This window comes from Watersipora subatra, chromosome 6, assembly GCF_963576615.1.
Source record: "Watersipora subatra chromosome 6, tzWatSuba1.1, whole genome shotgun sequence".
NCBI classification, from domain to species: domain Eukaryota; kingdom Metazoa; phylum Bryozoa; class Gymnolaemata; order Cheilostomatida; family Watersiporidae; genus Watersipora; species Watersipora subatra.
Genome location: NC_088713.1, coordinates 36,838,421 through 36,980,151, shown reverse-complemented (window position 1 = coordinate 36,980,151; position 141,731 = coordinate 36,838,421). Strand labels below are relative to the sequence as shown.

Below are 141,731 nucleotides of genomic sequence, written 5' to 3'. Positions count from 1 at the left end.
TATTTGGAGTTGTTTTACAGTATGAAAGCCAACTCTCAATACACCTTATGCTGCCCGTGAATCTGTTACTGTAGGCGGGTAATGCAGCTAGTTTACTTATATAAAGCAATGCTATACTAAATTGCTTTGACAGTTAATTTTCAGTTTGTTAGTGGGATGAATTGTACGTCTTGTTTTTCACCAAATTCTCAATCTTTGGGGGAATGGTTGACAAAGCGCATCGCATGTCCTCTTCAAGTCCCAGTCAGTTTCGTTGTTTCGATTTGAGAACAACCTTTGGAGGAGAAAGCGGACTTGCATAAGCATGTAGACACAAATGGGAGCAGAGTTCGAAGGGCGTGTTTGGCTGTCTGTGGATATGGATGAATAAAAGAAGGCCAAAATTCTTCAATGGTTTTATCTTCATAAACATCTTTGGTTATTTTACCGATCTGCTGGTTTCATTTTGTTGTCAAATAAATATAGTTGCCAAATATTGTCACAATTATGATCAGTCAGCTGCCATTAGCAAGCATTTATGATATTAATAGTCGCCATTGTGAAATGACCCAAATTTGGTTTTACATTTAGATTTTGAGCTTGAAAACTAAACTGAACAGCTTTGCCACTGTCTCGTCTTATTGGCCAAGTCAAACAATGTGACAACGACAAAAGATTTTGCCATTTTATAGTATAGTTGGAAAAATATTAATTAAAACTAGGAAAAAAAGCCGTTGTTCGGGTGATTTTGGGAAAATTATATTTAAATTTAAGCATATACTAAGACCATACCAATCTGAAAATTGGTAAAAATAAGTAAGTTGAAATGTATTATTTTCCATGGATATTAGTATATCACTGAAATTGAAAAGGGAAAGAGATGATTACGTGTTTGCTGGTTACAGGTTTTGTTGTTTTGTACTACTAACCGGAAATCAGGTACTATCCAGCGATTGACGCACATAGGTGATAAAAGTCTAGAGTCTAGACCCAAAAACCTAACAAGACAACGCGACCACCTCGTGGGAATTGCATTAGCCCTGAAATCTAGCCTAGCACAATTCCATATGATAGCCGTCATCTATCCTTTTAGAGTTTTATATCATTGATCCAACCACTGACAGGAATAGCTGTAAATATCTAACTAGAAAAACCAATACTGGCACTAGCCTGTGGACCCCCTCGAAACCTCCTGTGGACCCCTAGGGGTCCGTGGACCATCAGTTGGGAACCACTGAGTTAGAACAAAACAAACAAGATTTATACTTCAACCTACTATCAATCAGAACAGCCATCTGTGAATCGAGTTTGTGATGAATCAAGTCACAGCCACGTAGCCTTGAATTGTGGTTACTATTTGACAGTAACATGTTTGATTTCGAGACCTTTATTGAAAATGACGAAACCTTAGTTTTTTTATTTGGCTGAGGCTTGTATTCAAATGTCAATCGCTTGAGACGATAAATTACATTGAATTGAGGTGATCAGATATTGACACAACTTAATAGGTTTCTTGCAAGCTATTATGATTTCGTTGCAAGCTCAAGAGTGCAATTGTCGATCATGTAAGCTTGCATACTTTAGCTCGTGTAGTTGGCTAGCCAAGGAGATCACCTAATGAGCAACATAGATTTATAGTTTGCGAATAAAACTATATTGCAAAGTGTTGAGTTCTGGTGTTATTCAAAACACTTTTACTCTTCCCGATAACCCGCATGATACAACGCAAAACAGGGAATTGTATAAACCATCTATAAAATCAGGGCAATATATTTACTCCTTTTGGCCAAAAACAACTAGGGATCTTCGAGGGGAAGTCGAGTGTGCAGATGTTTAGTTTTTTTTATTAAATCGGAGAAATTTGTGCATATATATAAATGTAAATAAATAAATAAAAAAAGGTTCTTAAAACTGAGTTCTCACGGTTTTTTGTCTTTAGAGGCTCTCAGTGAGACCAATCTGATCTGACAGTTGGCTACAATGTTAAAAAATGTCTCTAAAAGATAGCTTTACGATGGCTCTGTTTATTTTTAAGCATTCCGTTAGTTTTCGATTGTTTTTTTAAATAATAAATGGTCAAAATCTCAGCTTCGATTGTCAGCTTTCAATACCTTGTAACTTGCAATTTGCCCACTGACTAACAATGTAGACATTAGTATAACTAGTCTCACAAAATACAAAAAAATAGATGCAGTAGACAACACTACCACATATTAGCTATGACATACTTACTTACCAATTGATCCTAAGCGCCAGTTCAAGGCATATAGGGTATATTAACCTGTATCACCGTGTATTGACTGAGCTCTGAGTAAAGTGAATCAAAGTATAGTTGTTTGCATAAAATGAGGGTAATAAAGTGGTAAAAACTATATATATATGAGTATTTATGTATCATCAGTCCAATTGTCTAAGGCAAAAGGTGATATAAATGATATATATGAGTATTTGTGCATATCAGTGAGTATTATCAGTCTGATTGTCTGTGGGCGGAAAATATACTTTAACTTGGTTTTTAATGCGATTGTAAAAACTAAATCGCCACACATTTGTTCGGTGTTGGTGGCTTAATATCTTACTTCTGGTATCATGTGTCACAGGTGCAAATTTAATGTATTTATTTAATTGTATGTTATAGAGACCCGGTTCAATTTTTCTGAGGAATAAGGTATCCAGACTATCTCGCCTGTCACTCAGAGAAAGAATTTAATTTTCGTTGCGGCATTCTGTTATACTAGCTCTTTTACGGAGCCATAAGATCCATCTCAGACCATTGTTTTGGACTTTTTCAATGTTATTTGATATTCCCAATGTGTGTGGAGACCATACATGGGTCGCGTATTCAAGGATTGGTTTGACCATGGTATTAAAAGCTATAAGCTTGGTCTTTTTTGGGCACCAGTTAAGTTTCTTTTTAGGATACCTAGTGTTCGACTCGCCTTGGCAACAACTTTGCTAATTTGGGTGTTCCACTTTAAGTTTGAGTCTATATGGATCCCGAGATACTTGACCGAATTGGAGACTGGAATCTTCTAACTACCTAGTTCGAAAATTATATCTGGGGTGTCCTTTCCAAATTGAATGTGACAGCATTTCAGCGGGTTGAATTTCATCTCCCATTGACTTGCCCAGCCATGCAACTGGTTTACGTCCGCCTGTAAAACTTGAGGGTCGGGGTGGGAAGAGCATAACACCGTATCATCTGAATAGAGCCTAGCATCGGAGTTAGTAATTTGGTTTGTCATGTCGTTAATGTATAACGAGAAGAGAAGGACACCAAGGACCGAGCCCTGTGGCACTCCAGATTTGATAGGAAAACTAGAGAAAGTAATCCCGTTAACAGACACCACAGAGCTGTGACCCAGGAGCCAGTCTTCTATCCAGTCAATGCATTTATTGTCAAAATTATATTGGCGGAGTTTGAATAACAATAGATTGTGGGGAACTTTATCAAATGCTTTGCTAAAATCAAAGCTAATCAAATGGTGTTTGTTTAGGTCATAGGCTTCAGCAGCTCGGTGAACAACATGGAGTAATTGGGTAGTATTGTTTAAACCTTTACGAAAGTCACACTGATTAGTTTTAAGTATCTCATGGTTGTTAATATGTTGCAACATACTCGAACATATGATATGCTCCATAGATTTTGCTAGAATGTAAATTAGGCTAATAGGTCTGTAATTGGTTTTGTCAGTACGTTTTCCACCTTTGTATATTGGCTTAATAACAGCTGTTCTCTAGTCGTTAGGGACTTTACCTTCCTTCAGACTGGTGCGTAGGACGGTGCATATGCAGTCTAAAAACGAGGGAAAATATATGCTAAAAATTTCTGAGAGCTATTGCGGGGATGTTGTCAGGACCTGAGGCTTTTCTAGGATCTATTTTTGTTAGTAACAGTTCAACGCCATGCCTACCAATGGTTATATCCTCCATTTCCATAATAATCTTACAGGTTTCAAAAGGAGGGTAAGGGAGGGCCTGATCTTCATAGACTGAGGCAAGGTGAGTGGCAAGTGTGTCAGGTATTTTGTGTGGTTCTGTGTCAGTCAGGCCTGTGATGCAGTTTGACCTACCGCTGTTTGTTAAGATAGTTGTATAAGGGCTTGGTATTTCCTTCCTCCATCTGTTTAGTTAGATGGCCATTTAAAAAGTCTGATTTTGCTGTTTTTATCTGGATTTTCAGCTGTTTGCACAATGAGTCAAGTTCATCTTGGTGAGCTATACTAGGGAACCGTTCATTTCTTTTATATAGTCTATGTTTTTCTCTGATTAGTCTAACTATGTTTTTATTTAACCAAGGTTGCCCTCTTGGCTTAGCTAGCTTACTGGGAATAGTATCCAGTGCTTTTCCGACACCGTCTTTCTAGTCAGTCCACTGGGATTCAGTGTGTGACTTTTTGGTTTCTAATTTGCTTGCTAATGAGGAAAAAATATTTTCTATTTCACAGTAATTTGCCTCGTAGTTTTTGAATACACGCATAGTGTTATGGGGTGCATTAGCTGCGCATTGAGTTTTAAGGTCGACTAAAATCATGTTATGGTCTGAGATCCTAGGCAGGACCTCGCATTGTATTTCGACTTCATTAAGAAAAGCTTTGTTAGTCATGACCAGGTCTAAGGTGTTTCCTAACCTGTGCGTAGGTGTACTAATTAGCTGTTTCAGGTCGGCCTCTATGATTGAGTCCGAAGCAAGTTTGTGTTGGGCTTTTCGCGAAGATTCATGACATCAACCGATGATCATGACAGTATTAACCAAACGCGTTAAAGTAAAAGTTTCCGCGCTTTATTAAGATATAGTACATTAAACAAAAATGTCACTAGCGATGCATTTCAGACGTAGCCAAGTTTTGTCTTGAATTGAGAATAATGCCCGCCGCACTCATTTTCCTAGTACGCTGCATGAACTAATACAGAAATGGGTAAATGCAAAACATATGATAATCACAGGAAACATTTGGCAAATGAAACATAAAACAATCATTACCCAATCATTGATGATCATCCGCAGAAGTTGTAAGACATGAAATTGGCAGAATATCCACGCTTTTTTAATTCTTCGGGTTTCCCTCCTTCAGCGAAATCGTGGCTATTATGCTATGCCGAAATTTGCCGCCTGCGAATCGATAGACCGACTCGCCTAAAATTAGTGGGTCGCCTATAGCGTGTTGACGCAAAAGAGAGAAGACAATCCGACATTTTATATGAAACTTATGCCATAGTTACCAATGTTGTAAAATCTGCTTTGCTTGTTTGCGCATTTTCTTAGTAATTTTGAATCTAAAATTACCAAAGTAGTGCTTTCATTAAAAACAGTAACGATGTTAAAGGCTGAATTTAGTCGATTATCTCAATGAGAAAAGTTGATCAGAGCAGCAATACAATTGTTTATGCAGCAGTCGTTATCAATTATACACCCTCAATACATCTGTAAAACCAATGGTATACAGCCCCCCAGGGCTGTATATTATTGGGGGGCTGTATATCATTGGTAAAACTATTGGTGTTATTTTGTAACATTTACTTGTAAACCTAAAGCAATAATGTTGCAAACTATGGTACAGTTCAGGCTTAGTTTATGGAGTATAGTTTGTCTACTAAAAAACATAGACAAGGAATCAATAAATATCTATCTGCCATAAAAAAGTTGATAGCTAATTTGTAAGCAATATTTTAATTGATAAAATATTGCATGAAATTAGTCACCAGTAGGGGTTTTTTGTAAAACTATTCACGTCAAATATTGCTGACATAAAAATGTATGTTTTATAATATGTAGATCACAAATTTGTAAATTGAAAAGGATCCCTGTGACCCCTAACTGCTCCACAAAAAACCAAGCTGCTTGGAGTATAAAAGGTAATGTATCCATTAGCATGAATATATGATAAAATACAGTCACTGTGTGTGCAACAAGTAACTGCATATAACAAGGCTTTTCCATCTTCTGTCAGCCTCAGTTTACTTGGCTCCTTACATATTGTTTGCATTGGCAGGCTGTTATATTGACTTTTTACTAAAACTCAATACCGACAAGGAATGGAGTCAGACTACTGGATATACATACTGTACGTTATGCCATTGCTTAGAGATATTAAAACACCAACAAAGAGTGAAGTAAGCCCAGAAAATATACATACAATGCACACAACGACAGAACGTACAGATAACAAGCCACACCAGCAACAAGACCCTTGAAGGCATTCTAAGCCCAAAAATTAAAAAGCAGCAACAAGCTAATTAGGAGCTTCAAACTGAGAAGAATCAACCACAGAAATGAGCTAATAACATATCAGAGAAACCACCAAAAGAAGGTAAAATCCATTCTCTTCCCAGCTAGCATCGGACATTGGCAAATTAACTTGAATATACCATCTCATTAATCTGGTGAATTTCCGTGACGTACACAAGCATCAACAGAAGCAATATTACACAACTACAGCATCCGCCCCACTAGAACAGCTTTCTTCCTATGACAGTGCGTTCTGAATGACATAAGGACCTAAAGGTTCCTCAGTAACCTAAAGACACAGCCTTGAACACTTTTACATTCATCCTCAGGCTAACCAAATGCCTATAAAAGAGAACACTTATAATAGTTCATCCTCTTTTGACATGGACGCCTTGTAGAGGAACAATACTGAGGCTGTAATTGTATTTCCTGCAGAGTTATTTTCCTTCCAAAGAGGCAAATTCAAAAGCATTATAAGCGAACTCTAATAACTTTGTCCAATCCAAAGCAATATTTGTCAGTCACTCTGTATACATGTAAATGTACTGGAAATCAAAGCTGAAATCAAGGTTGTGTGAATTCTATAAGAAGTTGTCTACACAATAAACTATATTAACAAATCTCCCTTTGTCATTGTGTGAGCGTGTGCAGGAGCGTGTGCAGGAGCGTGTGCAGGAGCGTGTGCAGGAGTTCGTGTATGAATGTGTATGTGTGCGTAAGTATGTCTGTTGATCTGCATAAATACATCTGCATTCCCACATTTTTCACCCGATCTCATTCAAACTTCACCCACTTATGCGCTGTACCCTCCACTAGGTCAACAATTATATGCAAGTCATAAAGATAACTGCTATGAATGGTGGCAGACAGGTTCACAAGCTATTGAGATTTGCGATGAAGCTTGTCAACAACATTTTCACTAGTTCTGCCATACTAACTCCATACATTTTACCCACGTACTCTTTATAAAGTAACGGCTCTGATGAACATATTGAAATATGTGACCCCGGCAGTCAGAATGTACAATCGTGCGGTAATCGGATTGTTCACAATAGAGCGCAACGCGTGCTATATGCTATTATATAACTCACCGTCACTATTTTAGTAAACAGTGGTTTATAGTGCATTCAACCTGCTCTTTCACGTGGTCTTGTTTATTTTTGTGTCTGGCCAATCATAACGCCAGAATTGCCATTTAAATTTACCCATATCGGTGGTTGCTATGGAATTTGTCATAACCCAAGATCTTAAGTATAGACTCTAATTGCGGGTGGGCGCGTGTATGTAGCTATTTTCTGTTTCAACGTCTCAGGCTAAAACAAATTAAACCGTCGCACAAATTACGGCTAGTTGACGCTAATAATTTAGATGTAATTCTAAGTATTTCTACTTAGAATATAAGTAGGCTGCCTCAGATTATAGTGTAAGCGATGATGAGGATTGTGATAATAGGAAAACCTCAGGAATACAGCTGCTTACGCAATATATGGCTGCTAACGATAAGGAGAGTAACAACGATCATCCTAATTAATTAAATTACAGAGAATAACGATCAGCCTATCACTGCTGATAACTTTCCCATTATAGCTGTTGATATCAAACTAATAAGTGGATGCAAATGTAAGGAATTCTGCACTAGGTTTATGTCATCTAAACAAATAAGCTTCGTTAGAACTGTGTATCAAGGATTACCGAAGGACACATTTGATATGGTTGTGTTCGGACAAACTGCCACTAATATAACAAGCAAACCCGTTGAATGGGCTACAATAAATCTCTGCAGTGTACTCTGTGTTACAATGTGTGAGTGTTAAACTACATAAAAATAGCTCTAGATTGAATGGTCACTTGATGAGTTGGGTTGATATTTCCGCATCTTGATGCCCTCTGTGGTCACCTTTCGTTGACCTTACCATGACCTTCTGTATAGATGGACAATTTTGAATACACTTGCAACATTTCGATAAGTCGTTGGATTGTCATTATATGCAGTCATAGCAATATAGCTTGATGAGAAGTGCCCAGTTTGAAGCATACCCTTTTAATGTAAATCTCCAGGAAGGTGAGCTTTTAGCCACATATATTGCTGACCTTACCCTGACCTTTGAAAGGTCAACCGTCAATCAAATTTAAATAAAAATGTGACCATTATCTTTTTCAGGGTTTTAATGTGTAGAATGCCAGGTTTCATCAATATAGGTTGAGATTAAGTGGTCTGTTGCTATGGCATTTTGATTTGTAAACAAATACCATGATTTACGATTCATGAATCGGCAACCTTATCCTGCCTAAACTCAAAACAACAGTTTTAGTTCATCGTGAGACCTTCTCTACTAAATCTTGCATAACTTGGGCATATATAATCCGATTTAAAAAATTTAAAATGCATTAGAATTCTCAGACTTTGCTGATTTTGAATCTGTAAATAACTCAAAAATGTTGTTTTAGCACGATTGTACATTCTGACTGCCTGGGTCACATATGTGTAGATATTTTGTGTTTTCATTATAGTGCCAGATTCAATAAAAACATTTTTCAGATCAATATGCTTTTGTAAGTAAAGGTGTTCAAGGGTTTGAAAGGTTTTTTCAATTATATTTTGTAAGTTGACAACATGCAGCCACTTTTTAGTATAACAGGTGAGTATATATGTTGTCTGCATCGTGGAATGCTCTGCTCTCAAATATTCCGTTCAGCCCTGGGCCATCACCTGAAGCTCTCCATCTTGTAACACGTATTGCTATTCTTTCAACTTAAAGTTATACAAGACATCTGGTTTATTGCTGTTGCGGTTGGCATCTCAACTATTTTATTTATAGAAATACCTCAATTAACTCAAAAGCACATACTACATACGTATATTGACACAAAAGCTTTAAGTTGATATGGATCCCCGCATGTTGTTATCTTCATGCTTTTGTTTGCTATATAAACTAATCCCTTTCAAAAGAAGATGGCGCGCAGTGACCAGTTGAAATAAACTAAATGTTTGTTGGTCTTCTCTATAATTTATTACCGTAGTGTGTAAGTATAGACAACTCCTATTTATTCTAAACATATTGTACATTCAGAAAATACATTGAATAGTTGGAGCAGAAACTGAATAGTCACATCATGATTAGCAGTGTCGTAAAGCTATCGGCTTAATCTAACCAAAAAGAAAGGTAATAGTTGATTGGACATTCTGGTTGTTGGTACAAACTGGTTATAACTGTTGTTTAGTTTGTAACCTATGAAAGTACCGAGACAAACCTGTTTGTGTATGAAGCAGCGTATGTTTGTATGAGTAGGAAACTAGTTGTATATTGGAAGAGTCCAAAGGAGCCAGCTATTTCTATTCCGATGTCAATTTAATCAGTCTGTAAAATCTCAAAAGTTTCTCTAGCCTCAGTTCAGTGATATTCATTTGTGCCTCTACCCATTTGAGATAGTCTTCCTTGGTAACTAAGGCTTTATCTTTTCCTATCTCTTCTCTAAACAGGTCCGCCGTTGTTTCTGGTTCATTAGACTCTTCAGCAACATTTCTTGCGGATAAATCATTCTGCTCGTTTCTAGTTTGTAGATTTTCCTTTGTGGCCAGAATTGATCGAAGTATTTTTAGATTATCAGCCTCACTACTTCTTGTCTCATTCTTTCGTTGATGAGTACGCCTTGCGATATTACTATCTTGAAGCAGAGTTTGAGAATTGGCCCTCTCACCAGAACTTTCACCAGACCCGATATCTGTTCTGGCTAGCATCTGGGCAAGTTTATGAATTTCATCTAGCTTGCCCTCCTCATCTTCTTTAGAAACCTTCCTTACTCTATATGTCTTTGTAGACTCATCCTCCAGGGGCACTGAGCTTTCCATCACACCCTTGTCCTTGTTTGTTCTGTACTCATTTCCATCGAAACACCTACAAAATCTCTCAAAATAACTGCTGTAGATCTTTCCTGAACATTGTCGGGCGCAACCAGCCAACAGCAGCTCATCTAAGTCTTTCCTGTTAGAGCTCGATGTTCGTTGCAATGCAAGAGAGGAAGTACACAGTACGAAGCTGATTGCAAATATCCAATAACCTTGCGACATGTTCTCTGAAACTTATGCCTAAGTGAAATGATACTCCTTGGCTAGTTCGCGGTAGAGCCTTGACACATTCAGTCTTCCTATCTGAGATTGAAGACACAAAAGAAGGTTCCGTTTTTCTTATCTCAAATAGGGAGCGGTTATGTTTACAGAATGCTTGCTAATACCTGATGATGACAGAGCAAAGCTAAAATTGCCTATCTCTCTAAATAAACATACCAACTACTTTGTGTAATATTTGAAGGTGAAATAAAGGATGATGTCATGGTCAATAAAGACAGCTATGGACATGTAAAAAACTATTTCCATGACTCTAGGCAAAGTTCTAGGATGTTGGTATTAGCCTCAAAGGAATATGGACACGCTAAAAACGTAAAAGAAATAAGGCAAAATATAACGTAGTTATAAGCAGGGTAAAGGGCATTGTGATAAACTGTGTACTAACATCATAAGTAGGAGTGACACACATTTTCGATGTACATGTATAGGAAAGAAACAGAAATAATCAAATAACATTGTCTCTATAAACTCTATTGTCTCTAAAAAGTCTATTGCCTCTATAAACTCTATTGTCTCTATAAACTCTATTGTCTCTATAAACTCTATTGTCTCTATAAACTCTATTGTCTCTAAAAAGTCTATTGTCTCTATAAACTCTATTGTCTCTATAAACTCTATTGTCTCTATAAACTCTATTGTCTCTATAAACTCTATTGTCTCTATAAACTCTATTGTCTCTATAAACTCTATTGTCTCTATAAACTCTATTGTCTCTATAAACTCTATTGTCTCTATAAACTCTATTGTCTCTATAAACTCTATTGTCTCTATAAACTCTATTGTCTCTATAAACTCTATTGTCTCTATAAACTCTATTGTCTCTATAAACTCTATTGTCTCTATAAACTCTATTGTCTCTATAAACTCTATTGTCTCTATAAACTCTATTGTCTCTATAAACTCTATTGTCTCTATAAACTCTATCGTCTCTATAAACTCTATTGTCTCTATAACCTCTATTGTCTCTATAAACTCTATTGTCTCTATAAACTCTATGGTCTCTATAAACTCTATTGTCTCTATAAACTCTATTGTCTCTATAACCTCTATTGTCTCTATAAACTCTATTGTCTCTATAAACTCTATTGTCTCTATAAACTCTATTGTCTCTATAAACTCTATTGTCTCTAAAAACTCTATTGTCTCTAAAAACTCTATTGTCTCTATAAACTCTATCGTCTCTATAAACTCTATTGTCTCTATAACCTCTATTGTCTTTAAAAACTCTATTGTCTCTATAAACTCTATGGTCTCTATAAACTCTATTGTCTCTATAAACTCTATTGTCTCTATAAACTCTATTGTCTCTATAAACTCTATTGTCTCTATAAACTCTATTGTCTCTATAAACTCTATTGTCTCTATAAACTCTATTGTCTCTATAAACTCTATTGTCTCTATAAACTCTATTGTCTCTATAAACTCTATTGTCTCTATAAACTCTATTGTCTCTATAAACTCTATTGTCTCTAAAAACTCTATTGTCTCTAAAAACTCTATTGTCTCTAAAAACTCTATTGTCTCTATAAACTCTATTGTCTCTATAAACTCTATTGTCTCTATAAACTCTATCGTCTCTATAAACTCTATTGTCTCTATAAACTCTATTGTCTCTATAAACTCTATTGTCTCTATAAACTCTATTGTCTCTATAAACTCTATTGTCTCTATAAACTCTATTGTCTCTATAAACTCTATCGTCTCTATAAACTCTATCGTCTCTATAAACTCTATCGTCTCTATAAACTCTATTGTCTCTATAAACTCTATTGTCTCTATAAACTCTATTGTCTCTATAAACTCTATTGTCTCTATAAACTCTATTGTCTCTATAAACTCTATTGTCTCTATAAACTCTATTGTCTCTATAAACTCTATCGTCTCTATAAACTCTATTGTCTCTATAAACTCTATTGTCTCTACAAACTCTATTGTCTATATAAACTCTATTGTCTCTATAAACTCTATCGTCTCTATAAACTCTATTGTCTCTATAAACTCTATTGTCTCTATAACCTCTATTGTCTCTATAAACTCTATCGTCTCTATAAACTCTATTGTCTCTATAAACTCTATTGTCTCTATAAACTTTATTGTCTCTATAAACTCTATTGTCTCTATAACCTCTATTGTCTCTATAAACTCTATTGTCTCTATAACCTCTATTGTCTCTATAAACTCTATTGTCTCTATAAACTCTATTGTCTCTATAAACTCTATTGTCTCTATAAACTCTATTGTCTCTATAAACTCTATTGTCTATATAAACTCTATTGCCTCTATAAACTCTACTGTCTCTATAAACTCTATTGTCTCTATAAACTCCATTGTCTCTAAAAAGTCTATTGTCTCTAAAAAGTCTATTGTCTCTAAAAAGTCTATTGTCTCTATAAACTCCATTGTCTCTAAAAAGTCTATTGTCTCTATAAACTCCATTGTCTCTAAAAAGTCTATTGTCTCTATAAACTCTATTGTCTCTATAAACTCGTTACAAAAAAATATAAATATAAGTTTCTCAATGGAAATGCAATTTGAATTTAGAAGGCAGAAGTCAAGACAAGGTTTAACTTATTTTAATTGTTATTATGTCACCCTTAATACAAATAGCATGCACACAGCTTTTACTATCAAAAAATAAATTTGTTTTTCTGTTTTATAAATACAGTAATTATTGTATTTAGTGCACAATGTCCTGTGCACATGTGCACAAAGAATAATGGAGGATGGCACAAAAAATAATTCAGCCTCAAAAAAGCATTAATATAAAAAAAAACATTTACAAGCAATATAAAAGGTTATATATATTTCAGCCTATTTATTGCCGTAGCCTGTAGTTTTATTACAGTTGCAAATAGTTCCAGTTCTGAGTGAGGGGGTGACGGGCACGGCATGGCATTTATTTGCTCACACTGCAATATCTAATAATAGCTTTAACACATGCGGCCTTGAAACTTCAACAAAAAACTACCCGGATTCCTGAACAGCTGGCATATGTAAAAAGAATATGTTTGCTGCATGACAAACATTATTAACAATTTTGATCATGCGGCAGCTTCATGGCAACGTCATATTTATCGATCTTGTCATCCACCAGAGCATCAATAATATAGTTTATTGTTGCTTTTCGACCGAATTTGTGCGTCCATTTGACTAACATTTGTCTGGTCATTTCCTGTTGGTCACCAGGATACTTGGCTTTAATATTTTCAAGGACTCCTCTATCGACTCCTATCGACAAGCCAATTTTGAACCAGCTTTCCCCAAGCTGACTTGACAGTATTTCTATATCCTCTGTCCGTATGCGTCTGACAGACCCTACAAGAGCACGACTATTCAAGGGTAAATCTTGTGAGAAAATTGATTTTAGTAGGAACTTTTATTTGATTGATATAATAAAACTAAATGAGGTGCCATACAAAATATGGTCTGGCATGTTTTTGACTGCAAACTGATCCAGAAAGCTATTCGCAAAACTGAATTGTTTGAACTGCCCAACGATTTTTCTCAATAAAATAGTGTCAGCGATTTTAATTTGTTTCAAGACTAAAAATGACTTTTTAAAACACTTTTAGGTTATTCAACACCATAAGCTGTGAATTAAGAAAGCAAGAAACATAAATACCTAACATCTCCCATGAATACTGAATTAACAGAGTAGGCTAGTAATACAGACTTGGATCTGTATTACCATATCTGTAGCAGCTCGCAGTACCAACGTCAATTTCTCAGATTTTTGTGTAAAAATAGCTTGTGTGTCTTATTCTAATACAGGAATACATTAAAGCAAATATGGGTCAGTATTTTATTTGCGGAAACAAACACATCAGCATAGAATACTGAATAGTTAGTAGGCAGAATAGTTAGTAGGTAGCTGAGTCGAGCCATTGGGTTGTTTGGTTTGTTTTGGAGTTTGCTTGAGTTTTAAATTCTTGTATGCTAGTCGAAACAAAAAGTCTAAAATGTTTTCACATTTCAAACAATTCTACAAAATGGCAAATTGTTTTAAATCTGAGGTTGTACGATGTATGATTGGCAACAGCGATTCCTTGCAGTGGGTTTGAGATTTTCAGATTATTCATACATAATGTGCAATGTTTCGCTGCTTCCAGCTCTTGTTAATTTGAAAAACAATTTTATAAAGGAAAACCATAAAAAAAAGAAAATGTGGGTCAAAGATGAATAGTAATTATACCATACTTTTCGGACTATTAGTCGCTACTTTTTTCTGATGTTTTGAGCCATGCGGCTTTATTTAAGGGTGCGGCTATTCTGTGACTTTTTCTTTCATCGCTAGGGCGCATTAACAGGAATCTCCGGTTAGTGCGCTTCTAGCGGTGAAAGAAAAAACGAAACAATGTCTAATGGTACTGTTCTGTTACACACTGGGTTAAAAAGCGTGGGTTAATACAGAACAGTGTCTAACGGCACTGTTCCGTTTTAACCAGCAGAGTTGCTGCCATGTTAAAAAGCACCGTCATGAGTTCTGCGGCCTGTACAAAGGGTGTGGCCTATGTATTGTTTTATTACCGGTTTTTTGAAAATAAAGCAGATGCCCCTTATATAGGGGTGCGGTCAATAGTCCCGAAAAGCACGGTACTATTCCTCTTCTATATATGAATATAAAAATATAGTCTTACCAAGCATGCACACTCCATCAATAACTTTATTCTCCAAGTCAATGGAGCTAGTAGGGAATCGGTGAACTTGTTGAAAATATAATTTCCTAACAAATACTATAAGAAGTACGTAATCACAGATTGACAAAAAGACACCGACATACCATGAGCTGGTGGTGGACTTCTGATTTTCTTTAACTTGTGCTGCTTTCCTTCGACTCTTGGAACTTGGCGAGGATTTCTTAGATCAATAATGTTGTTGATTGTGACATTACCTGTAGAAAAGGATAGGCACACTCTCAATATTACCGAATTATTACAAATATAATAATACATAAGACAAAATATTACCATCAAAAAGAGGAATGAAAACGCTCAAAATTTAAACTATGTATAAAAATAAAAATAATGCCATTGATGCAATCAAGGTGAGAACTCTCTCACCTACCCAATGATACATAGTGGAATATGCATAACATATTCTACAATGTATCATATGAATATTCCATATGCATTGTCTTATTAGTGACTATTAATAACCACGGTACTAATAGTCTCATTACTGTTAATAATGGAATATTAATTGTCCTCTATTACTAGTCCACTATTAGTAGTTCACTATTAGTAGTCCACTATTAGTAGTTCACTATTAATAGTGGACTACTAATAGTGGAGTATTAATAGTGGACTACTAATAGTGGAGTATTAATAGTGGACTACTAATAGTGGAGTATTAATAGTGGAGTATTAATAGTGAACTACTAATAGTGAAGTATTAATAGTGGACTACTAATAGTGGAGTATTAATAGTGGACTACTAATAGTGGAGTATTAATAGTGGACTACTAATAGTGGAGTATTAATAGTGGACTACTAATAGTGGACTACTAATAGTGAACTACTAATAGTGGAGTATTAATAGTGGACTACTAATAGTGGAGTATTAATAGTGGACTACTAATAGTGGAGTATTAATAGTGGACTACTAATAGTGGAGTATTAATAGTGGACTACTAATAGTGGAGTATTAATAGTGGACTACTAATAGTGGAGTATTAATAGTGGAGTATTAATAGTGGACTATTAATAGTGGAGTATTAATAGTGGACTACTAATAGTGGAGTATTAATAGTGGACTACTAATAGTGAAGTATTAATAGTGGACTACTAATAGTGGAGTATTAATAGTGGACTACTAATAGTGGAGTATTAATAGTGGACTATTAATAGTGGAGTATTAATAGTGGACTACTAATAGTGGAGTATTAATAGTGGACTACTAATAGTGGAGTATTAATAGTGGACTACTAATAGTGGAGTATTAATAGTGGACTACTAATAGTGGAGTATTAATAGTGGACTACTAATAGTGAAGTATTAATAGTGGACTACTAATAGTGGAGTATTAATAGTGGACTACTAATAGTGGAGTATTAATAGTGGACTATTAATAGTGGAGTATTAATAGTGGACTACTAATAGTGGAGTATTAATAGTGGACTACTAATAGTGGAGTATTAATAGTGGACTACTAATAGTGAAGTATTAATAGTGGACTACTAATAGTGGAGTATTAATAGTGGACTACTAATAGTGGAGTATTAATAGTGGACTATTAATAGTGGAGTATTAATAGTGGACTACTAATAGTGGAGTATTAATAGTGGACTACTAATAGTGGAGTATTAATAGTGGACTATTAATAGTGGAGTATTAATAGTGGACTACTAATAGTGGAGTATTAATAGTGGACTACTAATAGTGGAGTATTAATAGTGGACTATTAATAGTGGAGTATTAATAGTGGACTACTAATAGTGGAGTATTAATAGTGGACTACTAATAGTGGAGTATTAATAGTGGACTACTAATAGTGGAGTATTAATAGTGGACTACTAATAGTGGAGTATTAATAGTGGACTACTAATAGTGAAGTATTAATAGTGGACTACTAATAGTGGAGTATTAATAGTGGACTACTAATAGTGAAGTATTAATAGTGGACTACTAATAGTGGAGTATTAATAGTGGACTACTAATAGTGGAGTATTAATAGTGGACTACTAATAGTGGAGTATTAATAGTGGACTACTAATAGTGGAGTATTAATAGTGGACTACTAATAGTGGAGTATTAATAGTGGACTACTAATAGTGGAGTATTAATAGTGGACTACTAATAGTGGAGTATTAATAGTGGACTACTAATAGTGGAGTATTAATAGTGGACTACTAATAGTGGAGTATTAATAGTGGACTACTAATAGTGGAGTATTAATAGTGGACTACTAATAGTGGAGTATTAATAGTGGACTACTAATAGTGGAGTATTAATAGTGGACTACTAATAGTGGAGTATTAATAGTGGACTACTAATAGTGGAGTATTAATAGTGGACTACTAATAGTGGAGTATTAATAGTGGACTACTAATAGTGGAGTATTAATAGTGGAGTATTAATAGTGGACTACTAATAGTGGAGTATTAATAGTGGACTACTAATAGTGGAGTATTAATAGTGGACTACTAATAGTGGAGTATTAATAGTGGACTACTAATAGTGGAGTATTAATAGTGGACTACTAATAGTGGAGTATTAATAGTGGACTACTAATAGTGGAGTATTAATAGTGGACTACTAATAGTTGTTTGTAATTAATAACAAGTTTAATAATTAATTAATAGTCCACTATTAATAACAAGTTTCAAAAACAGTTTTTAAACTTCTACAGGGTTGTTAGGACGTCAATTAACACGCTGAGTGAAAATAGAAGTCCGACATCCCATGAAGGTTGCGCAGCAGTCAGTGGGAACTCCCTAAAACTATTCAATTGCTAACCACTAGGTTTGTGAATGCTTCAATTAGCCTGCTTAGTGAGGTTCTTGCACATGCATCATTATTTATATACCGACACAAGGTAATGCGTGTCAAGCTCTTCCTAGACATACCAATATTGCATGGTTCTAAGTCTATACATTCCCATATTACTGTTCCCCTCAAAGTTTTAGTACATCAACTGCTTAGCTTGTGCTCTTCAGCTACTGACAAAAAGAGAGCAATTTGGTTAGCAGTGGCCAACCTTTGATATCATGCTACAAGTGCTTCTTTTTCTCAACAGTAACACACTACACTCTGTGAACAATCAAAACAGCTCTTAAAGAATAGAGAAAGCATAATATTATTATGCTTTATTATTTATCTTGAGGTGTGGAATGGTGTTTTAAAAAAAGAATCAAGGAGATTGACCAACCAGAAGCTGAGATATAGCCAGCCAAACATAGGTCTACCAAAAAACATAAGTGTTTTGGTAATCCTCATATTAGCATAAAAATATGACGTATGAAATCGACTTGTGTGCCATTGGTCAATCAAGCCAACTAATGCGCGCTCCTATAACAATCACGACGGTTTAATTGGTTTAATCGTAGAAAGAATAGACTAATCAAATTGGGCCTAACAATCATTGCTCCAAAAATTCCGAACCAGTCCCTCTGACGTGTAGATTAGTTTTAGCATGAAATAATTACACGCATCTATGATCAGTTCAGTAAGTAATATATTAAATGATAAGATATGAACTTCAGCATAAGTATCTGCATAGTATTTTCTTCAATCAATCATCAATCGCGATTATCATTTGGAATTTTCTACAAATTATATTAATTACATCGTTAATTCTATACAAAGGTATATTATTATTTTGTATAATATGCATTATGATTATATTAATTAATCATAAAAAACAATTATAGATAACATAGACAGAAGAATCAAATCAAAAGTTGTTTTCTTTTCTTACGACAAGAGCAGCACGGTCAAGTTATTCTTTTCAAAAATATGGCTGTAGTGAACTTACAGTTTAATTAACAGTGACAATAATCCTAAAAATCAACTAAATGCTGCAGTAGGTACAAAGATGAAGAAGGAACAAAGATTTACACCCGCGTGTCTTATTCGACTGGTAAACAAACTGCGAATAGCGGATATTGTAAATTATAGACCGGCATAGGCTATACACGCGCCGTTTGTTCAACAGACGATCTTCGGTGCATATAGAGTTGAAGTTTGAGGCACAATAATCAAAATATCCTCTTCTGTTTTGACAAATCATGGCAGGGGGTTGTGGGCAGTTGCCTTAACCACACAATGTTTGCTTGATTTTTTTGAGAAACCAAAGCTTGTCTGTAAATTATTTACTACCGCGAGAAGCGTTTCGCATCTCACAGCCTAAAACAATCAGTATACGCAATGGAGGTAAGGGTGCGCAACTCCGGCACATATCCAATAAGTCGATTTTATACGTCACAACTTTTGGGGTTTTCGAGGGGTTTTTCCTCCGATTCGTTTTTAGGTAGACCTATGTTTGGCTGGCTATATCTCAGCTTCTGGTTGGTCAATCTCCTTGATTCTTTTTTTAAAACACCAGTCAACACCTCAAGATAAATAATAAAGCATAATAATATTATGCTTTCTCTATTCTTTAACCAAGTAGTAATGTTTGAACTAGTTCTGCTATTAAAAACTCAATAAGCATGTTATTCTTAATGTATGAGTAATATTATTATTGTTGCTTATAAAACTGTTTGTGCAACATTTCTTGTAACTCCGAGGTGAAGAAAGAATGCACTATAAACATGACGATGCCGCAGCTTGTGAGATAGTATTGTTTAAGAGTCACATAACTGCTACGAAACATGTAAAACTGTTACCTTTCACGGTAAAGCTGGAAGATCCGCAGCCATTAGCAGTCAAGTTAGCGCCATTAGGATAGGTGACCTGTAAACATAAGCTCTTCCTGTGAAGTGAGTTGGAGTTGTGTAGCTACAGGCTGACTTCAATGGTAATAAGCAAGGAGTTTGGTTGATAAATGCACAATACAAGAATGATTCTTCATACACGCCTAATATATCGGCTGAGGTTTCCATCGACGGATTCTAGATTGCTATCGAGTAAAAAACTAATAGTAGAAACTGTACTTGTTGGGGTGGCCAGAATCATGTTAAAATGCAAAGGTTAGACTAAGAAACATCATTACCCAGATTGCTAGAAGTCACGCTAGTACAATGGTTAACATATGCTTTCTTACAGAGCTATGATATTGTTGTTTGGTCTACCACGTGATCACTCACACAGAGCCAATTTTTTGCTGAGGATAAACTACTGCAAGTAAAATAAAGTGAACCCAACCTGAAAGTTGCCTGGCAAAAAGAGAAGATCTGCAAGCATTCAAATACGGAAAGGAAGCATTGACGCTGTATTTCTGTTGTTATGGTTTGTATAAAACAAGTTCCTAGTGAAATATACACAAATAAATACCTGTACGCATTAAAGGTTATTAGCACCAAATTGGTGTAACCTACCTTGGCAACAGCCTTAGAATCAGATAAAGAATGTGACTTAGTTTTGCTGGACCCCAACGTTGATGTACCCTTTACAGATCCTGAGCTAGTTACACTTGATTTGCGAGTCGATTTTACTTTAGATCCCCTTGAAGTGTCTAGCGCTTCCGCATTTCCTGAGCTTAGAGACACTCCAGTGTGAGAACCATCCTCATCAGAAGTCGGCCTGGTACGTGTCCGCTTAGCTTTGGCGGCTGTACGGCTGGAGTCAGTTTGACCTGTAACAGAAGGCCTCTCTGGCTGCCTATTTTCTTTAGGTGACGGAATAGGGTGAGCATTCAATTTGTGTTTGTTAGAGTCAGCATCAGAGCCTGAATCAGGACCAACAAGCTGCCGGCTGAGGGCATGTGGCTGTGCATTGGAAGGTCTCGGTCTGACCGCATCGGCATAGGACGGAGGCTCGGCAGAGTCTGAAGCTGAAACAGTAATTTGCGAATTTAAGAAACGAGTGGTACTCCTGATGAACATATTCAAGAAACATTCAAGGTAACCCCATGCATTTAACTTACGTAGGTGGTCCATCTCCAAATCCCTGTAAATGTAAAAATATGCTATAAATCAGGGATCAAAATTTATATACTCATGACAAATTTGTTGCACTTTTGAGTCAGCAAAACGTGACCCAAGAGTGTAGGATTAACTATGCGCGAAAACGGAACAAAAACCATCACTTTGTTTTCTAATGGTCTAATATGAGAATCAGATAGTGCCAATGAATAAAGCGATAATATGAGAATCAGATAGTGTCATGACAAAGTGATAATATGAGAATCAGATAGTGCCAATGAATAAAGTGATAATATGAGAATCAGATAGTGTCAATGAGTGAAGTGATAATATGAGAATCAGATAGTGCCAATGAATAAAGTGATAATATGAGAATCAGATAGTGCCAATGAATAAAGTGATAATATGAGAATCAGATAGTGCCAATGAATAAAGTGATAATATGAGAATCAGATAGTGCCAATGAATAAAGCAATAATATGAGAATCAGATAGTGCCAATGAGTGAAGTGATACTATGAGAATCAGATAGTGCCAATGAATAAAGTGATAATATGAGAATCAGATAGTGCCAATGAATAAAGCAATAATATGAGAATCAGATAGTGCCAATGAGTGAAGCGATAATATGAGAATCAGATAGTGCCAATGAGTGAAGCGATAATATGAGAATCAGATAGTGCCAATGAATAAAGTGATAATATGAGAATCAGATAGTGTCAATGAATAAAGTGATAATATGAGAATCAGATAGTGCCAATGAATAAAGTGATAATATGAGAATCAGATAGTGTCAATGAATAAAGTGATAATATGAGAATCAGATAGTGCCAATGAATAAAGTGATAATATGAGAATCAGATAGTGTCAATGAGTGAAGTGATACTATGAGAATCAGATAGTGCCAATGAATAAAGTGATAATATGAGAATCAGATAGTGCCAATGAATAAAGTGATAATATGAGAATCAGATAGTGCCAATGAATAAAGTGATAATATGAGAATCAGATAGTGTCAATGAATAAAGTGATAATATGAGAATCAGATAGTGCCAATGAATAAAGTGATAATATGAGAATCAGATAGTGTCAATGAGTGAAGTGATAATATGAGAATCAGATAGTGCCAATGAATAAAGTGATAATATGAGAATCAGATAGTGCCAATGAATAAAGTGATAATATGAGAATCAGATAGTGCCAATGAATAAAGTGATAATATGAGAATCAGATAGTGTCAATGAGTGAAGTGATAATATGAGAATCAGATAGTGCCAATGAATAGTGATAATATGAGAATCAGATAGTGCCAATGAATAAAGTGATAATATGAGGATCAGATAGTGCCAATGAATAAAGTGATAATATGAGAATCAGATAGTGTCAATGAGTGAAGTGATAATATGAGAATCAGATAGTGCCAATAAATAAAGTGATAATATGAGAATCAGATAGTGCCAATGAATAAAGTGATAATATGAGAATCAGATAGTGTCAATGAGTGAAGTGATAATATGAGAATCAGATAGTGTCAATGAGTAAAGTGATAATATGAGAATCAGATAGTGCCAATGAATAGTGATAATATGAGAATCAGATAGTGCCAATGAATAAAGTGATAATATGAGAATCAGATAGTGCCAATGAATAAAGTGATAATATGAGAATCAGATAGTGTCAATGAGTGAAGTGATACTATGAGAATCAGATAGTGCCAATGAATAAAGTGATAATATGAAAATCAGATAGTGCCAATGAGTGAAGCGATAATATGAGAATCAGATAGTGCCAATGAGTGAAGCGATAATATGAGAATCAGATAGTGCCAATGAATAAAGTGATAATATGAGAATCAGATAGTGTCAATGAATAAAGCGATAATATGAGAATCAGATAGTGTCAATGAATAAAGTGATAATATGAGAATCAGATAGTGCCAATGAATAAAGTGATAATATGAGAATCAGATAGTGCCAATGAATAAAGTGATAATATGAGAATCAGATAGTGCCAATGAATAAAGTGATAATATGAGAATCAGATAGTGTCAATGAATAAAGTGATAATATGAGAATCAGATAGTGCCAATGAATAAAGTGATAATATGAGAATCAGATAGTGCCAATGAATAAAGTGATAATATGAGAATCAGATAGTGTTAATGAGTGAAGTGATAATATGAGAATCAGATAGTGCCAATGAATAAAGTGATAATATGAGAATCAGATAGTGCCAATGAATAAAGTGATAATATGAGAATCAGATAGTGCCAATGAGTGAAGTGATAATATGAGAATCAGATAGTGTCAATGAGTGAAGCGATAATATGAGAATCAGATAGTGTCAATGAATAAAGTGATAATATGAGAATCAGATAGTGCCAATGAGTGAAGTGATAATATGAGAATCAGATAGTGTCAATGAGTGAAGTGATAATATGAGAATCAGATAGTGCCAATGAATAAAGTGATAATATGAGAATCAGATAGTGTCAATGAATAAAGCGATAATATGAGAATCAGATAGTGTCAATGGATAAAGTGATAATATGAGAATCAGATAGTGCCAATGAGTGAAGTGATAATATGAGAATCAGATAGTGCCAATGAATAAAGTGATAATATGAGAATCAGATAGTGCCAATGAATAAAGTGATAATATGAGAATCAGATAGTGCCAATGAGTGAAGTGATAATATGAGAATCAGATAATGTCAATGAATAAAGTGATAATATGAGAATCAGATAGTGCCAATGAATAAAGTGATAATATGAGAATCAGATAGTGTCAAAGAGTAAAGTGATAATATGAGAATCAGATAGTGCCAATGAATAAAGTGATAATATGAGAATCAGATAGTGCCAATGAATAAAGTGATAATATGAGAATCAGATAGTGCCAATGAATAAAGTGATAATATGAGAATCAGATAGTGTTAATGAGTGAAGTGATAATATGAGAATCAGATAGTGCCAATGAGTGAAGCGATAATATGAGAATCAGATAGTGCCAATGAGTGAAGCGATAATATGAGAATCAGATAGTGCCAATGAGTGAAGTGATAGTATGAGAATCAGATAGTGCCAATGAGTGAAGTGATAATATGAGAATCAGATAGTGTCAATGAATAAAGTGATAATATGAGAATCAGATAGTGCCAATGAGTGAAGTGATAATATGAGAATCAGATAGTGCCAATGAATAAAGCGATAATATGAGAATCAGATAGTGCCAATGAATAAAGTGATAATATGAGAATCAGATAGTGCCAATGAATAAAGTGATAATATGAGAATCAGATAGTGCCAATGAATAAAGTGATAATATGAGAATCAGATAGTGTCAAAGAGTGAAGTGATAATATGAGAATCAGATAGTGTCAATGAGTGAAGTGATAATATGAGAATCAGATAGTGTCAATGAATAAAGTGATAATATAAGAATCAGATAGTGTCAATGAATAAAGTGATAATATGAGAATCAGATAGTGTCAATGAGTGAAGCGATAATATGAGAATCAGATAGTGCCAATGAACAAAGTGATAATATGAGAATCAGATAGTGCCAATGAATAAAGCGATAATATGAGAATCAGACAGTGTCAATGAATAAAGTGATAAAATGAGAATCAGATAGTGTCAATGAATAAAGTGATAATATGAGAATCAGATAGTGTCAATGAGTGAAGTGATAATATGAGAATCAGATAGTGTCAATGAATAAAGTGATAATATGAGAATCAGATAGTGTCAATGAGTGAAGTGATAATATGAGAATCAGATAGTGCCAATGAATAAAGTGATAATATGAGAATCAGATAGTGCCAATGAATAAAGTGATAATATGAGAATCAGATAGTGTCAATGAATAAAGTGATAATATGAGAATCAGATAGTGTCAATGAGTGAAGTGATAATATGAGAATCAGATAGTGCCAATGAATAAAGTGATAATATGAGAATCAGATAGTGCCAATGAATAAAGCGATAATATGAGAATCAGATAGTGCCAATGAATAAAGTGATAATATGAGAATCAGATAGTGCCAATGAATAAAGTGATAATATGAGAATCAGATAGTGTCAATGAATAAAGTGATAATATGAGAATGAGATAGTGCCAATGAATAAAGTGATAATATGAGAATCAGATAGTGCCAATGAATAAAGTGATAATATGAGAATCAGATAGTGTCAATGAGTGAAGTGATACTATGAGAATCAGATAGTGCCAATGAATAAAGTGATAATATGAAAATCAGATAGTGCCAATGAATAAAGTGATAATGTAAGAATCAGATAGTGTCAATGAATAAAGTGATAATATGAGAATCAGATAGTGCCAATGAATAAAGTGATAATATGAGAATCAGATAGTGTCAATGAGTAAAGTTATAATATGAGAATCAGATAGTGCCAATGAATAAAGTGATAATATGAGAATCAGATAGTGCCAATGAATAAAGTGATAATATGAGAATCAGATAGTGCCAATGAATAAAGTGATAATATGAGAATCAGATAGTGTCAATGAATAAAGTGATAATATGAGAATCAGATAGTGTCAATGAGTGAAGTGATACTATGAGAATCAGATAGTGCCAATGAATAAAGTGATAATATGAGAATCAGATAGTGCCAATGAATAAAGTGATAATATGAGAATCAGATAGTGCCAATGAGTGAAGTGATAATATGAGAATCAGATAGTGTCAATGAATAAAGTGATAATATGAGAATCAGATAGTGCCAATGAATAAAGCGATAATATGAGAATCAGATAGTGTCAATGAATAAAGTGATAATATGAGAATCAGATAGTGCCAATGAGTGAAGTGATAATATGAGAATCAGATAGTGTCAATGAATAAAGCGATAATATGAGAATCAGAGAGTGCCAATGAATAAAGCGATAATATGAGAATCAGATAGTGCCAATGAGTGAAGTGATAATATGAGAATCAGATAGTGTCAATGAGTGAAGTGATAATATGAGAATCAGATAGTGCCAATGAATAAAGTGATAATATGAGAATCAGATAGTGTCAATGAATAAAGCGATAATATGAGAATCAGATAGTGTCAATGAATAAAGTGATAATATGAGAATCAGATAGTGCCAATGAATAAAGTGATAATATGAGAATCAGATAGTGCCAATGAGTGAAGTGATAATATGAGAATCAGATAGTGCCAATGAATAAAGTGATAATATGAGAATCAGATCGTGTCAATGAGTGAAGTGATACTATGAGAATCAGATAGTGCCAATGAATAAAGTGATAATATGAGAATCAGATAGTGCCAATGAATAAAGTGATAATATGAGAATCAGATAGTGCCAATGAGTGAAGCGATAATATGAGAATCAGATAGTGCCAATGAGTGAAGCGATAATATGAGAATCAGATAGTGCCAATGAATAAAGTGATAATATGAGAATCAGATAGTGCCAATGAATAAAGCGATAATATGAGAATCAGATAGTGTCAATGAATAAAGTGATAATATGAGAATCAGATAGTGCCAATGAGTGAAGTGATAATATGAGAATCAGATAGTGTCAATGAATAAAGCGATAATATGAGAATCAGATAGTGCCAATGAATAAAGTGATAATATGAGAATCAGATAGTGTCAAAGAGTGAAGTGATAATATGAGAATCAGATAGTGCCAATGAGTGAAGTGATAATATGAGAATCAGATAGTGCCAATGAGTGAAGCGATAATATGAGAATCAGATAGTGCCAATGAGTGAAGCGATAATATGAGAATCAGATAGTGCCAATGAATAAAGCGATAATATGAGAATCAGATAGTGCCAATGAATAAAGTGATAATATGAGAATCAGATAGTGCCAATGAATAAAGTGATAATATGAGAATCAGATAGTGCCAATGAATAAAGTGATAATATGAGAATCAGATAGTGTCAAAGAGTGAAGTGATAATATGAGAATCAGATAGTGTCAATGAGTGAAGTGATAATATGAGAATCAGATAGTGTCAATGAATAAAGTGATAATATAAGAATCAGATAGTGTCAATGAATAAAGTGATGATATGAGAATCAGATAGTGTCAATGAGTGAAGCGATAATATGAGAATCAGATAGTGCCAATGAACAAAGTGATAATATGAGAATCAGATAGTGCCAATGAATAAAGTGATAATATGAGAATCAGATAGTGCCAATGAGTGAAGCGCAGCAAATTGGCAAGTATTAGAGAACAGTAACAAAAATGACACGAAAGGTCAGGAGTTTACAAGAAGGTAGTAGAATTTATTAGAATTTCAATTAAATTCTAATGAAAAAAATCACAAAAAATATTACGCTCCGCTTCAATTGAGCAAGTGTTAATAGAAACCATTAAAGATGTGGTTGCGTTAAAAAGATCGATTTAATGAAATTAAGACCAATAAAAGGCTAAAACATCAGCTACAATTTGATATCATTTTTGTCTTTTCAGACTAACCATGTCTAGAGATATACGCGTTTGAATGAGGTCATCTTTTAAAAAGCTCAGATTCCAGCGAGTGCTTCATTCGTGACGTAACTAGTGATACATCTGAGAAGAGTCCACGAGCGATAAATATAAGATCGATTCATTAGCCAATCATCAGCACAAAATTTTTATATAGGTTGTAATAAATGTTATCACCCGTAAAACGAGTTGTCTGTGATCTCAAATTTAGGGATTTTACCCTATTACAAATTGCGTGGACATCGATATTTACTAAATTAATTAACATCGGTACTTTAAGGAATTACTCGATAGACTCGTTTTATTGACGAACAACAGAATTGTAAAAATCACTGTAAAGTTACTGCGGAGGTGAGTCTGAGTTTTCTAAGCATCAGGTGGTTAAAGTGCTACAGAAGAAGATAGAAGAATGGAGGTAAATTTATTTTTTACTTTGAGCCTCCTATAGATATACTGTTGTTTACATTCAGATTATATTTCCCTGTTTGAGGTTATAATGTAATTCCCTGTGAGCGCGTGCGAGATAAGGACGCACAGTGAGTTCTTGACGACTTCTTTTTACTCTATAGCATCTAGCAATACAATGGCTTAGATTGATGAATATACTAAAGGTAATAATTTTAGTACTCATGAATACATTAATTAATAAAATTATAACTTTTTGCTATCACCAATCATCGTTTTATAATTTTTTATCGTTTCAGTTAGCTATATTTGCTTCAAAATTTCTTTGGCAGTTTAAGCGAGTAAATTAGATTCATGATTTGACTTTAGATGTTCACTTCTTACTTGTAAAATGTGAAGAAAATCGATTGATCAACGCACATCTTTAACTTCCAGAACCAAAGCTTCGAATCATTGTCTTGGCGTACTTATGCTTTTGTTAAAGATTTATTCATTGTTAAAATTACACTCGCAATCTATCTAACGCCCAATTTGAAAGCTTTCAGTTGATACGCGTTAGAATGACATATCTATGAATGACGTATATTTATTGCATTTGTTCTATTGATTACAGGATGTTTATGTGGTCCCACCAGCCGAAGCAGCTTTGTCAGTGTGGAAACTGCCATAAATGGGAAAGAGAGACTTGAATGTGTGCTGCATAAACCACGATGTTTTGTTTGAGTTTGCTGCAGTAGATGAATTTGTCCTATTGTATGAGCTGAAACTATGTGAGTGGCCACGACTTGGATGAATATTTTTAATAAAAACTTTATGCCAGGACGAAAATGTTTTTGCTTGTAAAAATTATTTAATAAAACAATATTGTTGAAGATAATGCAAAACATGATTTGCAGGACATTGAATACATCATAGCCCCATTGACACCTGTGCTAAAATCTTGTCTGATAGATGGATTTATGAAGTGCAATCAGAGCTGCATGGACAGGCTCTTTTGCATAGCTCGACCATTTGTTTAGTACTTGAATCAACTAATCAAATGTGACCAGTGAATTTTTTTCTACAAATTGATACCAATACTGATTCGATAACGTTGACAGTCGACTATACAATGTACATGACTTTCAGGGATCTAGTTGGTTTTGCCACATATTCTTTTCAAAGGCGCAGCTTGCTTATTTTACTTAATAAGGAACTAGTTTTCGGTGTGGGCAATGATATACAGCCCCTCCGCCAGGATAGGCAAAGGGCATCAGGTGGGCGGAGCTTTTGGGGGGGAGCTGCATATTATTAGTGCGGGTAGCGATGGAACTTTGCCGATACAAAGATCTTATTCTACATAGTTTGCTTGATATAATTACCGTAGACCGATAAAATTGGTAGTCAGTACTCAGATGTTTACACAGCATTATTATTTTAGAAGCTAATATGACAAGTTTTTAAATTCTCTTGCTAGAGGCGTTTGAGACATCAGTAATAATGTATCTGTAGCTGGATTTAAAATTTTATTCTAGCCAACATGAGCAAATACAAAATAAAGTATATGCCAACAGAGCCGCGTAAGACTAGACTTTTATCGCAATAGCCGATGTGAATATGAGAGATAGAGACAGGTTGTATCACGCGTCACATCATTTTGGGCAAGTCTGGGCTTGTTGTTTTGGCCTGAACGTTTTTACCGCAATCAATTTTTTTCGATTTTAATCTTAAAATATCTTGACAATGAAATCGCCTAACACAACAAACAACATATCAACCGATAGACAAAAAAAATACTTTCTTTCAAAATCAACTCAAATTTGACGCAACCACATCTTTAATAACAACACATCTTTAACATAGATTCGTGGTTCTTCTCAACTAGGGCTTGACAAAACCTGAGGGGTTCGGTGAGTCAGTCTTAAAAGGTTCAGTGAATGTCTCTATCAAATTTAGCAAAACTGATTGGTAATAGCATGTTTTTATTAAAAAAATGTAATTTGTTGTGAGTTTATGCTTTGTCTTGGTTTTGTTCTTTGAACACAGTGATGTTAACCCTTTGGCTGGGGAAAACGACAAAAATGTCGTTTATCGGTTGCATGGGGAAACGACATTTATGTCGCTTTCGGTAGACGTTTATAAAGCTGTCGCCTAGTAACGTTAAACAAAGGATATGAACGCTAGTAAGTTTTAAATATCATCAACGGATATTAGTCGATGAATTACAATATGAAACGATTATCTGAGAGGCGTTGCTGTGTGCTAAAAGCTAAAGAAATCGCGCCTCCTTTGAAAAGAATAAAAGTTGAAAAAACCAGTCAACATCGGTTCGACGTCCAAAACGGTAAAATACAATTTATTTGATTCTGCGATCGTTAGTGATTTTTTGTCTGATCAGAATAAAAATAATTCAGATGATAGAAATGATGTAAACTTTTTGGACTTTTAATATACTTGGAATATACTGAGAAAAACGATCGTTATGGTAGCTCGCATGGCTACGTTATAGCATTGGACTCTACTGAAAGGAATGCTTCCAAGCATTTCATAAAGGGACATTTGTACACGGTTGTAGTTTTTTTTGTAGTACTAGATATGTAAATGATTGTTTGTGTACAAAAGATTTGTTCATAGAAATAAATATAAGTTTGAGCTATGCATGTTCATAAAATAACCGATTTTATTGAATTTTTAAAAATAAATTACACGAGTTTCGGGTGTTTTTGCGGAGCTTTAACCCAGTCAAAGGGTTAATGCACAATTTATTTTGTGCACCAGTAATATGTATACTTATGTCTTGATTGTGACAGCAAAAAATCAAATTTTAGTTTTTAATAATGAAAGGTTTGGTGAAAATGTGTATGAATCTAGTGGGTTTGATTATATCAAACAAAGTTAGGAACCACTGACCTACATAGAACCACTGACCTACATGGAATCACTGACCTACATGGAGATGTAGTGAAAAAAAGCAGAGCAACAGACAAAGCAAATCTAACCATTCTAGATGGAGAGAATTGTCTGTATCCACACCACCGCTCCTAAAAACAAACATATTAAAGTAACCACATGTTACATATAAAAATATAATAAATAATATGGCCTAATAATATTCAGTGTAACAACGATATACCTAATGAGTGGCAAACAACATAATAGCACAACAGAAAGAAAGTGAAGAAACTCCTTATTCCAGCCAGAGTTTATTACTGCTATTCATTCACCATGATACAAAGACTAATCCTGGTAAACTAGTAAACCTCTAGAATAATAGCGAAAGTGAGACCAGACACTCACTAGTAACCAGTCTGTAGTAATCAGTCTGTAGCACAGCTAATAACCAGCAGATGCTGCACCATCTCGTGTATAACAGTTAGCTCTGAGCTTAGATTGAGTCATCAGGTTCGAGGCATGACTCATCACACAGCCAGCTCTTTTGACTGAGTTATTAAATTAATTGGAGACCAATAATATGATAGCCTAGCACACAGCAGATCTACACTAGCAGACGTTTTCTGCAATGTTGCATACCCATGGAACAGAGGCTGGCCGGCACAAGTTGGACTTGCCAACGTTGCTCCTGGACTTGGCTTTTCAGCTGGTTGACTCCTATGCTCATTACCTATAAGACACAATTTAAGAACTCAATAGCAGAAACGGCCGTAGATGTCATTGTCAGTGCGAAAAACCTAACCCGTGATCCATTGCGAATGGATGAGCGTTCTTTTAACCAATAAATCATTACATATTATGTTTATATATATATATAGTCAAACCCCGACTTATGATTCCATCTACATACAAACTCTTCAACGTAAAGCATAACATTTCTGCAAGTATTTGTCTAGACAACAATGTAATTTCATACGAACAATGCCCAAAATTTCTCTACAAATACAGTTTTGTAAAGAAAAGTAAAAATGCTAGCAAAATGTAAAGAGAAAAGCACCGTAATTCCTCCTACTTGGTGCTTTCAACTTTTGGGTGGGTCTGAAATGTAACGTGTGAAAAAAGAGGCATGACTGTAATAAAAAGTACAGTCGAAACTCGATACAGTGAGTGAGGGGGAGGGCACGCTCAATAATGCTTATGTTTAGTGATAGAAATATGTGGCGCTCACTCTAACTCACACTGCATATGTTTAAATTAACTTTATTTATGTGTTCTTTATTATTTTTACATTTTATTTTCAGTTCCTACAAGGTTTTTGCTTTCACTCAGAAAAACTGTAGTTTTGAAAAACTTTGGAAGTCATACGTTGGATCTACTATGCACGTCAGAACAAATATTTGCTCCTATTTTATAAAACACAAAAATAACAAAAAAAGTATGATAAATTAGGTTATTTAAATTATTAAGCTACATGTATGTCTAATGTATGCTAGAGAAAATTACGCTGTGCATCTTTATCTGTATTATCTGTCTATCTTCTTCAATTACTCTACCACAGACCTAATGCATTGCTGAGTCTACACTTTCATTCCTATCTCTAAGGTAATGTAATGTCAAAAGATTACTGATTTTTACTGACTATAAGTCTATTAATTTAGTTTTTACATATTTTTATACAGTGTATTTATTTAATGCAGTATGTAATTACTCCAAAAAGTTTAATAACAATTTTGAGGCTTCAGAATAAATAAAAAAGTACCATGTATGTTTACAAAACTGCCTGCATATGCATAACATATGACATGATATAACATATGATATAACATATGACATAATATATGTCATGACATAAAATATGGCATAACATATGACACAACATATCACATAAAATATGATATAACATATGACATAAACTATGAGTTTTTGAGATATGAAATAAATATCACAGCAAATCAAATTCCCATTTTAAGGTTTGAAAATTTGAAATTGAAAAATTGAAAAGTTTTAAATTTTAAGTTGGCTTCTGGAAGGCTGGAATCTTTAACAAAGCATCAAAATTATAATTAGTTGCTGTCAGACAGCAATGCCAATGGTTAACGTGTCTGGCTGGTCATCAGAGCGATTGTCCTCAAAAAGACACAAAGACCAATCATGATTTCAGGTTTAGTTTAACTATATGAAAAACCTGACACAAAGCTTCATGTGATAAACTCATGGCTACATTGAACCTAACATGACCTGCAATCAATGATGACTTACCTGAGGGCTCAGAGAAGTAATCAGCATTGTAACAGTTGTCAAGGTCGCTCTGTATTGAGAATGACACCGAGTCTGGATCAGCATGGGCCATCCTTTACTGACCTTGATGAAGAATACACAAACTAATTTAATGTAACTGCCACCTTGAGCAGTTATTGGTGAGAGACAGTAACAGATCATGAAAAAAATTACTAAAAACAATAAAAAAAAAATGAAAAAACTATGATGAACTAGAATACTCGCATTGATTATGATGCTATGTACGAACCTAAGGCACTCACTTATTAAACCTACAATTTTCATTTTCAGTGATATGTTATGTTTATATGTAAATTTATGGTAAGTAATACATAAGTTTCATAGCGAGTTATAAGTATGACTATTATAAGTACGATAGCTCAAGTACAAAGCCAACTGATTAACCATCTCTTATGACTTACACAGTGAGGAACCTCATACTACCAGTAAAAACTACAATGTATAATAAGAATAATAACAATCTAATAAATATCAGTGTTTGTCTGTCATCTGTCTGTCATTCATGTGTCTAGTTATAGCAAACTATCCGCCTCACTTGCGAAAACCCACTTCGCACTAAAATTGTACTCAGAACATCAAGGTCTGTAGACAGGCTTGCTATATACTAGAATGCATAGCTGTACAATGGAATAATTGTGATCATACTCATTCCACTGGTTAAAATACACATGCTTGAAGCACTTGTGAAAATACTATTGGTTACTACTAGCACGCTTGAGTATCATGATTTATTGCAGTGATGGATGACGCATAACGTAACGATTACATGGTGTATTCACAGCTCTTATTGTATTAAAGATTTATCTACATGTATCTACATCTACATGTGATTTATCTACATGTATGCTTTCAGTTACTAGCTTAAGTTACTCAAACTCATTGTGTAATTATTTATTTACCTGTGAAAAGCTGGGTATTTGCCTCGTGTATGTATAAAATTCAGAAACCCAAATCATGAGTAAACCATAAAATAATATGTAAAGGGATCATCAAAAACTCTGATAATGAAAAAGGTCTAATTTAGCGTGATAGCATAGTCCTTTACGATCATCACATATAATAACAAAACAACAGACATAGTGCTGCTCTCATGTATGTTATGCTCTGAATTGTTCACCGACAAATTTGCCTAGTTTAACTAACACAGCTTGGTTTGCAAAGGATATTGCTATAACTAGCAAGATTTGTAGATATACACAAATATGCTAACAACAATTGGTAGAGCTGTCAACTCATAACTGTCACGTCGTAATGCTCAAGTTTTTCTCATCCGCAGCAAGTAAAATCATAAAGTGATGTTTGTCAACCCTTTCAAGTACAATGACCTAGCTAACAGAATAAAGAAATAAAACTAAACGCTGAATTGCTTTTGAATGCCGCTTGATTTTTAGTAAACTAACAACTCATCATGCCGGTGAAAAATACGCTGACAAATATGACCTGATCTGAGTAGGCCAGCTTGTTAAAACTTACTCCAGAGAAAGGCCCTAACCCAAAAGCTGTTCACTAGTCACGGCTGATTCCTCTGCATGCCCTTTGAGATCCTTCAAAGCAAGTTAGTGATATTTTACACATGATGTAGTGAAATACAATAGGACAAGTGACCATACCTAACATAAAATACTTTGGTGTGGGTGTGCTGGCGAATTGATGGGCCAGCCTTGCATTGAACACAACAGTGTATCGTCTGAGCAGACACTGCAGCTTTCACACTTTCATTGTTGGCTAAGTAAATATTTAAAAAGAATAATCAGAATGATTTAGAACATTACAAATAGAATGGATATTAGCGAATTGTTTTTTGAGGAGCTAATAGGTACAAAGTTATTTGTTTCTATTTTTATAATTTAATTACAATGTGCATACAAAGCACATTGTAATTGCCACAATTAGGATCATCTTTATGATTTTTATTTTTATATTATGCATGTTTTAGGTTAAGTAACACTCTTACACAAAGGCTTCAATGTATTGACTTGTTATTTTAGTCTTGCCGGTTATTTGGTTGATTGGTCAAGTTAAACGTTTGAGTTAATAGGGGTTGGGCAAAATGCAAAATAAACCAGTGAAGAGCTATGCCAAAAAGGTCCAGAGCACTGCACACATAATCTAGCATTTACAAGTAGTATATATATGTTGATGAGACAGTCAGCTTCTTTCCTAAATTTCAGCTAGTGATATACATTTAGGATTCCAATGTTAGACACTACAAAACATTTCTCTAAATTAAGTAAGCCTTTTATCTATGCCGTCTCACAACAGGCAAGTCTAACGACTGTAATTTTACTTTACAAATGCAGTGCAACGTTTTTGTAATGCAACAGGCGTTAAATACATTGCCAAGCAAACATCTTGAATTCACGTAATTATAACTTAGTTTGCCTATACTTGGTGGCTGACAAACAATTAAAATGAAACAATTATCTAATTGTTGATTTTTAAGTAGCAAGGCAATTAACAATTGCACGGGGAGGAAAAACGCTGTTCGTTCCATAACTTTCATTTTACGAATAAAGGCTTACCACTGAGTTTCTATGTTAAGGTTGTAGGTGAGATGATTACATAATATTTTAACAATAACCACATACACGTTTCTACAGAGTAAACGTACAATGTAACATAGTTAACAGAAATAATGGTTTTAGTGGGCAGACAGTTTTCGATATCCAAAATTCCAAGTGCTTATTACAGATCAAGCTCGGTTGCATGTTGCTTTGTCGAATATTTTCATACGACGCGCCTCATTAAACCAAAACGTGTAATTTTGATTATTTTATCTAATCCTAATGTTTATTGATTGTTACTAGAAAACTGCAATGAAATTAAAACTAACACGTGTGTCACACAACTTATCATGTTATTTGATATTAATTGTCAACGTTGTTTAAAGTTATCTTCTGCAATAATGGTCATATTGGCGAGTTACGTGAAAATAGAGCGACTTCACGAAAACGCCTTCAGTAACACAGTAATACTGGGGAATCCCCGGACTTGTCCCCAGAATCCCCGCCAATTCTGAGAACAAGTCCGGACAATTCCAAGAATAAATACGTCGAGTTGAATACGTCATCAAAATTAGGAATTCCAGCCTACACCCGTTTTTAACTATTCGTCTTTGAGCTTCTGAGATCGTAATCACATTTCCACATATTTTGAACCTACAACACAGCAGAGTAAGACATGATTAACCTTTTAAAATCAAATAATTGTCATGTAAATTTTGTTGCAAGTCAACCTTCAAGCAGAACATGCTATTTGTTTTGCTTAGAGAACACTTTTGTACAGATGTCAGTATTATAGTTGATCTTCTCATTGTCACCATTGTCAAAGTTATCTAGTATCTGCAAGTAGTATCATTCATATCAATTTGGCGATAATTTTATCTTGACACTTATCAATAAAATATATACATATGAAATCAACGAAAAGGTTAATGTATTAGTTATAAAACTTACTACCATATCTGAATGAAGCAGGAAAAATAAACATATATCTTTATTCAATCAATGACAAGAAATTAGACAGCAGTTTTCATTGTGAAATGGCTTCTTGAAAGATTCAATTTTCTCTATACACCTGACTGATTTCAATTGTGGTAGAAACAGTTAATCAGGCTGAAGACCATGTTGATAGTACTCCTGTTGCTTCGGAAACCACTTTGCTTCTCCGAAAAAACGTTTGGTGAGATCTTCGCATTTATTTTATTCAACATGATATAAGCCATTATCTTTCCTACAACCAATAAAAGAGAGATGCCTTTATAATTCCCACATTCTTTCCTACTACCTTTTTTGAAAATAGATGTTAGCATTTTTTCAGTCTTGAAACATTTGCTCTGACTTCCAGATGCCAACAATCAGTTTGTACAGCCACTCTTGTAGGTTTAAATCGCCATATCTCCAGACTTCTGCAATGATTCCACACCCACCAGAAGCTTTGTTTTCTCTAGTAGTGGCTATTGCCACTGAAACTTCCTCGTGACTAGGTGTGTTATCCAAGCTTTAATCGGTCATCAAATTTGGCAAGTTGACCAGAGGCCCTGGATCTAAACTTTTAGGTACACATAAAATCTGTTGGAAATGGTTTGCAAGTCTTCTCAAGATTTCATCCTTATCTTTCAATACTGTATTTCTATTGTGAAGTGAGTCTAGCGGCTTCTCTTTTCTGTGGTTCGTACACTTCTCAGGCCATTGTAGAATGCTTGCATAGCATTTTTGTCAGCTGCCAGCTGTAAACTTTCTGCTTTTTTCTCCTACCATTTAGACTTCATCTCGAGTGTTTTTTCTGAAACTCACTTCTAGCCTTGGTAAGTCGTGTGGTGTTAGCACGAGTGCTTCGCTGTGAATTTTGTGCTTGTGCCTTGTTGTGTTCTTCAAGCCGTGTGTTGAGCTAGGCATCACTCTTGTCAAACCAATCTTGATGTTTTATCTCTGGTTTTCCTAAAACACCATTAGCTGTTGCGTAAGCCAACTTCCTCAGCTTGTCCCACTGCCCTTCAATTTGTCCCACTGCCCTTCACAAGCCCTTCAGTCGTTCATTAGTAGTGTCGTTCATGATCTCATTCATCTGTCCTGAAACCATTAAAGTACAACCTGGTTTCTTAGCTTCCTCACATTTAACTTTTAAGTGGCTTTCTTTTAACTTTTTTGTAGCTTTTTAGTAAGAATGCAACCATGTTGTGATCGGTTCCACATTCAGCACCTCACATTGCTCTGGTGTCGAATATGTCTTTTAGATCTTTCCTCCTTAGGCCACTCATTTTATAATTTTAGGTTCACGGATTTTTTCAACACATTTTAGAGTATGTTGGTCAAAATAAAAATAAAAGTGTCAATGTCTGTTTGTTCTTTTTTTGATGGCAAATTTTCAATGTCGATATTAGAAAATAAAATAGACATACATACACACACACACGCATACGCACGCACGCACACACACACACACACACACACACACACATATATATATATACACAAAAAACTATACAAATAAATATTTTCATGCAAATATAGATAATAACATAGCTCACTAAACAAACAGATTATAGACATATACTATGTGACTAGAGCTTGTCAAGCAGATATTAAAAGAGAAACACACAAAATTACAAAAAGTTTAAATCAGCTGTTACATGTATGCAGCCCCAGAAAATCCTGAGTTGATTTCCTTGCAATGAAGTAGATGTTTTTACGTAAAAATAGTGTGAAGAAATTAGCAAGCATACTCGATATATAAGCAATAAGAAGAAATTTCTTTTTTTCTTGAAAGTTTCAAGATAGTTCTAAACACGGCTGCTTTGCGCAGCGTCGATATAACAATAATAGTAATGATAAAGAAAACATTTCAAATACGACTTTCAAATTGTAATCAGTCAAGTGACTATCGTCAGAATATTTCGTCAAACTGCAATAAGGCTAGTAAAGCCAACCAAGAATTATTCTACATTATCCCGTAATTGGCTTCCCATAACTATCAAAATATTCATCTTAAGTGGAAGCAAATATTTTAAAAGTCCAGAATTAATGGCAGTCGTCGGAGTCAAAACTCTTCGTCAGTTCAACAACGTCTAGCACATTTAAACTTAATCGTTATCATTAAATATGTGAATCCAGAACAGACAAAACCAAAAAGTCTGTTTTCCATTCCTTTCTTAGCAGTAAAAATGGTGTCGAAATGGATTCGCTAAGTTTGCAACCACTAGTAATATTCTGAAAACGGGCTCTGCACGATACGTTCGCACCTTTTGTCCAAGCATTGTCGACACTAAACAACAAGAAAATCACCGTTTAGCCGTTCTGTGTGCTGAAATTCTGCTGCCTCATAGAACGCACTCATAGAATTTTGCTGCCTCGTATTGTTTTATGAGGCAGCCAGAAGCTGCCTCATAGAACAATACGGTCCTGGTTACAAGAAAGCTAACGTTACGTTTTCAAATAAAAAACATTAATCAACAAATTGCAAGTTTCGGCGGTTCAAATAAAAATAAAAGTACACATAGACTTTTTATTTTTTCAGCGGTAGTTTTTATCTCGCGTCAGCGTATCCGTGAACCTAATAATCAAAAATGAGTGGCCTTATTATTACATAATCCAAAAGGTGCCAATGCTTTGACCGAGGGTGCATCCATGTAGTTTGATGATGTTTCTTGTTTTTGAAGACAGTGTTTGTGATGACAAGACTGTGCTCTGAGCACAATGCCAGTAACAGTGATCCATTAGAGTTGCACTTACTGCTACCGTTTTTTTCCAATTACTCTAGCACAGTTTTTAGTTTCAGTACCAACTCTAGCATTGAAGTCACCAGCTATGATCAGCTTATCTGTAGTGAGCACTTCTTTTAATGTTTCTCTAAGCTTGTTGTAAAACTCCTTCCTTTCTTTGTCAGTGTTGGTCATCACTGGTGCGTGGGCACTCACTATTGTCACACAGGCGCTCTTCTGGTATGGAGGGGCATTTTCATTACATAATTCTGTCACTAACTGGTGATGGTTTCTGTTCAAGCCTAATGACGTTTGCATTTTTGATCGCAAATCCTTCTTTTTTTGCTTTTGCCGCTCCACACAAATGTGTATCCGTAATCTATTTATGCTGCCATGGTACATCATAGATACACATTTGTGTGAACTATAATACACTTACGAATATAATACAATATATCATACTGCATTATATTATACCATCTTGGATTATATTCTATTGTGTCACATTAGATCGCATTACAGTATAGTCTATTATGCTACACTGTTTTAGATGATCTTGTATTATATTGTGTTGTTTTATAATGCGTTATGTCATATTAAACAACTTTATATTGTATTTTATTGTATCATATTTTATTGCATTATACTACATTATTTTATTTGTATGAAGTAAGTTGGATGAATGCTAGGAGACAGAACCTTTAAAGACTGGAATGAGATTGTTGTAATAACAACGAAAAAGATATAAATCACATTAGTGTTAGGGGTCGAAAGGTTACAGTTGGTGAATAAGTCGAAGAAAAACACAATTTTGCAATAATTATTTGTCGACATGATTTGAGTTTTGATTGATATTTATTAACCCTCATAATGATAATGATAATAATAATAATAATAAATAATAATAATGATAATAATCTACAATGTAAGCAATGTCTACAATGATAACCCTCACAATGATATCTGACTGAATCTACAATGCAAGAAAATGTTTTCAAAGCATTCTATAACATTAAAGTGTTTTATGATACGATTTCAGAGTATAGCTTTTTAATAGCATGTAGCATAGGGTCGTACTGGTTGTGTAAAAATTGCTCATTGCTTCTTGAGTTTGAACTTTCATTGCACCTTCATTTGTTTGCCGTAATGTGATGTTTATTCATACTGTTTGCAAGACTAAAAAACTTTTGTAAGTTGTTTAATGAAATGCACATCACCCTGCAACATTACAAATCAAAACCATCTCATGGCTTAAAGCGACCTAATGGAACTGTTTAAACAAATAGTTAGATACTAGTTTTTGTATTGTTACTGGAGTTGTCTGCTCTTACTACAATTTTTACCATGATATAAAGTATGTACATAAGTGTAAGGTACATAATTCGCGCTATAGTAGGGGAGTGACTATATTTAAGGGAAGTTATGATATTTATAATAAATAACTATATTTATGGTAAGTGACTATATTTGTTGTAAGTGACTGTATTTAAGGCAAGTGACTATATTTATTGTAAGTAACTATATTTCTGAGAAGTAACTATACATTGTATATACATGTATATAAGTATTATACAAAATTGTAGTAGGAGCAGACAACTCCAGTAGCAATGCAAAACTAGTATTTAAGTTAAGTGACTAAATTTAGGGTAAGTAACTATATTTAAAGTAAGTATATTTATAGTAAGTGACTGTATTTATGAAAAGTAACTATTTTTATGGTGAGTGACTATATTTATTGTAAGTGACTGTATTTAAAGTAAGTGACTATATTGATGGTAAGGGACTATATTTAATGTAAGTAACTATATTTATAGTCAGTGACTGTATTCATGGAAAGTAACTATATTTATGGAAAGTAACTATATTTATGGTAAGCAACTATATTTATAGTAAGTGACTGTATTCATGGAAAGTAACTATATTTTTGGAAAGTAACTATATTTATGGTGACTATATTTAAGAGAAGTTACGATATTTATAATAAATAACTATATTTATGGTAAGTGACTATATTTGTTGTAAGTAACTATATTTCTGATAAGTAACTACACATTGTATATACATGTATATAAGTACTATACAAAAATTGTAGTAAGAGCAGACAACTCCAGTAGCAATGCAAAACTAGTATTTAAGGTAAGTGACTAAATTTATGGTAAGTGGCTGTATTTATGGTAAGTAACTATATTTAAAGTAAGTACCGTATATTTATAGTAAGTGACTGTATTTATGAAAAGTAACTATATTTATGGTAAGTGACTGTATTTATTGTAAGTGACTGTAATTAAGGTAAGTGACTATATTGATGGTAAGTGACTATATTTAATGTAAGTAACTATATTTATAGTCAGTGACTGTATTCATGGAAAGTAACTATATTTATGGAAAGTAACTATATTTATGGTAAGCAACTATATTTATAGTAAGTGACTGTATTCATGGAAAGTAACTATATTTATGGAAAGTAACTATATTTATGGTAAGTAACTATATTTATAGTAAGTGACTGCATTTATGGTAAGTAACTATTTATTGTAAGTGACTATATTTACGGTTTTATTGTTTGCCAATCTCCCAGTTTGGTTTTTATTTGGGCTTCAAATTTTTTTTTTTACCTGGTTTCTCATTGCAGCTATGTTCACCTTTCATGGAAGTATGGTACCCGCTTTTTACATATCTGTCTTTGTTCAGTCCTCTGGTTAAATCTTGATAACACAAAGTCTTTTCCACTGTCTGCTCCCCTTATCACTCTAGCATTCATCACCTTCTTTACATTTCTCTTTTAGCCAATGACATGCATAACAGGTGCCAATGTTTAGATATTAAATGCATTAGTGTGTGCCTCCTTATGTTTGAAAACATCGCTTATCTCAGAATTATACTAAGTTCCTTTGCGTGCAATGGGCTTCTTTTATAGAGTGACCATTAACTTTATTATTGGTGGTACGAATTAGAATGTATTTATTTATACAGTGTCTGATTAAGTATTAGTACCCTGATCGTTCAACATGCTATGAGAGATTGTCAGGTATTGCAACTAGCTGTACAATATTTGGAGATGTGGCAAGTTGGTTGAGTAGGGCAGGTGGTGGAGTCTTGGTCTAACAAGGAGGAAGTTATGGGTTCGATTCATATAGAAGGCAATTTTTTTCCTAACTCTTTAAGCGTGTCTCTGAACAGACTGATGGACAAACACGGCTCTTACTATAGTCAAGGATTTAGGCGAATAAACTCTCACTAATAACATAAATTAAAAAAACAACCATGAAACCTCCTAATGGAACGCCACCCTTGTTTGAAGGCCACCGCTATTTGACCACCACTATAGGAAGAGGGTTGAAAAATAGACCACCACCCTTCAATTCAGTGGTTCCCAACCTTTTTTCTGCTTTTACCCCTTTGCAGAGTTTTCAAATACAAATTTCCACCTGGAAAATGTGGAGTGTGAACCTATACTATATTGTATTCACTGAAAAGGCTACACAGGTACATATATGTAGGTCAGCAGCATATATACATGTATTTATTTGTTAAATAACTGAGAGTAGCATATACAGTAATAAATCACGTCAACATTATTGTTATTCCGGTACACTCAATGGTTGTGGGGTGAGATAACGAATTTTAATGAGATCGCTCCTGCTGATGCCTCTGTGCAAGTTTACAAAAATCAGGCTTTGTTTTTTGTAATGCACATCTCAAGTCGCTCTCAAGGTCAAGTCGATTTAATTTCTCATTTTTAAGGTACAGCATCTAATTTTGCATCGGTAGATAAAGCTAAATGGCATCAGAATCTTTATTGCCTTTTCAGCAATGAGTGGAGAAATGTTTCTTGCTGAGAGCCAAAACTGGTCAATAGACATTAATCTGAGATCATCTTTCAGTGCAGAAATGATAACCAACTCAACAAACTCCTGTTGTAGCTCCTCTGGAATTTCTTCAACAGTGCGTTAAAATGGATTTCGTGTGATGCTGAGCATCTTCTTTTTTTCTGAAGGTAGCTCAGGGAAGTAGCATCCAAATTCTGTTATGAGATCAGACATGTGTTCAGTAATGGTTGCCACTAGACTACCAGGAACAGGTTTTTGTCTTCCAATAATTCAGCGAGTGTGGGAAAGTATATCGCGTTCCCAGTGCAAGTTCGTGTATGCCACAGTACCAGCTTTGCTTTGAAAGCATCATTGCTGTCATGAAAGGCAAGGAAATGATGATTGTTCCCTGGTAACTTCAAGTTCAACTTGTTTAGCGAAGCAAATGTATCAACCAGGTATGCGGTCTCAAATACATAATTATCAGCTTTCATGGCTGCTAAAAGTTCTTGCTGGCATTTACTTTCAAAAAACTTCATAACCTTGGACGTAGCTCAAAGAGCCTGCCTAACATGTTTCCCTTGGGCAACCACCTCACTTCAGTATGAAATAACAAAGTTGTAAACACCACAGCACCTTCATAACATAGTGCTGAGAACAATTTGGTATTTGGTGCTGATGCTTTAATATAATTCAGAACTTTTATGTTCACATCCAAGTTTGATTTCAACGCTTGTGGAAGAGTTTTTGAGGCCAATGCTTCACGGTGAATGAAGCAATGCACTCATTCTATATCAGGATTCTTCTGCTTGATCTGTCTTACAAAGTCTGATCTACATCCTAACATAGCAGGTGCTCTATCAGCGCATATACTTATTAATTTCTCCCAACCTAACTTGGCCTTTTCATGGAAAGTTTCAACTATTTTCAACACATCTCTTGCTGAAGTTGTTCTAAGCAAGGGCTGACAAAACAAAAACTCTTCTTCAATGGATGTGTCATGCACATATCTACCATACACCAATAGCTGGGAAAGACTGGCAACATCGGTTGACTCATCAAGTTGTAGGGACCCAAAATGGGGGATGCTTTAATCTTAGCAACTAATTTCTCTTCAATATTTGCTGCAATATCATCAATGCGTCGCTTCACAGTGTTGTTGGATGGTGGGAAGTCTTGAAATTCTATTGATGCGCAGTCTAACATGCATGGCTTGATCAGGGTCTCTCCTATTGTATGTGGCTTTTTACACTGAGCAATATGGTAGGAAACAGCGCATGAAGTTGTAATAAGTGCATTACTATGAGCATAGAGATCTCCACTTGCATCAAGTCTACTTCTCTTTACTTGTCGCTCTTTAGGCTAAAAGTAATCCTGGTCATTCTCAGCTATTGCGGGGTGAATTTTTTGTGAGTGTTGCTACGGCTGAAAGGGTTTCATAAAGTCATTTGAGAATGTTTTCAGGCATATCACACATTGCGGAAGCCGAAGACCGATTTTCATAGGATACGAAAACCCATAATCCAAGTAACTCTCAGTGTAGGTTCGTTTCTTTGCCTTTGACATCTTGCACTAATCAATAGTTGTAAAAATAAAGCGGCGGCTGAAAAATATTATTCAAACGACCTAGTATCTGTTTGTACAATAATAATCATCTGTGACTGTATTAATATTTTTTATTTGATCTACTACAATAGATGCATGATTATGTGACTTACATGTATTTAGAGAAAAGCGAGTAAGACATAACAAGAGTGATAATAGGAAACAATAATGTGAGCGTATATGTAATTATACTTGTACAAAGAATCTTACAGATTGTTTTTCGTTTACATGTGATATAGTAGTTGATAAGTGAGTGTGTCCTTGTGTCAAATACATGTACGCTGTGAGCAGCAAAATGTCAAACTAAGCCTTAGTTTGACCTTAGTTACTAAGGTCATTATTTAAGGTTAAGTTGGCTTATTGGAATTTTTCCAAATTGTTGGCAAAGATTATTACATTTACAGTACCTACACACAGACTGTACTACAATGAATGTACAGTAAAAGGTACTTGGTCTACTACCCAGAATATACATGTAATAGAAGAGGAATGAGAACAGAAAACACATCTAGTATTTTGCTAAGGCTTAAAAGCGCGTTCAAAAAAAGCGAAATTATAAAAACTAAAATTCCCCCCTTTAAAATGCCAAATTCCCCCCTGGGGAGAATTCCCTCCAGGTTGGGAACCACTGCTTTAATTGAACGTAATATCTTTATGATATGGCGTTCAATTAATGGGACGAACAATTCTTTATAAACCCATAATAGCAAGTGTTCAGTAGAAAAGTGTCCACATAGTAACAATAATAATGACTAATAATACTAATAATGACTCAATTGCATTAATAAAAATTAATTCTTTCGTGGTCAAAGTCCATTTTTCAACTCCAACAATTTTGGCTTTTTCGTTAAAACTTTGAAAGCAACACAATACAAATAATTAGTCACTGCATCAGGCTAATAACAGTTAGTTGTTTAATGTGGTCTTAATATTCAATGCTGAAAAATGGTTTATATTTGTGATGGTATACGAACAACTAGTTCTGTTTAAGCTAACAGGTGTGCTTACACAGGTAGTTCTACAACAGGACCACAGAAAAGATGAGCCGCAAAACTTACTTCGTGATGAGAATGCAGTTTTGAAAATTAAAAATGAGATCTTGAAGAGACTTGCAAAACATTTCCAACAGCTTTTGAATGTACCACTTAGCGCCTATTCAGCTAAAATTTTATCATTATATGTGCGAAATGCATCGCGTAAAGGATTTGCTCTGCTACAAAAATTGTTTGGACGCTAATATTGACTAGTTCAGCAGTGCAGAAGAAGAATTGAGATGAGAAGACAAGGTCGAAGGTGTTGAATGGCCAGAAGAAGATGAACTTGTTCAGAACGCAACTGGCTGAGCAAACGATGCAAATATTTGGTTTTCAAAAATGTTAGTTTTTGTTTCCGCATGTGTTATAAGTATGGTTTGTCTATTTCTTTTGTTTTTAAAAATATATTTGTATAGCATTTAATAAATTATTATTATATAACTTATAAAATAACACATTTATAGCATATTATTTGATAGTTTCCTTGCGTTTATCTTAATTCAGCTTACAATAGATTGACTCTTGTAACTCCTCTACTAAGGCATATAAAAAGACTGCTTTTACTGCAAACTGTATTATGTATTGGACATATCAATAAGGGCAATGGGCTTTTATGTATCATTGTTAAATACAGGCATAACATGAGAATATGCCTTCAAATTTAAAATGAAATAACAAATTGAAAGCTCGCACAAAATGCACAGCAGGGCATCGGCTATAATATCATCTCAGATTCATTGCAAGTAATAGATATACGCTGGTATAGATAGCTCTCAGCTTCCCAATGCATACTTATTTAGAGCTCTCCAACAAGGTGGAGACAAGTTAGCAATTTTTTGCATGTAAAGTGTTCAATGTCGCATTGCCCAAAAAAGAGTGTAACGTATAGGCAACATTAGCTTTGGCCGTAAAAGGGTTAAATTTAACTTCCCAAAATTGTGACAATTATTTGAAAAAATACAACGCTAGCTTTTGTTTGAACACCACCTCGATTTGACCGCCATTATAGAGGAAGGGTTGAACAATAGAGCGCCATGCTGTTCAAAAAGAGGTTTTACGGTATCTCATACATTGATGTGGCTTCATTGTGAGGCACATTTACTTAGGAGAACTTTGCTATATATACTATTCTGTGCCAATGGTAGAATTTCGACTATTTCTCAGAGTTATTATTTTTGCATAGGTGGTGGTAAGACACCAAAATTCTAAATATATAATATTGATGACAATTGCAAGATTAAGTTAACATGATAAGATAACTCTGGTAATGGCCATGATAAGAAGATCAACTATTTTTCTGAAAATTTATATATAATAATAAATCCCTATTTATCATTGCGTGCCTGTTATTCAGCGAAAATGCTGCACATTTCCCCTTTTTCTGCCATTTTGATGCAAACTTCACATGCATATGCTCCGGGCCAGGCTGCTAAACATATATGGTTTTAAAACTCTGCCTGGTCTCTGAGAGTCAGCACCTTAAACACCCACCTGTGAGCTTACTGCTAGCGCTGTGAATGAAATGGCACATGACATCTGTTATTGACGGAGCCAAAAATGTGTTAAAGATGCGATTGAGCGGAAATTTTAGTTGACTTTAACAGAGAGTATAGATGTTTTTCTATCATTTGAGATGTTAGATGTTGTCGTAGGTCTGACAGCCAAGATATTTGAAAATTAAAATCGAAAAAATTTGATTGTGGTAAAAACGCTCAGAAGTAAATGTTAAGCCCAGACATGCTCAAAATGATGTACATGTACATCGATAGGCAGTCTGACTGTCTCTCGTATTTAGATCAGCTATTGCGATGAAAGTCGAGTCTGATGTGGTTCTATTGACATATACTTTATTTTGTATTAGCTCATGATTGTTGGAATAAAATTTTAAATCTAGCTACAGATATATTTTTGTAGGTGTCTCAAATGTCTCAAATAAGTTAATTAAAATTTATTCCACTAGTTCTCTCTAAGGGTTGTGTAAACATATGCACACCAGACTAAGATTTTTTCAGTCTACAATAATTAGGTCAAGGAAACTAAGTTGAATAAGGTATTTGTTTCAGCGCAGTTCCCAGTTGTTCGTCAATAAAACATGTCAATTCTGTGTTTGTAATTAAGTAGATCTGTAACTTGCCTAACAACGGAAATCTTCGAGATCACGGAAAACGACTTTGCTAGCGATAACATTTATTGTCACCTATATAAAAAATTTGCGCTGATGATTGGCTAAAGAAGAGATCGTATGTTTATCGCTCATGAACTCTTTCCATATATGCTGACTATATATGTCACGATAAAACTACCCGCTTGAATCTGCTCATTCCAAAAACAATATCATTCAAACTCTGTGAACCAGGCTAGTCCACAAAAAATGACAATCAAATTGTACGTAGCTGATGTCCTAGCCTTATACGGGTTTTAAGTTCATTTGAATGACTTGAATGATGCAATCACGTCTTTAATGATACAAGTTATTGTTAACCATAGATCTGGGCTCTGCAAACCTACTACTAGACTGGGCACCGCAAAACCATGGTGTCCTTCATAAATTGCTACATTCTTTGGGAGGCAAAGTCATTGCTTTGTTCTATTTCAACTATTCAGGCAAGTGAGTCATCATTGTTTACATTGAAAGAATAAAGAGACACATTTTTGTGACTACATGTACATGTAGTTTGACATAATTACCAAAGTACACAAGACGCTTGTTTCAAATTTAAGATATAAAACATTTACACTATGCATTTTCTACCCTGAAAATGCATATCCAAATTTGTAAACATGAAGTTGAATATTTCATATGGAAAGTGCGAGTAAAAGTGTGTATTGATGTACATGTATTCCAAAAATATTGCAAAATTATCAATGCTGCCCTATGCTATGAGCAAACATGTCAGGTAGCTAAGTGTAAAAAATGATTTCAAATGCATACACACTGGTAAATGGTTCACTGATTGCAGTCTGCCATGAATATAAATGTCTTAGGTACTACGAGTATATGGCAATATGAGTGCTATGGGAAGTTAAATGAGTCTTCGGTGCTATGCAAACAGCGTAAGAAAAATTGTAAAAAACAAGTGACATATTGTACACTTTTTATACATATTGTGAAGGGCTGAACACGATTAAAGACAACTAGTCGGCTAAGCTTTGATCTGAGATTACTCTTGTTAACTGCTACCTTTGTAGCCTCCTGGTGAATTCTAACAATTCCTGACATATCTGGATGTATTAGTTTTAATTAACGCTGTGCTCTGGATTGAGCATGGAAATTCTTGATAAATGGCTCTGTAAGACCAATGAAAGCGTCTAAAAGTACGACCACACATGCCAAATTTTTTCTTTGGTTTTGACCAAAATAACGAAATGAACGGAAAACACGAAATTATTGGATCGAAATTCACAGAATTGTCAGAGCTGTGCATGCAAACTGAAATTGTCAACAAAACGCTTTCAGTTGGTTGAACAAATTATTAGTGAGGTACGGATAGTCCAAGACACGTATTACGACACACAATAAAAGTACCGGCCCAATTCAGCATAGTGCATACGATGCAGCTGCCTAGATTGCGCTATTGTGCTATTTATCATTCAGACAGTATGGCTACGGACTGTTTCTTTTTTAATAATAACAATTTTTTAGCAGCGAAAGTTCTTTTGCGGAAAGTGTTGCAATCTTTAGCTCAATCAAGTCAGTTGCATCATATTTACTATGGCGAATTGCGTTAGTATTTTTCTTGCGTGTCACGTTATGTACCTCGGACTATATAAATCGCAAAAGCTGCTAGAATCATGCTCGCTAATAATTTGTTTAGCCATTTAAAAACGTTTTATCGTCGATTTTGGTGTGCATGCACAGCTCTGACAATTCTGTGAATTTCAGTCAAATAATTTCGTGTTTTTCGTTCATTTCCTGATTTCGATCGGTTAGTGACCACCAGCTTGCATATGTTTGCAGTGGTTCCCTGTAAGTTGGCGCATTTTTGTATGATCAGATCTGAGTCTAGACATATCATGGTGATGACAGGATGAGGTGGAAACAGACCACCTTTATCTTTTATACTGATTAGTGTCATGTCATCTCTGGTGCCAAAATCTGGACAGGAGGCTATAATAAAGCTGGTGCGGTCTATGCGGTCAAGTTTTAAGCTGCATGCCACATAGTCTGCTAAATAAATATCAGATTCTAATATTATTATAATAAGCATATGTATTATCCGTAATATAAATTTAATTACATTTCACTGGTTTGCTGCAACATTATTTCAAGCCAGTCTGCTTTCTGTTTATCTGCTTTATACACTAGCAATAAGTGAAATAAGCTAATACCAAAATACAAGTACATGTACATACCCAAATCATGTACCACAATATGAGCAGCCATGCAGTTTAGCCCATGTAGCGAAGCTGCAATGTGTGCCAGATTCCTTGTTTTGTAGAAAATGTGAAGGAATTGGTAATATTTACCTACCGTTGTACTCACTATGTCCGAGACAGGTTTTAAGTTTGATTTTAACCAACTTTGCCACACTTCCGAAGAATTGAATTATGCAAGCATACAAAAGTGTCATCGGATGCATGGACGCTTATACCTGGATGCGGATGCCAGGACTTCCAGGGTGTCTATTTTAAACAATCACTATTACCCTGACATACCACAACACAACGATGACAGAAACCTAGGTTTTTTATACGGTATACAGATAATTTATGTAGTTGGATTATTATTAAGCCTTGCTATTGTTTCTGGTAATTTTATTATTTGTGGCTAGCACTTTGTGTTGTTTGTGGATATATAGCATGGTTTGCTGTGAGCGCAATACTGCATAGTTTATTTGAACATGTTCTGGGAATGTCCACTGCATGACTCATCATGCATTTATCATGATTGCGCAATTGATGTGGACTGCGCTTGTCCATTCAGGAATATTCTAGAAGTTTTGTCTTCGTTTATAAGCCAAGAGTACTCTGAGGTAAGAACCAATCCTATTTTAGAAGTATGCAATCAGGTTACTTAATACTTGTCGAGATACTAGATGCAAACAAATTTAGTTGTGTATATTCCAACGACATATCGACATATCGACCTTGTTCATCTTATCGATCTGGTGACAATTTACTACTATCTTAAGCATTACTGCTAACACACATTTGAGAGGAGAGGTTTATTAGTGACAGGTACAGTCTGATTCCGTCATCTCTTACTGAGACTGACTAGTAGATATCTATGTTAGCACCATATTTAGTCATATAAAACTGACTAGGGTGGCCTTCTACTAACCCTTGAAATATGAATAAGCAAACATTTCTGGTCACACGTTTTAGCCAGAGGCTGAGTTGTCAAATTAGCTGCCGACCTTTCAACCCATATCGAAAGTTGTACAGATTTTTATGATTATCCGGTGGCAAATAAACCACCTGATCTGGCAATAAATTGCGTAAGGTAACAACCAAAATGATTATCAAAAGGTCGAGAATCACCATTGCATTGGTATGTTATTGTGTTGACAACCTCTACCATAATAGGAGCCATGCTTGCTGATCTGTTTGTTTGAAACCACAGTAGTAGATGTAGATAAAAGTTAACTACCAGTTAACTACTAGTACACTCGTGACATTCAGGCTGGTAGCCTGACACCTAGCCTGTCTTGACAAACTGTTGTTTTTGCGGAGTTGTCCCTGCGTCGAGCAGGCGAGCAACACAACATGTTGTGTTGCCATATACTGCCATGTACATGTACTGTTGCCATCATTATCAGAAAATATAGACAATGGTACAACCGGGTAACCTGTCTCCATGTTCCTGATTTGTAAATCAAAGCTATCCACAAAAGATACATGAAATTTACCCAACAAGAATAAGTTAAATAAATCGTATTTAAATTAGTTCTGAAAGAAATATTTCAGAGTTAAATTTATTTTTTGAAAAGTTAAACTTAAAATAACTCTAATATAATTTGGATTTTATCAGTTTAAAATATAAATAAATTTTATCAATAGTATGACATGAAAAAAGGGCCACAGTTTCAGGGTCAAAACAGAAGAATGATGCCTGGCAAAGAGGCTTATTCAAATCACATTGAATAAAATTTAGAACCAAATCCGAATTCAAAAACAGAGACACAGGCAATCAAAAGCAGATGCTAAGGCTAACGTTGGGTTTGCTGGTATGAACCATTACAGATCACATGTGGTCCATTTATTGTTAGAGCATCTGGGAGATGACCGATAGTAAAGTAACCGGTAGATGGCTCATAAAAAAGACTTTAACTAGTGGGCCAACAAACTATCAAAGAACCATTTGAGATAAACGAGCGCTTTAATTTTTCAAATTTCATTTAAAGAATTTTAAATGAAAGGTATAAATTTATTAGAAAATTTAAAATTATTTGAAAAGCAGACATTTCAATCAATTTTTACATTTTAAATTGAAAGGCAGCCAATGATTTTTCACCAGGCTTAGCTGAACAACAAGATGCAATTCCAATCAACGTCATCAACGTCGTCAATCAATCATAATTATAATTAGTCATAATTAACCAATCATAATTAGTCAGTTCAACAGAAGATGTATGACACAAGAACAACATCTTTCCTTCTAGGCCAATACTCCACCTGCTGATACATTAATTTCAGTGTTCATCAAGGTGACAACTTCTTACAGCATAAACACTATAATCTGAGCATCTAAAGCTACAGTGCTGTGCAAAAATATGATACCGCCCTCAATGTTGTCAAAAATCATAAAATGTCTCTATTTTGATCACTGTTACACCCTCAAATTTACATTCAGTCATAACAATATGCACATCAACAGACTCAGAATTTTGTACCAAAGAGAATGGTACAAAGTGCAACTATGTGCATTGTATATAGACACAAATATTTGTAGCGAATCAACTTATTACACTTTGTATTTTTTAAATTGCATGTTATTACCAATATCAACATTAATTTAAATGGTTGGTAAGTTAATGTTTTATTGCTACATTGTAGTGTCAATAAAAACTGAATAAAATATGATAAGAAATTAATTAACATTCTAAATTTAATTTATCACACTCAGCTTTGATTAGATTTGTCTTATTTTAATTTGGTACCGCTAATCTATTAATTAGATTTAGTTAAATGGTTTAACAAAAATTTATTAGATACCATTGTGTAGGCCACAACATTCTGCATTCATTGATAAATAGCCTACATTGTTTTGACAATGGGGTGAGTTAGAGGTTAGAAGCTTCTATAAAACTCTACAAACAGTTCAAGATATAAAATACCACGGAGGTGGTAGCATAATTTTGCTCAGCACTGTAAGAGAAATTCTCACTAGAATAAAAGCCTGAAGGTCTGAAGCTGTGTTACAAAAATTGCTTGGTGCAGAACTGCAACTAATGCCACTCAGTTTGGTAGACTGACATTCTAACCCCTGCATTTATTGACTACTTTAGGTATTACAGAATATTTGTGCGGCTATTTATTCTCTGAGCTGCATTGGCACGACTGATGATCTTTCATGGAACACTAAATTGCCAGGGTACCAAGATTTATGAAAGACAAAAAGCACTAGATATTTGTTTTTCTTTGACTTTCTGATGCAGAGCAGATGACAGAATGAAAGCTGTCAAAAGTTTTAATAATTATGTTAACTTCCATTGCATTCTTTCAACTAAATACTAACTGTCAGCATTATTTTAAAACTCTGTAAATTGGTATATATAATCAACATAATATGTATGTTTTACCCCTGTTAACTTCTTCAAAAAAAAATTCATTACCCTAATTGTTTTATAATTTTGTTAGTTGGAATAAGCAATGAATATAATATGTATGTTTTGCGCTCAGGTATTACGTATAGCTTATTAGTTTTACTAGCGTCTGAACAAATAGTTATTACGTGTAGATACACAGTTTATACAACTTGTGGGCCTGATTCCAGATCACATAGTCTATTGTTTTAATCAAGTAAGATCACAAAAACTGAACATAATCGGAAATAAAATAAGATGACAAAACACATCTATGTTTGTGTGAATGTTAAATTGCTTATGACATGATTCTTCCAAGCTAACATACCATTTTTAGGAGAGGTACCTGAATAAATTTGCATTCCGCACATAACAGTGTTTTTATAATTATTATCCACATGCTATGACTAAGAGGAAGAGACAAAATGCTAAAACTGCTTGGGCTTGAAACATTTAAAATTTTTAATAGTTAAGCAAATATTGTAATAAGCACACAATTTAGAAAAATCAAATGGTATTTTGTTCTTCAAATTCTCTGCATAGAATTTATTATTTATGCTCAAACTATTACATCACTTAATAACAAGTGAGGAACATTTTATTTGTAACAGATTAGACAACTTCAAACTGAGACATCAAAGTAGCCTGCCACTTCGTACACAACTTATGACGCTAATATACACAGTTAATGAATTATTAAATGCGGGTAATTCAATTCTACATTATCATGTTAAGCTACAACAAGATAGAGTGGAGTTGTCGTTCTCTGTGCGTCACGAAAGGGCGAACTTAGAAGCAGCGAGTCCCGAAACAGCCAGCTAAGCGACTAAACTACCGGTGTAAAATAAGCGTGCTCATCTGCTATACATGTATTGGTGAATTAAAATTTACCGATGCACCATTAAAATGTACAAATATTATTTCAAAAAATTTATGACGACGCCTTTTTTCTCTCGAAATAAAATAATTTATAATACTGTTCGTGCATTATGCTGTCTTATAAATCGCTACAAATATTGAACGAGTTTAGAAAAAAGTGCAACCGACCCGTGTTAATCAATAATTATATAACTTATTTTTAAGGCTATCTTAAGCGAGAGCTTGTTGCCGACCAGCGTGATTGCATTTTTTTTACATTTTGTGTACCGCTGAAGCACATTTTTTCATAAAATGCAACGAGTACACAGTTGGTGCGTCTTGCGAACGCAAGCAGTAAGTTATACTAATAGCTATAGATGGGTACGAATATATTTTGTTAAATGTATTTAGATTTCTTAGTCAGCGTTACATGATAAAATATATATTCACAAAAATCGCCTAACTGGTTTGCTTATGTTAATGGCAGGCCTGCCAACTCTCACGCATTGGGCGTGAGACTCACGCAATCACCCCAAAGAAAAAATGAGAATGCGTGAGAAATGCGTGAGATTTTTGCCCCAATTTCCACAATTTTATACATACTATCATTGATACATCAATTGCCCCAAAACCAAATCTCACCCATTGCCCCACTCTTATGTTGGCAGGTCTGGTTAATGGTGAATAAACGAATGAAACGTTTCTACTTGCAGGCGAAATGTCTGAGGTATAGCATAAAGAACAAAAAACACGTTGGAATGATCACATTTGAGTTAGCTTGAGTGCTTAACAATTTGCCCGGTAGAAAAGGACGGATCAATTTGCTCGATAGTAAATGAACGCTCAATTTGCTGTCTCATTTTTTTGTAAATTAAGAGCAGTCGATATGAACATATAGCTTTGGGCTGTTTCCTCATCTTAGCGAAACGTGCAAATATGAGTGAGTGTCAGTTTAAAATATGGCTCCTAGAAACATTTTACGTGTTCAAATTGTCAAAATATCTTTTCATAGGCCTCAGGGGCGTGTAGGTCGTTGCCAAGATAGGCTGATATTACATTTGATATAGGTTTCTATGTATGGTTGGTTGAGCCAGATATGGAGTCCATTATCTTGCTTGAACTTTGTGAGTAGTTTTTTTTTATTACTTTCAATAGGGTATTGGAGTGAACCCCGTTGAACTTGGTGTGTCTGCTAAATACATTTTAGAATTCAGCTAAGAAAGTCTAAACGATGACACACTTTTGCGATTAAATTCCAATATTCATGTAATTTTCATAAAGTCTTGCATAAGCTGCAGCTGGTCTTTTCTGTGTAATAAAGAAGAAGGTATATTATGCGCGTGTTAAAGGCTTCTATAAGCAGATTTAGATAAACCCTTGTAGGCATATATTTACGCCTAAGATAGAGCTGTTTTCTAGAGATGTTTATAGGGCTTTCAAAATGACTTGATTCAATTTAATTCTCATCCAAAGATTAAAAATGCAATTCCTAATTCTTTTGCATCATAGGTCGTGTAAGAATCAATTCAATTCACCATTGACCGTCAAACACCACAATTCAATTATCTCTTCTTTAGCTATCTTAGCTAATTTCCCAAATAGATCAAATTGATCGGCTATCAATTCTTACCTAAAATTGACTTACGACCATATATCAAAATGGCAATAAACCAGACACTAACTTGTCTACACGCATTAGCTCAGCTCCTTGACCGTTAGTAGGCCTATAGCAAATACCGGCCCTTTCAATATGAATTTCATTACTTGTTCTGATAGAATCAAGAAATTTGTTCCAACCTGCCGCGTTTTCGTGATGGCGGCGAATTAACTGTTCGTTTTTGAGCTTTTAAGAGGTTGTAATCACATTTCCACATATTTTGTACCTGCAACACAGCAGAGTAAGACATGGTGAATCTTTTGATGCCAAATAACTGTAATGTGAATTTTGTTGCAAGTAAACCTTTAAACAGCTAACAAAATCTGCCAAAATGAAATGGTAGAACAACACAAATGCTGTAATAAAATGGCTCAAAAGCATACTTGGAAAACACACACAAACCTTCATCGCATTAAAGGTATGTTATTTTTACCTTTGTACCACCCAAACGCCCCTCGGAAAAGCATGCGATTTTGCTAGCAAAATGACCATGATTACCAAAGAAGAAAGGCACCTCGTCATGCATGCAAAAGAATCGGTCTTTTCTTTAAAAACGAGCCATGCACAAAATCACTATCGGCACTGGATGGAACTATGGGCAGCTTTGACGGAGCTGAAACCTGCGAAATATCTACTTTCACTACTACCAACAGACACCGGATTATACAGAGATGACTTACTTACAGTATATAAAGGATATCCACAATGAGTGGAAAAAAATTAATTTGTAAAATCTTTAATGATCATACCCTAGACAAAAAAATTGAAGAAGACAAGCAAATTGTAAATATTTTGATTTAAGTCATAACTTACTGACAGGTACACACAGTCCCTACCTAAAGCCAGGCAACATCATACTATATATACATGTACATAAACACAGCAACTACCTAAAAACCATCATTCGCAAAAGTCCTATTAATTTAAGCAAAGAATCAAATAACCAATAAACAAAACAAAATTTTGCCAAAATCAAACAATTATACCAAAATGCTCTAAAAAATGGTTATAGCCACCAAATCCATTACACAACAAAAACAACCACACAAACACAGTAGACAACATGAAACGATGTAGTACAACCCCCATATACACTAGCTTAACTGTTTAAACCAAGATAAGAAAGCAGTACATTTAAATTTCTTCCAAATGCTTTCACAAAGAGCTTTCTGCATTAAATCCTTAACAAGCACACACTGAGAATCAGTTACTCGTGTGTGTGAAAAAGAAAGCATAATCAATGCATAGAACAATATGCAAGAAAACATCATACAAATGAGTTGTGCATGACAGAATTCAAATCTCGGCAACAACCCCAAAGCCTTATTCAATAAAAAAAGTTAACAAATCCAACAGAACTTAGTAAACACATAGAATTTGAAAAACAACAACAAAAACTGTGAATTTGCAAATATAAGCCATGTCTAAGCCTACAACAATAGAACAACACACTGCAACTTATGTTTTATTGGAAAAATGTATGCTTTATGGGAAAAGTGCTCCATAACATTCAAACCAGATCTAGTCACATTAAATAACAGAATTGAAGAGCAACATCATGTAGGCATAAACAGAGTTATTTTCACGAGAATTTGGCTTGTATTGGTGATGGATTAATGATGGATTAAGATGGTTTGGCAATATATGTATGGGTATGATATATATACCATATATATTATATATATATACATACTACATTTACATATATATAGATATATATATATATACTACTGAATGCTCGACGTTCCACAGATAATAAAATAGTCTTCGCACAGAAAAAAACTATTTTTATTTAACATATAACAACTGTTACCATTCCTACTTTCAAACCTCATGTCATGAAAAAGTGTTTTGTGCAGTTTGAATAAGCGTAACGCCGTTTTTGGCAGGATTGTGACGCGTGGGACATCTGAACGCTTTTTCGCATACTTGTCAACTCGAACGCGAAATTCTGGTGTCATTCATACTGTTTTAGAAAGCACTTGCCATCAACTATCACTGAATGAGCTTTCATCTGTGTCACACAATGCATTAACAAATTATGAACCATTAAAGCTGGTGTGACGCGCGGGACCATAATTTGGCATGAAAAACTACTCTTTGATCAATTGGAAAAATCTTCTGAAATTTTGGACTCATAACATTATTATTTGACGGGCTCAAAGCTCTATGGTCATTCTATTAGGAATACATACAATTTTGTTTCCAGGCCAAAGTTTAATGATTCTGTAAGGCTTGAAAGAAGACTACCACCTGTGACGCGCGGGACTGTGACGCGCCGGACTGTGACGCGCGGGACTGTGACGCGCGGGACAAAAATAACATGAAAAGTTAGGCATTTTTCTATGTTTTGTAATTGTTATACCACAAATTGTTATGAGTTGCAGTTGTAACATTGAATATACTTGTGCTAAACCAACCAATAGTTTAAAATTTCTATATATTGTATTTATTTTATTTAAACATAAAACACATATAACATGAAGATTGTCAAACTTTCATGCAGTAAACTATTTTTTCTTAAAAACATATTCTGCCATTATTATTGCCTCATTTTGTGCCTCATTTTATTCACTGAGACACAAAGTGTCTCAGTGACCTGGTAGTTGCTGCTGGTACAATAACTGGAAATACGTAAGGAAAATTCCTGTGGGTGGTTCTTATGTCGTCGAGGTTTGGCCATGTGAACTGCTTGCTTGCACGGTGTATGTACTTTATAGTCTAGCTATCTTCATTAGCTTCCCCTGTGAGTATTTCTCCAATGCTGACTTCGGAGGCATAGGCCATTGCGACCAGCATTTGTGGTAAGAACTGAGTCAATGTTTGTGAAGTATCTCCTGTGGTCACCTTTTGATTAGGCTTGCTGCTCAGTGTGGAGGGAACTGGCTAACAAGTGGAAGAACACCATTACATCAGAGTAACATCACCATCTTCTTTAATTGCTATGTGATGGCAAGATCGAATGCCAAGCATTGGAGGTGCTGTGGACCAGCATTCTTTGCAGATCCTTGCTGTTTTAGTGATCATATTTTCTGAGATATATAAAATCATCAATGGTTTCACTGATTTGGAAGTTATTATTGTTGCAGCTTCTGCAAATGACTTTGCCGAGTTTACGACATACCATCCTTGATATACTGCCATTAGAACCTGTTGTTTGATGCTTTCCCCAACACCATCTACAGCACTTTTGCCATGCCTCAAAAAAACTCCAGTCAGCTGGCATACCCATTTTTTCCTTATGGCCAATCAAGTTTTGAACTGTGAACTGATTTTTCATTTGTGAAGCGTTTTCATCACTTACATAATGAATATGTTGCCAGTTAATATTTTCTGCTTTCAGAAATTTCACAAGTTCTCTATTAAACGTGTAAACAGCATCCTTAGTGTGTTCTAGGCTATCACTAACTATTGCACAGCATTTGTGGGCTAGGACTCTACCAGCTTATAATAAATCATGACAGTGAATACTGTCACCCCTATTGTGGTGTAGAAAGTGCTTTGGATTTTGGTTTTTTGTTTACAGTTGAAGTTCTCACTGAAGTCTTTGTGAATGATCACTGCCCCATTTTTCAAATTCTGTTTGAGGTAACTGATTGATTTGTGTTGATGGTTGGAAGTGTACATATGAAAGGAAAGTTATGTCAGTTGGTATTTCAGCAGCACAAGCAAGTCAGACGATGGCATCTGATCTTCGAGCTTGTTTAGGAAGCCGTTTTCACCATCTCTCCACTGATAGAAATTTACATGTTATTTAGCCCTAACAACCAAACTATCGACTGAATCGGCGCCACAAGAGTCACTTTCCCTCTTTACACATGATTCATTTTCCATGTTACTCACAGTTCTTTTCAGTAGCTGGTGAACAGTAGTACGCATTTCCAATGAACAGACACTGGCCTGCCGCAGTCCCAGTAGAGCTAATTTGGCATTTTCGTAGTATTTGCAAGCACAGACAATTTGATCATGTCTAGACACTAGCTTGCAATTTACTGGGCCCAACATTTGAAATTTACTAGGGTTCACCTTGACATTTGGATACTCCTTATTGAAAATCTCAAAGATGTCACTCAATGTGTAGTTCAGCAGGTGTTTCCGAAGCTTTTGTCGCTTGTGGACAGGAAGTGTGCCATAATGTTAACAGCAGTTTGGCAGTCATTAGAATACAGGCCAGTTCAGAAGAAAAGTCTTAGCGTATCTAGAAGGGAAACCTACTTTCTCTACTGACTGAAAATTCAATGTGTGAGTGAAAGAGAATTTTTTTAACCGTACTTTACAAATACACATTTGGTTCAAAGATTATCTCGTGATTTGCACACTAGGTGTGTGTATCAGAAGAGTAGGCTAATATTGACAAGCTCCAGATTCTGAGTTACAAAACATCATAAAATAATTCTAATTCATTATTTTTCTCAAAGAAACTGGCTTTTAGACTTGGAATATCTAGCATTACTTTCACATGCCAAGGTATCAAAGAGAACTCCCAAACAAATGAAGACAACCATACTATTATAAATGTCCCGCGCGTCACAAATACTTCCATGTACCTATAAAACAGAAACTTGCAGTATTTTCAGCAAATTGGCGAGTTTGGCTAAGCTATAGCAGCCCAAAATCGAATTATAGATAATAATTTTTTATCTCAAATTGCTTAGGAAGAACAGGCTGCAACTAAATGCACTAAAATTGTGACGTGCGGGACAAACTAATTTTTGCTCGCCTGAATTATAAGGAGAAATTTGCATTTGCTCGGAAAAAAACACATGGGCTAAAAAATCCACCCTTGTATTGATTATAAAATGGAAGCAAAATTTATTTCAGAATGAATTGCAAAGTTTGAGAGGATATGATCAATTGTCCCGCGCGTCACACACCATACAGTAAAAACCTACTTGCATGCCCAATATCTTCATGAGAGAAGATTTCGTTATGAAAACTTCTATGTTTCTACATGTCTGAACATGTTTACTCACTAATTAGCTGGAAATTATGGTTGCAAAAAACAGAAAAAAATTGCCTTTGTTTGTGACACCATGCTTGGCCTTGCCCATAAATAAGAGAAAAAATAAAACTGTAAAGGTGTTTAAATGTACATGGGAAATAATTAGCAAGTAATGACTAAATAAAGTCTGTTTCGCTACGATTACAATGAAAAATGATTTGGTAATGATACAATTAATACAACCTAAGAAAACAAAAAGGAAAATAATGAATATGTTGAATTCATAATAACTGTTGGTGCATAGAAGTGTGTCTATTAAAAAAAGTTACTGTTCCAGCAGAAGCCTTCCATCAAAACGTTGAATACAAAAATACTGGTACTTCTCGCTACTGGTACAAAGGTACAAGTAAGATATCGTACTCTCTTTATTTTGCACTTTGTCTGACCAAATGGAGAGAAAATGTAGAGGCAATTCCTACTCAATTTTCCGCGTGAAAGTCTTTAGCCTTTACAGATGTAGTAATCAAATCTTAGAAACAACCGGAAATAGGAGTCATTTTTAGTTTATAGTTGAAACTTACAAATTAAAAAATCAATGATAGTAAAAAAATTAAGCATTCAAATAATTTCCAAAAGGTATTAGACGCAAAAGGCCCCTTGTCATATACTCTTAATCTGTTCCAGTGTTGGCATCTTAAAGCGAAAATGTGGTATAGAAGGGTATAGAAACCCTTAGTAATTATTTAATGCAGACCTCCCTTTGGTGTTTGCAAACACCAAAGGGGTGTCTGCAAGCGTCTGTCTAAAAGCGATGGTTGTGATAAGATGTTTGTAGACCTGTGATTTGAATGTCGTGAGTTTAAATCTACTACGAAGATGATTTATCGTTGCCAAAGCTGTATCGCTATAACCGAACAGATGACTGACGGATATGCAGACAAACTTTGAGATTTATATATATATATAGATATACATATACATAGATATGATATATGGTACATATACTATGAACTTTTTTGATGGGAAAATTATTAACTTTGTTGATGTTATACTTCCAACTTTTAAGTTATAATATGGTTAACTCGATCTATGGGCAGTATTGCATGCTCATACTGAAGCTTGCTAGACGAACTGTTAATTCATTGTATCTCCTGTTGTAGAGGATATTACTGAAGACGTTTGAAACAGGCAATACAGGTGGTTTCAGAGCATCCAGTTCTGGTCCTGTCCTAACATGTGCACAAGAGAGGTTTGGATTTATCTCTCCTTATATTATTAAGTCTATGACTTCATAGCTGTTACCAGATTCACTTGCATAATATTTAGTTGTAGCAGCTTCAATGTTTGTCATTAGAGATAAAATGACAAAATAAATTGCTTGTACAATTGTAAACTAGAAAGCCGCTTTGCATTGTATGATGCAATTTTACCTAAATTTGCATTTATCTCCTTTGACCTGCCAATTAGTAGTAGCTATATATGAAAATTACTACCAGCATATTTTTGCTGCTGTCCATTCCATGGTTGATTTACCTTGTTATAGAGAAAATTAAAGTGAGTGTATTGATTGGTTCATTATTTGAAGATTAACCAATCCTTACTCGAAATTTCCAACTTTTTGTCAACCAAATTGTCACTTGTTTCTTTCTTCATCTTTGCAACATTTGTCGGGTTATTATTATTTTATAACTCACTGATTTGCAGATTTATGGCATACCACAATGGACATAACACAATGGCCTTTTTTTAAATTGGGCTTGCGGTGGATTGAAGCTCATAACTCATTTTCATCGCTTATAAAAATTTAGTTTTTGCTGCAAATTGTAGCAAACATATGAATCACTGCAATGAGCCTTTATAAAAATTTGTTAAATATATTGTCGGAGTCCAAAAATGGGTCAAAATACAGAATAAAACTAGACATACTTTCAAATATACGCAACTCAATTGGTAAATGCGAACTGGAAGCAAAGTATATTAGCTTGTAGAAAAAATTCTCAACTTTTCAATGCATATTTATTTACGCTATATGACACTTTTTGCACCATGACACTAAGTTATGCCAGCTTTCCTAAACTGTTTGGTAACCCAGAAGCGGTTGTATGAACTGTGCTTGCAATGGATCGAGGCTCATATCTCTCTTTCTATTGCACCTATACAGTCAGATTTTGCTGCATACTGTAGCAAACATATAGATATGTGCAAAGAGTTTTTATACGATATTGTTGAATATGTTTAATGCTTTTCCCATTCATTTTCATATGTACTGTTAGTATATGCAGTGTTTTATATGTATCATATCTTATGCTGACCCGGCCCGTCTGTCAAATTTTAAAAGTCAATGTGGCCGCGGGTTGAAAAGTTTGCACACCCTTGATCTATGTTAAACCTAAAGATGGCTTATAGCATATACCTGCTATTAGTTTTTTTCAGCAAAAAAAACACATTTTATTCTAGCTAATCAGGTTTGTAATAGAAGGTCGTGGAGTGCTGTGGGTGGAGACAGAGTTGTTATCAGTTTACCTCTTCTCAATTCATATTCATATTTTTCTTCAGGCCAATAGACCCTATCTCACTCTTCCTTTGTGAACCAGATGGCCTCACTCCAATATCAGAGGATGCTCATAAAATATACGAAGACAATAAACCTGCCATTGAGCAACATGTGGTACAGCGACTGCTGCCATCGGAAGGTGTGCGAAGGATATTGCTTGCATAGTTGATAAGATGTGGTTATTAGTGTCATACAAGTGTGCCTAGCTGCTACAGTCGGAGATTTGAATGAGTTTCAAAAGTTGAAAAATTCCATATTTGTGCAATGAGAGAACCTTAGCTGGAAGAATCTTTTTGTCAGATCATAACAACAAATTTGATCAATCACATCACACAATCATTGTGGTTTATATTTTAGTGACAAATGTTTCGTTTGGTTCCTTTACAGCTTATTTAGTTGATCGGAAGCAAACAACTCCTCATCTTTTAGCTGTGATTCTCAATATCCACATGAAGTCTTGTAATGGCTGCTTCTAAGATTCTTTAAGTGTCACCATATATGGTGTTCTCATGCCAGTAGCACATTCCATTGTGTTTTTCCAATTTTTTAGTGAGTCACCGAGTCAGAAAGGCAGCTCGCTTCACCGACAGCATGTCAGATCAGCAAGGAATTATCTCTAATTGCTGCGTACAATTGGGTATTTCACATCAGGTAAGCGTGTCCCTGTTATGCCTTCCTTGAGGTAAATCCTTTCAGTTATTTAATGCATACCCCCTCAACTAAAAAAAAATAACATGGTGTTTGAGTAAATAACATGTAATGAGTAAATACCGAGTACGCATAAACATGGAGTTATCCTTTCCACAGCTATTTTAATGACCAACGATAATTACTCGAAGACGGTATAAACAAACAAGTGATGTTTCAACTGATCAAAACAGCCAACTTTTTGCTTTTATCAAACAGTACCAAAATTTCTACAGACATGTATTTCATCTTTTTAAGCGCCTCGTTTTTAAGTTTATAAAGGTCTACATGTTTCACTTGCTGTCCCTGCAACATTAAACTATATGATAATTTTCTCTGAAGTTTTATTTAGCAAAAGATATTGGGGCTAAACAAATTTAGTATAGAGGAAGATGTCAAGTGTGAACTGGAAATCAAGCTGAAAATCCATGGGGAGAAGTTCGAAGCTCTTTTTTTTTAATTGACTCAGTTTATATTTTCGCTTCAGTCCCAGTATTTTAAGCCAGAGAATGAGCATACATGAACCTTTACACGGACTTGATCTGAATATTCAGGCTTGTGATTAACTAGGTTCGGTGTGAGAAGGAAGTCAATTGTTGGTAAAAACGAGAGTGATTCGTTTGTTTTAGTTTTGGTTTTTTAATTTTTAAATGAATATTTTTCACGCCACATAGTCCTGAAACCGTGAAAGAGGAACCGCAAAGCAGTGAAGGATGACCATATTGACAATATACTTTTAGTATTCACCATGTCCGCTATATAACAGGTCTATGTACCAGTCTATACCAACTTGTATAACAAGCAGTTGATTAGCAAAGCCTACAGGCATTTGGTATTGATGAATAAAATTGGTGACGTTATAAAGGCATGCGTATGTCCACTGCCTACGGTGCCCTTTAGGACTTTTGAGTAGTAGCCTCTACTATTCATCGCAGAAACCACCGTAATCCTTTTATAGTTATGAGGGTCTTCCGTGAATCTGAGAGGATGATAAATAGTTTCTGATCTCGAGATGGCTATTAACTGCTGAAATGTATTTTTGAAGCTGCCTGTTTGTTGAGATTCCGGGCTATTTGCTGACTATTGTTTGTCGTAAAACCAGACTTTCGACTATGTATGAAAAAATTTTGTAATTTTCTGTAACGATGCTATGAGAAAGCTTCACATCGATTGCTGGGGTTTTCCAATCTGTTTCCATAGCAACTATGAGGTTGTTTCAATCGAATTATAGTAAGAATAATAATGAAATATGATGAATAACGGCGTCATCCTGCCAACTTCTTGTTTCTCGTCAAGATAAGAAAATGTATTTTAGGTTTTCTCCTTTTATGTTTTTCTTTTTTTAAATGTCTGAATGAGTGTTGACTTGATAACTAAAGCTTCAGCTTTGTAGTTGATGCGAACAGAAGGTGCCTTATTGGGCTCACTAAAATCTTTTAGGTTTAACGCAGCTATGAGCTTCGACCATGCTTCACAGAGTGACAAAGTCTTTAGTTCTGTAAGCGAATAACCGATCTTAAGGTTTGGAATAGTTACTAGTATCTTCTAGAAGCTACTAGTAATTACCAAACGCTTTATTATTAATAAATAACAATATATTTTATTAATAAATAATGTCCTGTCATGGAGTCAGTTAGGAGAACTCTGTCATTGTTGTCACGGTAATAATTGTTTCTGATACTTATGTGAGCCGTCATGAGAAATCTGGCCCTTTTTAAGGTTTTCTTTGTATACTAATTTAAAATGACTCAAAATGACTTCCCGTTACCTGCTAGTATCCTTCATAAACAACATGGTTACCTATTGTTAATAAAGGTTGTTGAATATGTACCTGTTCATCAACGATTGTGGCTGATGATTTGCTATGCCATTTTTTCCTACAAATTGTGTTATTTGTTTGCTTATTGAAGGGCTTATTCATGGATCTATTCAAATTAAATCTTTTTCCATTTGAATCTATAATCCTTACCATTATTTCACCTGTCTAAAACCACAGTTGTACCGTTAGGAAAAAATAATTGCATCACATGGGATTCGAACTCAACATTCGACTTAACAGCCAAGTAGTCTACTATCTGTAATAGTGCTGGGCATGAGTACTTTTTAGCCAACGGGTTTAGACTCGCCCCTTCTGTTCGAGTTTTCGAGTATCGACTAGCTGGTAGTGCCTGGCATGAGTAATTCTGGACCAATGGGTTTTTTGGGTATCGGGTTTGTTGTAAAGAGTGTTATGTTTAAAATTTCCAAACATCAGACATACCTTAAAATTCACAATGCAGTTGTAATTTTATTCAATTTATTTGTTATTTTTTATTGTTTTCTATCGTCTGATATTCGTGCTCGCAGCGTTAACAGGCGGGTTTTTAAACAGGGCGCAATCTCGCAAGATCTCGCAATCGGCGCAAGATCGAAATGCTCAAAAATTCTATTACTTGAGAGAAGATAAACCTGCGAGTTCAACGAGTGTTATTACTTGTGCCCAACATTAATTTGTACCACTTCACCAACCTTGCAGCGTTTTGGAATAATTGTGTACATATTTATTACACATGACTAGCTCTCACGGCGCACCAGAGTACTAGCAAGACTAGTCCATTTGTTGACTTGAGTTGATTATTATGTTTCATTTTAACTTTTTTATTCCAATTGATTACAGATGAATCTTAAATCCATATAAATATGGTCTTTCTATACAAACTGAACAAAAGATTCCTTGCTTTTAAAAACATGTAGCATATGTTTGACTAACAAATTGAGTAACTAAACTGTCTGCGCTCTTAACGCTCTTAACGCATTTCCACTAAACCATTTACTCTGTAGTAGGTTATAAGCTATGTTAAGGTAAACTGTGCTGCCTCACACTAGAGCAGAGCACAGCTTGATGGACATGATGAACTGAAGACTGAAGTCTGCACTAATTAATATAGCATGTTAGGAAAACAATGTCTGGCTGAGATTGATTAACAAAGGTGTTTGAGGAACAGCTCTATGTGGTCAGAGACTTATCTGCTTTGCGTTTGCTTGAGTGATCTTTTGTTTGGAACTATACCCTTCCAACAAAGCTAAAGGTTCTTGTACACCAGAACTATCTGTCGGAGTTGTGTTCCCATGAAAGAGTTGGAAAGGCTTCTAGTCTGTTTATGATTTAAAATGTGTTTTTGTAAAGACGACATCAAACCAACTCAAACTCTGACTAACCAATGAAATGCAACAGTGATATCCATTTCATTTTGAGCACTTATCAACATAAATACTAAAGAGGACCACTTCATTGCTACATGGAATGGACATATATGTATGCGTAATAACAATCATCATGGAGTAAGCGCTCCTAATGCTATTAATGCAATGTATAACTGATTCTTTGGGAGAATGGGTATATTGCCTTGGTATTGCTGGGATTGTGATTGGTCAAATCTATGTTGTACTTCATCAATGAGAACCGTCAACATCGGACAAACATAGTATGCAGCATTTCACAGATCTTGTGTCGACCGGCACAAAGTCGCTTTACAACCACTTGGTTTTACACTAAAACTACTTTATTGTCACGCAAGCAACTCCAATAAATCGTGTAAATGCAACTTTTAAAGTTTTCTTTGAGATACGCTGGTCAGACAACAAATGTCTTTTATAGCCGCATTATGCTACATAATTTAGATATATTTTATATTGTGTTGGCTATAAAGCATGTTACGGTTCCATGCCATTTGAAAACTCTTTAGATTGTGCAAGTGGTCAGTGTGCATTACATGTGATTAATATAAGTATTATACGAGCTATAATCTGAGTTTTATCTTTATTTTTAATTGAACATTTCACTGTTACGTAAACAGTAAACGTGAATTTTCTAGTTTGAAGATGATAAAGATGTTTGTCCTCATATGATATAAGCTTGTATGAACCATTTTGTTCGCAACAGTAAATAGCAGGCCATACCTATTTAATGTGCTAGTGTTTAGGTGACTGTGCAAGGGAGACAAATCCTATTTTAGTTTCAGCTGTAATCAAGGTTGTCAAATTGTCGAAACCTGCCAATACCCCTTTCAAAGTTACAAAATTCACTAGACTATGTCAATGACTTGTTAGTTCTGGAACATTTTATTTTCTTGGCTTTTTAGAGTAAATCTAGACAGAACCTCAAGTCCTCAGAGTACCTGCATCTCATGTCATCTCTTGACCCTGAAGGATCCCAGTCTCCATCTGCAGAAACACCTTCGGATAAAAGCCGAGATTCTCACCTCCCTAGTCAAGAGAAGCTTGAAGAAATGAAGGCAAAGATAGCGGAAATGGTTAGTTGATGGCATGAATGGTTTATTCAGTTTAGTAGAGTGTTTGAATGTGTCAAGGTCAAACACTTGTGGTGAACTTTATCATACTGCAGTCAAACCTTTACTTGTGGAAAAATTTAGTTGATGGTAGATCGAATATTCCCATAAGATTGGTACTCACTGTATCACAGTATATTGGCAGTAATCCCACACTGCATCGATGATTGTCTGTGATGAAAATGTTCACACCATCAAAACCCATCTGCAAATAATCCGTGGCATGGCATTCTTATTATATGATATGGTTGCTGGAACGAGGAAATACTAGTCTTGCAGTAACTTTCATGAAGGGAAATATAGATCAAGTAATTTGACAAAGTCAATCCTCATTACCAAAGTGGTGCAAGTTCCGCAGACTGTCGTGGATGCATGTCAAAATTAGCTGGAATGAGTGCATATTATCCATTGATAAACACGAAGAGCCTGTTGGTCACCTGTGATGGTCAAAAATGCTGCAGAAATTGTTTGTGCCAATTGGTGAAAAATATAGGTTAAATGATCAGATAACGACGAGACGATTAGACTAAGCTGAAGCGACGCGGAAAAGTAGCGAGCATCTATGTTTGGTATGGGCTTTTCGGTAAAACCCGAAGTGTTTGTCATAAACTAGTGCTACGAAGTGTCTTAATTTATTGGCTTTTCATTTCACGTAATAACATCACGTAATAACATCACGTGTCAAAACAATAACCACGTCGAGTTGGGTACGTCATCAAAATAAAGGGATTCCAACCTACAGCCATTTTTTTAACTGTTCACTTTTAAGACCTTGTAATCACATTTCCACATATTTTGCACCTACAACACAACAGAGTAAGACATGGTGAATCTTTTGATACCCAGTAACTGTAATGGGAATTTTGTTGCAAGTCAACCTTTAATTATCTTTACTATAATATGAGCCGTGTCGATACAGGATTGCACCATAAAAAAGGATTGCACCATATAGGAATCACACCTGGATATTTAGATTTCCAGCCAGGTGTACTACTATTTGCATCACCTGACTACCTTCCAACATATAAGAATGATTGTGTGCATAGTTGTTACACATGTACAATCTCTCACTGCGCACAGGAATGCCGGCCTGCTAATATATATTATTTTGAAACATCTCTATGAGATGTCTAGTAGACATTGAGTAGGTTCGGGTAACTCCCAGCCAGTAGTGTTCTGTTATTCGGTTGGCTTCCATGTACTAGGAACCTTGACTAATAGGCTAAGATTCAGAGAGGGTGCCATTAGGTTATTAATAAATAGGTGAAAGTTTTATTCTTTTGTCTGCTAAAAATGCATGATAGAGATGCTTCAAAGAGAGGACAACTCTCCAGAAAGCTTTTTCAAAGTTATGTAATGTTTATTTGTTTAGTAATTTACCATACATATATTATTTTGTGTTACGTTTTATGTCTATGTTTTATACCTTTGAAAACTGTCTGTTTTCGATCCATAGATGCCAGATTTCTTCAGAGTTCGGGTTCATCAGTATAGCCTCTACACAGTTGAAGTTCAGTTTGAGAACAACTACTGGGGCCGCAATGAAATTTACAAGTGAGTTGTCTGCTCTTGAGTATTGTGAATTCTGCTTGGGATAGCTTGTCATTCAAGTAATGATATTTGGCAATGGATGCATGGATTAAATAAGTAATAGCAATAAATATTCATTATACCAGCCGTTCGTGAATTCATGTTTTGCAATAAATACTTTTGTTACAAAATGATACATAATTTGTGATGAATTTATTTTGCATCGTATGTGGTTAGATTGGAAGTAGATTTAACCAATCAAATGCATGGTTTTGTACATTTTGATCGATCAAATGTACTTCCTTGCTTTTGCATCACCAAAGGCGGGTAAAGCGACGATAAGCGTGGCAGCGGGATGAGTACCTTGTCAAGGCAGTTACTCCAGAACCAGTAGCTTAAAAGATCTTTTGATATGAGGAATGAACCTTGCACAGTATTCATGCCTTAAGTGTTAAGTGTTTTCTAGTGTCAACAAGTGTTACTTTGAATTAAATTATGTTTATTAGAATTAATTAATTAGAATTTAACTAGTACCCTGGTCATCTAGTGTGCTGTAAGAGACAGTCAGAGACTGTAAGAGACAGTCAGAGACTGTAGGAGACAGTCAGAGACTGTAAGAGACGGCCTGTCAAGCGCAGAGAATAAATAGCTGCTTAATTCTTCTGATCACCCACAGTCTGTCTATTAGCACCGGTTTTTGAGTGTCTCTCTAGCAAATTGAAAGTCACGAGTATGACTCCTGCTTATAGCAAATCTTTTATCCCAACCTTAACTCTGGCTTCGAACAGATGAATGGAAGGAAAGACAAACACGGTTTTCATTACAGTAAAGACTAAAACGTGTCACAATCTTTTTAAAGTAATTTTTATTGTTGACATCAGGCAGCAAAGTACCTTTTCTCTGATCTTATGAGTTTTTTGCCGTTACATGGGGCGTATGGAAAGAGGTGTTTCATTTTACGAAATGTTTTCGAGCGTGTCACCAGCCGTAGCATCTTTTTCAGCTTTTACTTTCTGATATAACTTTTTATGCAGCTAATCATTTCCAACTTTGTAGCTTTCCTTTGTTTATGGTTATGTAAGCATCATTAGATGTCTGAGGTGAGATCTGATGACTTGTTTTTCTCTGCCTTTTCAAGAGGGATAAATGCCTATGCCACAGAGCTTCTCAAGCTACGAACAAAATGCAACATCGCTTACTGTGGCATCAACTTGTATATAATCAACATATCATCCAATGCAGAGGATGGCTCTATACGAGTGAGGTTAGCTTTTGTCTTTATCTTCTCTCTAAGAATAACGACTAATAGAAGGCCTTGATGAACGCTGAACTTTAACCCTTGTAGACAGACCTAGTTGACTTTAGCTAAACTCTGTTATATTTCTGTGGAAATGGTGGCCACACTGTGGGTGTGAAGCATATCATGATGGTGGCCACATTGTGGGTGTGAAGCATATCATGATGGTGACCACATTGTGGGTGTGAAGCATATCATGATTGTGGCAACACTGTGGGTGTGAATCATATCATGATGGTGGCCACACTGTGGGTGTGAAACATATCATGATGGTGACCACACTGTGGGTGTGAAACATATCATGATGGTGACCACACTGTGGGTGTGAAGCATATCATGATGGTGGCAACACTGTGGGTGTGAATCATATCATGATGGTGGCCACATTGTGGGTGTGAATCATATCATGATGGTGACCACACTGTGGGTGTGAAGCATATCATGATGGTGACCCACACTGTGGGTGTGAATCATATCATGATGGTGGCAACACTGTGGGTGTGAATCATATCATGATGGTGGCCACATTGTGGGTGTGAAGCATATCATGATTGTGACCACACTGTGGGTGTGAATCATATCATGATGGTGGCCACACTGTGGGTGTGAATCATATCATGATGGTGGCCACATTGTGGGTGTGAAGCATATCATGATGGTGGCAACACTGTGGGTGTGAATCATATCATGATGGTGACCACACTGTGGGTGTGAAACATATCATGATGGTGACCACACTGTGGGTGTGAAACATATCATGATTGTAACCACACTGTGGGTGTGAAGCATATCATGATGGTGGCCACACTGTGGGTGTGAATCATATCATGATGGTGGCCACATTGTGGGTGTGAAGCGTATCATGATGGTGGCAACACTGTGGGTGTGAATCATATCATGATGGTGACCACACTGTGGGTGTGAATCATATCATGATGGTGGCCACATTGTGGGTGTGAAGCATATCATGATGGTGGCAACACTGTGGGTGTGAATCATATCATGATGGTGACCACACTGTGGGTGTGAAGCATATCATGATGGTGGCCACACTGTGGGTGTGAATCATATCATGATGGTGGCCACATTGTGGGTGTGAAGCATATCATGATGGTGGCCACACTGTGGGTGTGAATCATATCATGATGGTGGCAACACTGTGGGTGTGAATCATATCATGATGGTGGCCACACTGTGGGTGGGAAGCATATCATGATGGTGGCCGCATTGTGGGTGTGAAGCATATCATGATGGTGGCCACACTGTGGGTGTGAATCATATCATGATGGTGGCCACATTGTGGGTGTGAAGCATATCATGATTGTGACCACACTGTGGGTATGAATCATATCATGATGGTGGCCACACTGTGGGTGTGAATCATATCATGATGGCGGCCACACTGTGGGTGTGAATCATATCATGATGGTGGCCACATTGTGGGTGTGAAGCATATCATGATTGTGACCACACTGTGGGTGTGAATCATATCATGATGGTGGCCACACTGTGGGTGTGAATCATATCATGATGGCGGCCACACTGTGGGTGTGAAGCATATCATGATGCCGGAGTGTAAGTTCCTCCTTTCCTTTTTGGTCCAATTTGCATTGGCTGAGGCAGTGTTGTGCTTATGAAGATCATTGGTTGTAGCATTCAATAGATACTTTAATCTAGTATATAAATATACTAGCTGTGCTACCCGGCATTGCCCGGGTAATAAAAAAGTCTTTGGACAGAAAATTGATTTGTATTTAACATATAAAAACATTTCCCAATCTAACTTTCAAATTACCTATCTTGAGAGAAGTGTTTTGTGTAGTTGAAATCAATTAAAAGAAAAATAAAAACAACTGTAAAGGTTTTAAAACTTTGTCAAACAACTGTAACTTTCAAGCTGTTAGCCTCGCACATTGTCAATGGAAAATTCTAGTAAGCTGGTTAATAAGATAGGCTTCTAATGGCGGTAAGCCATGCCTCTGCGTCTGCATTGTTGCCCAGCTACAACTATACTAATAATTGCTATAGCTGGACAATCAATCCTACAAATACACATACGGACTTACTTTGAGAAATATATATATAGATAGATAATTTTTATTTGCCAATATTGTGAAGATCCTTGTTACAGGATCTTGTCTGGCATTGAGTTTTCATTGGCCGACCTTGTTTAGAAATGAATTCTTATTTGCCGACCTTGTTTAGCAGGTTGTTTATGCAGAGCTGGTTATATTGTCTGACCTTTTTAGCAGCGCTTTTATTGGCTGATCTCGTTCAGCAATGACTTTTTCATTTTCATTGGCAGACCTTGTTTAGCAGTGATTTTTATTGTCTGACATTGTGATAGGTGGACAATGAAATGCATCCCACAGTTTGAAGGCTTCAAGTTTTGGAAGTTCAATTTGTTCAATTTGAGAGGAAAAGGCGGAGTCAAAGAAAAACTTGACAAAACCGTCAAGTAAGTTACTACTGTTGCCATTATTTTTTATTCAAGTATCCATAGTCAGCGTATGAGATGTCTTTTGCTGTTTGAGGTATGTTTGATCATGACCTGATCTCATATTTACCTGTAGTCATCTTGCTGTGTTAGAATTATTTATGGTGCTTATCACAACTCTAGGTTAGTCGAATGAGAGAACTACTTTGGTGTAGCAACTTCATGACTCAGTATTTATTAGCCATTCTATCTACTACTTTAGTAGCATTCAGTTTGTGACAAAGGGAGTTCCTAGGTTCCCGTTGTAGCAGAATCTTAATTAAATGCTTTCTTCTTTAACTTTCTGATAGTTTGTGAATTAAGAAAAGAACTGTGAAAACAACAACAAAATGTACTAAACACGTAAAGGAGTGACATGAGGAAACAAAAAAGAAGTGAGTGAATCTCTCTATCACCAACTTCACCTCATACCAGCTTGTCCACTGAGTAAAACTCTGCCTACTCTATTCGCTTAGTCTACCAAGCAACACCGAGACAACCACATACTACTTGACCCACCCAGTCCACTAGCTAGCCCAAAGCTTGACTGTTTGGAAATATCTCGTCATTTCCCGCATGCTAGTAATAACAAGTCCCAACCTCACTAGTTTCATAGTAGTAGGAAAGGTTGTTAACTGGGAATACTTATGGGTGAGAAACCCAGATGAGCTTGTTCTAGGTGAGCTTGTTCTAGGTGAGCATGCATTATTAGTACAGTGGGCTTCCGTCATGCCACATTAATTCATTCGAGTGTTGACCTCCTCGTAAAGCGAAAATGTCGTATAGAAGGACATACAAACCCATGATAATTATCTAATGCAAACACTCTCTGGTAAAAAAACATGAAAGTTTTATATATGTACTGTACATGTTAAAAATTAATAACACAATTATAGTACTTTAACCTTAGTAACTATAGCTACCCATAGTTGCTTTAGTGTATTTAGTGGTTATGATCTGCAATAAAATGTAACATTATTACATACAGTAAAGACCGTATGGAGCTCTTACCTTTAAGACAAGGTATAACCTTTATCACATAAACATGGAATTAAACTTTAATGAATTTAGCTTAAAGCTAATATTTAGTATGTATTTTAGTAAACTTCAATTTTGTCATCTTTATCTTCATTACCTGTTTCCGGTTTCGATTTCACTCTAACCCAACAAAGCTGAAACGAGATAGAGAGCGAGCCAGTGTCGTACCTCTTTTAGGCGCTGTGGGAGGGATTTTGGCGGGTAACATATTGGCATCTTCGTTATTACGGCCTATTCAGCACACTGACCACCAAATTTTAAGTTCGAGAAACATTTTTATTGATGTCATATGGCGAAAAAATGTCATTTGAAGGGGATAGAAAAACATTGTTTTTCACATTGAAGGCAGAAAAACTTTAAGATAGGAACATCGTCACCTGGGGATGCACTGTATCTATCAGAGCTAACAGTCATCAATTCCGGAAAGAGCTTCTCAGTATGAACGATTGCTGTTAAAAAGTCCTCAGGCTGTTAAAATATGAGTGTCATGATTGATGTCATGTCACATTACGGCAACTATTTTCACTAAAGTTGATAATTGACTAGACTGCTCGGCTCAGTCTTCAGTCATAATGGCTGTACTTGGTAAATATTTTCATTGTTGCAAAAAAGTTTTTATTGGAGAAAAAAAAATTGTATGAATTTGTATTAAATTGTAAATTAATGTAAATCGTCAAAACATGGTAACTTTTCTTGCAAGTTGGGGAAGGTTCTAAGCACAATATATATTATGTAACAACGACCATTGGTCTAAAGTAGTGTTGGGCCGGTATCTAATTTAGTGCCAGATCGGATATCCTTGCACATTTTTATCGGTTTTCCCGGTATCGGTATTCTCGGTATTTACCATCTTCGGTATCCTTTGCCAACTAAGAAAGTTCGGTATTGTCGATACTATTGTTCGGTATGTGGTTATCAGTGTGTTTTTAAATGGTTTAATGTTTAATGGTTTAAACTTTAAATCATAACTGTCTCGAACAACTTTTATCGTTATGCAAAAAAACATTCTTTAGTCAGCAGCATATTGTTACGGCAAAGAGACTCCTTGTTTTAGAAAGCCAAAAAAGAAAAGAAAGATGGAAATATAATTTTCATGATAGATGTTCTTATTGTTTATTCTATTAAAAATATAGTTATTGATACAAACGTTATGAATAATAAAGAACAGATAGATAATGGCAAGGGGCTCTCTTTGTTAAATATACTGAAACAGTTTACAGAAATCTTACTATCACACATTGTAATCAGTCCAGTACCGTTAGAGTCTTTATACATCCTCCCATCTGTGGAGAACTCCCAAACCTTCGAGGCTGGTGGCATTATCAATGTAACGTAATATAATAATAGATACAGTAAGCGTGGACATTTTCGTTGAATTTGTTCGCCAATGCGTGCTGAGATTGGCCTGTTCGTCACGAAGCGTTTTAAAAATCTCTCCGGATATCCGTATAACCATTTACCGGTAGGCTTTTACGGATAAATACCGAGCATATCAAACCGGCCGCGGATACCTAGCTGTCACCGAAAATGATTGGTTTCTTTGGATACCGAGAATCCCTCGGTATCCAAAGAAACCAATATTGGGCCGGTATTGGGTTATCCGCTCTTACCGATACCGAGAATCCCTCAGTATCGGTAAGAGCGGATAACCCAATACCGGCCCAACACTAGTCTAAAGACAGTTAACTATATGATGTATCTGCTTACAGAGTTCATGATGGAGTAAATACATTCTGGTTAAACAAAGATGGTGCCATCTACCGACACAGACTTGACAAGGTCAGTGCTCTCTGTAATTACCCATAATACATAACATGTTACAAGGACCTGTTTGTCTAGGTGTAGAATTGAAATACTGCCCCTTAATTGAAATTGACCTTTACTTATGATTACCTTAGTATACATACAGTGTATTTATAAATATACTAGCTGGGCTACCCGGCGTGTCCCGGGTATCAAAAATCAGCTTATAAACAATGAGAGGTAATGAGAGTTGCCTGCCACTTGCTATTAGCCTGCCACATCGCCAATGGATAATTTGAGTAAGCTTACTAATGAAAGCTACCCCTCTCTGTGAGTGGTAGAATATTTGCTCCCATATACCGACATATATCGCCTAGCAAATCTATCAAGCTTGTGTGGCTAAATTGGTAGGGCGTCGGATTGGCGAAGATTCAAAATCAAATCTTCTGCGGTACAGATTCTTTTTCTAAGATTTTAATAGCTGGACATATACAATGACGGCAAACTTTGAGAAATATATATAGATTTATATATATATATTTTATATAAATTCATAGAACTCTATAAATATATAACTTCATTTGTTTGTATTTATCTTTATAAATATATACATGCATATATATATAATGTCGGGGCTGAAATACAAACTAGTGTCGGAGAGAAGGGCTCAAACTTGGTGAAGCCTTGACATTTCAGCTATAACAGCTTCACGGGCTCTGCACTCGATATGTTTGCTAATGCTGACTCTCAGCAGAAGTAATCTTTGTGGACCAGAGCCTAAACGGGGAGTGTCTGTATGTCTCCATCTGACTAGGGTGGTAATCCTGAAATATAGATGGTTAGTGAGTGGAAATTTAATAAACACAAATTATAGACATCATGCTGTGCAATATCACCAAGTCGAAAACTATACACATATATCGAGGAGTGGGCAGGAATGACGAGAGACATTTCTTAGGAAATTTATTTGTATTTATTGACTCCTTTTCAGAATTTTATTAGGGTTTACCTATAAGGTTTACCTATCCTTCATTTTTTCGTGACATCATTCTATCGTTGTCGGCCATCTTTATAGACAACTTTTATCGTTAAAAACCCGAAGCTTCTGCCATGATTTTTTGAAAACGATGCTTTTGTTTGCAACTTTTTTATTATAGTATTAAAACAACACAAAAAACACTTTTAAATAAGAGAATGACGATCGTTTTCTACAAATATGGCGGCTTTTTCGCGAACGAGCGCTTGTGCAAACAGATTGATGACATCAAAAAAGATGGATCGGCTTAAATCAGAACTATAATTAACTCTTGAGGTTGTCTTATACAGCAGGTCAGCTTGTACTCCACAATTAACGATATTGTAGGTGATTCCAGATGATGAGAAAAAGGTTGCAAGTACAGCTGCTGTAAATAAAATCACAAGCATGTTGAACAAAAGCTTGGCAGGGGCCACAGACCGATCCAACTCTCCATCAGATAAGTTTCGATCACATGACACTTTGTATGGAGAGAAGCTGTCATGAGATGGCATCATTTGGCATTGGGACTGACATCTTAACAAGTTTAGTTTTACAACACCTTTAAAATTCATGTCATTCTTTAGCCTCTCCAGTAGGCAGCTGTAGTCGTATGATTTTCATCAACAGGTTCTATAATAATAGAAAGTTTGTTGTTATCTGTTAATGCTCATTTTATGACAGTTATTGACAGGTGCTCTGTGAAGTACCCTTGAAAAAAGAACCCTTTCGTAATAATGTATAGTTTCATTCTCTGGGTTCTAATCACTTTTAACCAAATGAGTTTGTTTGGTTTGTCAAATACATGAATGAATCATTTCCATTGGCATCCTTTTGATTTTAAGCAGGATACCTTGATAAGACAGTAAACATTTTACGGTCTTGTTTTATTTTTGTTGACAAGGATTACATTGGATCAATTTATGGTGTGGCTTGATTATTAGCAGGGTTCTGTGATGAATTATGCTGAAGTACATTGGGGCTGTATCATTTCTGTGATGGCATACTTGTGTAGTTCTTGTGATTACATACCGTACTTTTCAGATTATAAACCGCACCCCTACATAAACCGCATCTGCTTTATTTTCCAAAAAACGATCATAAAACGATACATAGGCCGAACCTTTGTATAGGCCGTAAAACTCAGGACGGTGCTTTTTAATGCGGCAGCAACTTTGCTGTTTAAAACGGAACAGTGCCTAACGGCACTGTTTCGTATTAACTGACGCTCTTTAACCTAGTGTCTAACGGAACAGTACCGTTAGGCATTGTTTCGTATTTTATTTCACAGCTAGATGTGCACTAACCGGAGATTCTGGTTAATACGCCCTAGCGGTGAAAGAAAACATCACAGAATAGCCGCACCCTTATATAAGCCGCATGGCTCAAATCGTTAAAAAAAAGTAGCGGCTAATAGTCCGAAAAGTACGGTAATTGTGTAGTTCCTGTGATGACATACCTGAGTAATTCCTGTGATGATATACTCGTATTAGGTCAAATGTACAAAGCACAAATGCAATATGTTGTGCATCTGATTTTTTACGCCTTCCATGGTCATACTTGTTGGTTTGGTGCTCCTTTGTTCGCTGATTTTATACAGTTTGCTAATAGGGGGGCTCAGAACAACAGAGGACATTATAATTTTTACAATATTTCTATGCTTAGACGGTCTTACATCTTTTAGATAGCATTCTGCTATCTATTGCTGTTTTCTCAGATCAAACTTGCTGAGATATTAATATTCATTGTGAGAACTTTATAGCTTTGACATGATTTCGCTCATGGTAGTCAGTACTACAGGCTAAACAGTCATTTTTGTAAAACCTTTGATGAGAGCTTTATGAATAGCATCTATCTCTGAATCTTGCAGAACTGATAAAAAAGGCTGGAATATGTATGTATTGACCTTAGATATATTTATTGATAGATCTATTGTACAAGTTAACGTCTTGTATAGAGAAACCATTTGTCTGTTGGCTGGTTTGCTGGTGGTCTACTGAGATTTCTTACTGTTCTTGCGGTTTTGGTTGGGTCTATATGCGTTTCCTTCCTTTGACATTTGCAGGCATATTGTAAATATTTACTCTAATTGCAAATTTACATTTTATCCTTATATATTGAATATCTCAATTTTATTTGATTTATTTTACGTAGAGTCAAAATTTTTTTACTGACTTGAATTAATCACATGAATTCACATTGTAAAAAAAATTGAGAAATTTTTTCCCCGGTATGTGGAGCAAGCAAGTCCCCGTGGTGTCTGAAGTTGGCTAAATATACGGGAAATGATGCTGCCATTCCACGCTCTAAACATGTCACTGTTAGACAAGTGGTGACAGAGGTACCTGCTAAGTGAAGTATCACCTCAATGTCCTAGTTATGCATTAGCTGCCTCACAGCTGCTGCCCGTGCTGGTGAGAATTGATGTGTGAAAGGGGTGTAGCCATGTGAAAAATGAGGGTATAATATTATTTCAGCTCAGTAAGGCTGATCAACCAGTTTTAAATCATTTTTAATTGATATTTGGCTACCTACAAATAAATTAAAATCATCATATATCTCTGCTACAGAGTTGGTACGATGTTTGTCTGGTTCCACCAGATGCTTTGATGCGAAGGGGCTGAGGTTCAAGTCCCAACGCAGGAAATTGAATTTCGCTTGCTTATTTGAATATTGAAAACTTACATTGTCAGTAAAATTAAAAGTGTTGGTGTCATCATTTGTCATATGATTATGTTTGTGTCTTCTTGATGCTGGTCGCTGTCACCTGCTTTAGTGGCTCCACCAACTGTTTATAAAGCTCCTTTGGTGACAGTTTTTTTATCTTCAATATTTTTAATGTTTGAAAGCTTTAAAAGCTGGCTCTAACTGAAGAAGAATATTTAAGCTATACTATTTATCATGAAAACATACACCTGGGTTTGAAGTGACACAGTAAACCAGGCATTAATGTTAGCTTTTCTGATGTAGGTAACCATCTTATTAGACTGTTAGATCATCTGGTCATATTAACTCAGTTTTATTTGCTAAATCTTAGCTAAGATATATATATATATATATATATATATATGTATGTATATGTATACATGTATAGATAGTTTTATCAGGCATAGTTTTTACTTGAGATTTTTAAGGAGTGTCTGCCTAACAATAACAGGTAGCGACCCAATTACCGGAAACTTTGTTGCTGGTGGCAGCTAGGGCCTCCGAAAATTTGCTGCCTGCAGGTAGAGTTGAGGCCGAATTTAAGTCACTTAGTTAACTACTGAATTATCATACATGTATAACGTATGTGAGCACCCAGACTGATGCCCTTTCTCAGATATTTTCATCCTAAACTTTGCTGAGACGGAGAGCATCATCTAGAGAAGTCTCTTTCAAGTCTTAACAGAGTTCTTACCATTGTTGACTACAACAGACCCTTGACTAAACCAATGTCTGGTCTGGTTGGGTTATTTCAGGTACGGATAGAAAAGCTAAAAATGGATCTTCACTGAAATAATTTTAGTAATATGATAATATCGCTTCAGTTCATAGATTCAGTAATCATATACCTGACTATTTCATAGAAGTACTCATCTGTTTATGTTTATTTTCCTAAGTAAAGAGCAGAAATACTGGCTCCTTGGTCAGACTTATAGTTGTGTACAACAGTTTAGAGCCCCCTATAACTCTTCATATACTTCAACTTTGGGATGCAGTAAGCCCAATATACTCGACCTAAAAATACGTAACAAAATGTATCATTTTACTTTTTAAATTTCTTTTTTGTGTTATTATTGCGGTGCTTGCAAGTTCAAATTTTAATCCTAATAATCACTTTCACTCACTGTGACTTTAGCGAATATTAATTGGTGTTAATTTTTTACTCAAGCCTTTGTGCCCTATTTTTTGAAGTTTTCTCAAATCTTTAGCCTTTTTATTGCCCTTTTTCCTAAATTCGTGCATTTTGGCATTTTAATTGTTCATTTCTCAAAATAGCATTCCGTAGAAAGTATTTACATGCATACTGCTTAACATAACAACAATCAGAGTATTGCTCTTAAAAACTAGTAAATAAGAAAAAATAGAGAAAATTTGGAGCATTGTAAGGATACCTAGTTTTTGCATTGTCCTTTTTTAAGACAAATTGCTGCTCATTATATTTAAAACTACTAAATTATACTAGGTGACAGCATACTTTTACAAATGACTAGATGCCTGAAAGACCTGGCTACACCACTGGCCCCACAAATCATTAGCACTCATGTAACAGCTTTCTCTGTTTCCCATTACACACAAGACATTCCACAGTCAGTGCGATTTGCCTATATCTTGCCTCTGATTGGTCAGTTTTGTACATTAGACACTCCTCTTTCCTTCCCGTGAATGACAGATGAGTGTCAGTGCTTGCAGGTGCTTGCAAAGGAAATATTGTCATCTAATAGAGACAGAGTCAGACTGAGTGAGCTGGGTGAGTGGTTACATCATCACATAGCCTATCTGCCTTCTCTAGTCAGAGCCTGATCATTTCTATTTTTTATTCACTGAGCTCTTTTAATTTTCAGTCTGAGCTCCTGCTCCTAGGATATTTTAACTTAGTCTGTTCTCTCACTCGCTGAATATTTTAGATATTTATTAACAGTTTTGATTTTTAAAAAGTTACTCATCTATGTTTTTTTACAATTTTATAAAGTCACCCGTCCATGCTTTGTTCATTTTTTCAAAAAGGAAAAACTCATTTCCATGCTTTTTTAATTGTTCTTGCTTTCTCATTTTTTTGCTTATAAAACAGTAAGGAGTAAATGTTATCAATAAGATAATGTATATTATCTTTATGCTTGCTAAGATGTGACAAACATAGTCCAATTATAGTATAATTTTTATTTCTATTATCTTTGTTCTTGAGCAATGTTTTTAAATATGTACTGAGAATTTTATTTATAGTGTTAGGCTTGTTGAGATGTTGTAGTACTATTCTGTGACATTGTCTATATATAATACACTGCGAGTACTGCTAAATTCAACACAGCAAAATAATGTGAACTGTTTTCAACAGCACCGTCCTGCAGCTTCTGGTTTTACACTAAGGTCATCACTGTTCTCTAGACAGGGTGGCTGTCTGTATGCTTCCACACAAATTAGTGATCAGAATAGCTTTCATTATACTTCATAGTTTTTGATGTTTACCCGCAGGCAGCGCTTATCATCTCTTGTTATTGTTATTATTATTCAGCGCTGCCTGCACTGCTTAAAATGAGTAACCCAAAATCCTTTTTATAGGAACAAGTTCTGAAGAGTTCGTGTTACCTGGAGTCATCAGTCCAAATTCTCTCTGTCTAGCCTGGGATTCTTGCCTATATAGACTGAATTGGTGTGAGGCGTGCCAACTCACTCATCATGGAGTCTCGGCTCATGAGCGCAGTGCTCGTCGTAGCTCTTGCGGCTTCAACAGTACATGGTATGTTACATCAGCTTTTCTCATTTACTTCAAAACATGGCTTTGTCTTTAGTTTAATATAATAAATTTTTTTGAAGGTGATAAATAAAAATTTTTAAACTGTATTTATTGTAATATGTAATGTAATGCTAATAAAATTTCCCAACATTTTTGTAATATTTAGAAGAGTTCCCTTTTTGATTTTTCATATGCTCATAATGTGAATACCGGCAATAGCATCAATGTTCTTAATAATGTTCTAAGAAACATATTTAAAAATTCTGTGAAATGCCAAACCAGAAGGTTTTAGAATTTTAGCCTTTCTTAGATCTGATTCAGCTTTGGGAATTCTATTTTAAACAAAAACCAGCTATTCAGTATGTTGTTATAGAATGAACAATAAATATATTTCATAAAACTCTAGTTTATGGGAAAATTTTCTCTTTTAGAAAATATACTTGTAGTTAAAGTGAGCCATTTGTTTTCCTGCACAATTGACCGATTTTTTATAATTCAGCACACTTTTTCAGGTTTTAGAAGGAAACGCGATGCCGAGTACACAGTTTTTTGTAGTATTGCTGAACAGGGGTTTCCTAAAGGATTTACATTGCATTTGCAGTACTGTCTTTCATATACTAGAATCAGTTTTACGCTAACTGAAAGTGTTTTTAGTTTATTTAACATGATCAAATTTTGTACTGGAACGAGCAGGAAATTTTACATAACTAGCCTGTGATGTGACAGCAATTGTTACGAACCGCATCTCTTCTCACCCCTAATTAGATCATCTTGACCTTATGTTAGCGCGGCTATGAAACTTGATATGCCTATAGGAAATAGCTTACAGTATCCCACCTTATTGTACGCAGACATTTTTTGTCTGCAGGTTAATTAAATGACATACTGGTTTGATTAGTGATACTTCCCATGCTACTGCTAAGGCTAGCGACAGCGGTGCTGCCTCCCTTCTCTAATCTCTAACACATGTCCATTGTTGCACCGCTTCACTCCGCTACCTGCCCTCCTTTACATCTCTGCAGCATCTGCTTTCAACTCTATGCCCTCTTTGACTAAATTTTGAGAGAACAATTGCTTAAACTCTACGATGAACATTTATTTAAAGTACTTTCAATGTCCTTAAGTAATGTGAAGTTGATATTGCACTTCAAGTTTATATTTGAAACAATTCATTCAGTTGATACATCCAATTGAACTTAACTCTATCGGTACGTCTTTTCAATTTTTCGGTTTTAGGTTTTTATTTATACTACTTATATTTATTGTAAACATTATTTCCTTTCATTGTCTATGACTTCAAAAAACCTGTGTGTAAAATAAACTCTTTTTTTCCAAAGGTATCAATTTTAACAACTGCAGGCCTCTACAGACAGGTGACATAACTGTAGGATATTCCAGCTACATGCTACATAATTACCCATGAAGGCTGCTAGCCATACTTAGGCCTTCAAGGATTTTTATGCAGCGGTCTTTCACAAAAACTCAATTTTCATACACAAGGGCAATACATTTTGATAGCAGCTATTTATACGTCGTCACCTAAGAGAGCTCCTCTTCACTCCACCACTATGTTACTATGTTACATTAATGTACTGCTCATGGGTTGATGCCTGTGATTGTTTCTTTTTACAGGTCAGGTAAGAGAGAGAACTTCAACTGGTATCGTTGTCTATACCTTTATATTCTCACCTTTATTCATTGATAGCCATATAGCCCAGCTACAGTGTAAAATTCTTTCAAGTTTTTCCAGCTTCTGACATTCTAGTTGGTATGAGGTTTCGAGTGAAAACGGCATAACTCGTCGTAAGGCATTTTGAAGCAAAACATTATTGGTCTTTAGCCATACCTAAAAAATTCACATTGCAAAAAGAAATCATTGACTTCAATAATCATTCTCATCAACGTCATACGTATTTTACGCGCAACTACATTAACGAAAACCTAAAGAATTTTCTAGAACAAAACTGCTCAGAGCTAATCCAACAATCACAAAATATTTCATGTCTTTACAACTTGGCTGTTATAGTGAGGATTGATATTTTTTTTAAGTTGGTCTCCCTTTCTGTAGCTTCAGTTGTAATAATAAGCCCAGAATTTTGTTTCAATGGTTCATTAATGATTTGCTGCATTATAGGAAATTAGATGTTTTGGGATTTATCTTCTCTGTGAGAAGCACTCACAAAATTTTCATCTTCACACCCTTACTACTAACAATACATGTTTACAATATCTTCTGCATGACCCTTTGAACTAATTAAACTGTGTTCTTTATATCTACCCAATGTTTACTGGCTAATTCTTTTGTGTGTTCTTCTACCAACATATTACAGGATGTTCAAGAGTTTTATTTCCACTAGATGTGCACTTGGTGGGGGGTTTCTGACTTTCTTTTACTGACTTTAAAACTATTTCAGAAGTGTTTGTTTGAAAATTGTGTTTGTAGAGCAACTGCCTTTAAGAACAAAATTGAGTATTGTGCTTAACACCTAATTTGAAAAGAGTTTTTAATAGTTTCAAAAAAGCCTTTCAGTGCAGTCTTGTATAGGAGTTTTCCTTCTTTTGTGGTGTTAGGAAAACGAATGACATTCATCGAGTGCCTTTTAGCAGATTTCTTTGGAAAAATATTAAAGAAATGTTGACAGCTAATGACAAGATGAACTTGATGACATAAAAAGTTGTCTTTTCTTTGTTATGGTTAACATAAAATAGAATGGGAATTTCATGCTTTAGATAGATAATAATGAACATTTTGTTTCTGATGTGCTTGCAATCCATTTACCAAACAGTTACCAAGAAATTTCACTATTTGTCGTGGTGTTGATTTATTTGTTTGAAATGATGTTTTGTCAGTATAAATGTTGAGCTCTTTTAATATAAAATGGAAGTACTGGTGACATCTACCCTCTGTTTGTTTTGCCAAGTCAAAAACCTACCTCTACATGTTTAGAATTTCATAGATGTGTCACTTACCTCACCATACCACATGATAACAACTCCTTGCTATGTAACCCTTGTATAGTCTGTGTTCCATGTGTTCTTGGATAGCAGTATGGAAATCAAGGAGACAAAGGCTTCAATCAGCCTGCCTCAGCCTATTCTCCACAGATGTTTATGATGCCAGTATGTATTTAGTTCTCGCCGCTCTTTCTGTCTTTGGCTCTGTCTATCCTTGTAGGAGTTGCCTGCCCTTGTTAGGGCTGCTAGTCTCGCTCCGCTTTCTTTTCTTTCTCTGCATTCGGTTGGTAGATCTTTCTTGTTACCTTCTGATTATGTTTCTCACATTTCTCCTTGAAGCATGCAAGCTGAAATTACTAACAATTTAGCCTTTAGGCAACTTTTCCATGTCGGGGTTTTAGTGAGATAATGGTTACGGGTTTGCTTGCTTCTTAGAAAGGACCTGATGGTGCCAATTTGATAAATGCGGCTATCTCTGTTCAAACATCTACTGTAAGTATTGCTCGTCTCCATCTGAGACTTGTGTGCACCTACCTTATCCTTGAATCCTTTGCCATGTCCCAAAATTCCTTGAAAGAATTTATTTGGCTCTCTCTATCTGTCTGTGCCAATTTCCTAGCTTGGACTTTGTGTTTGCTACCCTCAAATTATTTTGGCCCCGAGTGACCCCTTGCAACGTTTATGTCAAAATAGATGCATTCTGTTAACTTCCATCCCTCGTGTCCAGGCCGGCAATGAGTCACACACTGAACCGGGAAACCAAGAGTTGTCCATCCTCAAACAAATGAAAGATTCACCAGAATTTAATGATCCATTGTTTGACCCAGTTAAAGTCGCTGCAAGGATTAGACCGGGCCTCGCTTTTGCGCCGATCGAGTCTGACCATTTCAGTGAATTGATGGAGATTCAGCCAGAGGGTCTGAGCCTTGCTGATGTGTGGCTCATTCGAGCTGCTGGCGTCTCAAAGGACGAGTTACAGATGATGACAAGCGCTGGTTTCACCTTATCTAAGGGACCTCCTAGTGAGAGCTCAATGAATGGTCTTATTACCGAACGAGATCTTCAACTTCTGGACGAAAGAGATTTTAATGTAGAGCCACTGAGGAGGGTGCTTAGCCTTGGATACGGTATTATATTTAATGATGTTGAAGAGTATGAGTTGCCGCCCCCGACTACCGCCAGTGAAGAAATTGATCGTCTGGTCAGGCTCGGCTTTGATGTGGGGTCATTGAGGGCATTGCTAAATAGTGGGTTTGAGCTAGTACGAGGAGGAGCAGACGAGATGGTGTTTGATGGGCAAGTGTTCTACGACAAGGAGTTGTTCTCTCAGCTTATTTCGGATGGGTTCGCAATCAAGGCACTTTCTCCAGCTGACAACAGGCTTTCCTTGCCCAAGTTACCATCAGTTAGTGCAGAGTCTGAAATCTTGGTGAACGTTCGTGAGGATTCAACCGACTCGGACAAATATGTAAGCACAGTTGTGGAAAGCACGGCTGTGAAGAACGCCGCCTTAGAGAGCGTAGCCTTGGAGACCGCTGCTTTGGAGAGTCCGATTATTCAGAGCATAACCTTGGAGAGTGCAGCCATGTCTCAAAGTGAGTACGTTCGACCGGCTCAAAGACCAGCTCTGACAAGAAATATCGCCGAAGCTAATACGAGAGTCTACAACATAAAGCCGCCTACTCCTGGTGGTGCAGGTCAAGGCCAGTTGAGCTTCGCACTGCCCCAGGTGCCTGTGAGTAGACTGATCCTCTAGAGCCACCACCAAACTCTACTCTGTCTAGCTAGTCGATCCGAGGGTGTCATGCGTAACACCCGCAATCTAGATTAGCCTAATATTCCAGATTCTGAGGCTAGATTTGTTTTCCCTTAGTGTAGTCTAGATGGTAGCCAGGCGAATGCTCTCTTTGCTGCTTCTGTGGATGTAGTCATTTTGGTTATCTCTATCTGTCTCTCTGTCTATCTGTTGCATGGCAAATGGCTTGTATGAAGAAGCATGTCAATGGCACTATCTTTACTTTTCAAAGTTTCTGTTATGGTCATTCATTGATTACAAATGACATCATTCTTTCATCTAAACTGTTCACTCGTGTTCGGTAATTCATACCTCAACAATACGTAGAGACCGTTCAATTGGTTGTGGATATGTGGTAGATTGTGGTGTTATTTCAACTCACTTTAGGGACCACAAGGCCCTAGAGGTCCACCTGGACCACAAGGCGCAGTTGGTGCTGCAGGATTTCCTGGACCCCAAGGACCCGAAGGACCACCTGGTCCAATGGGTTTGGCGGGAGAGCGAGGACCACAAGGACCTGTTGGTAACCCTGGCAGAACCGGTGAGGCTGGAAGGGATGGTGATGCAGGACCCATTGGTAAGAGAATAAGGAAAGCTGCCTCAATCTGTTCATTTTGAGCACTTTTATTTAATCTTCATTGCTCTCTATTCAAGTCAGTTGCTATAATAGTCATAATTGGGTGCTAACAGTTGTAGGCAGGTGCTATCACAGTTTAAGTCAGTACCATGGCAGTCTAAGTCCGGTACAGTGACAGCCTAAGTCAGGTGAAGTGACAGTCTGATTCAGGTTGTCACTTCACGTGACTGCTGGTGTTTCCTTTAGACTGTGATCAACTCTCACCTTGACACAATATTCAGCTGTGATTGCGAAATGATCATCCATACGTCAGCACATAAAGATTTTTAAAGCTGTCAGTACTATGATTAATTCTTCAAGATAAGAAAATTTATAGTATTCACTATCAAGTGTAACATAGCAAGTAACCTGGTCAACACATAATCCAAGAACTAGACAGTTTGTAAGAATATTGCTCATGACTTATTTAAAATAAACAAAGTGACTTTTCAAATTCGAGCGAGCTGCATTTAGTAGTGACAATCCAAGAGCAGACAACTTTAGTTTCAAGTTTTATTGCCTAGTGTTGGTTCGTTGTGTGGATGTATTTCAAATTGTTTGTTTTTTTTGTTGGTTTTGTTTTATGTAGTCAGATTAATTCAATGCGAATGAGATGATCCTTTCTAGAATATTAAAGATCCACTATCTGGTCATACTACCAACTATATACTTTTACGTTTTGCCATAATTTGTGTATTTTTATAAAAAAATTATCAATTTTTAACCAATATGGCGAAAAGAGATTTACATGTACATAGCGAATAAAAAATTTGAAAAAAGCAAAATAGTATATAACCTATGTCTGAAAGCTTAATTTAAAAAACTCACATAAAAATAAAAACTAAAAATCGAACTTGAACAAATGATTACTATTGCGGATTGGATCGATATTTGCTATTTAATCTTGCCTGTTATAGAGGGTGTTACAGGGCCTCATGATTCTCAGCAGCAATCATAGGAAAAAATGACATTGTAATAGCCAGTTAAATTATATTTTTCATCTATTTTCTCCATAAATCTTTATTCTTGGATTAGTTTGACTTTTTTAGCACAATGCTCAGCATTACATGTAGAGTGGCAACAACTCCCAACATAACATGTAGAGTGATGCAACTCTCAACATTACATGTAAAGTGGCACAACTCTCAACGTTTCATGTAGAGCTATTTAGTTTATTTCAGTTAAAAGCATGAATTCTATTGAACTGCTTATGTACTTGAAGGTGCACCTGGTGTACAAGGAGAGCGCGGCCCAGCAGGAATACCCGGTATGCCTGGCCTGAAGGGACACAGAGGACCTACTGGTGCTCCTGGATTAAAGGGAGATACTGGTGCATCTGGAGAGCCTGGAGACACTGGCCCGCAGGTAGATTGCTACTGTCTGTTTCTCATAAAACTGCTCGCATAATTGACGGTCAGCTTAAACATATTTTGAACTTATGCTTCTTGTAGGCTCAAGTGTGAACTTGCCTTATGATATCATATTTAGGAATACGACTTTATATACATAGATTATGCATAGACATCGTGTATCCATCTATATACATGTAGTTTCAGTAAAGAGAAAGCATCAGTAAATAGTAAGAGTTGCCCACAGAACGGTTACCATCACCAAGGAGACTTCCTTTTTTTGCTGATCCCAACTGATTCTCTGCTAACTCGCAGATATATCTTGAGTCACTGTGATTTCAGTTGTTGTTAATCTATTGCTAGTCATTGCTTTTGCTTTCACTAGGGTGCACCAGGATCTCCTGGTCCTGTCGGCGCTCCTGGAGAGTTGGGAGAAAGAGGGTCTGTTGGAGCTATTGGTGCCCCTGGTATCCCCGGTGATGATGGTCCTCCCGGTTCTCAAGGACAACAAGGTACTTTTATATTCAAATAAAAGACACCAAAACATAAAATCGTTTTATAAATTTGTAGCTGTATAATCTATGAGCAATATTTCATAGGCCCTATGGGACCCCCTGGAACCCCCGGTATGCCTGGTGTTAGTGGTGACAAAGGACCAGTTGGACAACCTGGAGAGGATGGCGAGAGAGGAGAGCCTGGGCCACCTGGCTCTGATGGTAGACCAGGAGAGATGGGACCACCTGGAGAGAATGGTCGAGATGGTGAAGATGGTACGTATTGATACACATTTTCATCTAATCAAAGCTAGACTTGTAGATACTTAATGAACATTGTTTAAGATTCCAATGTAATTTGCAACTTATTTTACTTTCAACTTAAACAAGACCTACATATATCATTTTTTAGGTAAGCCTGGCAAAGCTGGTACAGATGGACTTCCAGGAATTGTCGGTGTACCCGGAGCTCAAGGTATGCCTGGACCACCGGGACCAGCTGGTGATGCAGGTGCACCTGGTGCACCAGGAGAGAGAGGAGTTCCTGGACCTTATGGTAAATATCCATAAAATCAACTATTTTTATTTGTTATTTTATTATCGCTCTATTGAAAGTGAGGCTATGTGAAGCTATAAGGGTTTTTGTTCATTGAGATACATCCATAGAGCAATTCATCTATAAGGCTCACTGTCTATAGAGCTATCTTTCGATAGAGTAACTATCAATAAAACATTTATAGTTCTATGGATAGTTAACTCCATAGAATCATGCTAACCATTCTATAGATGGTTGACAGGAAGCCAAGGTTAGTCTGTAGTGGGGAGGTGCATGTTCATTCTATTGCTCAAACTAAACCTTTGAACTAAGTTTTCTTTGGTATTCCATGCAGCTCAGAAGGATATCCATGTTAATATTGCAGGACCCCAGGGCCCTATGGGACCTACTGGTGAGGTTGGTGTCCCTGGACAAAATGGCGCTACAGGTAACACTGGTGATCCCGGACCTCGAGGTGAGCCCGGTAGTCCCGGACCATCCGGACCACAAGGAGTTCAAGGCTTCCGTGTAGGTTTCTTTATTGTCAACCCTTTACAAAAGAACAATAAGATACGTTTGTAAAACGTAACTTTTGTACCTTTAGGTAAAACTCTGGTTTTGTATTTTAGGGCGAGCCAGGATTTAATGGCGCCCCTGGAGAGTCTGGAGAGCCAGGTCTTCCTGGGCTTACTGGAGCAGATGGAAAGACAGGTACACTATGATTTTTGTAACTATGATTTGATCTTAAGATTTCATTACAAGCTCTTAGCACGTTTATTTATTATTGATTCAGTAACTTTGAATATTAAATTTTTTTCCGGTTTTTTCAATTTTGTAAAAGCAATCCTTGGAGCTATATTTATTTTGCTATTTTCCAGTTTGACTCTATCACAGCTTTTTATTGTCTGTCAGCTTTTGTGGCAGCTATAAGCTTGCTTTCTGAATAATAGGTTTGAGAGGAGATGTTGGCAAATCTGGAGCCAGAGGACCTCAGGGAGATAGAGGAACTAGGGGTATGCCTGGTCGTCCCGGTCGACCCGGAGATGATGGTGCAGTCGGGGCTCCAGGTAACTATGATCACATCATATGCTCGCTGAAGTAAAACCAGAGAATTATATGTAACTATTAATTTCCCGGTTTAACTGTTAACAACATGTAAGGTATCTGTCAGTTCCAGCAAGCTGTTGTTCTTAAAACTAGGCTAGAAATACAGAGGTCAATGTTCATTGGGTCAACCTTATTTTGCAGTCTAATCCTTAGACCTTTCTCTATCAGATAGCTGCCAACAACCTTTAGGGGTTTTGGATAAACATGCAATATATGTTGCGCATTCAATTGGTCAATAGGATCTCCATTTGAATGTATTTTTAGGTGTTGTTGGAACCAATGGAGCTGATGGTCCTCAAGGTTCAACCGGAGATCCTGGACCTGTAGGTAATCCTGGACCCGCTGGACAAGATGGAGCAACTGGTGCTCAAGGAGAGCGTGGACCTCAAGGAGACGTTGGTCAGTGGTTTATTGGGCAAACATATGTTTTGGCAGTGTTTATCATTGCCTGTGTTTGTGTGAGTGAACTCGTTAGGGTTTGTGTATGGATTATTAACCTGTAGAGTTATTATATAGGAGAGCCTGGCGAAGCTGGACCAACTGGACCTTCTGGACGTGATGGCGAAGATGGTTCTTCTGGACCTCAGGTTTGTCTCTCAACGCACATGGAGCTGAGATAGAATGTATTTTTTGTTAAATCGGTTGATTATACAAAACCTAGATTGTGTTAGTTTTTCTACTATTCAAATCTCTGAATTGTTTAAATTTCGAATTTTTTTGTTTTTAATTCAGGAGGTCAAAAAGGTATGATTATGAATAAGCGATTTTGAATAATATTGGTTATTCTGCTCTGTTTAGGGACCACGTGGCTTGAGAGGAGATCGAGGACTGCCTGGTGTTCAGGGAGATGCTGGTAGACCTGGACCTGATGGACCTGTAGGAGAGAGAGGCTCTATTGGACCTCAGGGTCTCCGAGGTCTTCCCGGAACTCCAGGAAACCCTGGTATTCAAGGAAACAGGTGAGCATCACCTTTATAACCTTGCGCACTATAACCTATGCACTGTATATATAAAATATATACAGGCATACCTCTACATACGAGTGTCCCAGCATGCGAGAAACTCGAGATACGAGCTGACTTTCCTTGCAATTTTCATTCTTGAAATACGAGTAATCTTGGAGATGGGAGCGTACGAACCAGTTGACGATGGCTACTATATAGCAAAGTATGTGAGAAGTTGTCGATGGCTACTATATAGCCAAGTATGTGAGAAGCCGCTTTCAAGAAGAGCATCCCTCGGTGTTTCTCTTAGAAACAGGTTGAAATTTTTTTTTAAGTTGGCAAAAAGTTATGTTGCATGCGAGGCAAAGCGCGGCTAACTGAAACGGATACTCAAAAAATAAGATGACAAAATTAGAATAAGTTTAGTAAAAGATTAAAAGTTAGCATCGAGTGTTTGTTTAGTAAGCTAAATTAATTCATGTTAAATTCAAAGTGTCTATTATGTAGTCACAATAGTTTAGCGTACTAAACACATTGCTCTAAAGCCTCTCTCGGACCACCATTATCCACAACGTTTGTCTCGAAGGTAAAAACTCCTTAAAGTAATGTTCATAGTGATGTTATATTTTATTGCAGATAATCGTAACTAAATAAATAGTTTTTATTTCTTTAGCGCATATACTTAATTACAACAATTAAACACATTTTTTAACTAAAAATCCTGTTTAGGTGGTTTTTCCTAGTCTGCTAACGAATTAATTTGTACTCGAATATTGTATATTGGAAATAGTGCCTTGAGATGCAAGCAAATTGACATACGAGCTCAGACCCAGATCGCATGAAGTTCATTTGTCATGGTATGACTGTAGCGTTATAGAATCACATTCTACGAACGAGTTTTGCATGCATGAGCTCAGCTAAAAAAAGGAAAAAATTGTAAAACTAGCGCATCTTTTAAGTATGGATTAAAATTGACAGTTTTACCAATCGGTAATTACTTGAGTTCATACCTGAGCAACATAACTGATAAAATCTGTGAAAATATTGTTTGTTTGACTCAGAAGAATATAAATGAAGTAAAAATACCGGTTTCTACTAGCATTATTAAATTCAGTTTTTGTAAGGTTATAAATTATAAGAAATGATTTTGTTCACGTGTTATCAGCCAAGGGAGAGAGCAGATCTTGACCTTTGATGCTTGTTACCTTCTAGTCAGCGTTAATGTACGCAGCATTGATTCATATCTAGCTCAGGTCATTTGTTTTAGTCAGGGTGTTTCTAGGTCATAGTAGTCAAGTAAACTTTTTTATTGCAACCTCATACATCTGTGCAATAGGGGATTCAAATTTGCTCTTTAGTCAAAATCTTAAGTTCAGCATTAGTTCTTAGGTTCCAAGACTATTAGCTAGCTTGAGCTCATATGTGTTGTTGAAATTGATTATGCTGTACAATCAAGCTATCAAATGTTTATTAAGGGGAGCTAAAGGTGTCCTTGGACCTAAGGGAAATCGTGGAGAAGATGGTGCCAATGGTGAGCCAGGAATGCTTGGTATTAATGGCCTGACTGGTATGCCTGGTAATAATGGTGTTCCCGGAGAAAGAGGACCACAAGGAGCCCCTGGAACTGTTGGCCTTCCTGGCGAAACCGGTTCGTAAATTTTAGCCCATTTGCTTGCTTATTAATTTAGTTATCTTAAGGAATCTCTATGAGTAACTCAATTATTTAATCTATATTAGATACACTTTGCGCATGTTTTTTATGTATGTATTTTGTGCATAATTGTCTAGATAATCAGGAATGCTTGTTCACTGTAAGAAGCTGCTTGCATTGGACTGCTTTTTTGTGAGGTGAATTGGAGCTAGCAGCTCCTTTGTATTTTTCTCCTTTTATTAACAGGCTCATTTTGTAAAAGTGGAAAGTGAAAGTGAACGCTGAAAGTGAAACTAGGGAAAGTTTGTTTAAAATGATTGACTGCCTTAAATCAGATCTCAAGTTTCCTTTTATATTCTTATAGCAAGCGGCTTCTACAAAATGTATATTTATGACTGCTTGTTTGTATTTGTTGCAGTGTATTTATATTTATGACAGAAATAGGGAAAAAGGGAAAATAAAAAACGGAAATAACACTCATGATAGCCTATTTATATTTGGTTGATAATAACATGGTTACGGTGATTATGGTGTGAATACAATGATCACAGGACGAGATGGACCCGTTGGTGCTCCTGGTCTTAGGGGTCAAGAAGGACCAAAGGGAATTCCTGGCAGGGATGGACAGGATGGTGAGCCTGGAGATGTTGGTGCTACTGGCATTCAAGGAGAGCCTGGAAATCCTGGTGAGTATTACGCTGATTTTCTGGCTGAAATGGATTTGATTATAAGTATATTACTAATAATAGAATATAAAAAATTAGATGTAATAATAATATTTTGCCCTAAAAATCACATTTTGTTTAATGATGAACATAATCATTTTAAAAATTAAATATAAGAAAAGGAAACACAATAAAATGTATTAAAATAAGTATGATAATAATTTTATGAATCAAACAACAAATATAACTTCTGTATTTTGAAGCAAAAACAAAATTTGCATACTGCTGTCAACGCCTTTTAACTAAGATTTGCTCTCTCATCATTTCTCAGTCAGATGGTACATGTATCTGTTCTTTTAGGTTCACCTGGTGAGAATGGATTCCAAGGTGAAGATGGCGCACCTGGACCCAATGGTGCTCTTGGTGAGCCCGGCCCAGTAGGACCACCTGGCCCAGCTGGCTTCCAAGGAGAAAGGGGACCTGGAGGTCCTATTGGCCCCGTTGGAGATGAAGGACCTGCTGGTATGAAGGGAGCTCGAGGCGAGACTGGAGAACGTGGAGACCGCGGTGAGTGCGAAATATTTCCCTTGAATCTAGAGAACTGCCCTTGAGTCTGATTTTCTTGTAAAACTTTGATAGTTTTATGAAAACTCTTGTGACATAGTATTCAGTTCAAAGGCTGCTGTTAAAAATGAGATTACACAAAATTTTAGTAGATTTTATCGCACGGTATCAGTATTTTTTATCATTTGCGATTGTTTTTTTATGCTTGAGGTGATCTGACTGCCAGGATGTTTCAAGATATCAAAATTGACAAAACATGATCGCGGTAACAACGCTCAGCTCAAGCAAAAGTGCGATGATGACTTGTATAGTTGTAAAGAGACCGACAGAATATAGGTGCATAACGATACAGCTTGGACACAATAGCCAATATCAACTACAGCAATAATAGCAACTAGTGACATGTATTTTGTATGTATTTTTTCTGAGTGTTTTAACCGTGATTAAGTTTTTGTCAATTTTAATCATGAAACATCCTGGCAGTCAGATCACTTTAAACATCAGCAACAATTGCAAATCATAGAAAAATGGCTGTACTTTCAGATAACATCGAGTAACATTTGTACAAGCTTTGATGAAAGAGCTATTTTTGTAGCATCAATTGATTAGCATGAGTAGTTCTATGACACACACACTACTTGGCAGGTTTTGTTAAATTTAGTCAATTCAGTCCTTGAATAAAGCTCAAGCAGCTAGTATGTCTTTTCAGACTGCTACAGCCTTTTTATATTTACACAGGACGAGCTGGAGACCCCGGTTTCAATGGCGAGCGTGGACCTAAGGGAGAGATGGGTGCTCCTGGCCCTGTTGGCGCCCCAGGTCGAGTTGGAGAGACAGGTGTTGATGGTTTCACGGGAGAGGATGGACCTTCAGGTCCAAATGGACCACCTGGTAAGTGCTGTAGCTCCACTTTTTAATGGTTACTTACTGTGAGTATAAAATATTCTTCTCTGGATAGCTTTGCTTGTAGATCTTTTCTATTTGTACATGTATTTCATACGAGCTTGTTCGTGGCTAGCATGTGGTAAAACTAAAAACACCTGTTGTAACTACATGTATGGTGATATTTATACAATGTTTGATTAGCCTTGTGAGACATTCAGATAGCCTTTAGAACTCGCATAGCCTGTGGACAAATTATAACTAAACAAACAGTAAACTTTTTTTGATGATTACATGTTATCGAATTATTCGGGTGTCGAATGTTGTGTGGATTGTTATTTGATTCCAAATTGGGAGTTGTCAGCACATAATAAAATTTATTTTCTTTTTTAATCTAGGTAACTAATTTGTAATGCTGCAGTCCAAGATATTATATTCTTATATTATAATAATATTATATTATCCTTGACTAGATGAATGTCTGGCATTCACGTGTGATAAAATTTTTTGTGTGCAAAAAGCAACATTTACTTGCCATCTAACTTCTAAATGAAGGTGTTTGCTTATTTCTGTGTGTGCTATATATTTAATTAAGTTTATGCTATATATACATATATTTATAGAATTTTTGGAACTCTGGACATGTATTCTCCTGCTAGTAAAAATTTTCTTTTAGTAAATTAGTTTAAGTCTGAAGCGTAGGTATTTTAACTAATCGCCCATTCAAGATTACCAGGTGTAATAAGTATGTGCATAATTAATCCATTGGATTGCAAGTAGGCTGGGTGACTTAGTGGTTAGCTTGTCTGTTTGGAGAACTAGAGGTTCGGAGTTCCAATTCAGTGCGAAGCGAAGTTTTCATTCCTTTTACTCTATCGCTATAACTGGGCCTACAAACTACAGATGACAAACAAAGATAGATTTATGTATATAGATGCAGAGGCTTTAAATTTGTACTCTTTTTATGAAATCCAAAAAAGATTCTGCCAAAATTGGGCTTTGAACTCAGACCTCCTCCTAATGTGCACACTTCTCGTTTCTTGAATTTATATATTGTGAATATGTTTGAGTATTTGGCACTACTTTTTATTTAAAGTAGTGCCCTGGCAGTTTGGTGTTTACTAGCTCCTCTCATAATAATCACACATGGTGTTTCTTCGATTCACAAATGTATGACCCTTTACGCAGGTGATGTTGGACCTGCTGGCCCAAGAGGAATTCCTGGTAACAGAGGTCCTCCTGGTATTAGAGGAGAGATGGGACTGGAGGGTCGTCGTGGACCCGAGGGTAAACAGGTAAGCGCCAAACATCTACTGATTACTTCCCTCAAAATTACTTTACGAGTAGGTGTTGTTCTCTGACCAAAAGCTGGGCAGAAACTGCCAGTTTTTATTTTACTTAATACGCTGGCAGTCCTGTGCACTGTAAGGGATCATTATGTGTAATAGCTATGCACACAGTTATTCCCATGTGCAGCAAGAAGGTTGAGAGGATTGAGGTTGAGAGGTTGAACGCAGATGGTAGTGAGCTTGCATGGGAATCCGAATATCGGGGTTGATTCCGGTGCTGTGCTCTCATTTTCCTAATGCTGTTAGCAACGCTTCGGATGGATGGAGACGAACTCTTATTATAGTAAAGATGATTAGGATGTGATTCTTCCATGAGATGAGCCTGTGCTATCCAAATATTAGCCCAGTAGATTGAGTAAATGTTAGCTTGCTTTTGCATCATCAAAATCTAGACGCCCGTACTGCTTGCGAGCTAAAAGTTTGTCGTCGTATGTGTATTTGTAAGATTGATTGTCCGGCAATCTTAAAATTTTGGAATAAAGTTTCCATATTGAAGAAGATTCCATCTCGGACCCTGCCGTCCACCAATCTGACACCCCACCCACTAGACTACAGAAATCGAATTGCTAGCTAGCCAATATAAGTCATTATATGAGAGCAAATACCTAACTGCTTTGCGTATGACGTTATGCTATGACGCGGGTCATAGCATAACGTCACGAGAAGCTGTTCGCTCACATTATTAAACGGACTGGCTAATAGCGCACAGGCCAATAGCAAAAACTCTCACTACTTCTCATTGTTTATAAGACAAAACGCTTTTCTCATGATATTTAGTTTGATAGTTAGAATGGCAAATGTTGTTCTATGTTAAATACAAATCAATTTTCTGTCCAAAGACTTTTCTATTACCCGGGTAGCACAGCTAGTCTATCTATTTATCTATCTATCTACCCATCTATCTATCCATCCATCTATTTATCTATCTATACCTGATGGTTGATAATAGTTTGTGCTAGCGCAAGCATTGGTACATATTATACTATAATACATATTAAGTAAAGTTCTCTAACATGAGAGAAAGAGCTAAAAATTACTTAACCATTGTTAAAGTCACAAATGTTATTGGTGGGCAGCAAGTCAGTTTTATTTGTGTTATGTATTTTCCACTCTCTTATTTGTGATACAATTTAGTCACTCAGTGTGTTTTGCATTGGTTAGGGAGCACAAGGAGTGGATGGTGAACAAGGACCTCCTGGACCAGTTGGACCTACTGGACCCAATGGTGCACCCGGTAAAATAGGATACCCTGGAAAGAATGGTGCTGCTGGCCCAGTCGGTATGTTGAATATTCTCTTGAATTTTCAGTTTTGTTATGGTTGTCTATAAGGGTAATATATATATGTATGTATAACTCTATGTATATATAAATCTATGTATGTGTAACTGTTTATTGGCATAGAGAATCATCAACAAAACAATGTTTTTTGTTACATGCCAAAAATCACGTTACACCATTTTTGTTACATGCCAAAAATCATGTTACACCATTTTTGTTACATGACAAAAATCATATTACACCATTTTTGTTACATGACAAAAAACATAATGATTGTCATTTCATCTGTTTTTTCAGCTGTTTTTTTTATAATTTTAAAATCTTTATTCTTATTATACATTACGTATATTTTTACCTGTCACCACATGACACGCTGTGTTGGATATTTTCAAAAGGGTGTTTATTGAAAGTAGATTGTCTACAAGGTTTTACTACTGAGACTTTCTCAACTGATCACCATCTGTGTGGCTGTAGGAGTGCAAGGACAGACTGGTGAGCCCGGACAGGATGGTAAGGATGGCAAGAAGGGAAGCACTGGACCAACTGGTATGCCTGGACCCACCGGAATGCGAGGTGTAACTGGAGAGCCTGGCTCTGATGGCCGGTGAGCACTGTTTTTTTCTAAAAATAAGCATGGTTTCTAGCAATTATTTGAATGCAGAGGTACAAACAAACAATTTAAAACATTACAAAAAATTTCATAAAAACCAAATTTTAATAAAAATTCGTAAAATACATTCTAGTAATGATGATTAGGGAGAAGAACTCAAGAAAGTTATAACATTTGTGTATTAATCATCACATTCAAAATGGAAGTTCACGAGTGTTCAAGTTAATACTGTCTGTAGCACAACAGTTTGCTCATCGCTCTATGGAGCTCTAACATCTATGAATCTTTTTAATACCAATAGCTGACAAGCCAAGAATTCTAGTATCAGCTAGCCTGTGCTACTTATAATAACGATATAGAATTCTTATAGCTTATGTTATATCCTATAAGTGTCTGTATTTTATTCCGTCTCATGCAGAGATGGATATCCTGGAGCTGCTGGTACCGATGGCCGACCCGGTGACCAAGGAGACCAAGGACCACCAGGACCTATGGGACCAGTTGGTCTACCCGGACCACAAGGACCCGAGGGAGCCCAAGGTGACAAGGGAGACCAGGTAAGCTTTCGTAAACCTTTTTCGGTCATCATGCGTTTGATATTCTTGAAGGATCGATTGCTACTCTGTCTTTTTTATGAAGTTTGTAAAATAGCCTGGCTCATTACTCTCTGCAGGGAGCTGAGGGACCGCAGGGAGAACAGGGTAACACTGGAATTTCTGGACCAGCTGGACCACGAGGGCCCAGCGGACCACAGGGACCCCAGGGACCAAAGGGTGTCACTGGAGAGCAAGGAGCTAAGGGTAAGCCTAATTCTTTTAATAAAGTTTGCATGGTCAATTCTGCTGAATTCGCTAGTGGTCTAATGAATGAATGTTCGAATCGGCAAGTGTATGGGTGGTCGAATCGGTGACTGGATGAGTCAGTGAGTTTGAGTCATTGGCTATTTGGAAGAAGGTTTGATGTTGCTGACTGCCCTTTTAGGTGTCACTGGAAGTATGGGACCTCAAGGCTTCCCTGGTGCTCCCGGAATTGATGGTGTAGCTGGTGATATTGGACCCGTTGGTGTCTCAGGACCACCTGGTTTGAAAGGAAAGGAAGGTGCTCAGGGTATGGTTGGTGCACCAGGACACATGGGAGCAATGGGACCACCCGGAAATGACGGTGAAAAGGTAAAGTTTACTTCTTGCTATAAGATAAACACTTTTTTGCAGTTGGAGTTGTGATTGGCTCAAAATGGAAAAACTGTTCTTTTGATAACCTGACCAGGTTATTGATTTCTTTGTAAAATAATATATTGCTGTTGATTATTTTAAGATTTCTAGTTTAGGGGGATCTCTATGTAGAAACTATCTCTTTTAAGATCTTGGGCTAAGTTAATCAAACTCGTAGTAGAACCAGCCGAACGCACGCGGCTGTCGGCGTGTGTGAGATAACAGAGATGACAGACCTACGGTTGACAATTGCATCTACCACGAATCTTTTATAAAAACCTTACCTATTCATAGTCATTGACTCACATGATAACAGAATTGGTCAACATTAAAAAGGAACTTTTCTATTCTGTTTGATGCCAGCGTCTGTCTTCATAGTGACAAAGTAACATTAATGTCAGAGCTGCCCGAGTTTGAAGGTTTGCCCAGAAAACCTAAATTACGAAAACAAAATATTATTCCCATATGATTGGAAACTCTGAAAATTAAATACAAATTGGAAAGTAATTTACAAAAGGTTTTAAAACGTCAAAGTGTCCGAGAAAATTTTAAAACTTATTTATTGAATAAATTTTGAAAATAAATGTCCTACAAGCTTTGTTCATGTTATACAGTATTAGCACTCTAGCAGTCTCCTGCGCCTGCCTTATATGCAACAAGTATCTGCATAATTACACCTACATGCTGCAAGGTGGTTGACTGGCACTCTTAATAGTGTCCCTAGCTGCTAAGCCAAATATGCAAGTTCAAATCTTGTGCAAGGCATTATTTTTTTCTTAACACTTTAGGCGTAGCTTCAAACGCGACTCCTATTATAGTAAAAGTTTTATGTATTAATTATTGATAAAATTGATAGGAGTAATTTTTTATTGTTCAAGTTATTGGTTATTTTAGCCTGTGGTCTTTGATTCTTTCTAGGGCCCAAGTGGAAGGGACGGTGAAATGGGTAACCCTGGACCTTCCGGTCCACCTGGAGCACCCGGACTTGCACCTGTCTTTGGTATGTTAATCAGATTAACGGTAGCATAGATGTAGACTTGGATCCAACAGAACAGTTTTGAAGTTGGTTTATATTTCATTTGCAATACTTATATTTGTAGTTAGAACTAAATTCAGACACGTGGACATTTGTTAAACCTTTGCATACTCATTCATAATGGATATCAGCACATGTCATAATTTAGTACAGCATTGTGACTGATTATAAAACATACACAAAGTCTAAGTCCATTTATATAAACAAATAATTATATCTTGTTATAGTTATCTCGTGTTAATTTATACTAAAGCTGAATGGAGGAATGACAAAATATGTCAACCTGAAAAGTAGCTGCGACTGCATCCTTTTATCCAATTATTTTAGAAATACAACTTTTTATCGTTTTTGTTTTTAATTTGAGTTTATGAAGCTTTTTTTATCATATAGTAATCACAAAGATAAAGTTATTATTAAAATGTATGTTCCAGATTTAGCATTTTGATAATCTATAGTAGTAAATTACCAAGACCACTGATAGTCGTAAAAGGCAGGCCTATCAATTGGTTGCTATGTTGGCAAATGAGGCTCTAATTCATTCCACTCTCCTATCACAAGGTCTTTTATGTCACCTTTGGATTGTTTTGCATCACCTTTAGCTGATCACTGTTGACATATCTTACAGGTTACCCGATGACAATGATGATGAGTGGAGCCAACAAGGGCTACCAAGGAGATGATGCCACTGCCAACGATGAATTCAATGCCATGTATAACAGTGAGTTGTCAACTCTTGCTCAGCATCTTGAATATGTTTGGACGAGACTTTGTTAGCAGTGTTGTTGCTGTACGGGAGGTGATTGATGTACCAGACACCACAGTTAGGAGGTGTAACTCTTGTAGTATCTAATGTTGAAGTAAGGTTTCAGTTCTACTGTTCTTGGAACGGTGTCAGCTAATTGCGCACATCTCTTCAGAAGAGTCAACTTTCCATCATCAGTTAGAGCAAAGAGAAATTGTGCATAAACCCAGATCTACATGTAGGTCTTGGACAGACAGTCTTTTTTAGAAAGTTAGTTTAGTGACAAACCATGTCATTTCAAGTAGTTCTTTCATATGGTTTTTAGTCCCTGTAATTCAGGAAACAGCTGACATTGCAAAGTAGTTTTTGAGTAGCAATTATGTTTGGTTCAACTCTTCTACTCTTCTATAGAGCTGAAAGTACGAGACGGTAGCAAGGACAGCCCTGCCAGGGACTGCCGAGAACTCTTCACAGAGAATCCAGACCTCAAGAGTGGAACCTACTGGGTGAGTTATGGCTCATTGGCTGGGTTTATTCCTTGGATAGACCGGAGTGAATGAGCTCTATCAGGGTTTGTTATTTAAGGACAAACATACGCACAAGTTCATTTGTTAAAATTGTAGCAGGTTGGATCAAATGTTAAGATTACACTGTAAGTCATTTAATCTGTTCAATAACCCAAAAAAATAATAATTTCTTAATAAATATTTCACGTTTTTTACACATGCCATTAAACAGATGTACTATAAATTTTAAAACTGAGTAGAAAAAACTTAATTATACATAAAAACAGAATTAAACCAATAAAGTCATAAGCGATAGATTTTTGTTGCTGCTTTATGATGCAGCAGACGGATAGTGGAGAGGTCATAACCTACTCTAACATAGACTAAGTACAGTTCAAACTACTTAGCTTCTTTGGCTATTATCTATATTTTTGTACTATAATTTTGTTTTTAGCTTTCACCTTAGGTCTGTTCACAATCAATGTTGAAACTACAGTGCTTTGAGAGACATTAGGTGAAGATTCAAGTATTTGGTTGGATTTTACATCCTATATAGTGTGTTGGACAATCCGTATTAAAGCACTATTAAAAGTGCAAACTGGCACCTTACAGACATGATCGTTTAGTTTTGAACAAGTTAGAAAAACAATGATATTGTTTATTTAAAAAAAACTTTTGAATTATATAATTAATACCAACAGGTAAATTAATAAATAGCAACAATGCATTGCAATCATATTCATGTCGTTGTCTTTTCATTGTTTAGTGTATTATACATTCTTAAACCATTCTTCAATATATTGTTGTATTTTCGCTTGTCTCTTGTAAAATATTTTAACTTGAACTTAGGTTGACCCTGATGGTGGCTCGCTGCTGAATGCCCTTCAAGTCTACTGCCGAAAGGAGCGAAGAAGCACATGTGTTAATGCCAAGACTGCTGAGTATGACACGAAGTCATACCTGCCTACTGGTGCTGACAAACACCAATTTGTCGCTAAGTATATGGGCACACAGCAGGTAATTTTATACTTATACAAATACACGTGCAGCAGTTTTACTGGCATATGTATATTGCTTTATTTATACATGTAGTGTGTATCTTGCATGCATACCGTACTTTTTGGACTATTAGCCGCTACTTTTTTCTGATGATTTGAGCCATGCGGCTTATATAAGGGTGCGGCTATTCTGTGGCTTTTTCTTTCATCGCTAAGGCGCATTAACCAGAATCTCCGGTTAGTGCGTCTCTAGCGGTGAAAGGTAGTTGACAAGCATTGCACAGTTACTGTACCACCTGGACATTTACCCTTTAGTTACGAACATACTTTATGGAGTTATCATGTGTACTCTATGGTTGTTATTTCTATTGTATGGGAATAATCTATCAATATACTATGAATATTCTATGATTGTTGTATTTTACTCTGTGGATAACCTATCGATACCCTGGAGATAACCTCTGAATATTCTAGGTATGACTCTCTCGCAGTTAGTTGTTTTGACAATGACTTTATTTTGGTTTAGACTTAATCACAGCTTTGTTTTCTACCTTCTTTTGACATCTGTTTGCATCTATGACTATTCTATGCATACTCTATGGTTGTCTGCAGTTTGAATATGAAGCAGAAGCTACGCAACTGGCATATCTGAGAATCCACTCTGAGACAGCAACTCAGACCCTCACCTACAGGTACTGTTGAGGGTCAAAAAGTCATTCCTTCACCTATGTCCAATAATCAGTTGTTTAAATGACTAGCAGTAGGTTGTGTAGTCTCTTGTACTTGCTGACTTCCTTATAAGGAATTGTTGGCTTCTTCAGGTGTAAGAACTCCGTTGCCGTTGAGGATGCATGGGGCAAGAAGAACAAATCAGTCATATTATATACAGCCGGAGATAAAGAATACAAAGCTAGCAATAGCAGGTTTAAATATACTGTTCTTCAGGATGACTGCAAGGTGAGAATTTTCTTTTGACTCTTTCATTCCTTTGCAGGTTTCGTTGAATCTCGGGCTAGAAAGTTAATAAATAATCCAATCGCACAACAATAAGTATTGTAGTATTTTAATATAGCTGTATGGTGGGGTGTTCACTTCTGCTGGCCATGGCCAGCATCTGCGTGTACATTAAAATACTTGGGTCATGACCACATCGCCTTTGTGGTGATATAACCTCATTATTTCACTGTCATTGGGTAAACATTTATGATGACATCATTGTTTTTCGCGTTCTTTTGAAGCTATTGATGTAATTAGATAATTTCTCATATCATCTGTACACATTTCATGATATGCAGATAGGCTTGTTTACACTGACATCAGCCTCAACTGACTTGATGTGAAAGAATGGAACTATTTAATTTCAAAATTACGTTGTCGCGTATTCCGAGAATCTCATTAGGAATGTTTACTGAAACAAAATTCAGCGTTGATCTCGACATTAAATTGAACATTACGCATGTAAACTGGACGAGAGCTTATAAGCCAAAATTCTATCATCAGTACAGTAGTACATTTAAAAATATGCAAGTGTAGTTGCTTTCACTGTTGTGTGCACAACTCCTAAACTATTGGCTGTGTAACTTATAGGATAATAATTGATAGTTGGAAGTATTGAGATCATGTTGTATAACGTTAGGGAGCAATAGAGTCTCAATGCTTGAGTAAAAACATTGTGGATTATATTTGTTGACTCATATTTGTATTAAATTGCTCTAGTGTCTCAAGATATGCTAGCCATCTTGTAAGCATTGTCTGTGTCCATCACGCAGGAAAGATTTGTGCCTATCAGGCATCTCTTAGGAGTTTTCTCAGACCTTCAAACAAATGCTTGAGAGTCGTGTAGGGTATAAACTGGATAAAAAAAATTGTCACAATATAATTTGTAATTTGTTAAGTAAACACATCATTAATCAATACGAGAAATTGAAAAATAATAATAAATGTACATGGACAGTTATCTTGTCATCAATAAGTTGGTAAGTGTATAGCAAGTCCGTGGTGGGTGTTAAGCATATATTAAGTATGATACAAAGTCTACTTTGTATACTACAAAGGGCATAGCCATCGTTCGTGTGTTATAATTACCAATCCATGATAAATGTATTGGGGTCAACAAAGAACTTCAACATAATTTACTTTATGAATGGTCTACCAGTAGCTTTACATCACTCACAAATGGCCAACTGATCTCTACTCCCAGCCAGTTAGACATCAATGACTCATGTTGTACTTGTAGTACGCTAAGTCGAGTGAAGCCGAGACAGTGATTGAGATAAGCACTAAGACAGCATCACACTTACCCATAGTAGACATTGCACCTGGTGATGTCGGCTCGTCTGACAAAGCCTTCGGCGTGCAGATCGGCGAGGTCTGCTTCTCATAAAGAGACTTAGTCATGCCATGCGCTATAAATAGATCAGACCATCAGTAAACGTAGCATTGATGCGCACAAGTAAGAAATGGAAAACAAGAGAATCCACATTATAGAACTTTAGTTTGAAAGAAGTTATTAATGTACCTTTGTATTAATATATATTATATTTGCTGGCCTTCACTTGGCTGATTTAATAATTCAATTGACCTCTACAAAGCAATAGTGGTGATTTTTGTACATACTTCCTGGAGCATTAGTTAGATATATTGCACATGTGTGTAGTATGTGGAGGATATGGCATGGTCTCTGTTACGTTCAGACTGCTGTGTCAAGTGCCGATGTCAGTAACCTAGCTACTAGACAAGTGGGTTGTTATTTTTGAGTTTCATACCTGTACTCTAGTGGCCCACGTTAACCCAACTGGCACCTGTTGCAGCATGTCATATGTTACATCTCACGACTGTAAAGCTTACCGTGCCATATGCTTTATCCAGATACTTTTTCAGATTTTATACATTTCGATGGTGCTATTTTTAAGTATATATTATTTACGAATGATTGACCAAGACTCTCTTGTATGACTGACACAATCAAACAGGTGCTAGATATGGACTCGTAGCTTTGTTGGGCTTATATTTAATGTGACAATAAACCATGACTGTGCTCAAACTCACACCACTGGCCCAAGTGTCAGCTGCTCTTTTCCATCTATAAATAGAGAAGTCAGATTTTAGGCATTTTTGTAGCTCCGAGTAGTGCCCAGATGCCACGATAAACAAAATGTTTCGTTACGCTCTTCCATGAAAGCTCTGATAAAAAGATACAGACAAAAGATTCACAAATGATGCGTAAGCAGCAGCCTTTTGATGGTTAATTTGCTAATCAGCCTAGATGATGCTCAATATTGCACCAGAATATATAATATATTGCAATATAATGCACCAGAAATCATCCAGCTTCGCCAACCACTTAAAGATTCAATTTTCAGCTTTTTAAAGCAGTTTCATCAATTGCTGTTTTAAGCTATAGAAAAACAGTTGAGTTGTTGCCGATTCAACACCCATCTGGTTCAGTATGGCGCCTTACAGTGCCTCACGTTCCGTGTGCTCAACTTGAGTTATATTTACAAACTCGAGTTTGTAAAAGTAAGGTGCAATATATTAGTATTACGGTAGCATAACCGTAGATCTGGTTATATTAACAACTAGCTGTACTACCCGGCATAACGTTGCTCGAGAAACGAAATTTTTTTAATATTTTTGGACATAAGTCATAAGCCTCCACACTACCCAGGAGGCAGACAAATAGCGCATTACCCATTTTTTAAGGTGGCGGGTTCCCCAGTAGGCATATAAACCACCAAAAATGTATACATTTTTATGGTATCTTTATGAATCTTCATATGCAGCACATAGATGCTACCTAGATGTTGTCTCAGTGATTAGAAATCACTTTTTGCATATTTGACTTTTTATCTAACATGCTTCGGAGTCAACCTTGCTCATAGTGTTCTATGGTTGTATTAATCTTTTCCCTTCACGATTACCATTTCCCTTCACAATTAGGACTTTGTTTTATTTGTTTTTCTATCCGTTATACTAAAAAAGTGTTCACAAACAGATAAGTGATAAAATTATAGTTAAAATATGTTGAAACAAAGAGTTAAAAGAAACATTAAAAAATTTTTAAAATATTCATACAAACAAAGATAATTTCTTCAAATAGAAATGGTTGAAGAAGTTATTTAAATTCAAAGAACTAACGTAAAATCCATGAATGAAATAAAAGTATTTTAGTATTTGTGGACATGTCATTTCCACACCACCCAAGAGGTAGAGAAATGGCGTATTATCCATTTTTGTAAGGTGGCGGGTTCCCCAGTAGGCATATTAACCACCAAACATGTATACAATATTTAATTGTATACATGTTTTATTGTTGAAGTTTATTACATGACAATGGAAATATAAATTCTCTAAAACATTTCATGAGAAAGGCAGTTTGTACCAATGCAAACAATTTACAGAAAAAGTAAGACATCAGTAAAGGTGTTTAAACGTGAAATAATTAGCAAGCAATGGTTAAATGTAGTCTGTTCTACCACAATGATTGCAAAAAATATGAATTGATAGAAAAATGATATACAAAATCAAAAACCAAAATATCATGAATAATAACAATGAAAAGTTACTGTTGCTGAGGAAAGTATCCTTAAAAATTTGCTGAGCATACTGCTAGTGTATCACTGAAGCGCTTGAGGGTAAACGATGTTCTTTGTTTGACCGAATGGTGAGAGAATGTATAGGCCATTTTTACTGCCTACTCGGGATAGTGCAACATACCAACTGTCCATGAGAAAAGCAAGGTGTAAGGAGGTGAATGCCGACAGTTTTTAGTGTTTGACCTTGGGATTTGTTGATAGTCAAAGCAAATGACAGTCTAACAGGGAACTGAATACGTTTCAATTGAAACGGCACATTTGTCGGAATTAGTGGTATTTTAGGGGTAAACACTTTTTCACCCATCACAGCTCCGGTAAGCGCAGTAGCACAAATAAGATTTAGGGATAGATTTTCGATGATCAATCTTGTTCCATTACAAAGTCTAGGTAAATCTAAATTTCGAAGCATAACTGGGGCACCAAGGCGTAGTTGAAGATTATGAGGAGGCATACTGGCAGGTTGTAAAGAGTTTAAGAATTCTGTAGCATAATTGACAGAGTAATTTTCTTCAACAACACAGTCTATGCTGAGGAATGAGTCGTAGTCCCAGGAATGTTTTCAAGAAGTAGTTGATTGATGTCATCAACAGTGTCATTTATAGGTGCCAGAATTACCCTTTCTTTCAGTCATTGGTGCTGAAGATAGTTTTCGTGAATATTTGTGTACACTTTTTGTAGTAAATTGTCTTCTGTGTCTACAATAAATCCGCAATTTTCAGAAAGAGAGATTAGCCCATTGTTAACTGATAGCTTTCCATCACCGATATTTAAAAGTTGTGCAGAAAACTCCCCTAAAGCGTCATCCCCTCCCATATGCACTCTCATATTTGTCGTTAGTTTACAAACTTCTACACAGTGCCATATATAAGAATCCTTTAAGCAAGCTTTGGGTTCATCAGCTGGAGTTCCTGTAGGTATGACCGGTAGGGTTTGACAAAAACCGCCAGCAAGAAGTACACATACACCACCCATAAGTTTGTCACTGTTATAAAGGTCTTCAAGTGTGCGATCCAGAGCTTCCAATGTTGCTTTATGTGTCATTGTGCATTCATTCCAAACAATTAAATTTATGGTCGGCAACAATTGAGCCAATCCAGTACCTTTACGAATGTTGCAAACAGGAGTCTCCAGGCACTCTAAATCTGGTGGTACATGTAGTTTCAACATGGAATGAGACGTTCTTCCACCTTTCAGCAACATAGCGGCTATACCTAAAGATGCGAGTGCCAGTGCGACTTGTCAGTTAGATCTGATTTTAGCAAGCAAAATATTGAGCAAAAAATATTTACCAGTTCTACCGGGAGCGTACAAGAAGAAGATCGCTTCACGCTCATCATCCACAGCTTTTAAAATTTTTCCATAAACTAAGTTCTAATCAAATGTAAGGTTTGGTTCTGTGCTGCTAACAAATCTATCTAAATTTGCCATGTCATAGTTGGTTTCCCGTAGCAATTCTGTCTGTAGAAGTAGGTCGAAATCACTGCATGGCGATGTAAATCCGAGTTGCTCTAGTCTCTTACCAGAAATGTTAATGACTTTGTCTTCTAACAAAATCAAAGCTTTGTTGAAAATTTCGGCTGTAAAATCTAAAGATCTGCGGTTGCAGTTGATTCAATTGTCTGAGTACATCATCACTCATGCTTTCTCTATGATCTAGCCATAATTGTTTAGGATCAGACAAATTGCAGCTAATAAGAATAACACCAAACAGATTACGCAACCGAAAAGGTGAATCTGAAACTGAAGCTTCCTGAAAAGTGTTGTGCCACTGTCTGTCATCTTCTAGTAATCCTCGTTTGAGACATGCCTCCTTAAATGTTGAGCAAACGATTCCGTCGACAGTTTGAAGCTGTTGAAAAGAAGTAGGTCCCATAACATTGTGTAGTAAAACACGCAAGTGAAAACATTCTACGTTTGTTAGATGAACAGTATATACTCTTCCCAGCGCATCTGGTGCACGTATGCGAGGCCAGTTTTAAACCACTTTTCCTTGTCTTCTAGATTGCCACTTTTTGTGCTGACCATGTGTAGTAAGTAGGCATTTGATGATTTGAGTTTGAGCAAACTCATCGTTTTAGCATGCTTTAAAAAATTCTGTTAAAGTAGTCCTTGGTGGTTCCTGTGCCCGTTGTTCAATGTTCTCCTCATTGAAGTATACTCGCTGTCCATTTTCCAGATGTACACTAAGGTGTGTTACTGCAAGATGTCTCTGATGAACTGGCAAACCTAAAATCCTCCAAAGAGCCTCATTGCTGGAACTATATTTACCAGTTTGAAAAGTAGTAACTTCATCCCTGTTATTTTCTATAACAAAAGCTGCTTGATCACTACCTTTGTGAATGTATTTGCAAATGTATTTTATAGATTTAACCGAATGACAATATTCCACATTGAGATGGGTGTTGAAAATCTTCGATAGAAAAGGGCAGTATGGCACAATCCATCTGTTGTCAATTTCTATTTCTGTACCACCACGTTGAATTATTGCAAAATGTCCTCCCATTCCTGGCATTCGTCTTGTATACTGTGGATATCCATCATCAGCAGTCAGAGTGTCATGAATTAGTGCTCATGGGTATTTTTTGGTGCGTTTTCCGTCTTTCATACAGGAAGAAAGGCGATTGAGGTTGCCACATGGTCCATGTATCATTTGCTTGATAACGATGCTGTACAGAGTTAGGTCCTAGTCTTTATCTGGAATTTCTGCAGATATTATTGAGTCGACCTGAAATGAGCGTATCTTTTCTACCAGCCATAGAAGAAGATGACAATGAGGCAGACCTCGTTTTTGCCATTCAATTGAATAAAGGAAACATTGAGAAACGCCAAAAAATTTTCCCTTTGTTAGCAAGTTGAGCAGTAGTTTCACTTTTAGCCCAAACACTCTAGCTACAATGTCATGTCTGTCATGAACTGCTTGTCTATCTAGGAGAGCTTCTTTGATATCCGTCAATTTTGGATTGCACGTTAATGTTATAAATAGATCTGGCCTTCCATGTTGTCTGACATAGGTCATAGCATCTTGGACATACTCATGCATGTATCGAGGGCTTCCAGTAAAAAAAGAAGGAAGAATGACTAATTGGCTGATGTTCTGTGCATCATCGTTTAGCATAGCATCTCTTAGGTGAATGTAACTGTCAGCTCTAAGTCTTCATTGGTTATGTCTAATATAAGCCAATTTATCACTTTCAATTTTGCGAACATGTCTGTCAGAAATTGGAGCAGGTTTCTGCATCTGAGTAAGTGGTTTGATCCTGTGTTTCATATCATTATCCTAAAAACATAAAAATCCATGGCAGATACTGTCTTCCTTTGTGCTTCATTACCTGTGTTTGGGTCCACCTGCCACATGCCTAATTGTAAGATGATATCCATATTGTCCTTGCCAGTATATGCTTGGGTACTGTAGCGCATCGTAGGATATATGCGTTTCAGAAACTCTTTTAAGTCCTGATTGTCGCTTGTGCAACACGATATCTCTGTTATCAAAGTCTTGTCCTACAATAACAATCGCTGGTTTGTCTAATTCGGGTGCATTATATCTTCGTTCATGTTCTCTAGCTGGCCGCCTATCTGCACGAATTATAATTTTCAAACTGTCATCTGTTAGATTTTCCATGGATTTTAAATTCCTGAACAGTGTAGCAGTGAAATGTTGTGAAAGTGAATGTTGTAGCAGTGAAAAAAGTCTTGCAAATCGTGGACAATGCTACGCCTGACACCTGAGACATTTTCACATCTTTGATTTACTTTGTCATCAGAATTACCCATGAAGAAAATTTGCAAAAACTTGTTGTTTTCGTTTTCAGCTGGCAAAAGCGATCCGTGCAAATGATAAATCTGTTCTTGCACTTTGAAAGTGGGCATAAAACCTTGCTCGCAAATTTCTCTTGAAGCTCCAAAAGATGTCATCTGAAAACAATTGTTATATTTGTGAATATTAGATAGAAAGTGGCGACAATATGCACTATCTCCAATCGTTAAACTTTGCAATGGTTCAAGGGGCGCAGTAATGACTAGTAATTTGACTTTTCCATTAGCGCAACACATGCCTGGAGCTTTGTCCTTCTACTTGAGTGCTTGAGAATGGTGACAAATTTTATTCATATTTCCTATTGAACAAAAAGAATCACTCTCATAATTAAAAGAGCAGTCGTACAAAAATGCTGCATTAAACTTTTCTCTCCAAGATGTGCATCTTCTTGCAGCAATCCTCTCTCGATCACACGTTTGTCTTTGTGCACATTGTTCGTCAGTCTCCAAAGATCTTACAGTTTCAATCCTTTCTCAATCACACCATTGTCTTTGTGCATGTTGTTCTTCAGTCTCCAAAGATCTTACTGTTGCAATCTGCCCTCGATTACACGCTTGTCTTTGTGCACGTCGTTTGTCAGTCTCCAAAAATCTTACAATTTCAATCCGCCCTCGATTACACGCTTGTCTTTGTGGACGTTGTTCGTCAGTCTCCAAAGATCTTACAGTTGCAATTTTCTCTCGATCACAGGCTTGTCTTTGTGCGCGTTGTTCTTCAGTCTGTGATGCTCTCTTTTCTCTAGCCTTTGCTAAGCGTTTGTTTTTTTGCTGCTCAGTTTCTAAGGCTTTCCACAGTCTGTCTCTTCTAAGTCTTTCTTCCCGTTTCCTGTGATGACTCACTGCAGGTTATTTTCTTTGGAGGCATTAGACAATGTGTAACTTCTGAGAATACATGTAATAAACAGACTATTAAAAAACGTAAAGAATGTAATAGGAGAATGTAAATCTAAATATATATTTCTCAAAATATATATCTAGATTTACAAATGCGTGTGTAAATATAAAATAGTGAGGAATAACTGATACTTATAATGTTACACGATAAATCTTACAGTAAATCTTACAGATAATCTAACAGGTAATCTTACAGTAATGTTACAAATGTTTGTTGTAAAAGTAATTACGAATTACTAATATTAATAATAAAGATTAGACACTGAATAAAAAACAATAACGGTGTATGAACATGAATAATTTTAAAACTTCAAACACAAAACTCAAACTATGTTTAAAAAAGGCAAGGTGAAATAATAACAATAATGAAACAAACTTTGAAAACTATTATTATAAACTTCAAAAGTTATAAGAAGTTCAAGAATGCAATAAAATGTAAATTTATATTGTATTTCTCAAAATATCTAAATGTGTGTAAATATAAGATAGCAAGGAATAACTGATACTTAAAAAGTTACACGATAAATCTTACAGTAATCGACATACGACCACATACGGATATACTTTGAGAACTAATATATATATATATATATAAATGTATACATGTGTATATATATATGTATATATATGTGTATAAATATATACACATGTATACACATGTATATATGTACATATATATACATATATATATATACATATATATATATACATATACATACATATACCTATATATTCATATATATACACATACATATACATATATATATATATATATATATATATATATACATATATATATATATATATATATATATATATATACATATATATATATATATATATATATGAGCACCAGAGTGCTCATCACTTTTGTGATTTGAGCACTCTGGTGCCAGCACATTGACTTTCTCAAAGTCTGCGAGACAACTTAGTTGTTTCGTGGCAGGAAGTCAACTCTCATTGGTAATGGGATTTGTGTCCCTTGCCTAAGCTCTGAGCTGCACTGATGAGGCTTCAATAGCCGAAACAGTACTGTCTGTAGCATGAGTATATGCTCCCTTACTTCGGTTTGGTTGAGCACTCTGTGAGAGGTGCGGCACTATTAGCCTTTGTGCAAAGCTCATCACTTTTGTGATTTGAGCACTCTGGTGCCAGCACATTGACTTTCTCAAAGTCTGCGAGACAACTTAGTTGTTTCGTGGCAGGAAGTCAACTCTCATTGGTAATGGGATTTGTGTCCCTTGCCTAAGCTCTGAGCTGCACTGATGAGGCTTCAATAGCCGAAACAGTACTGTCTGTAGCATGAGTATATGCTCCCTTACTTCGGTTTGGTTGAGCACTCTGTGAGAGGTGCGGCACTATTAGCCTTTGTGCAAAGCTCATCACTTTTGTGATTTGAGCACTCTGGTGCCAGCACATTGACTTTCTCAAAGTCTGCGAGACAACTTAGTTGTTTCGTGGCAGGAAGTCAACTCTCATTGGTAATGGGATTTGTGTCCCTTGCCTAAGCTCTGAGCTGCACTGATGAGGCTTCAATAGCCGAAACAGTACTGTCTGTAGCATGAGTATATGCTCCCTTACTTCGGTTTGGTTGAGCACTCTGTGAGAGGTGCGGCACTATTAGCCTTTGTGCAAAGCTCATCACTTTTGTGATTTGAGCACTCTGGTGCCAGCACATTGACTTTCTCAAAGTCTGCGAGACAACTTAGTTGTTTCGTGGCAGGAAGTCAACTCTCATTGGTAATGGGATTTGTGTCCCTTGCCTAAGCTCTGAGCTGCACTGATGAGGCTTCAATAGCCGAAACAGTACTGTCTGTAGCATGAGTATATATACATATATATATATACATATTTATATACATATATACATATATATATACATATATACATACATATACATGTATATATATATATCTATATATATACATATATATATATACACTAGCTGCATTACCCGCCTACAGGAACAGATTCACGTGCAACATAAGGTTTATTGAGAGTTGTATTTCATACTGTATAACAACTCCAAATATGCAGTCTACTGAAATTGTTGCCCATGTATTATTACGTAAATTGTCTACTGAAATTGTTGCCCTGAATATGCATACCCGCATTACCTGCATTACCCGCCTACAGGAACAGATTCACGTGCAACATAAGGTTTATTGAGAGTTGTATTTCATACTGTATAACAACTCCAAATATGCAGTCTACTGAAATTGTTGCCCATGTATTATTACGTAAATTGTCTACTGAAATTGTTGCCCTGAATATGCATACACATATACATGTCAATAATGTTGGGCAGAACAATGGAAATCTGCGATGCGTTTTACAGCTAGATGCGTGTAAAATCTAATAAATATTCTAGATTCATGTGTCTAAATTCATGCACCCGCTCATACCCATCTATATTTGCAGTTGATGATTGCGCACTTCTGACGCCGAGCCCCTGTCTTGGCTGACCAGTCTTTACCCTCGGAGCAGTTGACCATCGCATTCTTGCACTCGCCTCGCAATAAATCGCCTCACACTCTATCGCTTCGCGATCAATCGCCTCGCACTCGCCAACTCATTCATTCGGAAAGCCGCACCTAGACACTCTCGCTGCACTTGGAGCAAAAAAGGTCTCCCGCGCATACCTGAGTGACACCACGGTCCCAAACCGCTAGCTGCATATCCCGTCCACGGGAACAGATTCATGTACATCAAGAGGTTTATTGAGAGTTGTCTTTCATACTGTAAAACAACTCCAAATATGCAGTTTACTGAAATTTTTTGCCCTGATCACACTATGCATACACATATGCAGTCATATACAGTATGTCAATAATGTTGAGGAGAACAATAAAAATCTGCAATACATTTTACTGCTAGTCTACAATGCATCAGTCTCAAACCACTCAAATCGGATTTGCCCTATTTGTGTACAGAGAACTGATAATGAAATTGACATTGCTAGGCAAACTGAAGTTCTTCAAACTGGCAGTATTGAAACGTTTTGCATCTTTTAAAAAATTGTACAAAATATTTTGGTATCGCCACCATTTATTGAATGGAGACTTTTACATGCTTAAAACACTAATCATAGCTCACCAGTTTTTCGTCTATAGCCTGTGTTTTGACATAGTATATACAAACAGTAATGAAGTTGTGTCGGTAAAATTTATATGTATAACAGCACAGACAGTATGATGTCAAGGCAGATACAGCATTAGCACCTTACAATAATAAAACATAGATCCAACATGATAGCCTTTGTATGAGATACAATAAGGAAAACAAATGCATGAAAATATATATATACTGATAAATATGTTAGAAGATGCTGCATGTGGTATAGCAGAACATGAAGAACATAGCATGACATAACAATAACACAATGTTAGTTCAACGCAACACTTGCGGATAGACAACATTTTCTGTTTTTCTGTCGGGTGTATGAATAAACAGTTTTCGGCTTGTGCCTACTTTTGAGCAGGCGATGTACAGCTGGTCATGGCTAAAGCAGGTGACAGTAAGTCGATACCAGCTGCTATCTTTCTTTTCACCATCGCCTGTCACAACCCTCGGAGTACTCGTGCAAGTTCTGTAGTAGTAAGTTACAGTAGGCCTACTCGTAGCTGGAAAAAAATTAGTAACTCAGCTGCTGAAAGAAATGAACATGTCCCACTATCACAAACAGTGGCAAATCCAACGTAATTAAGTAGTTGAGGTGTGGCAATTCATAGACAATACACTACAACATTGAATGAGGAGTACTTACCTTTTCTAAGTAGAAATTTAGTAGGTAAAACGCATTAGCAGTACCCATGCAAGTTCTGTAGTAGCTGTAGTTCTGTAGTACTCGTAGCTGGAAAAAAAGTAAAAGTAACTTGGCTGCGAAAGGAAATGAACATGTTTACTACAACAAACAGTGGCAAATCCAACGTTTTAACCCTTTCACTGAAGTAGACTCATTTATGTGTCTTCTATGGTCGACTGCGTAAACGCGTTTTTGCGATTATACCAGCAATTGCTAGTAACTGAATTTTATTATTCGTTGATAACATAACCAACTATCTTTGTGACTTTTATGATAGTGACAGTGTTGTCCTAAGATTTTTCTATAAAATTAGCCTAAAGTTTAATTTTAAATCTTTGTTTGAGATTTTCCAACATAAAAACGAAGATTTTTTGTGCAAGTTCATTAAATGTGTCCGAGATAGAAAAAATAACTACTTATGTTGATGACATTATAGCCGTTCAGATTTTTGTGATTACACAGATAATTAAACTAGCAGCACTGACTCTGATAGTGGTGAAGGTAATGGTTTTGTAAGAATAAGGAACATTGTAGAGGATCGTTTTAGCTTTGTAGCTTCACATCGCTTTATCAATGCACAAAATATAGATACAATTAATTTTTTGCATAGAAGTGTTTGTTTGCATGCTGCCAGAATAAAATGTATAACCAAAATAAACGTTCTAGATGAAGTTTGAAATTCAAAAAATATTGTATACATATCATGAAGCAATATAGGCAAAATGGTTGGCAGTAGGCCGATAGCTAAATTTGTACATCGACATACCTGCCAACTCTCACGCATTGGGCGTGAGACTCACGCAATTGCCCCATGCCTCACGCATCTCACGCCCGTGTCACGCACTTGCCCCTTTTACCCAAGAAAACCGGTTCTCTTGCCCCAATCTTCAAGCAGTAATCATATACTCACTACTAATAAACAACTATATATAAACCTATTTGTGACATTCTCATCTATCAATAACCTCCACGACATGTGGTTTCCATATCGAGTTATAGCAATGATATACAGCCCCCTGGAGGCTGTATATCATTGGTTATAGGTCTTATCTTTCGCTATGGTGTTTCTATACACTATGAAAATTTACCCCACTTATAAAATCCTCGCGTTTTCATTGCCCCCAAAATAGACTCTCACTCCTTTCCCCACTCCAGGGTTGGCAAGTCTGTACATGGACGCAAGTGAAAGGTTATGTAGTGGTGTTAAGGTTATGTGGCAATTCATAGACAATACAACATTGAATGAGAAGGACTCACCTTTTTTATGTATAAATTTAGTCGGTTAGAACAGCGTTTTTCCAATGGCCCCAAGAAACAAACGTTCACATGACCTTCTCGGTACACGTTGGCAGTAAATATTAATTACATGTAAAGTACTACTCATTAACTTATTTTATTTAATGAGTAATACATTTGCATAGCTGTATAGACACCTTTGTGTAGGCTGCAGAACTCAGGACGGTGTTTTTTAACACGGCAGCAACTTTGCTGTTTAAAACGGAACAGTACCATTGGGCACTGTAAAGAGGCGTGCTAACCGAAGATTTCGGTAAATACGCCGTAGCGGTGAAAGCAAAACCACAGAATCGCCGAACCTCAATATAAGCAGCTTGGCTCAAATCGTCATAAAAAAAACAGTGGCTAATAGTCCGAAATTACGGTATTTATTACTCATAATAATTCAGCTGGCTTTGTGCGACCGAATGGAAAAAGAAAGACCGACCGCTCTATAATTTATTTACTGTTACTTACTCATACTAGATGTATTAATTCAGTTCGCTTCGTACGACCGAAATTCGTATGACGAAAAAAGGAAAGACCGCTCTATAAGGCGGACACATACATACACAGATACTCAGACAACGATTGCCTTTTATATAGTAGATATATATATATATATAGTAGATATATATATATATATATATATAGTAGATATATATATATATATATATATATATATAGTAGATATATATATATATATAGTAGATATATATATATATATCTAAGTGAAGTGTGTATATATATATATATATAAATGTACATATATTACACATATACAACGTCTCAAGATCTAATCAATTTTTAATAACACGCTTTTTCGCCAGACAGTTGTTTTGGTTGTTGCTGGTATTTGGCCAAGCCACATTTGATGTGCAGGTATTATTACACTCAGCGCTTTTGCTGAAATTACAGTTGCTCTTACATGCCAGCACTTTTCAATCTCCTCTCCAAGTGGGCGAAATTTGCTGTTTATGATGTAGTCATTAGGTACTGCTATATCTATGATGTAGTCATTAGGTACTGCTATATCTATGATGTAGTCATTAGGTACTGCTATATCTATGATGTAGTCATTAGGTACTGCTATATCTATGATGTAGTCATTAGGTACTGCTATATCTAATATAGCAAACCTTTTGTTTTTCTTGTCTACCACTACAATAGATGGATAGCTGGTCAAAACTTGCCTTTTATTTGTGGAAGACGCAAATGAGCTTAGCGCAAATGGTCTCATTGCTTTTCTCTAGCGCTTGCCACTAGTTTTCTGTAACCTTAAAACAATACTCAAATAAACTTCACAAGCGTAGCGGCAATTGGCAGAAAGAAAAGCCTTCAAACTAATTTTTACTGTTGTAAAAACTTGTAGAAAAGAGTATTTCAGAAAGACAGGTATCAAAAGGCTTATATATACCTTGACAAAAATTGAAACAGTAACAAAAGAACAAAAGCAGTATCAGCTGAAAGTGAAAAAGCGATAAAAATACGCAACAAATTTCCATTACATGAATGATGCAAATGTGAAATTATGCGCAATTTGAGTTAACATGCAATAAATGTTTCAATGAAAAGTTAAGATTTGCGGATTATCTAAAGCCATTTGCTAAAAGCATAAATAAATTTATGCCACAGATCATAGTTAGCTGCTCAAATTGAAATAGAAATAACTAAAGTAAAGAAATGTTTCAATTGGAATTGTTTCAATGGAATTGCGGCATATTTTTGCACATAAGTTGCAAGTGCTGTTTCTATTTTTCTCACGTATTTGATAAAAATGTGTGAGTTGAAAGTTTTTGCTGTTTTCATTTTTTGAAGGATGCACGTTTGAAGACTAACCATTTCATGCCAGCGTAGGGATTAGCTTTTGAGCACAAATGCATCTAGACAGGGGTTGACATCATGCCAGAAACTTATGTTCAAGAGCCATTTGCTTATAGCCTCAAAAACCACCATAGGCTTATGTAAAATGAAGCTCATAAGCTTACATGTGAGTTTACTGATAAGAACAAATAGATGTAGCCAGATCACATGAGTATCAAATGTGTACAGGTTTATATACACGGAGCAGATGCACATGAGTGTATGAGTAGATAAGTAAATGAGTGAGTGTACGGTTTTAAAAAATGACACTGAGCTCTCTTGCAGAAAGCGGAAAGTTTAGACCCAAAACTAGCTTTAATTAAAAAACGTCAACGACTTATATAACAATTTAAAGTTGATTGTTCAAGCATTAATTTAAACCATGAGAGAGTTGATCTCACTGCTGTTGCACTGTGGCTGTCACAAAAACAAAAGCACCTAAAAATAGATCTCTTGTCTTTGGCATACAAACTTTAACTTGGTTGTTTTCTCAAACTGATGAAAAACGGGTAATCTTGATTGGATGTACAAGTTTGGCAGTGGTTGATGCATGTGTACTGTCAATTCGGAGTTATGCTCTCAGTCACTGTCAACTATATGCAAACTATTCAGTCATTCACTCACTATAGCTATTGATTAAAAGAGTATTTGAATACTCATCTGATAAAAATATACTAAAAATTTCCCTGTCATACAGCCCACGACCAAAGTGATATTGGAAAAAAAGAAAGGGTACTGATGGTTGAGAAATGCAATGTTAGCAGTCAAATGGCACTGCAGTGCAATAAGAGAACTGCAATGGTAGCTGCAATGTACTGCGTGTGGGTGTTATTATATACAACAAACAGCAATAATGAAAGGAAAAGATTATATGTTTATATTTTTCTCCCTGCAATAGGAGAAATGCAATATTGGCCAATATTAGAAGTAAAATCCACTGGTATTATTAGAATAACCAATATTATTAATATAGTAATAATAGAAAACCAATGCACAATTTTGTTTACATTTCAAAACGTCATAGCTAACAATATCGAGAAGTTGTGATATTTATATAGATTTTTAGAAAATCTATTTAAAAAGTGTTTGGTCATGACAAACAGCAACAATGAAATAAAAATATTATATGTTTATATCTCTCCCCCTGCAATAGGAGAAATGCAATATTAGCCAATATTCGAAGTAAAATGCACTGATATTATTAGAATAACCAATATTATTAATATAGTAATACAGTAATAATAGAAAACCAACGCACAATTTTGTTTACATTTCAAAACGTCATAGCTAACAATATCAAGAAGTTGTGATATTTATATAGATTTTTAGAAAATCTATTTAACAAAACTATTTACAAAAAATAATAACAGTAACATATTACCCATCATCAATGTTGTTAGTGTGACTATTACACTTCAATAGTCATCTAAACTTATAATTAAATACTGTAATAATCTCATAAAAATTGTTAGAAAAAAATATCATCATTTCCTTTACTTTCACTGCTTTGGACATCAGTTAAAATACCAAAGTACTCAAAAGTTTCCAAAATGTCATTTACTTTGAAATCGGCAGAAAAGAAACAATTTCTGTACTTCTACGTTAATTACAGAAACCTTCGGCAATTCGACAATGCTATAGACTGGTGAAATGTGCACGTTTTTTTTTACATGAAATGCGCACAACTTGATGATTCTATTCTCTGTCGCTCGATGTTTCATTTGTCAGTCTTAACTTTTATTAAACCAAGCTTGTCAAGCGTTTTGTGATGAATTTCGGCCAAATTAATTTGTCTATTTGTGTATAATCCGATCAGATGGGTAAGTTTTAAAAGACTGTCAACAATTTACAAAGACTTGGTAGCATATTTAAATAGGCTTATGTGTTTTGTATCATTATTATACTTTAATGACTCTACAAAACGATGGTTAAATTTGTTGATGAGATTTTGAAACAAGGGTTTGTGGCGTTGTTAATGAATAATTTTTGTAATTTGTGTGCAAATGCATTTATCATAAAAACTCTCAAACTTTGCTCCCGCTGGTTTGGTCGTGGGATTAACATTCCATGGACACATTTTTTGCAAACACAGTGCATAGTTATATTCTGCAAGCTTTGGATATTCCCAAAAACCTTATTTGGGATTTTGAACAATATCTGCTAAAGAAAATTCGCACGCTTAGCTTCCATGAGTTATTTTTTTCCACTAGGCATTAAGTAAAGCTATCCATTCCATCATACCAAACAGAGGTTGGCTGCATGCGCAGTATAACAAAAAATGTCTGCTCTACCAGCTCACATTCACCAAAAAGTTAGGCTCAAGCTGACAATAACACTACTACATGTACTCTCATTCTGTGAAGGTTCTCCCGGTAGTACTTTCCCTTTTTCAAGGTCTATCTGTTTGTCTTCTACTATGTCAAGGTCTACCTATTATTCTTTGGACTATGTCAAGGTTTACCTACCGGTACTAGTAATATGTCAAGGTTTACCTACGTATTAGTACTTGTACTATGCCAAGTTTTGGCTATTATCTATAGACCGACCTACTTTGTTCCCTATGTCTGATATACACGTTTTTGTTTATGGCCAGCCAACATTAAAATGAGGCTTTTTCTTTACAGCCATCTGAGCAAATTTTAGGAGCTTTGATCAAAAGTGTTTCAAGGCAACAACCTCTTGCAGTGCAAATACCAGCAGCTTTTCCAAGATAAATTCTTGGCTGCAATCTATTTAGCAATCATGACCACAAAATTTTAGAGTTTTTTTCATTCTTCCATGCAGTCAAAATTGCATAAGGCGCTATATAGACTTTGCCAAACATTTCATTTCAACCTTTCAAAGAACTCTTACACAAATAGCTAAAAGTGATTTTCTGAAAAGCTCTTAATATGCTCTAAAGTTTTTAGCTCACTGTTTTAATCACTCTAATAAACACTGGTCTTCCTTATCTCTGCTTCAGAGTAAACATTTGAGAGTGGTGGGCGAACTCTTACTTGGCATTTCATATATTCTTTTAGATTTATTTATCCAAATTACTATTGTTGCTTCAATTTGCATGCAACAAACTTTGTTGATTTTTTGTATTTATTTTGCTGTTTAGTTTATTTCTTGTCTTCAGAAATTAGCATCTGCAATCTTTTAATATGAGTGTTCATAAATTAAAACAACACATTTTGTCTTCAGAATTCTAATTTTTCACTATAAAAGAACGAAGTAAAATAATTGCAACTTGTAAGTTAGCTAGTAAATAACAGTATTGACAAGTTTAAAAAGCTGATAAAAAACTATTTTAATTATTTCAAAAATAACAATATATCATGTCTAAAATATTGATTCAATATGGTCATAATAATTTATTATTTTTTATACTTTTGGAGTTCTCTGTATGACAATTACCTACTAAATCAATTGAACAATTCAATGGAAATTGTGACAGTTTCTGGTGGTCAGCGTGTTTGGGCACCGAAAAGGATACTTGAGTATGTTGAGAATACTTAGGGCCATGACTGTATTATGAAGCATAATTTTAGAAATTTTTATGCAGTGAAATAACTCATGTCAGACCTGATCACTAGGTTTAGATTTTCTCCTTGAATAACTAAGAATTATTCCTATCATAAGTAACTATTTTATATTTGATGTTTTATTATACTGAAGTAAAACATGAAAGCGATTTTTGTTGAGTATATTCAGATTTGGCTCTAATTAATCATGACATTACCCAAAATATTTGTAGATTTTATCAGAAATTATTGATGTTTTCTATCATTTGCGATTGTTTTTGGTGTTTGAGGTAATCTGACTGCCAGGATATTTCAAGATTAAAATGGAAAACACGTATAATAGCAACTAGACGAACAGAATAAAGATGCATAACGCTTCAAACTCAAATACAATAGCTGATATCAGCTATCGCAACAATAATAACTAGTCATGTCATTATGCACATATTTTTCTTCAAAACATTTTAATTGTGATAATTTTAATTTTAAACGTTTTATCAATTTTAATCTAGAACCATCCTGGCAATCAGGTCACCTTGAACATTAAAAGCAATCATAAATAATAAAAAAGTGCCGATAATTTTTGATGCAATCTACAAAAGAATTGTCTAAGTTCATCTAAACTAAACAAAGCTATTATTGCATGTCAAACCTTGCAATAAGTACAGTACTTGATGATTTGTTATGATAATCTACAATAACAAACTGTTGAGTGGCCATTTTATCAATAAGCCTTTCAGACCGAGCTGACTAGGTCTGTATTTTGACAGCTCTAGGAATGGCCTGTATTGCTGTTAGCCAATGTCCATCTATATATTCATTCCTTTGTTCAGGTTCTCATGTAGTAAAACTGTAAAATAATCATTGCCTTTCTGCTATGATCAAATTGGTTGTAATCGAAGCTTTTAGGTATTTGATCCAGAGTTTGATTACTACATTAGTTGTTTCCATTCTTTTGTACAAGAAAGGCAATTGAGTAAATTTTAATTTAATTATAAATTTAGACACTGAACAACAAAAAAATTCATGATTTCTATATAGTTTAGGGTTGTAGCCTAGCTATCCGTTTACCTGTCTCTTCAAGTGACATCAATTTTAAAATAGGTATTTGCGCTTGCATCAATACTTTTTTATTCGAACAATATGTATTTTGAAAAGTTATGTATTTTTTGTCTGCCTAAACCTTATTGCCAGCTAAACACTTTTCGCTAAAAAGTAAAGACACGACTGACATTTTACAAACACAAAAGCTTCAAACTAAAAGCATTAGTGTGTAATTGACTTTGATGGTTGTTTAAGGTACTCATTTGATTAAAAAGTTTCAGACAGCAAAATAGTTTTAATCTTGTTATGAGTCTGCAGAGAAAAGACAACAGAGACTTCCCAAAAACTGAAAAGGGAAAAGCTCGTTGATTTTCAAGACTTGCATACATGTATAACTTGAAACATTTAAAGATTCTTTCTACATATGTGCGGATAGAACTGAAAAGAGTGCTTTTAGTTCTGGCTAATCTCAGAACAATAAAACCTTTACAGAAGTCTGATCATGTTTTCTCTCCAATGCTTCCTCTTTGAATATCTTGTTACTACAGTATACAGTGGAACCTTAGTTCTCAAACGCTTCGGTTTTTGACCAACTCGGTGTTCAGCCAAAATATTTTAGATTTGTTTGTCTCAGATTTCGAACATAAATTCGGTTCTCGACCAAACCGAGCATGCGCTTAGGAATTAAACGTTCGGAACAGCTCTGGAAGCAGCATGGAAACATTCGTTAACAATGGGAGCAGCAAGTTATGCTCATAAATTTTTTAAAACAAGAAAGGAACCATCTGGGACGACGTCTCCACTACCGAAGAGATTTGCTAGGGAGACAACTCCTGTAGTTGAGTTACCCTAAATTGTTTTGAATGAGTATTCTCCTTCAAATATGTGAAGTAAACTCTTGCTGTAAACGAAGTAAACGTGCCATAGCTGCTTATATAGTCTTTTTCACACGATTGTTGATGTAAATGATCTGTTGCATTTTTTGCTGTTTCGTTATCAATTTCTGTAATGTTTGGTATTGTACCTTAACCATTAATGTTTTCAATGTTTTAAGAGCAAAACCCGAAATTTTTACTTTTTTTAACATCGCGGATAGAAAATAATTTATTATATTTAAATGCGATATATATCTACCCGTTTTTATTTATACTATGCAGTGTACAGTACAGTTTATGGTGTAAAATGTTAAAAAATACTTTACCAAAGTTGTTAAAGAATGTTTACCAAAGTTGATTTACCGAAGTTGTTTTCTCAACTTGGAACGGATTAAAATTGACATACATTAATTCTAATGGGAACAGTTGTTTCGGATCTCGAACAACTCTGTTTTCGAACAACCTTCTGGAACGGATTATGTTTGAGAACCGAGGATCCACTGTATATGAAATTATTATAAACTTATTATTATTATCATCATTATTATAGTCATCATAAACTTGCCTCAGCTAATCTTTAGCTAAATTATTGTTAAATCAATTTATACTCAAATACAGAGATTAACTCAAGTTAGCCTAACCTAAAACTGCTTTGAGAAGCTGGCTTGCTAAACAGTACATTGCTACTCTACACTGGCATGGCATGCAAATGCTTGTAGCACTGATTCCAGTCAACCCACATTTCCATGCTGAGTATCTCGTGACATCACACAAGTGAAATGCAACGGATGATTTCAAGCAATACCAGCACATTTTTTATGTTTTTAGACACAAAAAACGCTAAAGAAGAAATCGGTGAACCTTTAATGACCACAAACATCCAACTTGTGGTTATATTTGTAAAAGCTTGAGATTCAGTAAGGGTCATGTGGTTTACATGTGCTGGTATTTATACCAGTTTGCGTCACAGGAACCGTGTTTGTTAGCATATTAGAAACAGCCGTCACTTTTATGACCAAATAAGACAGCGGCAGAAAACAGAATTACCATGTACCCTAGGACACTTAGATTTCGCTAATATTTAGTTTCGTGAGTAGCATACAGAGTAAAATTTCGCTGCAACTTAATTTCGCAGCTCTGATGAGTGCGAAAATATAGTGATGTGAAAATAAATGCAGTGGAACAAACATAATTAAATTTCTCAGGTTCAGTTCACCGGTAAGAAGAAAAATTTCAATTTGGGACTAGTTTGTAATTGTGAACCGCAGGTAGAATGGTGTGGCCGAGATTGATAATGCAATTTGATCGCTTGCTGCCATTTGTTTCTTGGACTATCAATGAACAAAGCTATTTAATTCCGTGTTTTCGCTCGTTCGTTACGATAGTTTAGTTTCGCTCATGAAATTTTTGCAAGAAGATGACTCCGCAAAAACGCGAAAGTTAGATGAGGCGAATACATAAGTGTCCTAGGGTATACTGTATAGCTTTGCTAACGCTCAAGTCGTTCACAACATTTAGCTAAACCATGTAGACTTTCAAAAAATCTGTAGAACCTGCAGATAACAGAACCTATGAATATACTGACACATCATTTTGCAAAAGACAAAGTTTGGTGAAGTATGTATATTAGCAGAATTCTTTTTTGTGTGGGACAACTGCAACGTATAAATTTGCAACTGGCTGGGTGATAATTAGCAAATATTATTTAACAACAGTTTATTACCAAAATCTTTTTTGTCATTTTGAACTTGAAAAAAGCATTGAAAATTTAAAAAAAAATTACAATCAGCCAAGTTTCTCCCACTTTTTATGGTTTTATTTGTTAAACTAGCAGTAAGCCCGATGTTGTCTGAGATTTCTTCATTTTCAATCAGGTAGCTCGCACCAAGCATAGAGAATTTTAACACATATTGCTACACTGCTTTCAGGACACACCCGTAAGCACATTCATTGAGGGCATTTGTCCTTAATCTATGTCAAGGTGAATTGATTAGTTTCTAATCTGATGGGTCGTGTCATACTTCCATGTATATGTATATTGAAAGAGCAGACTCAGAGCCTAGCATTACTCGGAGTGGGCTTGTTTTTTTTCATTAAATAAGCCATAGGTAACTCAAACAGCTCTGGTAGTTTTACATGAGGCAAAAACTGCCAAACAAATCTAATTATTTTAACAATTTCAATGCTGGAAATGTAAGTATACAATACAGTGCTGTGAAAAACCGTGTAGCTTTAATTTCAATAAATTACCTTGTCTAAAAGGCAGAAGCAAAAAGAGATTTGCTGAAAGTCATTGATGTCATTGAATCATCTGTTTAAAGGCAATACATACAACATGATATTTAAAGGGCTGGTTCTCAGAAACCAGACAGAGTTTGAAAACCAAATTTTTTATGATTTGGTAGAAGGCATTCAACATTCGAAAAAAACTTAAGTAAATTGACCAAGAGTTGTAGAAACACATAGCGTTCACACAGACCAACATGCGCACACACAATGACACATAGGATTTGTTAATATATATTAATCGCTGTTTAATAATACAATACAAATTGAACTCTGATCTAGTATTATTGATTAGTCGTTAACAGTCATATGTTTTTATACTTCTGTCAGCTGTGAGACACAAAAAGATTTTCTAATAACAGTAGATGGACTTTCAAACTGTCTTAGCGCAGTCTATTGTAACCCTCTTATCTCAGACTTAAAACTAAGACAAAGGTACAATCAACATTTTTCTTGATAGCAAGCAAACATGACCAGTCAGTGGGTGTATGACACAATTATGATATATGCCAAACACAAGAATAGCGATCTCAATGCGTTGGGTGTAAAATTATCCAAGCCTGCTACTGACCAATAGCGCCAAACTTTGGTCGAATTTATTAACTTTCAATATTATATTTGTTTCAGCTCACCCAAGTTACATCATAGGTTTACCAGTTTATGCACAGATAGCATACAACACGTACCTTCCAATATGCTATACTCAAGTTCTCTGACCTCCACTTCATACAGCTGTGACAAACTTGTAAGTTTGAAGTCCTACAATCTGAGTCTCTAATGATATGTAATCTATTGTAGTCATCTGCTCTTGCACAGAATAACTAAACGAATCACCTAAACTAGAAGCTAAAAGAATCTGTGGCTAAAAGTATATTACAAACTCGGCATAAAATCATATGAATAACAAGTCATTTGCTTTTGCTGGTAGAAGGAATAAAGATATAACGGCTAACAGGTGCAGACATAGTCATGGTGTGACAGATATTATGAGATAAATCTTGACATACAGAACACAGAGGTACATGTATTAATAAAATGAAGGAAATAATACTTGGAAGTAATAATATTACTTGTATCATAAGGCTTGTTGAGGGTAGACTTAATTTAAAGTTGTCTATAAGGTAGACAGGCATAAGCTAGTAAGCCTGTGGTTACCTGTGGTTACCTGTGGTTACAAAGCAAGTAGTCAACGTATCTAACATCATCAAGCAACCTTGATTACTCATGTTGCTATGTTAAAGAACTATACCTGTTAAAATACTTTTTACCCCAATAAAATGAACAAAATAAAACTAGAAACTAGCTTGTGTTTTATAACGATCATGTAATGTAATTATTTTTTGTAGCTATGTGTAAAGTGACATGATTATTACTTTAATTGAACTTTTTATTAAAGACTTTTAACTTGAGCAGTGTAGTTTTTTATAACAAGCCTTTAAAGAATCATATGTTTTTAAACATTACTGTTAGTTTAACTTTACCAGATATATAACCGTAGTCAATCTTTTCTGCATCAGAGCTAACATTTTTATGTTAATCAATAAGTTGTGCTCAGGTACTTGTAAAACTAGCACAAGCAGCTGTAAGGGAAGAATGAATCTAGGTATCCTGTTGAACCAAAGTAAAAGTATAATACTCAACAAACAGTCTGACTAGACGTTTTATAAAGTGCGTTGTGGCCAGACTTAAATGCAAGACTAGATAAACTTATCATCTGGTTAACCGCTAAAGCAGACCAAAGATACCAGTATGTCTGGACCTTTGCCTGCTTGCTGTATTACATGTCTGCATTGACAAGAAAATGACTCTAATAAGGCAAAATCCGATGTTTTTTAATTCCTTTTGAATGCAGTTTAATAAAAATTTTTAAAATCAATACCTATCAGAGAGAAAATAATAACCATATAAGAGTTATTGTCAAAACTACAACTACAAACTACAACAACAAGTATATCGGAATTTTTGGCTTTGTAACAACTGTGATTGCCTGGATATAAAATGCTTTTCATACCTATTTCAAGTAACTAAAGACTTGGAAAAAACAGTTAATATTAAAGTATTAGTTGATCAAGATGATCGAGAAAACAAATAAACATGTATAACAATGCTTTTATATCTACACAAGAGTGTATAAGTAAGTATAAGTAAAAAATTGCATTGTGAATATTATTCTTGAAGTTTATTGTACAGATATTAAATTGAGCAACAATTACAAGCTTTTTTCATTTCCCAATATTTTTTTAGAGATAGTAATGCTTGAATAGTGTGTATATATATATATATATATATATATATATATATATATATATATATATATATATGTAAACATTTTGTATATACATATTATGAAGTACAGAGAAACTGTTTCAAGAGTAGGCAACTCTATAATTAGCGGTTGTAGAAAGTTTTTAAAAACCCTCACATCAACCAAATTGTTTAAATTGAGCATTGTGTTCAATTGTTTGACTTTTATCTATTGATTCACATGGCAAAATGTCATGCTAATTTTAGGCTTGCTAGAATACACTTCATAGATCTCAGCTTATCTTGCCTAAAAAACATGCACGAGTACATGTATATTACTTAACGAAAACAGGCCATATTTTGTAGTTGCCATCAGCAAAAGATAACTGAATGATTAAGACAGATCGATACCATCATAGCTGTAGCTGTGCTACTGACCTAATCTCGGCCAAACAGCTTTAGGCATGTTGGCATGCTAAGTCTAAGGAAAATTATGATGTGTCATTCAATAAACCTTCCACATAAATTGTTGCTACTAGTATGCTTTTCAGCTTTGTGCAAGGCGAATGATTGTAATGACCAGTGTTCGAAATGGGGGGTACGCAGGGGTACGGCGTACCCCTAAAAAGAATTAGTGGGGGTACTCCCTAGGAGGCGTACCCCCTCACATAAGGTTGCTCATATCTTATTAAATGCGGTAAAATCGGAATGAAGTGAAATATTCACACGTTTTTTTCCTTTTCTTCCCCAACTTATATTAGCTCGAGTTCATTACACCGAAAACAGTGCTTGTTTTCGGGACGGAGAATCATGCTACTGACCTTTAATTTCTTCAGTTAGTCTTTTGCTATTATAGCGGATCAACTAGATAGTTTTGTTAAAAAACTGAGAACCGATCAGTTTTCTGTCAAGCGACATGACCCTGTGTCGGCCGCCCTGTGGAATCCTTGAATAGCTTAAGATTAATCATTGCTTGGATTCTTCCCTTGTGTTTTGGATGGTAGTTTTGAATAAATTCTTGCTTATTATACTAGTTTCTTCATTGTTTCTTTCAATTCATAACGAAACGGCATGGGCCAATAGATTTAGTGACTATGATGAATTTAGAGTCTGTATTTAAAAAAATAGTGAGTGACTGAGCTTATCATATAATAATATTCATGGTGCTTCGGAGATGGCACTGTGTGGTGTCTGGGGTCTGTGTGGACTGTCCATAGAGTTCTTTGACTCACTCACATCACAACCTAGAGTCTCCATAGTCATAGAGCACTCAGCTTGTGCAGCTCAACCCACTTTCAATTTCTTACAGGACACAACACAGGGTTTTTAAATTATGGAAAACAGCATAATTTAGGGGCATTCATGCTAAAAATCTTTCGAGAGAGTACCCCCGCACCCCCTCTACTGAGAGGGCGCAGCGCCCCTCTCAGACTCCCCCCGTGAGCGGCGAGCAGGGCCGTTGGCTCTGGACATTACCCTCCTGGCATGACAGAGAGTACCCCCAATAATCTCTCTCCACTCCAGACACTGGTAATGACTGATACGTATGAGAATAAGTAATTCATGAAGTGGCAAGGCGGTTGAATAGTATGCTGGTGTAGCATGCTGGTCTGCAAACTTGAGTATCGAAGCTCAATTTTTGTGGGGAGCAATTTTTCCTAACACTATTAGCACGACTTTAGACAAATTATGAACAGACACTGCCCTTATTATAGTAAAGATTTAATTAATGAGCTGTCAATTGTTTAAGCTCATGCATCATCTAAATAGTTGCTATATGTCGCAGTGATAAAAAAGCTTATACCATTATTGGACAGTAGTAACTGTTCACGTATGCATCAAAGTCAAGAGTAATAGTGTAGGTTTTTGGCAACTAGTTTTATTATTCTAAAATACTGTGCCCCGTAATATTGAATGATGTTAGTATTAGACTTTGTACAAAGATATATCGGTATAACACTAACACGGAAAAATTATCAAAAGTACAATGTTACGGAAGTAAACAGATTAGCATCAAGTTCCACATATAAAAGCAATGTTGCATATTAATTCAAATAAAACCACATAGTATATTACACACTTACAATTATTAACCTCTATCAGTAAAAGAATGCTCTACATTATTGATTGTACACGTGCCAGAATCAGGGCTCTACAAATGCATGCATACATCATTTAATTAGAAGAAAATTACTCTCAACAAGAAAACTTACAGAACATAAACAAGAACAGCTTTACAGACCCACTCGGTAAAAAATAGTATTATTACGCAAGTGGCATATTAAATTTGAGTTTTGCACAAAGTCCATACAGAATTGTCAAGACATAAACTTCACTTTACATTAATAAATTCTTAGAACTTAGCACATGAAACAACTTACATTAGCAGTAGTCTATTATTATAGTAGTCAAGTATAGCAGATATGAAACAAGACTACTTTATCAGCCCTCTTTTAACAATAAAATGTGGCATAATCCATACACAAAGCCCTATAATATTTCAGCTATTTGAACCCAACAGCCGAGATACTATCAAAAAGCATAACCCTTAGCTTGTTTTTAAATACAATAATTATCAAGTGAGCATTATGCCAAGGTAATCCTATTCATACTTTAACAGTAACTACGCGTTACTGTTAGTATAATTGTGTGAGATGACTGGCATTTAAATTCAGTTTTTACCCATACAAATGTCTGCTCACAACCAATAACCTTAACTACGATATTAGGTCAAACAAAAATGTTTTGGTGAAGTAATGTTGAGTTCTGTGTACCTGAGGTCTTCTATCTGGTGTATGCTGGTACACTGTGTATAATGTGTCATGTGATTCAAGGTTTTTAGCAATACCTTTGGTCTCAGGACGGTTTGTAAACTAAATGCTTCTATATACCTGGTAGCGGCAAGCTCAGCTAAACAGCTTCTGTTCTGTTCAAGAAAACAAGATAGTCTGCTAATACTTACATGTATTAATTGCGATAGATAAGACGGTCTACCAATCTACAAATACCAATTTATTTACATAAATAATAAAATATATATTCATGCGTTTATTCAGATACATGTGACAAATTAAAGTTATTTCTTTGTGTAGATAGAAAAGCCAATCAGCGATGTTTGAATTAAATAATTACCGAACCTATGTTATGTTATGCTCAGATACAGACTAGATGCATAACATATGGCATGACAGATCTCAGAAAAATGCAGCTTTACTTATTTCAAACGGCTATGTACTGTTTTTAGATGTCGGTTTGTTGAAAATATTTATTTTGTACCATATTTGTTATATTCTTATTCATAATTGTAGTAATAGACGCTGCAGCGATATACTAGCAAGCTTTCCCTATGCATATGTAGTAAAATTTCTCAGACTGCTGAGGAGGCAACTTGGTGAGGCAAAGGTAAGTATTACTTAAATATTTGCATGCAGTCTTATAGAGCATAGGGAAAAAACCACGTTTTTATAATATAAAAATATATACATAATACTATATAAAATTATAAAAAGCCCTTAGTGCCCTGTACATTTTATATTGTTGTTTAATTCACTATACACTTAGTGTGTTTAGGGCGTTTTATTTATGAAACTAGTGTTTTTAACGATTATATACAATGTTTCTTCTGATATATAAAGGAATATAAAAACTATACATATATTTTTTTTGTTCATCTCAATTTATATTTAGGCCTGTCTATCAACATGTTTTTCTTGACACCAGCTGCTTATAGACTCAATTTTTCACCCAAAGAAACATTCCGCTCGCAACTAATAACCACAACAAGTTAAGCCAAACTATTTGGATAAAGTATTATTGAGTTATATTTGACTGAAACTGTTTATCTGGTGTATGCTGGTACAATGTGGATCATGTGACCGCTGTTTGCTGGCAATCTCTTTGATCTTTCATCTAAAATGGTGGTCATTTGCAATCTACAAAACGAAACTCTTTAATTAAGAAAACAACCACCAAATTAATTAGAGCCTGAAAAATGTTTAAAATACATATATATACATACATGTATATCTAATAAACTTTGCTATCATCATGTTACACCTATTACACTTTCTTTGACCTATATACACTTTGCATTTGTCTATGACATGTAGTCTATAAAAATGTGCTGTCATGACTGTTTAAGGGCCTCCTAATTTCTAACTAAAATCATTATGACAGTGACAGGTCAATTAAATACCACTTTAGCATACATTTCAAGATACAGTATTGCTTCATAAGATTTCATAAATGCAAATTGGCACAATCTACTTCCATCGTCACAATTAACCTTTTATAATCTTTCCTACTTGTTGATAGAATATTTGTAGCCTCGGCCTACTATTAAATATGAATTAAAATTGATTGTATTATAAACTATGAACTATAGCTCTTTTTATAATAACATAAATGTTTGTTCACGTGATGTTTGCATAAGGTGGTCTTGGTGAGACATGTAGATCAACTTTGTAGAGTTTAAACTCCGCCCTATCAGAAGACTTGACAACGCCCACTTTACAGGGTTATAAAATACAGCACAGCTATAGAGTGGACTAATTACACTTTTAGCACAGTCCAGTGAAATATGGACATGCATAGAAACGAGTTACATGCGTTGAACACTCTACTACTTGGGATGGAAATAAAAAATACTCCTAATCATCATTTCTATTCCTCATCTACTTCAAAACCTTATTCAAGAACTGAAAACTGCTACAAAAATATGTGGCTTAACACTTACAGAAGAGAATTGGGGGAGGACAGAACGTCTTTTCAGTTATACCGATTTCAACATACACCAGTGAAGTTCGAAGAAAACTTGCCTGCAAACATGAACCATGCTGACCCTCGTATAGCCTACCTTAACATCTCAGCCATCACCAGTACAGGTTGGAAAGCGGATGAAAGTGATGTTCCACTGGACCTCAGTCTCCAACCAAAAGATATGTCTCTTAGATCACAGCCAGCTTTGCAACCTCATTGCCAAAATTTCTGCTCAAACATTAGGAGAAAATCTTTGACTAGAGAAGAAAGAATAACTAAATTTTCTCTTCTTCACAATGGTAAGTGTTTTTCCATTGTATTTTTTTATAAAACAAATTAATTTGAAACAAAAAAGCAGCTTAACGTAGCATCAATAATAAAAATTTTCACAAATAGTGCTGCACAACATGTTGCATCAACAGGTTATGCTGTATTATTTGTAAAAAGTTTATATGGTTTTAAGTTTCCAGTTTGCGTGAATTGAATTGTTTTGTAGCATATCATAAAGGTTTAATACTAAAATTATTCACTAACCATTTTTAAGTTAAGATAACTTTTAAATCTAAAGATCTACAGAATATTTATTTACATAAAAAACCAAACAAATTTTCACTAATTTTAAAGTAAAAATTTAAACACGCTTGACATATTTAGATTAATAACTTTAAAATCAAACAGATTGAAAATTAATAGAACATATAAGAAATGAAACTTCATCACCAAAGTTTGAACTCTGTTCCTAGCTTTAGATTTTAAAACAATCATCACTAATTTTTAGCTTTTTGTTTTTACGTATTTTACTTTTTTTATAATTCAGCTCATCCAAGGCAGTAGACTTACTCTACATTCCTCTTTGTTTAACTTAAGAGTTGTTCACTCATAACTTGGGCATAAACAAGGATACAAATGAAATGTTGTATAGAATAGTTAATGATAAAGATAGAAAACCAACCAGCACGTGAACGATCAAAATCCCAAAGGAAGTATACAGCTGCAATGCTTGATCACTAAACATTTTTTTTGGCTTTTACATCAAATTTAAACTATATAATAATCTTTAGCCATTAATTTATTGTCCACTTTACAGTATTTAATTGACAGTCAGTACCATATCATATGCCTGTTTATTCTATAGCCTTAGGTCTATCATGCTAGATCACCCACCTTTTGTAGTTTACTGTTTACAGTTAATACTTGATAGCCTAGCTTATAATTAATAATTTATAATCTGCAGTTTTACAATAATCATTCTAAAAATATATTTGAAAATAAAACATGCAAAAGAAAACACAGGTTTTCTCTGATAATACATGATATCAAATTGATATTAGCTCAGAGGATCTAACAGATGAGTAGTAATATTAAACTAAATCCATAGCTATGGATATATTAGCTCTAGAGTGACTTTGATCATTATGTAGAACTATTTTATTTATGGTTGTATACAAAATTAGACTGCATTTTGCAAGCCTTTAACTCCCTCCATATGAAAAGGTCTGTCAGTATTTGTTTACCAACAGATAAATAGATTAAGCCATTTGATGCAAACAATCATGATATCATAAGATCAAACCCCATATCAAGAAATATTATTTTAAATGCTAAAGGTTGTCTAAAATTATATAGCTAAATGCCTACATACCTACCATATCTTAATGATATCTCAATATCCCAATTCAAACTGGCAAAGTTACGTCAGAGGCACTAACACATTCTGATTAAATAGCTAACAAACTCTTACAAAAATCTGCCATTTTATTTTTCAGGCAGGATGAAAATGGTTTTTAATTGCACTTGTATGAGTATATGTTGCATGTTTTTGTAATATTATAAAAAAACTTTTTAGACAATCAAGAAAATGAAAGTGAAAAGTTTTCAAAAAAGATGGTATCTCCTCAAAGCAGGTAAGCCATATCTTTAGCAAAGTAATAAAACAATCTTTGTCTGAATTTATAATAATCATTTAATTAATTTAAGAAGCTTTATTTCCAAGAGAATGAACATATTTTCTCATCTTTGTTGCAGAATAATGTTCACACAGAACAAGGTTTCAGCTCAAGAAATCGATCCTCGTGATACAAGGTTTGATTGTAAACATTGTAAGTCAATCAACTCGCAGTTTGACCATGGAAAACAAGTGCCTCAACACAAAACTAAGGTTTATTACTGCGATGTAAGTAAATTCCTACACAATAGTTAATTTATCAAGCTGTTACTGTTGGTGACAAAATCAGACAAACAGCTTAAGCTATTTAGATAAATGCCTGACACTTGGTTTATTGGACAAGATGAGACATGACTAGACAGTTTTTACTACATGCGACCTATGGAAATTATGCTCTGGCAGAAAACTGTGTTTTAAAAAGAAAACTTTAATTAGATATAAAGCTGTCATTTAAAATTAAAAAGCAATGCATTAATTTCAAAAGGTGAAAATTGCTGAACTTGATTTAAATATCTACATAAAGCTAGTAGAACTTAGTGCAGGTTGACTTCAAAAGTTAAACTTGTTTTGGTTTTGAACCAATACTTATAGATGTAAGGATTTGTTGCTTTTTGAATATTTTTATGTTGCCTAAAAATATTGCTCTGCTTGATAACTCTACTAGTAACTGTACTGATGATATATTTTGTTTACCAGCTAGTCGATTACTGAAAATACATTTTGCTAGTGTTTACACTTTCTGCTAATCATTGCTTTAGATTGACGATACCAAAGGTTCTCATTTATCGCTACTTATTTTCAGCCAGTTGTAGGTAAAAGCTGATTATATATTCAGGGTTGGAAATCCCTGCATGCTGAAGTTTATTCAATTTTGATAGAGGAAAATGAAGAGTCACAGTAGCAATTGAAACACAGTTTTATAAAGGCAATTAAGTCAATCAAACATTTTAAATTCTAGCAATCAGTAAGGTTGTAATTTTTTCCTAAAGATACATTATGCAATAGTAATATTATGTAATAGTATAGCAAACGGTGTAACTAAAAATTTGCTATACTATTTAAATCCTTAGTTATTGCATGGTTTGCATACCTGATATAAAAAGAAATTTTAGAACATGGAAATAAAGCTTTGGTGTACTAATGTTGGTTAGTACTTATAGTGCTCCATCTGTGTTTGCTGTCATTATGCAATAAATATGCCTTTTGGTGTTTGTCTACATGTTTATACACTTAAAAAATGATGTTTTTTGGTACATGTAATTTTACTTACTTTTTATAGTTTATATACGCCTTTAAATTTGTTTAACACTTTCCTCAATAATTTTAAGGACTAAATAAAAAGTTGATATTTAGATGTAGTTTATTTACATGTTGGCAACAGCAACATGCTCGCTAATATTAAGTATGAGAGTTGGTGGTGTGCTTATATTATTTTGATGATAATTGATGATGGCTTGAAATTGAGTCAGTCAGGGCATTGAACTTCTACCTGACAATCATCAAACCACAATCTGTATTCTTGGCAATGTAGAGGGAGCTTTAATTCAAGACACCATTGGTACGGATGACAAAACAACTACCAGTTACCATCATTAAAAATGGCTAGCACTACTTCAAGGGGTCAAATAGGATCCATGTATTGACCATCTAGTTTTTCACTCATTAAACAGTTTATGAGAAAGACCAGAATATGCTGGTCCTCAAAGGAATTTGATACAGCCTTCTCTAAGATTATTTAACACTTTATGCATTCCGTGTTTTACATGGTAGATGTGTGAAAAGAGCTATAAACAAGCAAGAGACTACAGAGCGCATGTTGCAGCACACAAAAATGGCTCACTCTTCAAGTGTGATATGTGCATGTGTGTTCTGTCAAATTCCTCAGACTATCTTCATCATCTCAAAGTAAGATTCAAACTTATTGAGAATTTATTTTTCAATCTTTAAAGCCATAAAATAAAACTAGAAAAGTATTTTTATGGGTTTGTAACTTTTTATAAAGTGTTAGAGCTCGCATGATATGCAAATATTGCTTAAAAGTAAGTGTATAGAGAGCAGAAGCGACTGCTCAAAGGAATACAGATGTTAAAATGTTTATACAGATGGTCAGTAATTTTACAATGTTAATTTACAAGTCTCACTACCAAGTAAAACATCTCTGGTGCTGATTATAGACACACAAACAGAAGGACCTTCACTTCTGCCACCACTGTAAAAAATACTTTCGAGATGGATGCACATTAGCGACTCATATGAGAACACATACGGGAGAGAAACCATATAAATGTGAAGAGTGTAGAAAAGAGTTTAGACAGATCGGTACATACCGCCGGCATAAGAAGTTGCATAGAAAAAGATCTTCAAACCTTTGAACAAAAGGCAAGATGATATATGCGCAGAATCGATTTTGATCGCATATGTTAGACATAGAAAGAACGAGCTCTTTGTAGAATATTTTATTTTAATTTTTTGAAGCAATTGGTAGAGAGAGACCTTGAAAATTTATTTAAAAAAGTGATATGGGCATGAGTACAAAACCTCCCTTTTATACGGCATAATGGTTTTATAAAGATCTAGCTCAAGTGAACGATTGTGTCCCCTGATTCAGCGTTGACGCTGTGCACATTTTATCCGTATTTAATGAATCACGTTTTTGTTCTTTGCCAACGATACATTGATAATCGTATTTCTACACATTACATTCTCTAGAACACTTGCCATCATTATCTGCATGGACAGGTAGTTCTGTAGCAAAACTGAAAGCAAGAAAAATTCCATTATGCAAAAAGACAAGAGAGAACTTCATTTTAAATTCTGTAACCTGCAATTGCCTTTTCTACAAAGCTTTGATTCTGCTAGTATATTTCTTTTGTTTCACTGGTAAACTGTAGAAACAGGGTATCTATCTTCAATTTGGTGCAAAAGCTAGATTCACATTAGCTAATGCGCGATTCCAGAAACTGATATGCTCATAATAATTATATTTTATCAGCTTTCTTATTGTTTGAAATGTAGCATTTATGATGGTGTGTAATCGCAACTATTTTATGCTGAAATATGCTTTTCAAGCAAATAGGGATTGTATTGTCTATATAGAAGCAAATCATCAAATCAATACGCTTATATATCATTGCATGTAGACTAGCATCGCTACTTCGCTTTCAGTAAATTACTAGAAAAATAAAATATGGTTAACCAATATGATACTAGAGATTCATTTACGATTTCTGGAAGTTCTTTTGAAACTCATACATAAGTTTTTTCATACCTTATTATAATCTTTATGCTACAGTGACTGTATTTCGGTTCTTTACTCTAAAGAAAATTAGATGTGTCTCTACACAGTTGCAGGTTACAATGCTGCTGAATATCTATTCTACTGCTGCATGTGATACACTAATTGTAATACTGCATAACAAGGCTTCAACAATGCACTGTTTCTTTACAATTTAGTGCAAGAACTTCGAATGAGCTTGCGCCGTTTTATAATATTTGAGCAGATTTGATGATAAACAAAAAATAGAAATGTGGTAGTCATAAAGTTTGCTATCTTTTTAATAAATGTAAGGTGGATGAAGCGTGAACTAGTATATATATATATACATAGCAGTATATATATATGTAGATACATGGTGGTATATATACATATCGCGGTATATATACACATAGCGGTATACATATACATAGCAGAATATATATGCATGAGAGTATATATGCATGGCGGTATATATACAGTACATAGCGGTAAATATACATAGCAGTATATACATATACGTATATAACTAGGTAAAGTGCCAGAACCTGCTGAGTTGTCATTACTAAGATGGTTTGATAGAGAAAGGCACCATTGTCAGTCATAACAAACTACACTATTACCTATTAATACTATGGCCATCCTTCTTAAAATACTGCCTGTCGGAGCTGTAGAAACTTGATCCTGCATAATTAGATATTAAGGACGACTGACACATCCTGTTTCATGTCTTGTATGAAGTTCAGTGACAGATCCTGGAATGCATGTGCAAAACTATAGTATTATAGCTTGTTCCGTGTAACCAATAGTGACCGCATAATTGCATGTCATCAAATAAATATAGATTATGCATCTTACCTTTATGTAGACAATTCTATGCCTCAGCCATGGTTGAAATGTGCCACCAACAGAACTTCAGGCAAATTAAGACTTAGCAAAATCTTAACATGGAGATATTTCTATTTTGGAAACACAAAATGTTCGAAGCTCAAGTACTTCAACGGTAAAAATATTCATTAAAAATTAGAGAAAATGCATTAAGACTGAAACCTGAAACACATAATATATATAATTGTATCATTGTGATAGAAGCCATCCCAGTTTGCTGTTTTCCTGTTGTTTGATAAAGTTCAAAGCGCTAGTAACGCCGTTCGTATTGCAAAAAATGCTTACGAATTATAATTAGTATATTCCAGGGGTCGGCAGCCTTTTCCAAACAAAGAGCCAATTGGACCCGTTTTTCTGCAGGAAAGAAAGCAGTGGGAGCCACAAAGCCCCTTTGATGTTTTTAATTTAAAAAAATGAATACTACATGTAACTTTTTTGTTTAGCCTTAAATGTTGTTATACTATGTTTACATCATAAAACGAAAAGGTGTGACATGTATAATGATACAACCGCTGAGAAAACAGAAAT

The 141,731-nt window shown here is 35.5% G+C and overlaps 5 protein-coding genes across 7 annotated transcripts; 3 read left to right on the top strand and 2 right to left on the bottom strand.

The window, feature by feature from the left end:
* Window positions 1–13,048: 13,048 nt before the first annotated feature.
* On the bottom strand, window positions 13,049–35,576 carry LOC137398641 (uncharacterized). Of its 2 annotated transcripts, XM_068084818.1 has the most exons (10): window positions 35,437–35,576; window positions 34,388–34,458; window positions 32,876–32,977; window positions 31,256–31,346; window positions 30,724–30,765; window positions 20,859–20,881; window positions 20,311–20,765; window positions 19,660–19,726; window positions 15,115–15,225; window positions 13,049–13,649 (listed from the first exon to the last, which is right to left on the bottom strand). In XM_068084818.1, the coding sequence occupies exons 3-10, from the start codon at window positions 32,964–32,966 to the stop codon at window positions 13,363–13,365; spliced, it is 1,167 nt and encodes a 388-aa protein (XP_067940919.1). In that variant the 5' UTR covers window positions 32,967–32,977; window positions 34,388–34,458; window positions 35,437–35,576; the 3' UTR covers window positions 13,049–13,362. The 2 variants fall into 2 exon arrangements, with proteins under 2 accessions (XP_067940919.1, XP_067940920.1); XM_068084819.1 differs by lacking the exon at window positions 34,388–34,458.
* Window positions 35,577–54,402: 18,826 nt separating this feature from the next.
* Window positions 54,403–78,254, top strand: LOC137398694 (uncharacterized). The gene is made up of 10 exons (XM_068084886.1): window positions 54,403–54,518; window positions 61,924–62,012; window positions 63,320–63,456; window positions 63,868–63,968; window positions 68,126–68,296; window positions 69,789–69,886; window positions 71,001–71,126; window positions 73,507–73,617; window positions 76,383–76,452; window positions 77,780–78,254. Exons 1-10 carry the CDS (start codon window positions 54,477–54,479, stop codon window positions 77,936–77,938), a joined length of 1,104 nt encoding a protein of 367 aa, XP_067940987.1. The 5' UTR covers window positions 54,403–54,476; the 3' UTR covers window positions 77,939–78,254.
* A 3,545-nt stretch (window positions 78,255–81,799) lies between these two features.
* On the top strand, window positions 81,800–107,203 carry LOC137398227 (collagen alpha-2(I) chain-like). The gene is made up of 35 exons (XM_068084334.1): window positions 81,800–81,884; window positions 82,694–82,864; window positions 84,501–84,505; window positions 85,914–85,988; window positions 86,044–86,106; window positions 86,259–86,315; window positions 86,551–87,558; window positions 88,006–88,195; window positions 89,457–89,599; window positions 89,969–90,095; window positions 90,183–90,353; window positions 90,490–90,633; window positions 90,998–91,140; window positions 91,242–91,323; window positions 91,563–91,679; window positions 91,984–92,118; window positions 92,236–92,306; window positions 92,518–92,678; window positions 94,139–94,311; window positions 94,866–95,000; window positions 95,340–95,546; window positions 96,282–96,434; window positions 97,614–97,720; window positions 98,936–99,053; window positions 99,528–99,657; window positions 100,082–100,220; window positions 100,337–100,463; window positions 100,645–100,832; window positions 101,793–101,874; window positions 102,536–102,628; window positions 103,064–103,158; window positions 104,008–104,175; window positions 104,769–104,848; window positions 104,978–105,113; window positions 106,393–107,203. The coding sequence occupies exons 1-35, from the start codon at window positions 81,800–81,802 to the stop codon at window positions 106,537–106,539; spliced, it is 5,226 nt and encodes a 1,741-aa protein (XP_067940435.1). The 3' UTR covers window positions 106,540–107,203.
* Window positions 107,204–109,378: 2,175 nt separating this feature from the next.
* Window positions 109,379–109,951, bottom strand: LOC137398226 (ATP-dependent DNA helicase pif1-like). Its single transcript, XM_068084332.1, has one exon. It carries the CDS (start codon window positions 109,949–109,951, stop codon window positions 109,379–109,381), a length of 573 nt encoding a protein of 190 aa, XP_067940433.1.
* A 25,010-nt stretch (window positions 109,952–134,961) lies between these two features.
* On the top strand, window positions 134,962–140,396 carry LOC137398655 (zinc finger protein 271-like). 2 transcript variants are annotated; one of them, XM_068084841.1, is made up of 5 exons: window positions 134,962–135,416; window positions 136,964–137,021; window positions 137,143–137,199; window positions 138,833–138,967; window positions 139,237–140,396. In XM_068084841.1, exons 1-5 carry the CDS (start codon window positions 134,990–134,992, stop codon window positions 139,304–139,306), a joined length of 747 nt encoding a protein of 248 aa, XP_067940942.1. In that variant the 5' UTR covers window positions 134,962–134,989; the 3' UTR covers window positions 139,307–140,396. The 2 variants fall into 2 exon arrangements, with proteins under 2 accessions (XP_067940942.1, XP_067940941.1); XM_068084840.1 differs by having other exon boundaries at window positions 137,143–137,290.
* Window positions 140,397–141,731: the final 1,335 nt, after the last annotated feature.

Bases quoted from the DNA above. Each gene is read 5' to 3' on its own strand.
- LOC137398641 (XM_068084818.1), bottom strand. From the start codon at position 32,966: ATGGCCCATGCTGATCCAGACTCGGTGTCATTCTCAATACAGAGCGAC. The intron at 31,347-32,875 runs GTAAGTCATCAT...TGTGTCTTATAG, and splicing joins TTACTTCTCTGAGCCCTCAG to GTAATGAGCATAGGAGTCAA. The intron at 20,766-20,858 runs GTAAGTTAAATG...TTACTGTTTCAG, and splicing joins TTTGGAGATGGACCACCTAC to CTTCAGACTCTGCCGAGCCT.
- LOC137398694 (XM_068084886.1), top strand. From the start codon at position 54,477: ATGCAACGAGTACACAGTTGGTGCGTCTTGCGAACGCAAGCA. The intron at 63,457-63,867 runs GTGTGCGAAGGA...CCAATTTTTTAG, and splicing joins GCGACTGCTGCCATCGGAAG to TGAGTCACCGAGTCAGAAAG. The intron at 76,453-77,779 runs GTCAGTGCTCTC...ACGATATTGTAG, and splicing joins ACCGACACAGACTTGACAAG to GTGATTCCAGATGATGAGAA.
- LOC137398227 (XM_068084334.1), top strand. From the start codon at position 81,800: ATGACAGATGAGTGTCAGTGCTTGCAGGTGCTTGCAAAGGAAATATTG. The intron at 90,354-90,489 runs GTACGTATTGAT...ATCATTTTTTAG, and splicing joins TGGTCGAGATGGTGAAGATG to GTAAGCCTGGCAAAGCTGGT. The intron at 96,435-97,613 runs GTAAGTGCTGTA...CCCTTTACGCAG, and splicing joins AGGTCCAAATGGACCACCTG to GTGATGTTGGACCTGCTGGC.
- LOC137398226 (XM_068084332.1), bottom strand. From the start codon at position 109,951: ATGTTGCTGAAAGGTGGAAGAACGTCTCATTCCATGTTGAAACTACAT.
- LOC137398655 (XM_068084840.1), top strand. From the start codon at position 134,990: ATGGAAATAAAAAATACTCCTAATCATCATTTCTATTCCTCATCTACT. The intron at 135,417-136,963 runs GTAAGTGTTTTT...AAAACTTTTTAG, and splicing joins ATTTTCTCTTCTTCACAATG to ACAATCAAGAAAATGAAAGT. The intron at 137,291-138,832 runs GTAAGTAAATTC...TTTACATGGTAG, and splicing joins CTAAGGTTTATTACTGCGAT to ATGTGTGAAAAGAGCTATAA.